The sequence below is a fragment of the Chionomys nivalis genome, chromosome 14, assembly GCF_950005125.1.
Source record: "Chionomys nivalis chromosome 14, mChiNiv1.1, whole genome shotgun sequence".
NCBI classification, from domain to species: domain Eukaryota; kingdom Metazoa; phylum Chordata; class Mammalia; order Rodentia; family Cricetidae; genus Chionomys; species Chionomys nivalis.
Genome location: NC_080099.1, coordinates 31,545,536 through 31,681,093, shown reverse-complemented (window position 1 = coordinate 31,681,093; position 135,558 = coordinate 31,545,536). Strand labels below are relative to the sequence as shown.

The 135,558-nt window shown below is 40.5% G+C and overlaps 3 protein-coding genes and 1 pseudogene across 4 annotated transcripts; 3 read left to right on the top strand and 1 right to left on the bottom strand.

The window, feature by feature from the left end:
- Positions 1–13,873: 13,873 nt before the first annotated feature.
- Lox (lysyl oxidase) lies at positions 13,874–28,280 on the bottom strand. 2 transcript variants are annotated; one of them, XM_057789207.1, is made up of 7 exons: positions 27,264–28,279; positions 26,830–26,938; positions 25,483–25,620; positions 23,739–23,895; positions 20,183–20,278; positions 19,557–19,672; positions 13,874–17,157 (listed from the first exon to the last, which is right to left on the bottom strand). In XM_057789207.1, the coding sequence occupies exons 1-7, from the start codon at positions 27,874–27,876 to the stop codon at positions 17,151–17,153; spliced, it is 1,236 nt and encodes a 411-aa protein (XP_057645190.1). In that variant the 5' UTR covers positions 27,877–28,279; the 3' UTR covers positions 13,874–17,150. The 2 variants fall into 2 exon arrangements, with proteins under 2 accessions (XP_057645190.1, XP_057645191.1); XM_057789208.1 differs by lacking the exon at positions 13,874–17,157 and having other exon boundaries at positions 19,553–19,672; positions 27,264–28,280.
- On the top strand, positions 27,875–32,562 carry LOC130887008 (40S ribosomal protein S3a-like; annotated as a pseudogene).
- A 52,452-nt stretch (positions 32,563–85,014) lies between these two features.
- Znf474 (zinc finger protein 474) lies at positions 85,015–111,154 on the top strand. The gene is made up of 2 exons (XM_057789123.1): positions 85,015–85,121; positions 109,965–111,154. The coding sequence occupies exon 2, from the start codon at positions 110,174–110,176 to the stop codon at positions 111,113–111,115; it is 942 nt and encodes a 313-aa protein (XP_057645106.1). The 5' UTR covers positions 85,015–85,121; positions 109,965–110,173; the 3' UTR covers positions 111,116–111,154.
- Positions 111,155–130,420: 19,266 nt separating this feature from the next.
- On the top strand, positions 130,421–133,952 carry Znf475 (zinc finger protein 475). The gene is made up of 2 exons (XM_057788233.1): positions 130,421–130,595; positions 133,794–133,952. Exons 1-2 carry the CDS (start codon positions 130,421–130,423, stop codon positions 133,943–133,945), a joined length of 327 nt encoding a protein of 108 aa, XP_057644216.1. The 3' UTR covers positions 133,946–133,952.
- Positions 133,953–135,558: the final 1,606 nt, after the last annotated feature.

Sequence of the window (135,558 nt, the reverse complement as noted above, 5' to 3'; positions counted from 1 at the left end):
GAGCACTCAGCAGAATAACAAAAAGAAGAGAAGAAGGTAGCATGGTGACTGACCCATATTCAGAAACCATTTGTAGTTTGCTATCGACAAGATGAAAGATGTCAGGGTGACCATTTGTTCGTGTTTCTGTAAGCTGTGTGGCTTTAGTTATTTATTTCATGTTCTTAATCCTGTCTGTTGTTAGTCAGTCCATAGGAGTTTCTATGATGGAAGAATTAACCTTTTGCTTGCCATGAATCAGTATTAATTCTCCTGGTTTGTTTGGGTTTGTTTTTTTTTTAAAAAAAATGATTTTGTTATGTTATAAATGAATTAATTTTTTAGCTTTGAACTGGTTGTTGTTGATGTTCATAAAAGCTATGAATTTCTGAGATGGATAGTTTTCTCACCCACCTTACACAACACTCAGATTTTATTACTCAGCTATTACTGTTATTTTTTAAAATTAAGAATTATGTCATCTAAAATATTAATGATCTTACAAGATTCTTTCTACTGTTAAAATTTCTTTCCATTGCCTGATCCAAGTTTTGTTAAATATATAATTATAAATATATAAATTTTGTAGAAAGTCGGGCAGTGGTGGCACATGCCTTTAATCCCAGCACTCGGGAGGCAAAGACAGGCAGATCTCTGAGTTCGAGACCAGCCTGGGCTACAAGAGCTAGTTCCAGGACAGGCTCCAAAGCTACAGAGAAACCCTGTCTCACAAAATAAAACAAAACAAAAGATTTTGTAGAAAGATGAAAGAAATATCTAATTTTCTTTACATTTAGACCACTTTTTATATTTTTCTCTATTATGTTTAGACTTTTATATAAAATCAATTTTTTTCTTAAGATATAACCACTTCATCAATTGTGTGTATTTTATTTACTTATCTAAATGTAAGCAATGAAAATTTTAAGTTATCTATGCAATTTTTAACTTATTTGTTTTCAAACACAATTTTTTATACTGGTTGGCTCTAAATTTTTTTTTCATAGAATATATTTTCATCATAATCTTTTCCCTTTCTCAACTCCCTGGGGCCCTCTCCCATCTTCCTACCTACTCAACTGCATGTTCTTTCTCTCGCTCAAAAAAAAAAAAATCAAAATAAACCAACAGATAAGCAACAAAACAAAACAAAAAAAAAACCACCCAAATAAAATAAAAGACACACAAAATACACAGAGTTCACTTTACAGAGGCCTACTACTCTTAGGCCTGAGGACAGCTCTGAAGTGCCGTTGATATACTCAGTGACAGTCCATTGGAGAAAACTGATTTCCCTTTCCCAGCAAATATGAATTTCAGATAGTTTCTTGGCTAGGGGCGGAACTTCATGTGCACCTCCCCTTCTCAGTGCTGGGATTCCGTCTGGCTTGAGCCTGCGTAGGTTTTGCGCCTGTTGTCAGCAATCTCAGTGTATTCATATGTGCATTGCAGTGTTGTGTCTGGAAGATGCTGTTTCCTTGAAGTCATCCATCATCTCTGGCTCTTAACATTTCTCAGCCTTCTCTTCTGAGTAGAAGAGATTTGAAAGGAGGGATATGATGAAAACATCCAACTTAGGGCTAAGTGACCCAAGGTCTCTTGCTCTTTGGACATTTTTCAGTAATGAATCATTGGACATTTTTCATTTACTGTAAGAAACAACTACTTCTCAGGTGAGGGCTTAGCGACGCTCTGACCTATGGGTACAGCAGTGTGTCATTAGGAACCATTTTCTTGCTGTGTCCCTTTAGCAAACTATTAATAATCTCTTTTCCTCCATGCCAATGGCCCATCTTGTCTCAAGGTCTTGGCCACTTTAGCAGTGTACTCAAACATTGTTTTTCATATTTATTCTTTACATTTTTCCTAGATTAATTATTCATTAGTTTTCTTAAGTGAGATACTACTTCTTGTCGTTGTAGACCCTTTAGCCCCTGGGAAGTTGTGGTTCATGGTGATTTCTAAGCTAGTGGTCCTTTCACTTCATGCCCTTTTTATAATTACTTTTTAAATGTCTTTATATCTTCCCTTGCCTCTACATCAGAATTGCTTTAGGAAATCAGTCTTTAAGTTTTAAAATATGTTTTGTCTTAAAATCCAAATTCAACTGAATAACTCTACATGCCAACCAATCAATGCATTTGCCTCAGGAATCTTTCACCACATTTTCTTCCACGTGCATGTGTTCATATTTATAAACTTTAGTTGCAAATTAGGCTTCAGCATCATTGGTTTATGACTTTAAGCAGTGACAAACTGTTAGTGTTGAATCCTTTCATTTTGATCTCTTAGAGAATCGCCTCTATTTTAGTGCTGCTTGCCACAATACTCTTATCCATCACTAGGAAAATGCCTTTTTTTTCTGATTTCCTGTTGTTCCATAGAGAAATATTGGACCAACCACTTTGTCTTTCTTTCTGTTAGGAGCTTTTGCATCTGTAACTGATTCTTTCATAATATTAAGTAATTTTGCCACTTAACTGTAGTGTGGAGCTGCAGGCTGTGTTCCTGCTGCCCCAGCTCCTGGTCGCCTAGCTAGCTTATGCCCCAAAATAACAACACACAAACTGTATTCATATAAACACTGCTTGGCCCATTAGCTCTAGCCCTTACTGCCAAATTCTCATATCCCGATCAACCCATCTCTAATAATCTGTGTCGCACCAGTCTTACCAGGAAAGATTCAGCATGTCTGACCTGGTGGCTTGCTTCATTGCGTCTGTCTGCGAGAGGGGAGCATGGCCTCTGCTCCAGAGAGCAGAGCTGTCGAGTCTGAGCTCACTTCCTCTTCCTCCCAGCATTCTGTTCTGTTTACTCCACCCACCTATGTTTTAACCTATGAGGGCCAAGCAGTTTCTTTATTTTTAACCAATGACCTTCCTCCATCACTTAACTTATAATTGTGATTTTTACATACACTAATAATACTCATTTGCTTTAGAAGAAAGATCATCAGACTTTCAGTGAGAGATGAGATGAGACTGTAAACATTCTGTCCATTTCAAGACAGAGGCCTCTGTGGCAGCTCCTCGTTACTGCATCTCAGCGCCAATGTGGCTGGAGACAGAATGCAGAGGTGTCAGTGTGCTGAGTTCCCTGGACAGCAGCAGGGGAGGGCCTGGTTTTTTTTCTTTAACTCATGTTTATCAAGGTTTTCCCATTGCTTCCTTAATGCCTTTGCTAATAATGATGAAATTAATATAGTTTTTCTTCCTCTTCAATTCCTTTTCTCCATGACCAATGTCAATTGGCACTATTCTCCTTTTTGTCTTGATATTATCAATCCAAGTATCAGTACGTTGGTGTCTTAGTTAAGGTTACTATTGCTATGACGAAACACTATTACTTAAAGCAAGCTGGGGGAAGGGTTCATATATACCTGAGCTAGCCATTGTTACCATTTTTGCTTTACTTTAGCATTCAGAAAGTTCAAGCCAATGCTGTTAGAGATAGAAGAAATATGGTAGTTATAGAAAGCTAAACAGAAGGAAATAAAATTAATATAAAATCTACCACATTCCCTTCTTACTGGTTGTGGGATTTGCACTGGTTTTGTTCCACTTTAGTTAAGGTTTTGATTTATGTCCTTGTCGTCATAGAAGCTGGCCTTGTTCCTTTAACCCACCTCAGCCTGTTGACTGACAGGCTCCCCACAGATGAAGGATGGGAGAACCTTCAGCTGCTTCTAATCTCTCTCTTTCCTCCCTCTCTCCCTCCCTTCCTCTTCCTACCTACCTCTTTCTCTTGTTTTTTCTTCTTTCTCTCTCCTCATGTTCTTCATTGTTTCTCTCTTGCCTTCCTCCAAGTACTAATTCTATTTGTCCTTTTGAAGGTAATAAGGGAAAAAGAAAAAGCCTTAAGTATGATTGCAAGAACTTGTGTGGCCACATATGAATAAGGACTTGTTTTCTGATCTTTTATTCAGCATTTTTTAATTTACTTTGATTTTGAATAGATTTATGTGTACTATATGTCACATGTATTATATGTACTATATGACTATACGACACGTGTGGGTGCCTATGGAGTCATAAGAGAGATCACAACTTCTTGAACTGAAGTCACTGGCAGTTGTGAGTCACCTGATAAGGGTGCTGGGAGTAGAACTCTGTGGAAGAGCAGGCACACCCTGAGCCATCTCTCCAGCCTCTGAATCTGAATTCTTAAAAAAATACCATTTGAGGGTAGAAAAATGATGAGTTAAGTATAAGCAATAGAGAAAAATGATATAAAACAGCCAGAAAGCAAAACAACTACTAAAACCTGGCCATGATACCACTGCAAACAGAGTACTGGCTATTCTTGAGAAACTTGTTTGTCTGATCTTTAAACATTGTTAACCTCTGCTAAGCTCGGTGGGTTCCCCAGGGCTGGAGACCAAAATGAGCTCCAGTCTTTGTGAATGTGCTTTGTTTTTGTTTTTGTTTTGGTGTTTTATGTCTTATTGGTCTTCTTGTTTTGTAGTTTTTCTGCTTTGATTCTCCAATTTGTCTTTTGTTTGTGAGATATTGTTGTTGTTTTATTATTGTTTTTCCAGTTTTTTTTTTTAAGAGAGAGATCATAAAGTTAGATAAGGGGGATCTGGGAGGAGCTGAGAGGTTAGAGTAGGGTCAAAATATAGTGCTGAAAATATTTAGTAAAATAAATATTTTAAATTCTATGTGGGGATGTATTTATATATTTCCCAAAGGAAATTTATTTTTAAAACTAAATAGATAAGGTATTAGGCAAGAAACCTGCTGTAAGTTTAAGAAAAGTCATGTAATGGAGTTGTGTATAAAAGAAACAAGCAGAGAGAGAGGGAGAGCGGCGGGGAGCTCCTCTAAGAGGCAGGTGTTTACTCCCGAGGAGGTAGCAGGTCCAAGGGAAGTAGTCACCTGTGTGCTTTGGCTGATGGAGCTCATGAGTAAAAGCCTGTGAAGTGGGCCCGTGTAACTAGAAGAAAGACCTTGGATGGTATTCAAGGTGCCTGAAAATTAGTTCACAAGAAACAGAACCAAATTTAAAAGACTTGAGGAAGAGGAAAGAATGTAAGAGCCATCTTGCCAAGTGTCCTTAGCCTGTCTTTCCAGTAACCAACCTTTCCTAAGATGTTCTAGGTCAAATTTTTCCCATGATATTTCAAATCAGCAGATCATTTGTGGAAGGTTAAAATTATACTTGACTATCATGGGGGAAAAATACACACTCACACAGGACAAAAACGGCTCCAAAAACAATGTTTTTGCTTTTCTTAGGAAGGAACACAGCACCTTGAAGGTCTTTCATGAGCTTCCAAAATGCTCTCAAGTTACTAAAAGGAAGAAATAGTTTATCATCAGGTTTACATTTTAAATTTATTTAATTTAATAAATTACACCAATCAAAGAATAATTCCATTCACATTAGAAGAACAAAGATGCTGCTATGAAACACTTTTAGCACTTTAAAACAACACTAATTATGACAATGAATATAACAGTGGTCATTAATAACTAACAAAATGAGTAGGTGAAAATCTGATGTGGAATTTTATAATGGAAGTATCAGACATACTTCAGTGTGCCCACTAGTCCTAACCCCAGATACACCGGGCATCTGTGCATGGTACAGTTCTGAAGAGAAGGGTGTCCCTCACCAGGACCTCCTGCTCTTAGTTTAAACTCTTCATCTGGTGAAGCCTCTAGGTATGCTATTTATAGCAACTATAAAGAATGAAAGGCTGAGTTCAAGAGCACCACAAGTTGTGATTAGCAAAATACATGGCAGAGAATTCTTTTCTTAGAGAATTCTATAGGACAAAATTATCCATTTCCCCCAGGTACCATCAGCATGAAAATAATAAATAGAAAATCTACATAAAACATGTAATAAACAATTTTGATGTATGGACATTGTTTAATTCTGATTCAAGCAAAATGACTTTATGTGTTAAAGTAATAGTTTTAAAAGATAATAGAAGGAAGTATATATATATATATATACTATCAAATACCTAGTGTATATATATATATATATATAGTACTATTTGATAGTATTAGGTAAGTGTTAATTAAGTAAAAAGAAAGTGATAGTATTAAGTGGGTTTTTGTTTTATTTTGTTTTTTCGAGATAGGGTTTCTCTGTACAACAGTCCTGGTTGTTCTAGAATGCACTATGTAGACTAGGCTGGCCTCTAACTCAAGGTATTAATTTTTTTTAGGTGCGATGATAATGTGATGTTTTTAAAGCCTCCTAACCATGAAAAACTATGCACTGAAGAATTTGATAAAATCGTGCAGTATCCTATATTTATTTTAAAGTAATAGATTGAGCAAGAGAAATAAGGAATCTTAGGAACTTTGTGACTGCCCCAATCACTGCTAATGGTGACTCCGGTGCTAATGGAGACTTACCACATTGTTCCTTCTAGTTTCTTTTACGTTTGAAATACTCAGAAAGTGGTGCGAGCTATTGCTGGGGTCAACCTAGAATATGGAAGAACGCTTTAAAGAGGAAAACACAACTTTTATTTTTCCAATATGTCAGAGTAAAGCATTACTGAACGTTTATTGCATTATAGTGGAGTCTCATTCAATGAATCCAGCATTCTCAAGGTATGAACCTTTAGGGTTTGGCTCTCTTGAAATCATCAAGGCTCGTTTTCTAAGTAGATCAGATTTAAAGTCGAATCTATAGAGGAAGCCCCATCATTTGTGTTATAGTAACAATAGAAAGTAACACTTATTTACACAACTCTAATGGTTAAATTTCTCTGACAACACTTCATATGTATATTTGCTTTCAAATTTGATTATTATATGCACTCCTCAAGTGCAGAAGACACATAGGTTCTTGTGCTCACAGATTGGCACTAGGGGAACCAGGAATGTTAAGCACACAGGACTGTATCTTCAGAGGGAGAGATGTACACCCTGTTTTCCACCCAGAAGCCTGGGAAGGGATGTGGCTAATAGCCTGGTGACCTTTGCACTATGCGTGCAGCTCTCCCAGATCCTTATCTTGAACTTGTTTGTCTCAGTCGATCTATAGCGTCATCCTCCCCCAGAGCCTTATCATGAGCTCGGTTATCTTGAGCCTGTTTGCAGAGTTAATTTAGAGAGCCTATCCTTATGGAAGATGTCAACTGTACTTATGAGTTTTGATGTGCACAAGGATTGAGCTAATTATCACCAGAAAGATTTTTTTCTAAAATTTTCTGTGTTTAAATATGTCTAAAATAAACAACCTGATATCAGACTCTTAGAGTTTGAACCAGCACTGGCTGCTGAATTGTGCTGAACAGAATTGCATTCATTCTCTCGCTGGCTTTGGTGGTCACAAGCCATATCACTCTTGTCTCCACCTCCCTAGTGCTGGGATTAAAGGCATGTAATCCTAAATGCTGGGATCACCTTTGGATGAGCTCTGTTTCTCTTTTAGACCAGATCAAATTCATGTAGCGTAGGGTGGCCTTGAATGAACAAAGATCCTTCTGCCTCTGTCTCTTGAGTTCTGAGATTAAAGGGATGTGCTACCACTGCCCAGCCTCTGTGACTAGCTCTGTGCTCTGATCCTCAAGCAAGTTTTATTTGTTATATCAGAAACAAAATATCAACACAATCCCAAAGCACAATCCCAAATTCGGTGACAAGATCATGAGGCTCTTCAGCAGAACGGCTACCCTAGTGCAGCAAGAGTTACCTGATGACCATAGCCATCTAAAGTGATTTCAGTAGAGCAAAGGTGAAAGTATTGATTTTGAGTGAAGATCCAGAATATTCTCATGGGACAAATCTAAGCCTTGGATATTTTTTAAAAGTGAATTCAAATGACAGGAGTGCTTGAGGTTAAAGAACTCCCACTGGACAGTTGCTGCCAGAACATTGAGAAAGAAGGTCCCACGGGATTTCCTGGAGCTGTGTTGTGCAACTCCGTATGAGGAGAGAGAAAAGGAGAATTTGTACTTTTTCCATGCCTCCCTTAGAAGTATTCCTCTGAGAAAATCATGAGGGTGTTGGAGGGGATAAGGGCATGTGGGTCTAGCTACTGGTAAGCCTTCTCAAAATACAAAAGAGTAACAGTAACTCCCTGTGGATCAAAAGGCATCTCTGGCTAGCTTGGGCCCTTGATACACCTTAGCTTGTTTGTGTTCCTTTGGACAGCAAACTGCCTAAACTGGCTAAGAAGTCACACTGTATGTACCATGCATTTTATCCTTATGGCCTCCATCCCCCCACCACCACCAAACTGTGGACTGTAAAGCATACTTAATGCAGATACTACTAATGCTCTTAGACTCAGTTTCAGAAGCACTCAGGGCGCATGGGCAAACCTTGTGTACTGCTTGCCTCACCTCAAAATCAGCCATGAGTAAGCTTCCCTGCACCTAGAATTAAAAGAGGTGGTAAGCAATGGGGTGGAGGGTCCGGCAGATAGAGCTGATTGCCTGCTTCTCTCAAGCTTACTGTTACCCTGTAGTTTCATCAAAACTTTGCCATCTTTCTTTGGTTGTATCCAAGTATACTTTTCCTTCCTTATGGTGCAATTGAGTTACAGCCCCTCCACAGGATCTAGGACTAGGTTGAGCCCATTGTAATTAGTAGCAGTAAGGCATAAATGAAAAACATCCCTTCAGAGAAACCATGGGAAAGAGGTGATAGCGAGGGTCAGTGGGGACAGTGAACTATCAGAAGCACAAAAAAGCATAAAAGAATCTCATCCTCCTCTGTCTTCTTTCTTTTCTCTTTAGATTGATCCTCATTTTTGGTGCTCTAGTGTGAGTGGTTGCCTGAGAAGGAACTGAGATCTTCTCGAATGTGTGAGGTGGACTTCCGTTCCGAGATGCTCTAGTAAGCTTCAGGGAATCATGAAGGATGAGATGGGAATATCCCACTATTTAGACCTGCCAGCAAGAGAACTTAGGAGAGAAGAGGAAAAGAAGGTGGATGGAAGATACAGTATACAGATCAGAGAACATGAGTTTTCTCTTAACAAAGTCCCATCTAATTGAGCAGCTTAGAGGACATTTGGAGGTGGGTTCTAAACTGTGAGTTGTATTGATCTTTTCACTAAACGTGGTTTGCTGTCATCCAAGAATCTTCTTATTTACCCCCTTATTTACTTCCCAACTTTCTCTTACAGTCATGTGAGATGCAGTTTTGGGGGAAATCATCACTCTGCTACTGCAACCCACCTCCTTTGCTTTGGTGGTTACAAAAGCTCAATTACTTAACTCCATACAGGCCAGTCACAGAATCAAAAAACATTGTGTCAGCAGTTTCCACGAAACAGACCAAATCTACTAACTGCCTTCCCTGGACTTCTTGAGTTGAAGCCACAAATGATTGGATTTTCTTTCTGGCTCACAAGCTGGGTGGTGAAGACCAAGTCCTTCAGGCACCAAAATTATGTGGCTCTATTTTTTTAATTGTTATATATATATATATATATATATATATATATATATATATATATGTTTATATATATACACAAATGCAATGTGTTTAGTCCATTTAGTGTTACTTGTATGAAAATGATTTTATGGTTGACTAATTGGTATTGGATAACCAATCAGGGAATTTCACTCCGACTATTTCTCCCATTCTCAGCATTCATTGGTTGCAGATAGTTCTTTGACTAGGATCAGAACCCCATGAGATTTCTCCCCTTTCCATGGTAGCATGTCTAATGTTGTTATATTTGTCCAGACCATGTGCAAGCAGCCATATTGTTGAAGTATCATGAATGAAGCTTCCAGCAAGGGCTGGATACCACACGATTACTTATTCTCTCCATCTTGATTGGTTGTAGTTTTCTATAATGGTCTCCTGTTGTAAAGAAAAATTTCTTTGATAAAAGATGAAAACTACCCTCATCTCTGAGTATGCTTAGTAACGTGACAGTTGTAGATTCTCTTCTACGACCCATGACCTCACTTGTCTTGCATAGTTGGCTGTTTCTAGTACCAGGCATGAAATGCCTCCTATTGAGTGAGCCTCAATTCCAATTGGATTGCTGTTGGGTACCACCAAGGTATGAGTGCCACTCTTGTACCTTTAGGGATATCTTGCCATGCTAGTCATTGTGGTTCATGGGCTCAGAGTTGGGTAGAACTTGTTTGCTTCTCTCCATGGGAAGCTTTCATAACACCTTCCAGTATTAAAATAAGTGTTCCTTGAACATAGACACTGCAACTAACTCTGTTTTCAAGCAATGAAGGAGCAAATAGCATACAGTGTGAGTGTGCTGGAAAAAAATTCATGATTCGTGTCTTAGTGAGGAAGAAGCAGGAATGCATGACATTTCACTCTGCTACTTAGAATGGTGTATAATTTAAAACATGAACTGTTTATCTATGGAATTTCCCACTTAATATTTTTGGACCATGAATGACCACAAGTAACTAAAGCCACAGAAAGTAAAGTTGTGGATATAATACACACCCTTCCTTCCCAGTTATTCACTCAAACCTTCCTTTTCCCTACCTCCTGTAATGATTACAAATGTTTAGTTGAAGTTCACTTAAAATTGCACAATTGGGCACAGTGTAAAATATTGAATGTACAAAATGAAAGGACCGTGAAGAAAATGATTGGTTCCCTATGTATGCTATACACAGCTAAGATTTGAAGAGGAAAAAATTAATAAGGGGTATCAAAGTAGTCAAATCATCTGATAAATAGGTATAGTTCATGTTTCTTAAGAAGAAAGCAAGCTTTGTAGTCCTTCCCATTCAAGGGGCCCTACTTTATCTATACAATTTAAAGATACAAAACAAATTGCAAATTGATAAGCTTCAGAAACCAATACCCACAGCTCAGATGCTGACACCACCATACATTTGTTTTGAAAAGATTTTCTATGTGCGATTACAATTATTTAACACGAATACTTCCCACCATCTTCTAAACAAAAACAGCCTGGTGGGGTAAGTGCTACAAAATACAAAACATAAAAAAAATCAAATCTGAGAAACGATGGAAGGAATGAGATGGTGGTGTCTTTACTGCAGAGCTTTGCAGAATTTCCCATACAGAAATACATTCTAAAACCTCCACTGGAGAGATAACATTTGCCAGACTTGGTTTGTTAAGAAATTCTTTTTCGTTTGGTATCTTGTGAAACTGGAATTTCCTTACTTACATGTTCTACATTCCCCCACTCAACCAAATTCAGATGGAAAATATTTGGAAAATAAATGAGTCTGTACTGAATCTGGACGACTTGGTTTTCTTGTCATGATTCCCTAACTAGTGCATGGTAGCTGCTATTGACACAGCATCCACACTGTATTATGTGCTAGGGGGCATGCCTGAGCAGAGATGTGCTTTGTTACAGACCACTACAATAGAACATCCCACAATAAAGTGAGTCACGTCTCTTGGCTTCCCCGTGCATGTTATATAAACCGTAGTCTATGAAATATGCATTATATCTAAAGTACACATAACATATTTTATTGCAAAAAATTTGCAAAAAATTCTAACAATTATTTTAACCATTAGTGGGTTGGAAATATTTGTCTTAGTGGGAGGTCCTTACTGATAGTTGCTAACTGATCATGGTGGAGATTGTTGAAGATGAAACTGATTGTAGAAATGTCTTCAAATAAGACAACAGTGACATTTTCCATATTGCTTGACTCATGTTCATGAGCGATTTCTCTGTAACAGGCAATGCTGGTTCATAGCATCTCACCCGCTCTGGGACCATTCACGAAACTGGAATTATATATAGCTCTTGCACTTTATCAACTGAGTTTATTCTTTGTGACCATTTCAACCATGTTCACAGCATTTTCACTAGCAGTAAATATTACCCCCAAGAGTAAGCCTACCATCCTCGATCATCCATCCTCCCCATCTGTTAATGCCCCATAATAAAATTGCGGCAATGCAGTCACATCTACAGGCTCCTCTTCTAATTCTGCTTCTCACTATTTCTACATCTGCAATTGTCCTTTCACTGAAGCCTGGAGCTTCTGGGAATCATCTGTGAAGAGTGCAATAAACTCCTTCCACAATCCTGCTGAGGTTATTTTGACCTCCCGTATCCTTGTATCCTTAAATTGGGGTTACTTTGACATCCTCATCACAAACACCCTTACTGACATTCAGGATACGATAGTGAATTTCTCCAGAAGATTTTTGTTTGTACAGGGCCATCTCATGACTCCATGTTTATCGCAGCGACAGCTTTAGAAATGTTGCTGAAACAATGAGACTTAAAAGTTAAAATTCCTCCTTGATCCATGAACTGCAGAACAGGTAATGTGCTCACAAGCACGGAACACACTCAGTATATCTTAGTGTGTATTATCATCACAGCTCTTGAGGGACCAGGAGTGTTGCCAGTGAAGAGTAACATTTTGTGTGATTGTTTTTTTTATTTCTCAGGAATAGCTCTACGGGGTGTTTACAGTATTAAGGAAGTCATATTTTAAACAGATGTAAGTTATCTAGATTCTGTTGGTCCATAGGGCTCTAGGATTTTCAGAATGGTAAATGAACACAGATAAATGTTTTAATCTTAAATCAGCAGCTACATTACCCCTATAACATAAGTATTATCTGTTATGAAGTTTCTAAGCCAAGCATTTAGTTTCTTCCATCTCTGCCTCTTCAAGTTCTTGATGGCATCTTTCTGTATTTTATTTTTGTCTGTATGGAAAATCTGTTGCTACTGTAGCCACTTAGATGAGTTAGCGTGTGTGGTCTACTCAAGCTACTGCAGCTTACGCAGGATTACCTTCACTTGGATTTGTTCTTAGTGATATAGAGAGATTGTCTACTCTTAAGCCTCATAAGCCAACCTCTTAGAAGTTACAAACTTTCCTTCTGTGGCTTCCTTAGTTCTCTGAGAGTTGGACTTGGCCTAAAGGTCCCCCTCTGCAAACTAGCTTTTATGGAACCAGAAGACACCATGCAAGCTTCCAAGGGAGGTAGGTCCTGCCCAGCTATGATTACTATAAACCTCAGCAATCCGAAAAGCACAAAACCCTATCATGCAACAGTGCCATGCATATCTTGGCAGTAACCACCAGCTCCCTAACTGAACTTAAGTTCACTCAACAAGAAAGAAACCATCCCTGATATTGGATTCAGCTAACTACCTAGGGTTAATAAAGTCATGGATGTTGGAGAACTACAATTCTTATTTTACCAAATCGTCACAATTCTTAGCTTCATTCTGAATATTTATCCCTTTATCCACAACTATGTGTAGGTCTTACCCCTCATCAAAGAAACTTCTCTTTACATTAGATGCAGACCATTACAAAAAAGTAAAAATAAAAAACACAACACCAAAATGCAGAGAACAAGAGATCCTGTGGTGTTCATTTGCAATTGATAAAACCACAACACAGCCTCTGCAGCTAAGTCTCAGGGATCATCGTGGAAGAGGGGATGGTAAGACTCTAAGAACCAGAGAAACAGGGAGTTTTCTGTAAGACTGTATTTCCTAGAAATTTCAGAGATGCTACACCCATGAAGTTTCATCACCATGGCTACCTAAACAAGACCAGAACAACGATGACACCAATGGACATGCTAGCATAGAAAGAGGGAAGCTTGCAGGGTCCAAATTCTAGAGAAAGAACTATGCACAGCTGGGGAAATGATCTTCCACTGGGAAAAGCCCCAACTCATTATCTATATCAGGTGGTCAGCTCTGTGATTATATACTTAGAGCTAACATTATATGGAGTGAGAGGATTGTATTTATGTATTTAGGAATCTGCATGCACGTGTGTGTGTATGTATGCATGTATGTATGTATGTATGTATGTATGTATGTGTGTAACACTAAAAATAATTAAAGAAAAAGAGGCCATGGATTTGAGAGGGGGCAGGTAAGGGATTGGAGGGTGAAAAGGGAAAGGAGAAATGATGAGATGATATTTTAGTTTCAAACATAGCAAAGGCACTTAAACAAACACATCAACCATATACATGGCTTTAATGTTTTAACCAAAAATTAAATTCAGATATTTATTTGTAGGTAACAGCAAATGACCACTTTAGACAATTGCAATCATTTCTCAAAGCGTTTTTATGTAATCATGCAGTTACAGCACATAATAAAAAGGGTGTGAGAATGCAGTATAAAGTTTGTATCTAGACATTTAAAATAAAAGCTCCTCAGACAAATTACAAATGTTTTTACAAACAAAAGTTCCAGGAAAGAAAATGGGAGAAATTAAAACTTCATTATCGACATTCTAATATCAAATGACATGTGACCTACTGTGCAGCAAGCAGTTATATATTAAATGTCCGTATCCCATGATCTAAGACTAAATGCATCTTACATTCAAGTTAAAATACTTCAGCACCATTTCAGCTTTTCAAAATGGCCTACACCTTTGGAAATCTGAGAATGAAATATAAATGGTTGATTTTTAAAATTGTGTATGTAAATTCAAATACGAAGCATGCATAAAAGGGGTCATTTTATTACTTAATGTACAATGAGTAAAATGATTTCTAAAATATTTCCAGACTAAGAATTTAGTATTTTCATACAATCTGGTGAAGATTAATGATCAGAAGTGGAAAACTTTTAGTGAACCACATATGCTCTAAATTCTGAAGATAAAGAAGATTATCTGGAACTAGGCAACATATGCCATGGTCCACTGGGGATGGGATCTGTGATCTCAATATCATGATATTACTTAAATGGCAAAGAGTTGACTTAACTATACTGTTTTTTATTTTTTATTAATGTAAAAACACGTTTCTTTTCAGTCCTTGGTGTTCCTTCTGTCATTCTCATCTCTTATCTTTGTAAATTTAGGTTTAGTAGACTAGCTTGTAGTTTTTATCATTATTCTTAACAAACTAATTATCAATGAACTTGGTGGTCATTTAGAGAACAGACACCCAAGGGTTAAATATATGAAGGGTTGTGTTGGTACTTACAAATCATTCTGATGCATTTTAAAATTAAGGAAAGGACAAAAATGTGTAGGAATAAACAGCTTCGTAATTGAAAATCAACCAAAAAGCCCAAATTACATTTAAAAGGCAGACATTTCATGGGTTTGAACATATTTTAATTACTAGAAATACATACATGTATACAATTAATAATTTTTAACTTACGTTTTGAAAAATAAAGTATGGCCATGACAAATAGCAGTGTTTAAATTTTAAATTCTATAGACATATTTTTAACAGTTAAAAATGAAATAAGTTGAGCCTAATTTTCATACTTAGTAAGGTTAGGGACAGTCTTTGTTTTCCAATGTCTATTAAGTAAGTGCTTGGCTTATCCTGTCCCTCCCCTGACGATGACTAAGAGATAAAGGTCTCGTTGAACTTATTGTCCTAAATATCTAAAAGTCATATTATTAGCCTACTTTCTTATAGGGTTAAGAACCTTGGTGAGACGAGATCTTAAATCTCTGCATGCCAGTCTGGTTCAGTATTGATACTGACAGTAGTTTTTGTTTTGTTTTTAAAAGCACGCATATTAAAATATCTCTATCAGAATGGTTATAATTTGAAAGGATCATTCTACAGTATTCAAACTGAAAGGCAATCTAAGGCAAAGAGGTACATCAAAGAAGCAATCCCATTGATCAGATACCAGCTCAATCCAAGTTCTGTCTTTATATACTATGGGTAAGTGTGTACTCAGGCTGATAAGAATCATGTGTACTGCGTTATCTGCTCTTGGCACCTGCCCCTCTCTGGCCCCTCTCACCTGCTCCTGCAGCGGTGAGTACAGTATGGTGATTAGTAATGGTTACCCTTACAACTCTATGGCATATAAGACAGGATTCCAGCTCACTGAGAAAGGTCTGCCTGACATATTCTGGCATAGGAGCTACCTTACTTGAGATTTTAATGCTGGTTAATGAAGGAAAACTTCAGCTTAAGCACCAGGAACTTAAAAGTCTAACTTGATTTTCTTCTGCACCTTCTGAATGAAAGAGTTTCCAAATTCAACTGCTGCACGGTTTCACAGTTTGAAGTAAGGTCATAGCGGTCTCATGGTGACGCACAGTCCTTGTTTCGCAGAGAGTACCTGCTTCTTTCTTTCTGCCAGCCTCTCAAGTATGCAATGCTATGTGCTTCGCTAATTCGGAGTGTCTTTTGTAAATACACAGAAACATGTATGGCCAATTCCTAAAATAGCTAGGATGATGGTCCTGTGTTTCACACACTAGGTCATCTATTAGAAATGATTTCATTTTTTAGCATTCCCCTTAATAACAACATTTTAGAAGAATACTAGAGTTTAAAAAACACCCAAAAAAGGTTTTCCAGTATATTTTTTACAGTATTTTAAAGGTGGTTGTGGTGTTAGAGACTCACTGTGTAATCTCTATGTCAGCAGTGACTTAATTTTGCCAACAGTTAAATATACTGCAGGGTATATCAGCTCTATATTGATCATACGTCATTGAAATGATTTCCCTATGTTGCTAATCCCCACAATGATCATGTGAAGATTGCCACATTAGACATTTCTGCCCACAGGAAGATTAAGTGTAGATGGGAATATCAGCAAATACCAGCCAGGAATTTGGAATTATCTACTTCATTCCAAAACAGAAGTTGACTCAAGTCAGAGTAAAATTAAGCACTTAACAGAAGGGAAATTATCTAGGAATTTGAAAATGTAAACATAATTTTATATAGGGATGTTACTATCTGAATACACATATATTGCCATCTCCCTGCTATAGAGTAATTTCTCATGACAACCATTATGTATTTGACCTTTCTTCAGCACCAAATGTATCCATTCCTGCTTACACAGTAGGAATATCATCTTTAAATCAATCTATATTGAGTCAATATAACCCCATCATTTTTGCTTCACTGGTTCCTGCACTTTAGAAAATAATCACTTCAAATTATGGCTCATTTATTAAAATGCCATTTTCCCTTTTGCACTATAATTTCAAAAGAAGATACGAAATCTAGGGTTCTTTGAAAGAGCCACATAGGCACCTAAAAAAATTGAAACACAGTTAATTCACAAAGGACATGAATAAGTATTTAAAATTCCCCAAATAATGCTGATTTGAACGTTCAAGATCCAGTTACGCTAGTTGTTGTGAGAGAGTCCAAACAAAACTTCCTTTGTTGTTTGCCCTTTAAAATATGTAAGTCCTTCCTACTAAAGCTAACCTATGTTTTTCATATTTCCAAACACCAGGCACTGCTTTATCCAATGGGAGTTGGGCTTGGTTTCTAATACCTGTATTAAGAGAGCACACGAAACAAGTTATTAGCAGGATAACATCATTAATGAGCATAACACATACGATTTTAGTAGGCCTTTTCAAAACTTGATTAGCAATTTTCCTCCGCCTCGGCAATAATCATCTTGCAAAATTATGTTTGGAACATGATTTAACAGTGATTGGAGGAAAGGAATATGTAATCTGTCAATAGTATGGAGTAAATGTCTGATGTCCACAGTCTGGATGTTTCAAAGGCAAAACAAACAGCAAAATTGAAAGAAGGAAAAGTCAAGTGGCAGTCGTGGAGCTGGCACCAAAGCAGGTGAGCTCATTTCAGGGAGCAAGAGTGACACATGAGCCAGGAGGCATAGTCATGGCTTCTGCACCATCTTGCATTTTTTCTTCTCTGCCTGCTTCTGGGTGCAGAACAGTGCATTAATGGGTAGAGAGGGGAACAAAACCATGAACCAGGTATTGTCATGTTGAAATGCTGATCACTGGTCCTCATAAAAGGAAAAACACACTTGCATTCAAATCATAAGCAGTTGCTTTCTAAACCACAATTTTTGTGAGGAGAAAGCCCAGGCACGTAGCATGGCTGAAGTAAAAAGGGCCCAAGTCATGTAGGAAGACTGAGGGAAAGGGGCTACATGAAGGGAACATACCAGATTATTGGGTGGATTTTACATCCCACCAGAATGGTGTCAAATGTCTGACTGGCATGAGAAGCAACCAGTGAGAGTTAGGGAAGGACAGCAATAATGACAGCATGATAATAATGAGACACTTCACCATCACACTGCCCACATGGCTTCATATGCATTTTACTCCCTGCTTCAAAAATGTCAGTTTTCATGGCCTTCAGAAAGAAGCTCAAAATTCCTAGCTCGTTCTTCACTTGTCCTTTTGAACAGATCACAGTTGACAACCCCAACCGGAAGGTCTCTTTGCAAATATTGCCTGCAATCACTTCCATGAGGAAGTTGTCTGTGACTCTGATGCCTCCAGACATGCCCTTCCTCAGCTTTGCTTTGGTAGTTTTGAGTCCTCAAGGCCAAATTCAAATGTTGTTCCAAAGTCAATTCTATATTTCTGGCGAGACGAAGTAATTCATGAATGAAGGGTTGAGTGGGACACTGTAGGCACCAGTGGCTATATAGTGTGAACAATCAACTAGGCCCTGGCCATTTGGGGTAAGGAAGGATACAACATTAAAGAAATTTGTGTGGACTACTCAGAAATTGCTATAGTAAGTCTACACGGTAACCATTGTATCTTAATATTGCTCCAAATACCAGGTTGGAATTTTAAATACACAGTACACAGTAAGAGTAAGTAAGCAAATGGAGAATGAGTTATTATGAAGTATAAAACTTAAATGAATCAACTACATATTAATTTTTATGATAAATTATTTTAGATTATGGAGCCTTCATTGATGCTGAGAAAAAGTCTATGCTTGGTGGACCAATGACCCAGGTAAGCTTTCTGTGCTGTGGACATATTCAGAAGAGTATAATTTTCCAGTATTATCTCTTTACTGTCATGAGCCTCATTTACTTCTAATAATATAATGCTTACAAAGTACAGAGTGACTCTGTTCCTTTATGTAAGTAAGAAAAGGGTCCTGAGTGAGGTAACATGGTGCCTTTAGGCTACCAGTATCTCTGCAATATCAGTGTAAAGATGATGTGTGTTCATTTACTCCCATAGTCTTCTCACTGTTTGGAAGGCACAACTAGCATAACATGAAGCAAGCAAAGCTTTAAAGGAGTCAGGCAAAACAGGTAGCAACCAGGCAAACTTACTCTACATTCTTCTTCACTAAAGAACTTCTGCTTAATATTTATGGGCTGAGATTCCTTCTAAGATTCTGAAACTGTTTTCGGGACTAAGGGATTTATGGAGGGAACATACACACACACACACACACACACTCTCACACACACACACCCCACACACACATTTTGCAACCAGTACGTGAAAGTGTACCTTGGGAAATGCTTTGAATTTCTTTGCATCCCCATCAGGGAGCATAGAGGAAAGAGGAAAGCCCATAGGTGTGGCTCCTACAAGCTCACTCACACTGTTTAATGAGCAATTTGTTGGACTGGACCATAACAGAACTTGGCAGATACATACTGCATCTTTCCACGTGAACACTGTTTAAGTTATAGTTTGAGTAAAACATCACTGCATCCTCTTTCTCTAGTATTGTCAAAAGTAATAACATGTTTCCAACAATTAATTATTGCTTTGCTTTACTTACAAGGAAGCTATAGTAGTAGAAGCAAACACCGATGCTGTATAAATCCAGGTGACAAAACTTGTAAGCCTTTCCCAGTCCTTTGAATAATATAAAGTACAAAGCTCCTTATAAAAGAAATTACCTAGCTTGCCAAATAATACTCACGGTGAAATTGTGCAGCCTGAGGCATAGGCATGGTGTCCTGTGTAGCGAATGTCACAGCGTACAACATTGTTACTGTAGTCTGATTCAGGCACCAGATAGCTGGGGTTTACACTGACCTGCACAACAAAAAGAATTGTGAGCTGGGTGGCGATGGTGGCACATACCTTTAATTCCAGCACTCAGGAGGCAGAGGTAGGTGGATCTCAGTGAGTTCGAGGTCAGCCTGGTCTACAGAGAAAGTTCCAGGACAGCAAGGACTGTTACACAGAGAAACCCTGTCTCAAACAAACAAACAAAAAATACCACGATGAAAGACTTCTTATTCACTGTATACTGTTATTACCTCCTACTTCTAGAGATGCCAAAGTGAAATTGCTAACAAGGGACTCAGTTAAATCAAGGAAGAAAAGTAGTTTAAGTAAAGCATATAAATACTGTATACATTACAAAGGAAGTTGTGTAAATTTCTCTGAGCTCTTTTTAAAAACATCATACCCTGGGTTCCTTAAAAATTGTTTTGAAGGGTGTTTGATTACTTTCAAGACCACGATTATTTAATATTTGAAACCAGAAAAAGGGAATGTATTGAATTGTCAAGGTAAATTACATGTGTTCAAAGCCCCTACCTTTAGAATATAGTTTCCAGGTTGTACGTCTGTGATATCAATCCACTGGCAGTCTATGTCTGCTGCATAGGTATCATAACATCCTGGACTCAATCCCTGAAATTAACAAAATTGGAAAAATTATATTATAGTGTATGGCTAGACCAAGCTAAAACAAACAAGATATGATTGGTAAATTAGAATAATTTGACATAAAAATCATACTCCTGTATCATCTCCATTGAGAACCACATATTAGCCAGTCTTATAATATCTGAGGCTTTATAGGGACTGCAGTAGGAAGTAGTGAGCTTTACTTCACAAGTCACCAGTGGAAAATAGTCTTATGCAATAAAATAGGCCTCCACCACAGTTCAAGTTATCACACCAGGAATAAAGGTCTCATAGTAACTTAGTTCCAATATTCTATCAGGGAACATCCCTGCAATGACCTTTGTGTGTTCCATTTGTCTATGGACTTCTGTCATGTTTAATCTTACTGTTAGTATTCATCCATTTCTGCTTATCTTATAATCATATTACAGAAACACCTCAAGGGGAGAGTCTAGTTGTATCCTTGAGTAACTAACATTTATAATTATTTTGTGCCAGAACTGTTTTAAACATATTACATGAAGCCAGTTCTCACAACTGCATGAGACAGGTGTATTACTACCTCCATTTTATTTTATTGATAAGGAAACTGAGGCACACTAAGGTCAAATAGCTTATTCCGGGGCAAACAGCTAGGGATTGACTGAGTTGGTGTCAAGATTATGGGGCTGGCGGGATGGCTCAGTAGTTAAGAGCACTGACTGCTCTTCCAGAGGACCAGGGTTCAATTCCCAGCACCCATATGGCAGCTCGCAGCTGTCTGTAACTCCAGTTCTAGAGAATCTGACATCATTATACCAATGTACATGAAATAAGGTTAAATAAAGTTTTATATATATATATATAACAGGGTCTAGGGTATCTTTTCTCAGTTACTACATTCCCACTATCAAATAATCAGTGAAATCTTTGTTGATTCAGAAGTATGGATATATTCCCAAACTGGTCAATACTGCACTAGTTGGCATGCTAAAACATTCATACCAACAAGACATCTGTTGTCTCATAAGGCTACCAGGAGAAAAACCCAAGAGCATATGGTCCTTGCTCTCGTGAAGCTGAAGAAATTTCTCCTATTGGGGGAGACAGTTATCTTCTTACTTTCCTATTTCCTCATGAGAACTTTTAACTTTAAGATTGTCAGTATTTTCATTCTGATAATCTAAAGTTGATTTAAAAACTGTATGTTACCGTCACTTGAGCTCAGCAGTGTCATTTAAAATCATCTCTCAAGTTTGCTTTGGTGCTTAAGGTCATTTTGGTCAACAAAAATAACAAAAGCCTCTCAATGTGCTTTAGGGATGTGGGCTTAGTAAGCAATTTTGCTAACGGTAGTGTAGGACAGCATAGACAGGCCAATTCGAGATTGCTGGAGCCACAGGAGTGAGAGCAATCATTGCCTGGGTTCCCACCTTGATCCGTTCTCATTTTATGTATAGGATAGGAACTTTTGGTTCCACAACACCCTTCTCTGATTCTGGCACCTTACACACTAAGTGACTATGAACTGCTGCCACTATCATTACTACTATTCCACACGTGACTATCTAAATTAAGCACTGGATTAGATGCCCATCAAAGGCAGGTATAAGTAATAAGTAATGCTCCATTTCCAAGTGAATATAAGTGTTTCAAAAATGCTGAAGTTATCGCTGTTGGCATACACCTATAATTCCCATTTTTCAGAATGCTGAGGCAGGGGAACACTTTAAGTCCATGAATTTGACACTGGTCTCGGTCACACAATCTTAAAGCACCACGCGTGTGTGTAAGCATAAATTGCTGACGGTGTTACTCTGATTCACTAACTCGCAGAATTTAATTGAAGTTCTGTGAACTTAATTGAACTTGCAAATAAATGCCTGAAGTTACCCCGGCCATTGAGCAAGTATACATTTCAGTATTCAAAGTCAAATATAAAACTAAATTGAAAGTATAACTTCATTCTAGACTATCTAAATTCATTATCTGGTTCCAGCAAAACATAACTGTTTGCTAGTTTTGGTCAATGAGTATGATGTGTCTATTTTTAATTGTGCATGCATTTAGTATGTACATTTATAATTTTAGAACATGTGGTTTTTATATATAACATAGAGGCATAAGTTAGACCTAGTTATATACATAAACATTTAGTGAACATGAAACTAGTATAACAAAACTAAGAAAAGACAATATTAGGGATCTTTGTGAATGTTGTATTGTTTTTTCTTTAAATGAATTCTGTTCAAGAGACTATTGAGGAAAAAACTGAATACATCACTTACAATGCAAAACCTGCTAAAAAAATTGTTAAGACTTGTATAGAGAAGGATGCACATAAAAAGAGTGAGATTATGCCAGAGAATGGGGGAGCTTATGGTACTGAAATATGTACATCCCCCCCCCCCCCGAGTGTTCCATCTTAGGATACGATGACTGACGTGTTATTTTCTGAATAGGGAAAATAGGTCCCCCAGATCCTCTGCTGGTGATCACAGAATAAGAAGGCAATCTCTGGACGGGTACATGCTTAATATATGGGTGGCTTTCATCTTTCACATAAAGCATATGTCTTGCCCCTCCCAACCTATGTTAAATATAACTGCTTCCCTTTCTAACCACTTTGATGAGCTAAGCTCGAAGGAAAGAAGTATGGTCCACACATGTAGGTCAGTAAAAAGCTTCCGGCCACAACCTTGGAATCTGCTCCCCAAGATGACGACTGCTCATGTCTTTGTGCCCTGAGTAATGTACATTCAGGAGTTACTTGCCAAGAGCTGGGCTGGAGTAAAATTATAATGTCCTTTTACAAATTAGGGTTTTGGATGGAAGTACTGACATAGTTTTTAACCGACACACATTTTCCAATCTCAAGCATACAATAGTGCTTAGCCCAGCACTATTAAAAACAAATTCATCCAGAGGACATCTGACATTAATTACACTGGAGGTTTAAATATACATGTGTGGAGAAAGAAATGTGTCTTTCTGTTCTCATTTGCATTATTGAAAGTGATGCTGTTTCAAGTATTTTTAAGAAACTGACTTCGACTTTTTGTTCTAACTTTAGGCACTATTCCCTGTTAAGCCTGAAGGTGGAAAACAGAATGGTTTTGCAGGTGAGAGAACAGTTGTACATTGCCGACAGTTATTTATAGCCAATTACAGAATGCAGAATGAAGGCAGATATTTTAAGTCGTTCATATGTATTCAGAAAGTAAACTACTTTCCATTGTGTAGCAAGGATCCACATTGACCTTCTGTGATCACCAGCAGGGGCTGCATGCACAGCTGGAACCACTTTAAAAGCAATTTGCACCACCCAGTCCTTTGGCTTTTCCCAATTGCTTTCCACGTTGATAAGATAACCTCAAAATGAAACAAAGGCTTGAAAAAAGAAGGGGGGGGGGGAATAGCCGAAGACATTGTCTTTGTCATCTCTGGATATCTGTGGGTTCCTGATGTCTGAGCACCAGCCTACCTGTGTGTGTGCAGTGCACGCAAAGCGCCTATGGTACCCGTAGTCACAGGATGTATCCTCGAGACAGAAGCTTGCTTTGTGGCCTTCAGCCACTCTTCTCTGTGTGTTGGCATCAAGCAGGTCGTAGTGGCTGAATTCATCCATGCTGTGGTAATGTCTAATGTCCCACACAACGATAAAACAACAGTCAGCGACACGTAGAGAAAATAATGAGGACAGTGAATGACCTCCTTGTCTCATAGATTTGATGGTGTTATGCTCACAAATTCAAACAGGGCAAGTTTATCATCTTGTTTTTAATTTCTTAAAGGTTTATTTATTTTGCATGTGTGAATGTTTTGCTTATAAGTTATATGTGCACCATGCATATGCCTACTGCCCGAGGTCAGAAGCGGGCACTGAATACTTTGGAAATGGAGATGAGATGTGGGTAGTTATGAACCACCATGTGGGTACTGGGAATCGAACCTGAGTCCTCTGCAAGAGCAGCAAGTGCTCTTAACACTAAGTCATCTTTCCAGTCCAAACCTCCCTCCCTCTTTCTAGATGGGATTTCACAGTGTAGCTATGGCTGTCCTGGAACTTTGTAGAACATGTCGGCTTGAATTCAGAGATCTACCTGCCTCTGCCTCCTAAGTGCTTGGAGTAACGGCATGTGCCACCGTGCCTAGCTACTAAGTTCATCTTCTTGAAGGGATATTCATCATAGATGCCTTTGTTTTTCCAAGAAGGACATAAATGAATCAAAATTGCAGGCTTTTAACTTTTCTTGGTAAGGACAGAGTATCTTTTTTGTTATACAGGGCTTTATCTTTGAACTTTAAATAGAGACAATTGAATATTTGTTCTTGTGACCTGTGGAGTCTCAGGTGTATGTCCCCAGGTGTCACTTCTGATGGTGGTGATATGATGGTTTTAAACAAGAGCTTTACTCAAGGGAACTTGCTAGGACCATCTAAAAACTAGAGTTCCAAAGTTTTAAAGTCTTTTCGGAAGTGCAAGGGGGAAACAATAGCATGTTTTTCTACTACTATTATTTAAATAGTAAAAACTTTCATTTCAAAATATAATTTAAATAGTCTTTCTATTTCAGTATGCAAATTATGCAGCTTAAGTCTGCTTTCCTCTTATTCATTTTAAGTAGAAGGCTTCTGAGCTCTTCCTCATCTCACATGGGAGAGGAGCAGCAATGAGAAAGAGTTTGGATTTCTGTGAGAAGGAGACCACACACCAGGATTTCCTGGCACTGACTAGTTGGCACATTACCTCAGCAAATGATGGCATAACCATGTGTAATTTAAAAATTAAAACCTTTAAATTTATAAAGAGTAGGGAAACCCATCTGGGGCTGATATGGGCCTTTCCAAAGATGGAAGTGGATCATTCCTGAAGTCTGCCCCATGTGTGCTCCATTGAGAATGGACTCTGAACCCTTAAAGCTAACCAACTGCACACGGTCTTGTCTATAGCAGACACTTGTACAGAGTAGTCAGTTCTACCGTTAGCCGTTATGGTGTCCTTTCAACAGTTTTAACGAACCTGACTCAAGTTTTCAATTCAAAAGATAATGAGATTTAGTGGTGAAGGGCCTATCTTTAAGGTTTAACATCATTCAATGAATCAAACTGTATAGTAAAAGTTTTAAGTATAAACAATAGCAAATCTCTAGCTTTAGGTAAGACATGAATAGCTATCTGAAAGCTGTAAAAGGGCCCCAGAAGTATTGAGAGGCCCACCCACTTACTGGTGACAGCTGTGCCACTCCCAGGAATATCGAGGGCGGCTTGGTAAGAAGTCAGATGTCCCTTGGTTTTTCACTCTTTGGGGAAATCGTAGCAGTACCCTGTGATCATAATCTCTGACATCCGCCCTATATGCTGAACTGTGATTTTAGAGAAGAAATATTAGAGCCAGTGAATACCTATGAAAAACAAAACTAGAAAGAAGAGCTCACTGTTACGAGGTAGTGTCATCTCCCCTTCCCCAACTAGCCTCTCAGGGCAGCTCCCGTCCAGTCCTGGAAGAATAAAAACATATCTGGTGGATGAGTAAATGAAGGACGATAGGAAAAACCTACAGAGCTCGAAAAATGATGGACTAGAGACTCTGCTTCTAAAAACTATGAAATAGCTATAGTAATGATCACGTGCCTAAAAAGATCCAAGATATCTATTCATAAGTTGGTAGTTCTAAGAGATAAAGTGGGGAAACACTCTAAAATAAGACAGCTAGCTTGAGATAGACAGCTTTATACTTCACTATCATCAAACAGGGGGCTGTTCTCTACTATCTTCCAGAGTTCAAAGGTGTGGTTCATGAAAGTCTCAGGAGTGAAATTCAGCTGGAAGTTTTTCCCTTATCCCTACGATTATAAAAAAGTCAACGAGGAAAAAAGGTTCATATAAGCACTTCTGGGACGCTACTACGTTTTTGTAGGTCTGGGTCAGTCACAAAAACATTAGTGACCCATTTTACTAAAGGTACCACCAGAACTAAGCAAGCATCTTCTGCTCCCTCTGCTGGCTGCCAGCAGCAAAATCGGATAATTCTAAGTCTAGAATAGCTATTTTATTTTGGGACAGATGGGAAAACAAAACTCTTGCTCACAGTCTTATACCAAAACAACCCTGTTAATCACCGCCTGAAAGAAATGTGGAATGCGGTCTTTACCAATGGGGGGCGCCACCGTGGCAAACACAGCCCTAGACCATTAGGGAATCATAACAAGAGATTGCTTTCTAGCCCCCCTTCCCCATGTTGTTGATCGCTGAGTCCTGTATTGTAGAAAGCTGTTGGAAGTAATTTGCCCCAATGCCTAATAGGAATCTTGGTAAAGAACCTTAGACCCAGTCTCCAGAGTAAGCCCCCCCCCCCCCCACACACACACACACCACACACACCCGATTTGCGCCTCTCAATGAGGCGGTACCCGTAAGAACATTCCAAATTAACTCTCTCTCCAAGTCAGTCTGCCCAGGAGGTCACGTCCCACTTCCCAGTCCGTGTCCCACTTCCCAGCCCTTGTCTACACTGAACAGCAGCCTGGTGATCCCAGGATCAAAATGGGGAGCCTGGCTGTGGAAATCCATACCTGGCCAGGCAGTTTTCTTCAGCAGCGCATCTCAGGTTGTACATAGACATCTTCTGGACATATGTGGATGCCTGGATGTAGTAGGGGTCCGGCACCAGGTCCGGCAGACCTAAAAATAAGACAAGCAGATGACCTCTGACTCCAGGTCCCCTCTTTGTCACCCTTTGCCCACCAAGTCCACCGGGTGGGGCTGAGTGTGTGGAAGAACAGGGAGCGCCAAGGCTAAGAAGGAAAGGGAAGAGGAAGCTGCTGGAGCCAGGAACGCGGTTTCCATCAGATTCCAGAGCTGGTGGGTTAGGCAAGGGGGAAGTGGGGAGGGGGGGGGGTCTAGTCTACAGGGACCAGAGCCCGCCATGGTCAGACCGCCACGTCTAGACAGCACCAACTTGCGGCCAAGGTGCCCAGGTGTCTTTGGTTCACCTGGGGGTGCTTACCGTACTGGAAGTAACCAGTGCCATATCCGGGTCGGTACCTGCTCCCAGGCCGGGGCCTCTCATATGTGTCATAGTAATTATAATAGGGATTGTCGTCGGAGTACTTGTAGGGATTGTAGGGGTCGTCGCCCACCATGCGGTCTACGTGGCTGGGAGGTCTCAGGTTACTGAGCTGCGGGGTCTGTGGCGACTCAGTCCGGTTCCCTGTGCGCCGTGAGGCTCCATCGCGAGCCCCCGACGGCGAGAAGCCAGCTTGGAACCAGTGGCGGGCGGCGGGCCGGGGACGGCTGGCGGCGACCCCAGATGGGCTTGGTGTCCGCGCGCGAGCAGAGGCCGTGCGGTTGTCACGCAGCAATAGAATAGGCGTGCGTGGCTGCGGGGCGCCATTGCCGTCGGGTCCCGGTGCAGTGACACTGGGGTCGCGGCGACGCTGCGGTTGATACTGCGCCCCCAAGCTCAGCAGACTGAACACCTGCCCGTTGTTCTCCCATTGGATTGTCTGGCGCCAGGCGCCCGGGGCCTCGGGTGGTTCGCGCGGGGCCTGCGGAGCGCAACGTAGAAGGGGACAGAGCTGCAGCGGCCCCAGCAGAAGCACGGTCCAGGCGAAACGCATGGCTCTCCCGGCTAGTCCCTTCTCGGGGAGGACGTGGCTGGGAGAGAATGCAGACGGGGCTCAGATCCCGCGAAGGAACGAGACCTCTTCGGGCCGGGAGGAAGGAGAGGCGCGGGGATGGGTCTCAGTGAGTCGTGCCAAGGGCGGACGGCAGACCCTGCCCCCAGCCCAGGCGGCCGTCGGACGTGGCACCGTCTCTCTCTCTCTCTCTCTCTCCCCTTTCCCAGTCCTGGAAGGCGACCGGGAGCGGCGCACGATTGTCCCGGAGAGCGCACAGTGTCTGGAGTAAAAGAAGGGGGAGAGATTTTAAACTTTCTGACAAGTTTGCAGTTACACAAGCCGTTCTGGCCCCGCTGCCCCTCCGCTATTTGTTCACGTAATGCGATTGGAAACGTGCGAGGCGGACAGCTCCTCCACTCTGCCCCTCCTCCCCTTCCCGCCCCACTCCCCTCCTCCCCAGACACGTTGCACAGGGAGAGTTAAGGGGAAAGAACAAAACGGAACACACATTTTGAGACACACTCGGCTTAATCTGGGCCGAACATGCAGGAATTTCAAAAGACTCAGACAGGCGAAGGCAGCCAGGCCATGGGCCCAAGCCAAAATATGCATGAAGAAAAATGCTATTAGGTCACCAGCCCAGGAGAGGCGGGAAGTCAAGAGGTGGGGAGAGCATTGGGGCCAAAGTGTGCATGTTGGGAAGGGGGAGGTTGTGACTAACGTTTATCCATAAAGAAGTTAAACCAGACGAATTTCCCAATGCACACTCACCCCTCTTTTATGGGAAGCGCCCTCCTCAGCAAATAAACCCCAGGATATCAAATTTTGTTTTTCTGGCTGTAGGTAATATGAGAAATGGGTTACAAATCTGTTTCCTACAGTGAGTATTTTAATAACCAAAGTGAAAATTTACAGCAAACAAAGTTTGCTACATTGAAGCAGTGAATAAATCTCTCTCTCTCTCTCTCTCTCTCTCTCTCTCCCTCCCTCCCTCCCTCCCTCCCTCCCTCCCTCCCTCCCTCTCTCTCTCTCTCTCTCTCTCTCTCTCTCTCTCTCTCTCTCTCTCTCTTGCTCTCTCCAGATAGCCAAACCAATTATCACTTTAAATGACAATGAAGATCTTTCATGCCTACTGTGTACTGGAGAGTGCTCAAAGACATCTTCAAGTAGACAGATTTGATTTGACTTCTTGCTCTCTCTCTTCTGTGTCTAATATGGAGGTTTGATGTCACACTTTAAACTCAAATTACCAATATTAAATGTTGAAATTCAATAAAGTGTCCAGCAGCAGCTTTTGATTTCTTTTGTGCTCTAAACAGAGGTGTTACAAGAGCAACAGCCTTGGAGTTCAGAGTTCAGTACAAAGAAGGCAGTAGGTGTGGCCAGGAGAAGGAGTGGGAGGACAGTCTGCAACTGGGGAGAGATGCCTAATAGACCAGCTATTCACATCCCACTCAGGGTCCGGGAAGCTCTGGACCCAATTCAAAGGAAAATTGCTACTCAGTGGCCCTGTTTAAACTGCTAGGCAAAACCAGAGTTTAGCACCCATTTTATTGGTCCCATCCTTGAGCTATTGTCTAGACACACTTCACTCTCACCTCTTAGTCTCTGGCTTTCCATAACTGATCACCCCACGAGGCGGTTGGTGGCTATCTGCTAGTTTGTCTGCTTCACAGCCATTTCCCCTTTCTTACTGTTCTTTGGGAAACTCTGCAGGAACCTCTGACCCCACCTCCCCTGCCCCAGTCACCCTGTTTCTCCACCCCTGTAGTGAGGTTGGACTGAGAAGGCATTCACGAGACTTCATCACTTCAAGAAGTGGTCATGAGATCTGAGTTTGTCTTAATGAAGCTGCCTTCCTAGAATCTGAATGTCAAGTTGGTCACATGGCCAAAAATATTCCTCCTCCCACTGCTAGAAAAAGTGACAACTTCTGGCTCTCCAACGTTCCCTTCAGATTTTCTCGTGTGTTCTATTGTGGATTAACATAGTCGGCTTCTGTCATCTGCCACTGGAGCATCCTGACTGACAGGGGAGGTGGGGCTGCTTCTCTCAGCTAGTTAAATCACAGGACAGAGAGTCCAAGGTAATGCGTCTGGCTTTTTGAGTCAAGTTAGATGGAGCCCATACATGAGCACATACCTTTCTTGGTCACCAAGGGATATGACACATAATTTTGTCCACACGTGGTAAATATATTGCATTATGATGAAGATAAACTTTAGGAACAAAAATACTCCAGCCAGTCAGCCTCGAATTCTTCTCTGAACAGAACCATCTCTAAGATAGCGCTAGTTGTCATTTTTCTGGCTGGCTGAAAGATTTAATAACTACTTGATTTCTCTAGACCTGGTAAGGGAGATAGAGTTAAGAAAGAAAGAAAGAAAGAAAGAAAGAAAGAAAGAAAGAAAGAAAGAAAGAGGCATCTGTAATTTGGATGGACAGATGAAATTATAAGGAGAAGTGGAAGAGACTGACTATAATTATCTTTCATCTGAAAAAGTCTCTACATCTGCCGATGAACAGTTCATTTCCAGAAGAAAGCCTGGGGACGGTTATTACTTGACCACAGGTTTCTGAGGGAAGACCTTTGCTGTGGAGGTCAAGTTGGATCACAAGAACAAAGCAGCTCCTATTGGGAGGGTAGAAAGTATGTCCTGGGTCTCTGCTAACTTGTCTTTGTTTCCAGTTCTGGTATTTTGGGAGGGAGGAAGTAGCAAAAGGGAAAGGAGGAGAAGGGAGGAGAAGAAAATGCTTCTCTGTATATGTGTTTTAATTTTTTTTTCTGGTTCTTAGTTCTTTGTCAGATTGAACAAGCCAAATCCTCTTAAAAGTATTTTTCCAAGTTTCAAAATCTCTGATTTTCTTGAATATCCATTTATTCTATTTTCAATTCATTCACTGCATTATGAATGAATTATGACCATTAATTACATTAGTTACATTATGGCCATTAATATTGCAAAAATAATTCCTCAAGTGACTTTAAAATATTGGGTACTTTTATGTATACATAGGATAGAGATGATTTTCATTTTTTAAGTCTTTTCCATTAGCGAAACTCTATTGCACATTTATTTTACAGATTCTCATAAACACATTTGTGCTTTGCAGAGTAGTGTAATATATAGATGATTTGTACACAGGATCACTAAACATTTACAGTGAACGAGGCTCATCGTTTTCTCCCAGTTTGCTTCAAAAAATTTACAACCATTTCGCGAAAACAGAAACAACTGCTCAGAACAGTCACAATGTGCCTTGTTAATTTTCATTACTAAACACACACATTTGATCATATACGCACAACTTCAGGGGTCGGGGGATATGCCAATGGGTTCATTGGCACAGACTCTAAATGCCATAAAAGAAAAAGAAAAGCTAATTTTCTCCCTCTTTCATTTCCTCCAATCTCTCTTGCTTTAGACTTGGCTCTCTGGGAGAAAAAGATAACATGTGGCCAGCACATTGAGGACAATGGAAAGTATTTGCCACCCGGGAGTGATACCGTGCACCCGTGCATGCGCTCCTTTCTTAGAGGCAAAATGACTGTTTTCAAAATTAGACAAACCAGTTTCTTTACACTCAATGCTTAAGTTAATAAAAAAGTAATACTAGCAGCAATTATTATGATAATCGTAACTAGCTGTGTCAAGATGCCCCAGCTCCTTAACTTTGGTAAGATGCACAGCTGATCCCAATTTGAAGCCAGTTTTTTTTTGTTGTTGTTGTTATTGTTTTTATGTTTGTGGACAGATCTATGGCTTGTATCAAAAAAGGGGAAATCATCCCTTCCACCCCCATCTTTTTATTTTTTAAAGCAAGGTTCCATTTCTCCCAAGGAATAAAAGTCCCTCCCCACTCACATAAGCCCTCATACAAGCTGCATCTACTTCCTTCCCTTTGGCTCTCTGAGCAGCACTGTGGAAGTAATCAGCAAAAACAAGTCCCTGACTAAAGGAGTCAAGAAAGAAGCCAAGAAGAAGGTGGTTGATCCATTTTCTAAGAAAGATGTATGATGCGAAAGCTCTGTCTATTCTCGATTTTAAGAAACATTGAAAAACACTCATCACATGGATTCAAGGAACCAAAATTGAATCGGATGACCTCAGGGGTTATGTGTTCGAAGAGAGTTTTGCTGACGTACAGAATGACAGAGCTGCGTTTAGAAAATTCAAGCTAATTACTGAGGACGGTCAGGGCAAAAACAGAAGAAAACAAAGAACAAAAAAACAAAACAAAACAAAAAAACATCTGATTAACTTCCATGGCATGGATCTTACCCAGGACAAAATGTGTTCCATGGTCAAAAAGTGGCAGACCAGACCATGATTGAAGATTATGTTGCTGTCAAGACAACTGATGGCTCTTTGCTGCTTCTGTCCTGTGTTAGTTTCTCTAAAAACACAACAACCGGATAGGTCCTGTGTACAGCACCAGCAGATCCTCCAGATCTGTAAAACGATGAAAATCATGACCTGAGAAGGCCAGACAATTGTGTTGGAGGAAGTGGTTAATATAGTGATTGCAGACAACATTGGGAAAAACGTAGCTAAGACCTGCAAGCCCAGTTATCCTCTTCACAATGTTTCCCTTAGAAAAATTAAAATGCAGAAAAACCCAAGTTTGAATTGTGAAAACTCATGGAGCTCTGCTGATGACGTGTCAGGGGCTAAAGTTGAATGAACTGATGGATATGAACCAAGAAACTGTTTTAAATTCCAAACTTCCAAGAGTGACAAATAAAAAGTCCTGTTTGCGAAAAAGAAAGAACGAGAAATTAAAACACCAAGTCTCCAGAACTTGCTAGATAAGTTTATATTCACAGGATATGGAATTATTCAGAAAGTTAAAAATATAAAGTGGGACCTTTGAATTATCAGAACCAGAACAATAACTCTGTAACCAGAGAACCAGTGTGTGATCACTGACTCTTTGGTTTGGGGCTGGAAAGATGGCTTGGAGCTTTAGTGTGCTTCCTACTCTGCTAGAGAACCCAGACTGGTTTTTCTGCACCAATCAGGCTGCTCGTAACCGCCTGTAGCTCTGACTCCAGGGAGTCTGACTCTCTCATTGGGCCTCTGTGGACAACTGCACACATTCACACACAACCCCCCCACACACACACACAATGAAAATGGAAAAGTATGTGACACAGAAAGCACATGTGAATCTTGTTCTTCAGTAAAGGTCGCGGCTTGTGTCGAGTTTGCTGACACCCTGTAGTTTTAACACAGCAAAGGAAATCACCCAAAAGAAGTGGAAAATCAAAGTGCAAAACCACATTGAAGAAAAGAAGCAATTATGACATCTTACATAAGAGGGATGAACTGAGTGTGTAGTGAAGTTATTGATTATCAGAAAAGATCATTGAAAAAGTGGCTCAGTGAGATACAGATTCCCAACTTTTTCTAGCTGGAGCAGAAGGAGACCAGCGAGTGGACTTGAAAGCTAACGATAACTTTACAGGCCTTCTCTCCAGCCTTGCTTTCTGCCACATGCCACTTCCAGGTACTCACCCAAATATAAAACGTAGACAGTTGGTACACATTTGTCTGTGTGTTAAGACCAAACTAAAAAAAGAAAATAAGTAAACAAACTGTCTAGAAATAGCCCAGAAATAATGAATTTTAAATATATCTGGCTTGGTTACCTAGCCCCTTTGGCCACCTAAGGAAGGGAAAAGTAGAATTTAAGTGTGGGGAATAGAAAAGTATTTTATTCTGCTGTCTTTAACGGATCTCCCTACGTGAGTACATAGAGAATGTTAGTCTAGCAACACAGAAAAATGGGAAGAGAGGATCTCAGAGGATAATAGACCTTTGAAACCAATGAATCAGTCAAAGTAATTTGTTTATATTGACCACAAAAACAAAGTGTCAGCCAGTTGGCAAAATCATTCATAAGTGGAGTCCAAGTAATTTGATTGGGCTGGTCGGCAGTCCAGTGACAAAAAGCGCAATTGTAGGTGCTATGGGGGGTTGTCAGGGTTATTTCTATTAGTGATAGGAAAGGGTGTGTGGTGTGGTCCAAATCCTGGCTTTCTCGCCTCTCAACTCTCCCTACAGTCCTCCACACCCACTGCCCATCACCCTAAAAGTTTTATTTATTTATTCATTCTCACTCTATCCAGTCATGGTCTTCTGCTATGCAAGAAGGGACATTGTGAAGACATTGATGTTTATTCCAGGCACCTCTATCATCTGTGATTTCCCCAACAGGCATATCTCTGCTTTAAATTTATCTGTTGTGCACAGCTCCCCTTGGAAGCCCAAGAGGAGCATGCGATAACAAATCGTTCACACTGCAATGGGTAATACATGGAACTTGTCCTATGCAATGATGCTCTAAGAACATTTGAAAGTGATCTGTGTGTTTGGGGTGGAGACAGAGTGGAAAGAAGATATGGTGTGGCTGTGGAAGAGAAAACCTGCTTCCTAGTTGTGCTTGAGAGAAGCCATAATATCTTCTTAGTTTCAGGTTGAACTCAGAATCGTGCATATTCCGAGCCAAACAGTCAGTCCATGAAGATCTTTCAAAGAAGGGCAATTAACACTGTAACTATTGTTGTAAGTAAGCATTGGTTTCTGTGGCCTCTGCCTAGTTTTTCTTCTACATTCCAGTTGTTTTCATGAATTGTGGTTACCTCTTCTAGAAGGTCCAGGGAAAACAAGAATCAAAACAAAGTTGTAGATCTCAGTCACTATTCTAGGCCAGTTATGGGAATAAGACATATCATTTAAACTTCATTTTCAATGATTTATGTGTATTTTGGAGTTAATTAAATCACATAGTGGCATATTAGAAGATACTGAATACATTCGTTATAAATTAATATGGAATGAAATTTTAATCTGTACAGACTCAAAATGGTTTGTGTCTAAGAACTCTCTGATGCCTATTGTCTTAGTCAGGGTTTCTGTTGCTGTGAAGAGACACCGTGACCATGGCAACTCCTATGAAAGGAAAACATTTAATTAAGGGGACTTGCTTACAGTTCAGAGGTTCAGTCCATTATCATATGGCAGAAAGCAAGGCAGCATGAAGGCAGACATGGTGCTGGAAGTTAGAGCCTTATATCTTGACTCATAGGCAACAGGAAGTACTCTGGGCACTGGGCAATAACTTGAACATATATGAGAACTCAAAGCCCACCTCCACAGTGATACACTTCCTCCAACAAGACCACACCTATTTAAGCAAGGCCATTCCTCCCAATAGTCCATTCCCTGTGGGGGTCATTTTCTTTCAAACCATCAGACCTATACAATTGAGCTGTGGTCTTTTAGTAGAAGAAGAAAACAATTATAAAACAAGCAATAATAAGAGAAGTTAGCAACTTAATTTTCTACATATGCGACTGTACTTCTGTGCTTTCATTAATAATAATAATTTCTAGTTCTTGCCATTTATTACAGTAATGGCACCGTGCAATGTGCTTTAAATTCATCGCCTCATTTTATTCTCATAGCAATCTTGTGACAATGGTTATTTATAATTTTTGTCTTATGAATAAAAAGAACCCCAAGCTTTAGTAAGATTAAGCAACATGCTTACCAAATATTGGCACCACTAACTTTTGAATCCACATCTGTGTAGAAAGAAGGGAAACAATTGCTTCTTTCATCTTATTTTTTTTTTGTTTAATTGTTGGAAGAAATAAGCTAAATGATTCACTAAAGACTACGTGGCAGTGAGATTGTGGCCTGGCCAGTTAAATTACAAGGCTGGCAATGACTTAACACCCTCATGCCTATGGCTTTGGGAATCAGCCTGATAAGCAAATTGGTTGAAAAGTGACTAAGAGAAGAAATAACAAGGGTGAAGGAGACAGGCAGTCCCTGCATGTGTAACAGCGAGTCCTTCAACAAATTACTTAATTATTCTTAGTCTTAAATTTCTCCACAAAAAAATAAGGATAATAAAACCAATCTTGAAGGGCTGTTGCTAGCACGAAATGTTCGTAAGTGAACGACAGAGAATCTAGCTCCAATTAGGCGCCAAGTAGAGGGTAATTGGCATTACTGCTTGGTATTTGAATGGTAGAATTTAAATGGAGACAAAGATTCTTTGTACACAAACAATCATGATGAAAGACGTTTTTCTATAAACATGGAGAGAGAAGCAATTATTTGTTTTATCCAAATATTTTTATCCTTATTTTGTTTTTATTGACAATTTTATATGTGTATATTTTGATTTTTGGTAATTTTCAATCTTTCTCAATACCCTCATTTAGTCCTCCTCTTTCTCCCGCTGAAGCCCTTCTTTTTCCCAACAGGCTCAATGTTCCTCCTACTTGGCGTGTGTGTATCTGTGTTTTCATGAGTATGTGTCCCGCTGAGTTTAATTATGGTTGCTTCTATGAGCATGAGTGGGATTATCTCCTAGAACATGGGCAAGTTATCATTGGCAACACCACTAAAGAAAAGAACACCCCCTCCCCTAGGACCAATTATCTGACCATGGTCCCTCAGTAAGGAGACCTTGTGAGTCCCTTCCTCATGGGTGATTAAAGAGTAACAGGCCCAATCGTTTGTAGTTCATGACAGCTGCAGTGGGTTCTGGAATGTAATGGTCATGTTGTGTCCAGAAGACATGGCTTCACAGCCCTTTTCCCCAGTCTCTGGTTCATACATCTTTCTGCTTCCTTGTCTGTCTGTGCCTTCTCTAAGACCTAGGGGATAAATAGATGTCCATAGGGATAAGTACACCTATGCTGCTTTTTCTCATCACTTTGACCAGTTGTATCTCTTGGCAAAAAGAAGCCCTTCTGAAGGCGGTTGAAGGCAGTCTGTTTTGCTACCTGGAAAGAAAATTAAGATATAAAGAAATGTTAATTATTAGTTAACATTATACTAATCTGTACTTCACATAAAATAACATGCACAATCTTCAAGTATATGACTTGGTGAATTTTAGCAATATGTATGTCAATATATCCAGTGCTGCCATCAAGACATTGAATATTCCCATAAACCTCCCCCGCTGAACTCACTCCAGTCCAACCTACTAAACCACAGCTCTGATATTTTTTTTTCAACCAGTATTAGTTTTATCTACTCTGTATGTTTTCCTAAGTGGAAATTACACAAAGATCCCTTTTGTGTCAGCTGCTCTTTTGCTCAGGAGGATGTCTGTAAGTGTCATTCATACTGTTGTTTCATCCGCAGCTCATCTGTTTTCTTCACAGCAGTTCATGCGGCAAATGTGTCATCATTTCAGTCTTTTTATACTGGGCTTATGGATGCTGCTGCTGTGGTGATTCACCTACAAATTACTCTGTGCATGGACATGCACATCTTTTTGGGTGAACATTAAGAAATAGAATTTCTGCATCCTTAGAGCATTTACATATTGAACTTCGTGAGGACGTGTCAAATGTTTTAAGTACTCCTTTATTCTTCATTGATGCCAAGAGTTCAGTGGCAGTCCTTGTACTTCCTCGGTATCATTTCCACATTGTTGCTTTTATTTTGTGAGTGTGTATGTGTGGGCACATGTATGTTATGCTGTATATGCGGAGGTCAGAAGACAACTGACCTCCAGGGGTTGGTTTTCTCTGACCTTGTGGGTTCATCAGGCAAGTGCTTTTACTCACTGAGGCCTTTTTCTAGCCTCTCTTATTATCATTTAATCTGAATTTCCTTAATCATTTTGAGTATTTTCGATGTGCTGCTTTACATATGCTACATGTTTGTGATTTATCTATAAAAATTTCCTTTATGTAAATTATAGCATGTGGATTTTCTTGGATTTTGGAAAGACTCTTAAAATGGGTTCTGGCTACAGGGCTCGTGAGACATATATTGTGAGTACTAATTGTGTATGTGAGATTAACCATTTCCTTTTTTAGATGACATCTTTGAAAAATAGATGCCTATAATTTTGATAAAGCTCAGTTGTTGATTTTATTTTCTTTTGTGACTAGTGTTTGCTGGAGGAAGCTGCTTCTTGGTTCCTGGCTGCTCGGACCTGAAATAAACACACAGAAACTGTATTATTCAAATCACTGCTTGGCCCATTAGTTCTAGCTTCTTATTGGCTAACTCTTATATCTTAACTTAACCCATCTCTATTAATCTGTGTATTGCCACATGGCTGTGGCTTACTTGATAAAGTTCCGGCCATCTGTCTCCGGCAGGGCTATATGGCTTCTCTCTGACTCAGGCTTCTTCCTCCCAGCATTCAGTTTAGTTTTCCTCACCTACCTCTATTCCCTGTACAGACCCAAGACAGTTTCTTTATTAACCAATGGTATTCACATGACCAAATCAACTTGAGGAGAAAGGAGTTCATTTGCTTTACATATTTCAATTATAGTCCATCATTGAGAGTAGCAAATATAGGAACTCAAAGCAGGAACCTAGAGGCCGAAACTGAAGCAGGCCATGGAAGAATGCATTTACTGACTTTCTCTCCATGACTCCCTCTCCTTCTCAGAGGTGGCACTGCTCACAGTAGCCTGACGCTCTCACATCAATCACTACTTAAGAAAATACCCACAAAGTAGCCTACAGGTCAGTCAGATAGAGGCATTTTTTTCATTTGAGATTCTCTCTTCCCAGATAACTCTACCTTGCACCATGTTGATACAAAACTAAGCATTATAATTGGCCTTTTGTCAATTTGACACACGAATATTTTACTATATTAAAACCATGACCTTCCTTTTCTGTTTGTTCCCAAGATTTCTTGTTAATATCATAACATGAAGTACAGTGTAACTTTAAATGTCACAATACTTTTAAAAATTCAAACACTTTTAAAGTTAAGTCTCTTCAAAGTATCCAATATTTCATTTTAAGTCCAATGTCTTTTAACTGTAGGGTCTTGTAAAAACTGAAATACTTTCTTACTCCAACAAACGACGTAGTCTCATTCACAATCAGATGAAAGCAAAACAAAACTCTAACCGTGTAAATAACTCAGTATTCAATATCTTGGACTTACACATGATCTTCTGGCTTTCAAAGAACTTAAGCAGTAGAGTTTCTCTGGCTCTGCCATCAGCAGCACATACAGCTTGCCTTAGAGGCTCAGCCAGCTCTATTCTGTACCCACTCTGTCCTTGATGAGTGTGTCATGGCCCCAGTGTCTCCAGTATGCTGGGATCTCCACTGCAGGTAAGGCTGTTCCTTTGCCAGTAGCTCTCCTGGCTTCTCTTTATAGAATCTGCCTGTTACATGGTGAAAAACTCCAGCTTCTTCTTTCTGATCCCTTAAATCCTGAGTCTTCACTGCAATGGATGCTGCATCTTCACCAGTGATCTAAATTGGCCTCACAGTGCTAAGCTTCAGCTGTTCTCCATGACCCCTTCAATTCTGCAGTTTCTAGCCTGGGCTACATGGTGAGACTAATCCAGCTATGGAGTAAAAATCTGTCTTTCTCTGTTTAGAGATGTCTTAGGGGTACTCTATTGCTCTTGGTGTAAAATCCACACATTATTCTGACGGATTCTATTCTTACCTACATCGTCAGGCTCACTCACTGTCGCTCTCATCTTCCCATTTGCAATCATGTATTCAAAGTCTTATCTTTCCCACGCAAGTGTGATCTCTATGAGAATTAACACTTTATCAATAATATACTCATCCAGCAATTTATTTCCATCTGTGAGAACTATGGCTGCCTTTGCATGTAGTCTGTGCACCAAGTATAATATCTGTTCTTTATACATGTTTATAATGAGTAATCATAAAGCATTTGTTCTGGCCCAGCATAGTTTTAATGAGCACGTATTACGTCCTCAGCATTAGTGTGCCAAATGAAAAGTCCCTTCAGCGGTCTCAGCATGGAAACAGAAGGATTAATCACGTTGGAGTAAATACACATTATTTAACCACAATGGCAGAGTGAGTGCCTACTTCAGAGAGATCTGGAGCAACTTGAACATGAATCTCATTAAAATGACAAGGTCTTGGCAGAGGTAAGTGGGCAATCTCGTCCAACGTTTGGCCACAATGATCTGGCTTTTGTTGTGCCCTGACATTTACTTACATATACCACAATCTATATGTTTCTTAATTTGAAAGAAGGCAAATGCAACTTATTATAGAAAGGTTTTTTATGGTAAATAGATCAAGAGCTATGCCACTTCAATTTTATTTGTGAATTAAACAACCCTTTAACAAAGTAGGGGTTTTTTTTTAATATTTATAGGACCCTAGTTATTGCATGGACTGTACTAGAATATTGTTTGGGGATACGAGCATTGACTGTATGGTGAACTGAAAGGAGATAACTGGTGATGAATTAACACTAAAATATAAGGCCTCCAAACAGAAGGAATTCGTGAGCACTGAGAAATGGCTCTTAAAAGTTCTGGGGTCCATTCTGCAAAGTAGCAGAGCCATGTTAAGAACAACACCAGCTGTAGTCTACATGATGACATTTTCATTTGTAAAACGCTAAGTGCTCATTTATTGTTTTTTGAAGCAAACCACAGAGGAAGTCCGAAAGTTACTGCTTTAGACTTTGTTAACTTTGACAATTGTTTCCTCGATTGAATAAGGATTTTTCCAATGTGTGCTCATTAAAGCATTCCAAAGAAAAAGTTAAAGAAACTCCAATCACTAGCTGTAGAAACAACAACAAAAAAAAACAACCCCAGAAAGTCAATTACTGAAACTGGAAAGATGGCTCTGCCCTTGCAGAAGACCTGGGTCAATTCCCAGTGCCCATATAGTGGCTCTCAACCATCCAAACTCTAGTCCTAAGGGATCTAACACCCTCTTCTGACTTCTGCCAGTCCCTGGCATGCATATGGTGCACAAACATACATGCAGGTGAAACATTCATACACACAAAATAAATCTAAAACAACTTTTAAAAAGTGAATTCATGTGTTTTTATTATTATCCTATATCATGATCAAAGAAGTAAATAAGTGAAAAAGATATTGCCACAATTTACTCATTACTTGATTAGTAGTGGATATTATCAAAGTTGACACTACCAAGTTGATGATTACAAGAAATAAATAATATATCCTGGAGATACTAAGGGATTATCAAATAAAATACTACTTTAAGGGGCTGGAGACATCACTTAGCAGCTAAGAATATTAGCTGCTCATCCAGAAGACCCAGGTTAAGTTCCCAGCGCCTACATGGTAGCTAAGAACCGTCTGTAATGCCAGTTCTGCCTGAACTGGCGCCCTCTTTGGGCATCTACAGGTAGTACATGCACATGGTACACAGGCATAAATGCAGGCAAACATGGATACACATAAAATAGAAATAATAAACCTCTAAAAATACTGTTGATAAGCATGTATATATTACACTGTCATCTTTCATTAAAAAAATAAGTTTCTCCATGTGATACTTTAGCATAGTTTCTGAGAAGCTAGGCCATCCCACTTTAAGAAAATGGAAGTTTCTTCTAAACAAAGTTTATTTCATATTAACTGGAGGCTGATAACAAAGATCAGTCCTAGCCATGGTTTGTTTTTGAAGAATAATTATGTGCTAAGTATGTGCTCTCTGTTTTTGACATTACTCCTGCAGAGTACATCATTTCTGTTAATAAATTATCTCTGATATGAGTTCATTGAGTTGTCTCATCTGAGCCTGAAAGTTATAATTGGGTTCCCTGCCAGGGACTGCTTTTTTAAAATTTGGGAGTCAAAAGCATAATAATGTCTAGAACTAAATAGCCCGTACCTTCAAGATTATTACTATAATAGTTTTCAAGGGGAAAATGACCCAACACAAAAGGCAATACTTTGAGGAGACAATTCTCAAAGCCAATGAAGTATTATAGAAATACACTAAGGCAGTACATCAATTTTGAGAACAGAGTTTCTTTCATGAAGGCCTTGATTTACACAGTATGGTGTGAGGTTCTTCCTGTCAAAGAACTCTAAAGAAATTACTGTTGATGCTGAATGATGGGCTTGATTTTTAACCCATTCACCAGGTTTCTATTTCTTTGAATTTTTCCATCATAACTTAGAGTGTAGCTCCCGGGAGAAAGGACAGTGTGCTGTGTGTTCCTGCAAGGCAGTATTTTGTTTCCATTGAAAAGTAAATGCCTTCGGAACATAGCTCTTACTGAGAGACTTGGAATCGAACCAGCTTTGGATATTTTTCTGGTTCAGGCTCCTTGCCACTGGGAGATCAATCTGTGGTAGGTGCCTCATGAGGAAGGAGCCCAAGAAATGCTGTTCTGGGAGTGGTTAGTCAATGACTTGCAGACAGAAAAATGTTCTCTGTAGGTCTAGTGGAACGAAAGACACGAAACACTTTCCTTTCCATGGTTGCTGTTCCTTGGTCCGTCAGAGTGAGTACGTGGCTGGACGTGGGCTCCCTGGGTTTCATCTGTCTAGTTTCTCACAGTGAGTAGGTGAAGCCCTGCTAAAGGATTTCCACAGAAAACCACCCAGATGAGTCATCCTCCAGGGGGCAACAGAGTGTGACTCAGGCTCAGAATCCTGGGAGTCAGGCAGGGATTGACCCTAAAGAATTCTGGTCCAGTTGAAGAGCAGAAGGAGGGAGAAGATGAGCAAGGAAGTCAGGACCCCGAGGGGTGCGTCCACCCACGGAGACGGTGGGACTGATCTAATGGGAGCTCACCAAGGCCAGCTGGACTGGGACTGAACGAGCATGTGATCAAACCAGACTCTCTGAATGTGGTTGACAATGGGGACTGACTGAGAAGTCAATGATAATGGCTCTGGGATTTGATTCTACTGCATGCACTGGCTTTTTGGGAGCCTAGTCTGTTTGGATGCTCACCTTCCTAGACCTGGATGGAGTGGGGAGGGGCTTGGACTTTCCACAGGGAAGGGTACCCAGCCCTCTCTTAAAACTGGAGGGGGAGGGAGGCGTGAGTGAGTGGGGGACTGGGAGGGATATGGGAGGAGGTGGAAATTTTGAATGGTATTGTTTATAAAGCAAAAAAAAAAATAATAAAAAGAATTCTGCAAGTCTGAAACCCAAGAAAACAGTAGGCAAGCTTCCACTGTAGTCGTGTCCTTAAGAATATTTAGTGTTCTGTAGTAAATGAGGCTTAAATGGACAAAAAGACCAGTAGCTGCTCTTCAGGGGCAGTTGAATGGACTCCAAGCCTCAGATCTGCATAGGCCTTGAGGAGTAAGTGTGAGGCAAAGCCGATTGAAGCCCTTCAGAGTCGAATTTTCTTCTCCCTTTCCTGGAGCTTATGTTGAGCCCTATTCTGTATTGAACTCCACTATCATCTTTTAGTGTTCCACCTCCTCATTTGCCATACCTGGCATGGGTAGATACATTTTGAGAGCTGCAACCAAGTTTCTCAAACTTTAGTGCTTTGAATTATATCATACTTCCTGGACTGTGTTGCTATAGAAAGGTTGTCTAGTGGTCACTCCCTCCCCCATGTAATAGAGAGAGTTCTGCAAATTTTCTCTGCCTCCTTGCTATGGAAATAAGGATCCTGGATGAGTGAGATTAGAATTCTCATGCTGGGGTCTTACCTTCCTGATTTCCTAGGAGAAAATGAGACAGATATAGGCACAGTGTACTTTCCAGGTAGCTGCTGAGAAACTTGCCTGACATGGATGGAGGAGGAGGAGAAGTAAGGGGAGGAGGAGGGAGAGGAAGAGTGGTGAGTGAGCCTGTAGGTTGCACAAAGACATACAGCATATTCCTAGGAAAAAATGTAAAAAAATCTAGGGGAACAAAGGGTAACAGAAAGAGTAGTATTAATTTTCCAAACGGCCACAATCTTTTTTTTTTTTTTTTTTAACCTCTGTTTCCTTCCAAGAAAAAGAGTTCTTTCTGGTTGTATTTTCCAGATAGACTTTGAAAGATGGGATAATATTTCTGTAAAAATCAAAGCAGAGGATGAGAATAAACTTGAAAAGCACTGCATGCAAAAAGGAAAGTCATAGCCGGGCAGTGGTGGCGCACGCCTTTAATCTCAGCACTCAGGAGGCAGAGGCAGGCGGATATCTGTGAGTTTGAGGCCAGCCTGGTCTACAAGAGCTAGTTCCAGGACAGGAACCAAAAGCTACAGAGAAACCCTGTCTCGAAAAAAACCAAAAAAAAAAAAAAAACAAACAACAACAACAAAAAAAAGGAAAGCCACAGTGGCTGGGAAGGGGTTCTTTTTAAAAGTGTGACAAGTGTGACCCCGGTGACCTGTAATTACCGGCTTCCGGGAACCAAAAAACGTGGGTAATGGGAACTGAGCTTGGGTCTTTTACAAGAGTGCTATGCGCTCCACCAGGATAGCCCACAAAGGGTGGGTTTCAGCTAGAAGACAGGTCTAGACACAAGAGGAAGAGGCATGAAGAAATTGTGGAAGGATCACTTGAAAGGACTGTGTTAGCTATTATAAAGAGATGAAGAATAAGAAAAGTATGCAAAAAAAATACTAAGTCCTGTGGCTTGTATTCAAGGTACACTATGTGTCTTCTGGCATTTTCCACTATCAGGAGACCTGTCAAGGCTCCAAATGGTTTCACTATTTGAGAATAGTTCACATGGGGACAGCCACCCACTCACATTTAAATTATAGTTCTATAGTGCCTTGACCTGTAGTGTTATCACTCGCCTTACTTACTTATTTTAGCTCTCTCTTCACTTTATATTTAATAATATGCTGTCCCAGGGAGCAATAAACATAAAAAGTGTATTAGAAATGTATTTTTCAGTCAACAATGAAAAGAACCCTAGGCTTTAACTTAGTATGAACAGTGTTTTTTTTTTTGTTTTTTTTTTTTTTTTTTTTTTTTTTTTGCCAAGAACGGCAATTGTTACTTGTGGAATTTCCTTAGAATGGCCAAGGATTTGACTCAATAGCTATAGTTCTGGAATGAATATCTGGGTGGAGACACCAGTCTGTTGGAAAACTGGTGATAGTTCAGCTCCATATACTGCAAGAGATTTATTGATAGATCCACTTGGCAGATCCAAAACACACAGGGTGTGTTTGGTTTAAATTGAACGCTGAATTCCCTTCACATTTGATGCTTGTACTCTTTTTCTTGTAACTATTTTTCTTCAGCTTCATTTTTCCTGTTTTAATCTTAGTGACAACACTTAATTATGATCTGAGTTATGTGCCAGGATCACACTCAGAGCATGCTAAGGAGTGTGAAAGGGAGTGAGTTACCTAGAGACACACTTCTCCTGAAAACAACCACAAAGCTCTGAGGAACAGGGTTAAGTTTAGAGACTGGAGGGTCACAGGACCAGAGTTCAACTGAGCAACATGGACAGGCACAGTTCTGAGCCCACAGTCCCAAGTTGTGGGCTTCAAAACTCCTCTTTCATGAAATTTGAGTTGCAACTGACTTTCCTCTCTGTGTTTTCTAAGACATCACTGTACTTCGACATGTAGAATACAGATATAAACCAATCAGTTATGGGGGTGTTCTAAGTGCAAGAGTTAATTTTAGGTATATTATTATTATTATTTGTGTGTGAGTGTGTCTAGGTGTGCGTGTCTGTGTCTCTATGTATATGTTTGTGTAGGTGTGTGCCATGTGTGTGCAGGTTCTGTAAAAGGCCAGAGGGGGCTGGGAACCCCTTGTAGCTGCAGTCACAGATGTTTGTGAGTGAACATGTGAAGGAAGGTGTTAGAAACCAAACCCATTAGTTCCTGCAGCTCTGTGAAGTAGTAGGCACTCTTGATCACTAGACCATTTTTCTAAACCTGAATAAGTAAATTAAACAATTGTTTTTGAATGATTTGTTTTATCTCTAAAGTGCTAGTGTGCACATGCCCAATTGCAAAGAGGAGAAATTATTAAGAAGAATAATTGCAAATGGAGGTTTCTCTCTTCTGTGCCATCCTGCAGCTGCTTTTAAATAATCACTCAGAAGCTTATATTAATTACGAACTGTTTGGCCTATAGTTCAGGTTTACTGCTAACTAACTCTTACATTTAAACTATTTCATTTCTATTAATCTATGTATTGTCACATGGCTTTTACTGGTCTGCTGACATCTTGTTTCTTAGGCTGCTGGCTTGCATCTCTGTCGACTTTGCCCTTCTTTCCCTTTGTTTTGAGTTTGGCTTTCCTGCCTAGCTATATTCTGCCTTGCTATTGGTCAAAGCAGCTTTTATTAACACTCAATGAGAGCAACATATACTCACAACATAGAGAAGGGTTATTCCTCAGCGAAGAAATTTTAACTAAACTTTTATATTGTACATTCACTAGATTCTAAGTCCAACCACCAAAGATTTAGTTTCTCCTCTCCTGTTAATTACAATCCATTGGATACTTGTGTTTTCTTTTCCAACCAAAAACATCAGCAAAAGTAGTTTAAAACTATGCCTTTCCTCATCTAAATATTGATCAGCTGTCACAGGAGACTGTAAATATCTGATCCAATATCTGTAGTGATGTTGACCCATTTGTAAATAGGTCACAGATGTCTAGAATCTCATTCCTCTATTTTCCTCTTGCACATATTAAGGCACTTTAGTATTTTTTATTTTGGAGAATCATTGTATCAAACCAGAATGCTTTCAACTAATACAAATTAAAAATATTTACGCGAACAAATCAAAATTTAAAACATTAGTCAAACAGATATTTGTTACATCTATATCACTTAAAATCAGGCCCAAATTTTGTAAACAGACAGTTTCCAAAAACCACATTTAGTACAAGTCCAAGTATAAGTGAGATCATTTGCTTCAAGCTTGTTTGAATTTTGTCTTGAAACCTTAGGGCAGATGTGGCACCCATGTGGACATTCCTGAAGCACAGGCAAGCAGGGAATGCTACAATCTAGTCCTCTTGGGCTTGTCTAACACTAACATATCACTGTAATTATATCAAGTACACACAATTCGCAAATGAAGTAAGACAGAGGCTGCCCGCCAGTTTCTGCTGACTTTATTGCTACGCTGGGGGAGCTGGGGTTTCCAATGTAGGAGTGGTCTTAGGAGATATTTGGTAGTGTGGTGCATCTAAAGACGGACTCTGGCGCTCAAGGATGCATCTGCAATGACTTGGGCTACAGTTAAACACATAGAGCAAGGTCAACCATCCTAAAGACAGCTTTCAGATTCCACACTTGCCTAACTGTGGTTAAAATAGCAACTTCCACTGTGGGCCAACATTATAGAATCCCTCTATAATTATTCTGGTGTATAAGCTAGACGCTAGGCCTGCATGTCTTTTAGTGTCTCTTGTAAAGATCTTATTCTTTGATTTAAATCATTTTTTTTTGCCTAAAATGCTTTATTTTCTGCTATCTGTAACTGAATTCAGATGGACAGCAAAGTTTTGAGAGAAGTTGAAGATCTACTTCCCACTAAACAATGGGGTAACAGTAATCTTTGCCAGCTGGTGCTGAAACATTTCAACCATTACTAGCATTTACCTGGAATGGGATGTCCATGAAAGTACAGATGGGGTGAAGAGTGTCATGTCATAGTTTGAGGACACGGTGAGCCCATTTAACAAAAATGCAGCCTGATCATCTGACTTTCTGAGTCACAGAGTAGGTAGGTCGTCGGCAGATGCAGCCTTTCCCATGTGATGAGAGACACCTTTTAACTGGAGATCTTTGCTGATCTCGTGCTGATTTCCCTCTGTCTTATCCTGCACAGCGCTCTTCCAAACTCGTAAGCAAAATCTCTTCCCAGATTCCAGAGCATCACAATTCCAGAGCCACAGATGGAAAGAGGATGGAAAAAAACACTGGTTGGTTTTCCTAAAAGTAGTAAAGAAGTACACTGTAATGTAAAAAAAAATTCCTGTGAGAATCTGTAGGTTATCACATGCCTCCTTATGCGGAAGCATCTTATTCCTAGAAGAATGGTATGGTTGTGTGTGTGTGTGTGCCCCCACTTATTTCAGTAGTACTGGAATTTAGACCCAGCCCCCCCCCCCATATCAGCTAGACAAGTGCTCTAGCACTGAGCCACATCACAGCCCACTGAGATTTGAAGACGGCCTTTATGATATTAGTACAAATCAACTCTCGGTATGTGTTTGTTGCTTTTCTATTGCACCGATAAAACACATGACCAAAACCAACTTATAGACTAAGGAGTTTATTTTGGCTTATGTTTCCATGGAGATGAGTCCATTATGGCAAGAAACCATAGCAGCAATCAGCAGGAAGCTGAGAGCGGGAAGTGACCGAAGCAGGAAGCTGAGAGATCACATCCTTACCTGTAAGCTTGAAGCAGAGAGAGCAAACTGGAAGTTGTGTGAGGTTCTAAGGGAGTTCTCAACCTGTGGGTCATGACCCCTTTGGGGGTCAAATGACCCTTTCACAGGGGTCACCGGAGACCATGGGAAACACAGATATTTACATTATAATTCATAACAGTAGGACAATTACAGCTATAAAATAGCAATGAAAATAATTTTGTGGTTGGAGGTCACCTCAACAAGAGGAATTGTATTAAAAAGTTGCAGCATTAGGAAGGTTGAGAATCACTGTTTTAAACTCTCAAAGCCTGACTCCAGTAATGTACTTTCTCCAGCAAGGCCGCACTCCCTAAACCTCCCTAAATAACACCACAAGCTGGGGACCAACTTTCCTTCAAACCACCACTGTGTGAGTTGATACCTCAATAAAAAATGAAACCTTGTCTTAACCAGAGAACAACATACACATGGTCTGGGTAGGGGGTGTAGAGTTGGACTCAGTATTGTCACGATGTCAAAGAAAGTCATGTAAAAGTCTTGTTTTCCATGCCACGAGGACATAGGACGCAAAACTGAGTGTGCCAGATGATGGTTTCATGTTGAATGGCCATTGTGGCTCAAGAATTGCGGAAAATGGTAGTTTCCCCCAAATCTCTGACTATGATTGCCAAAAGAAGGAACACTGAGTAAAAAAAAATGTAAATGCCATATCATATAGGAAACCATCTTCTAAATGAGTGATTCTCAACCTTTCTAATGCTTCAACTCTGTAATATAATTCCTCGGGTTGTGATGAACCCCAAACAAAAATTGATCTTCATTGCTACTTCAAGACTGTAATTTTGCCACTGTTATGAATTGTAATGTAAACATCAGATAAGTAGGATATCTGATGTGTGATCCTTGCAAAAGGGTCATTTGACCCCCCAAAGGCATTGCAACCCACAGGTCGAGAACCTTCGCTCTAAAGCATCCTAACCATCATCACGTGTGTGAAGACTCACCATCAACTCTTACCATTATTTAAGATTTAACTGACAGCAAAGGCCTTCTTTTCAGGTTATTATCCTGTCTCAGTTAGGGTTTCCATTGCTGTGAGAAAACACCAAGACCAAAAGCAGCTCATTGAGGAAAGGGCTTACTTCATCTTACAACTTTCAGGTCTCTCTCCATCGCTGAGAGAAGTTAGGACAGGAACCCGATGAAGAGGCTTAGTGGTAGGAACGGAAGCAATAGCCACTAGGAACACTGCTCACTGGCTTATCCCCCATGGCTTGCTCAGCCTGCTTTCTTACACAACCCAGGACCACCCACCCAGGGGTGTACCACCCACAATGTCTTGCATCTCAATCTTTACTCAGGAAAATGCCCCACAGGTTTGCCCACTGTCCAATCTGGTGGAGACATTGTCTCAACAGATTCTTTCTTTTCAAACAACTCTAGCTTGTGTCAAGGTGGCAAAAAACAGCTAAGCAACCAACCAATCAACAAATAAATAAATGAAAAAAAAAAAACCTAACCAGTACACACCTTCATTACAAAGATGGAGGGTGAATTAATCACAGATCAGGACTGTGGAATGGCAACATTTATTCATAAAAACCTACATTACGCAGATATCATAAAATTGAAAGGTACAATAAAGGGATATATAGTAAAAAGTTTTCCTTCTCCACTGCTCATCAGACTCAGATACTAGGGAACCCTAGGAAGTGCTTACCAATATTTTATGTATCATTCTATATGTACACATACAAAGCAACATAAGAGTATGTAATTATCCTAAAAATATATTTAGGAATTAGTGCTTTAATGTCTTTTTTTCCTATTACTAATCTACAACCCATCTACTATATCCTGATAATCATTAAATGTTAGTGAAGATGGAGCAGGTTTGCTGTGTTTGCTGACCCCTACAGTATTCTTTAGCTATGTTAAGTTCCATCTGTATAACAAGCCTTACTCGAATAGACCGACGTTCTTTCCAGTGTTTTGTAGGCAACGCCTCAGTGGGTATCCTTATTGCTATAGCTTTGGCCTCATGCTCACACATGCAAGATAAATTCCTAGAAGTAGCATTTTAGTAAAAAGATAAATGCATTTTAAACTTGCAAGCTACTTTCAAACTGCCTTCCAAAAGGATAGTTTTGCCTTCTATCTACAACTGCTCCTGCTTTATGAATCTTCCTTGTTCCAGGATGTCCCTAGGTATTTTGATCCCTATCAAGCTGATAAAGCATTGTTTATTGTGGGCATCTTTTTGTGGATGGAAGGAGTCTGTTTTTCCATTCCTATATGTTCATATCCTCTGTCTCCTGAACTATCGAATCCTTTCAATTTGATTTAAGGGAGTAAGGGTGTTGTAGGGTGAACTGGGCTTTTCAGATTTTTATTTGTTTATAGTACTTTTGTTCTGAACAGAAATTAAATTTCGTTTATCTGTTTTTTAGTGAGTAACCCTATCTTTAAAACAGTCTTTTACTTTGCTTACAGGTTTTAGAAAGCCATTGCTATTTTGAAAGTGGAAAAAGTCTTCCGTAATTTCTTTTTAGTATGTTTATGGTTTTCTTCCTGCACCAAAAATCTTCCATTCTTTTTAATATGAAGAGAAATTTAGATTTTTGCCCCGTCCTATTACAAAACTCCTTTAATGACTGTATTTTCTTGTTACCTTTTTGATGCTGTGATAAAATCCCATGAACAAAAGTGACTCTACAGGAGGAGAGATTTATTTTGACTTAAGGTTCTAAAGAAGTAGAGTCCACCAGGGTGGAAAAAGTCAACTAAGCCAGGACAATGGTTAAGCAACTGACGGTGGCAGGGCAGGACACTGATCACGTTTTTATCCACATGCAGGAAAGAGAGAGAAAGGAAAGGGGGAGAGAATGAGAGGGGGGAGGAGGGAAGAAGAGAGGGAGAGAGAAAGAGAATTGAGGACCTCAAAACCTGTCCCTGGTGCCGTACTTCCTCCAGCAAGGCTTCACCTCCTTAACAATGCTAACAGCTAGGGACCAAGCCCTCAAGTACAGGAACCTCAGCAGGCCATTGCTCATTTAAAGCACCACTCTGCAGGATGTGGTCTTCTGGAGATTCTGTCTGCCATATATCCCTTGGGACTCAGTAACTCATCAGGACCATTCCAACTGTTTCTTCCCAGCAAGGTCTGTTTCTTTTCTCATTATAGCTCATAAATAAAGGACAGTGGTGTGTGCACAGCGTGCAGACACAGATAAGCCACCAACAGACGGTTTCCCCAAGTCTTGTGTCATTCAGCTGGTGGAGAGCAGGGCTATTCATGTGTGTAAGCTGCTGATTCTCTTCAGTGTGTGGAACAGAACAAGGTCTGTTATTAAGGGAATAAGGTCTGCTGTCCTGCCTTATCTTTCAGATCTACAATAGCAGTTGCTAGACTACGTCACCCAAGGAGCCATGTGGAAGTGGTGGGATCTTAGCAAGGAGCGGTGGAAGGCATGGATCACACAAATGCCACCCTCAGGAATAAATTAGTTCTGTATTGTGAAAGGAAGTGATCAAAAGAAAAGTGACACCACATGGAAGATGGCTTATATCCCCAGAAACCTTTAAAACAACAACAACATCCAAAACAACAGCAACAATGAAAACAGCAGCCATGTGCAGTGAGCTCATAATCACAGGGTCTTGTAGGCAAATATGGTGGATTCCCCAAAATGACAATCACTGGGAAGCCTGGCCTACTTGGGAACTTCAGATTAGAAGAGATTCTGTCTCAGAAATCAGGGTAGAGAGCATCTGAAGAATGACCTTTGAGGTTTACCCCAATTTACAAGCTCAGATACACATGTGTTCAGACACACACACACACACACCCAAATACAAAGATAGTCAAATACTATCAAGTCAATAAAAACAGGCTATTTTATGAAAGTATTTTCTACATGTTTTGAACAACCTGAATGAGTAGGTTTGTCTGAATTTATCAACTCTTTAACATTCCCTTCTGAGGGTTAAAATCTTAGCAGTTTTCATGTGATGACTTCGGTTAAAATGGATGATGCTAGCATTTATGTTCAGGTGAAGGCAGGTATAGCCATGCATAGGTGATCACTGGGAAGAACAAACGTGAACATCTTAAAAGTTAAAAAAGGACATAATAGGAAGTGGTTCAGCCAAAATCTCAGCACCATGTTCAGCACTGCCCATGTAATATTTCACGGAATAACGCAAGTTATGTTATGTAAATAAGACAGCTGGCCTTAGAGAGGTGAAGTGATTGGCAATCACATAGTCAGACTGGGACAATTCTACCAAACAGAGCAAAAGAATGTTTGAAGGCACAGGACCTGGGAATCAGCATACTTGGGAAAAAAGTAAGGTAATAAGACAGGGGACACTGCTCCTCACGTGACCTGAGCTGTATCTTCCTAGGATACATTTCTCCATAGTCAGCTCCCTTGATGCCACTTCTGCGTTGGGTATGATAGAACAAGATGAAGTAGTTTTTTCTGAAGGCACAGGGGGTGGCCACGTCAGAGCAAGCGGAAAGGCTGATGAAAGGGAATTCAAGACCTCACCATCCCCACCAGCTGGGCCATTTTGGACCAGGTCCTGGCAAGCAGATCAGGGCCAACAAGGAGATGAGGAGGCACCCAGAGGATGCATCTGCCTGGCACACCCATGCACTGACCACGCAGCTGCCCTTGTCGAGACAGAAGACTCTAGAGTAGGCTGGGACAGTCTGCTACAAACTGGAGAGAAGGAAGGATCCAGGGGGACTGGTCTGAGCTGGTGTGGAGCCCCAGAACCCCGTCTTGTATGTGTTCATTTTCTAGGTGTTTTCTCCAAAGTTATTCTGGTCTTGAAGCTTGCCAGACCTGGCTTAGGTAGCCAGGGAACACATGGAGAAAACCTCGTCTGTGCTTGTGCCACTCTCGGTCCTCAGGAAACTGGCAAATGTTCAAAAAGAATTGTATGCGGTTCTGAGATTTTGGATACCTAATCTTTTAAAAATAAACTCTCAAGTGTTTTGTGTAACCTCGAATTTAGGGTTTAGGAATATGGGTGGGGTGAAATCTGACTGTAGAACATAGATTTTTTTTTAAAGAAATACACTTTAACTTTCTGTAATGTACATTTTGTAGAGATACATGTATGTTATTGTTTTAGGAACCTGATTATTTGATCAAGTATTATTGCTGGCAGTGAGATTTTCACTTAAAAACAAAATACATAAATAAGGAAAGAAGTCCTAATATTTTATCAATAAAAGGTCTTAAAAACATTTGCTAGAGTGTATATTCTGCCTAGTAAACAAAGCTTGCCATTTATAGTTATGAATTCTTAGTTTTACATCCTTCTTAGGAGTACTAAAAGCTTACTTTTCTTTTAGTATCTTTTTGTTCCAAACTGAAAAAGAGAGAACAGGAAAGTAGTTGTGTTGGCTAATTAGCATAGTTAGCCCCTGTGTTTTCACATTGGTAAAGTAATTTATACAGTTAAAGTAATGGTGGACACAGCATGGGCTTAGGGCCAGTCATGGCCAGTGAGAATTCTGCCTTTGTCACATATCGCTGTGTACTTGTGAGTAGTTTCTTTGACTTCTCTGAGCCCTCACCAGTCTTTTCTCCTGTAGGATGGTGACAATTAAACCCATCCTGGCAGGTATTGACGGGAACAATGGCATTAAACCGTTACTTAATAGCGGTGTTGGTTATTATTACATGGAATGTAAATTGTCAGCCCAGAGCAAAATATGCCCTGGACTGAAGCTGGCTAGAGCCACTGTGATACAAACAAGACCACAATCTACCCAGATTGTAGGGATTTCTCCCTCTTTAGTGGGACAGAATGACAGAAGTCTGGAGCTGATTCTGCAGGGTAAAGCTGATGCTGCAGGAGTGGAGCAAGGACCCCGGAGGAGAAAGGCTTTGGTGTCCTCTAGACGGTGCCTCTGTCCATCTCTGCCACCGTTTTATTATTTCTAGAACGCTGGGGGTGGGGAGCCGCTTTGGGCTGAAATGAAAGACGCGATGCTTTTGTTTTGGAACATCATTTATCAATATGTTTTTTTCGATGTCTATAAACAATATTTAAAAGTGAAACAAAATCGAGTGGTGAAAGCTCGGTGTATATTTTCCCCTTGGAAGATGCTCGGAAAAGATGATTCCGTCAGACTGCTCGGAAAAGATGATTTTCTGCTCTGGTCAAAGTGGCCTACTTTCTTTTTGTGTTGAAGAGCTTTGAAATGAGAAGTTATTTGTATTTCCCCAGGGAGTGTCCACTTTAGGAAGAAAGAAAATTATATGCCTGAAGAACAGAGTTGGCCAGTTTATTGTTTATGTCTACCCTGGACTAGCAAGGAAATACATAGGATTTGAGTCTACTATTTGAGTCTATATTTTCTGGAAAATATAACATATAACATCTCATTTCATTTTATAATGGCATAATATTAGTCTCCTTACTTAGTGGTCCTTCCTGGTGGCTTCTCTGATCATGGGATCACAGATTAAACTGAACCAGACCTGAAGAGAAATGGAATAAACAAAAGCAATTAAGAATTTTCACTTTAAAAAGTAAAAACGTTTCCATTATTTGAGTACATTCTGACCCCTCTAATGTGTTGATTTTGACAAAGTTTATAAAATCAATTTCTTTTGCCATTATTTCTTCTGAGAAGTGAACATCGAAAGCAGCTGGAACATCAGGGGATTCTCATCATGTGTAACGTGTAATGAAGTTACTCTTAGACCAAAAAGAGTTTCACAAAACGCACAGAAAATAAATTAATTAGTAAAGTAGCAAGTACGCGAGGAGTCTTGGAAGCTGGTGTTGGGGAGAACCTGGTTCACTTGTGCTAGGCGCCCTCTTCTGGTCATTGTGAGCAATGTTTATTAGTTTACCCCGTCTTACCATGAAGCACACGTGCAATAGCGCATGTAGTCTGAGCTGAGCTTCACTTTCTAAAAATAGAGGATATTTAATTTGTTGGCATTGGACTCACTCACCCGCCTCAGTCCAGCACGTTTGTTCAGCAAGCTGTGCCTGGCTAGCCCTACGTGGCAGGGCTGGCCTTTGGTGAACTGGAGAATTTCCTTACCCATCTTTTGGGCTTTACTTTCAGCCCAGGCGATCATATGGTGTGATTATTCGACAGAAAGTGTCAGATTTGTGGGATAGAAAGATCACCTCCAACATAAACAGGCCCAGAACAGAACATCTCCCCAACTTCACCTTCATGAGAGTCTGCTGCATGCACCCCAGCGTACTCATGCCCAGGGAAGAGGGCGTCCACGGAGACTGAGTGTCCCACGTGAAACGTCCCTGAAGCTACGGGCTTACTCACTTACGTTTTGGGAATCAGGAAGAAGGCAATAGAACTTGGAGCCAGCAGCCTACCCCTGAGAAGCTATGATCGTAATAGGGGTTCTCAGGAAAGCCAGCTTTGAAAGGACAAAATGATTTTAGCGTATAAAGCTATAGACTCAGAGTGGGCGTGGCTATGTCTTCTAGTTCAGTCCTAGTAGAGGATATGCATGAACTGTCAAATTGTTCTGAGAGCTACAGCAGGTATATTCTACACAACCAACCACCAAACAAACAAACAAACAAGCAAACAGCCATCGCCACCACCAGGCTTGCTGACTGTTATAAATTTGTTGCTTCATTCGGTATTCTACAGCTACGAGACAAATCTTCATGTCAAACCCACCAACATATGTTGAGTCATAACACTGAGACCGAATGTGTAACGGTGCAGGTCCATGGACTGCTTCCTGTGCCACAGGCAAAAACGTCCTGTGTCTATGTCATTGGAGTCCCTGTCTTTGGTCAATGGAACAGTACTGGACTGGCTTGCATGTTTTTACATAGCACACAAACGAAACCTCAGCCTGACAATAGCTTCCCAGGAGGCTAGAATTTTCCCTGCCTTCTCTAAGGATCTATTTACCGTCTTTGTGTGTGAGATTCTACACCAGCTTCAGCAGCTGATTAATGTCCTATTTGCTGCTGATAATAGGCTGTCTGTAGACATCAGAACACTTAACATGCTCAGAATACGTAAACACGCAAGGCAATATGCTGTGGGACTTGATGCCTAGCCATTGCCCTCACGAAGATGAAGGGCGTGAATTCATTCAACACAGACAGCCCTAGACCACACTATGGTTTCAATACTAAGAGTTAACATTATTGTTATTTTTAAAAGTGAATCAACAGAAATTGTGTTCACTCTGTGATGGTGAGTGCAACATTGTTTGTCAAGTCCTCATGAAGAGGGTAACTATGGGTACGTAACGAGGGATGGCTACAGCGGTAAGAAAAGAGATATTATTATTTTAAGATTGGTTTTAATTTCATTAGGTGCCTACTGTCCTGGTAATTTTTGTTCTCTCTCAAAAGTTGAGTGAAAAAATTAAGTACCCATTTGGAATCCATATCAATGAATTTAGAAGGTGTTGATAATTTCACTAGATCCAGGCAAGTGACAGACACTAAGGCATTTCAACTGTAGAATATTCCCACCATATGGCAAAATAGAATCCAAGAAAAGTAGCATGGAGAACAATAATTATTTGTATTTGTTGAGATTATAACATCATTGCAGTATTTCCCATTTCCCTTTCTACCCTCCAAACCTTCTTATATACTTCTTTGCACTCTTCCAAGTACATGATCTCTGTTTTCATTAATTGTTGCTATGACTTGTGTGTGTGTGTATGTGTGTGTGTCCTCTCCTGTGTGTGTGCATATGTGGAGGTCAGAGGAGGATGTTAGGTATTTTGTTCAATATGCTTCACCTTATTCCCTTGCCACAGGATCTCTTACTGAATGTGTAGGTAGTCGGACAGTCAGTAAGCCACAGGCTTCTTCCTGGCTTGTGCTTCCTCCCATACTACGGGGAGTGCAGACGTCCAGCCAAGCCTGGGCTTTTATTTATTTACTGGGGATTAGAATTCAGACCCGCATGTATGCACAGAAAGCATTCTTACCCACTGAACCACTCCCACTGCCCCTTCATCCCTCTCTTTTCTGAAGAGAGAAAAGGAGGAAACAGGACAACCATGAGGTAACAATTGAAACACCAAGAATCCCATTAGCTGTATTCAACTTGGTGAAATCCAACCCACTATTGCTTCGAGCTCGGTTCTTCCTATTGACTTTATTTACCTGCCCATTGGTGAGCCCTTTTGTGAACCAATGTGTAACAACAAAATAAAACAACCTGTTATAACCCAATGGGTTACAACAACCCATAGAAAGGTGCGCCTAAATAAAACGAGTACTGACAATTTGGGGGAAAAAATGAGGAAAGTGGGATCTACCCAATACTCGGGTAGCTGGTAGGTTCCAAAGGAAACAATACTCATATAAGCCCTCTTGTCTAAGACTGAGAAGGCAGAAGAATAGGGTCCTTGGCTCTCACCACTTGCTCATCCTCACCCCCTCCATCTCTCTCACCTTTGTCCTCTTTTCTCTATTGTACTACAGACATGAAGAAACAACCCCACAGACAGGCTTCCCTCATATAATAGAGCAGCCTTTCATTTGTGTCCTTACTACAAATGTGTTGACAGAACACTGGCAGGCCAGAACGCCTGTAAATGCAGAAACCCACAGGAGGACGAGGGACTGCCATGGGAATAGTGCCCGACATTAACAATTATGGCACTCAAAAATAATTGCCTCTTTCTGCTTTCTTGTTAATTGCCTCCTGGTTTGACTCCCCCCTGGACCCTATGGCCACTGATACCCTATCTTCACTGTTAACTAAGCAACTTGAGGGCCTGCAAGATGCCTGAAGGCATGAAGGTCTTACCATCAAACTGGGTGACCTGAGTTCAATTCCTGTGGTGGAAAGAGGGAACCAGACTTGGTAAGTCGGCGTCTGGACTTCATACATGTGCTATGGCTTGTGTGTACACACAAGCAGAAAAATAAAGCAAAGAAAATGTTGCTATTTGAAGGAAGATATGAATGTTTTTTCCAACTTTGTATTTGGGTATGTGACTCAAACATGAATGAGAATGAGTATTTGTGTGTGTGTGTGTGTGTATGTGTGTGTGCGTGTGTGTGTATGTGAAGGAAACAGGGTAAGAAGTAAATAAAACTTACAGGGAAACATGAATATATAGAATTTTCTCAAAGGTTTCTTCTTACCTGGTACCTGCTAGGTGTTTTTTTTTTTTCAGTGTCTTTTTATTAAGTTAGCAAATTCAACCATGAAAACTTTAGTTTATCTGATATAGAATGGATACATACACACACATATGTATGTATACACACACACACATATTTGACTTGGTAACAGAAAGGCATCCGATTATCTTACAAAGCAATTCTAAGATTTATGCCCTTCCAACAGTGTATGTCACTTCTAGTTTCAAGCATACTTACTGATACTTGTTTCTCTAGCTTGCTGAATTAGTCATTCAGGTTAGTATTGAATATCACCTAATGCAATTTCAAGATTAGCTCTTTGCTTGATTTAGAAGAATAGAATTTTGAAATTTCCACAAAAAAGCTCATGACATCTAGAACATTTTCCCTTGATAATTAGAATTTAAAAATAAGACAGTTAATATTAAGAAAACCAAATATATTGTCTGTCACCATTAGTTGTAGACTTGTTTTGCACGATCCTAGAGTATGTAATAAAAACACATTTTATTGTACAGATGGGCTCTCTGAGGACCGAAAGACACTAAATGCTCTCTCTTGAGAGAGTTCCTCCAGGGAGGAAACAGGAATGTATATTGTATATTAGAAACACAGAAGAATCAAGTCAGGTATAGTGGAACACCTTTAATCCCAGCACTCAGGAGGCAGAGGTAGGCAAAATCCAAGTTTGAGGCCATCTTGGTCTTCAGAGTGGGTTCCAGGACAGCCTATACACAGAAATTCTGTCTCAAGTCCACAAGAGAAGAAAAATTTAAATATATAAGGTGAGAATGAAGGAGCTATGGGAAAATGTCAAGTGACTTCACATACATAAGTGTAGCCTTTCACAGAAAAAAGAAATTGAAAAAGTGGTTCACACTCTCCAAACTTGTTGAGAGTTAAAAATTTATAGACTCAATAAGTATAATCCTAGCTACAAGAAACACCACATGCAGATTAATCACAACCAAATTTGCAAAACCTATAATAGGAATGAAAGTTTCCAAAGGAGGTAGAAAGGAACACAGTATCAATAAAATGAGTTCTAATTATATTCTGCTATACTCATAGAACAGTGCCTTATTCACTCATCAGAGATACTTCCTCCTGCAGCAGACAGGAACAGATGCAGTGACCTACAGCTAAACATCATGGAGAGAGAGAGAGAGAGAGAGAGAGAGAGAGAGAGAGAGAGAGAGAGAGAGAGAGAGAGAGAGAGAGAGAGAGAGAGAGTTTGGAACATACAGTTCTAATTCGCTCCCCTCAGAGCTCAGAAAACCCCTGCAGAAAAGGAGGTAGGAAGAGTCTAAGAGCCAGGAGGGATGGAGGACAATGGGGGAACAAGGCTCTGAATCAGCAGAGTGAAGCAAACCCAGGGCGGACACAGGTCTGCACCAGGTCCTCTCCATACATTTTATAGCTCTCAGCTTGGTATTTTTATGGGACTCCTGAGTGTGTGTGCGATCAGTCTCTGATTCTCGTAACATCCTCTCCCTTTTGGGTTGCCTGGTCCAATCTTTTTATGTTTTTTGTTTTATCTTACTATGTTTTATTTTGGCATGCTTGCTTGTTATCTCTTAGAATCCTGTTCTTTTCTCTAATAAGAGACAGACAGCAGGGGAGTGAATCTGGAGGGGAGGTGGGGAAGAGCAGAAAGGGGTAACAGGAGGGAAACTGTGAACAGAATATATTGTACAAGCAAAGAATCTATTAAAAAAAAAAAGAAATGATCTAACATCACTGTTCCATAAACCTTCCCCAAACCTCTAAAGCAGCTAAAATAAACAAGTGGAAACTTTAAATAGAATCATAAGAATATTCAATTCGTTAAGAGGGAAATGACTATTTAAGTATCAGCTGGCATATGTCAACTCAATAGTGTCGGGAAAGAAACTCACAAAACCCAAAATCCATTCATATTAAAAACCTACAACAGGCATGTAGCTCATGGTCAAATACTGACTGTTTCCCTGAAGATAAGAGTAAGAGGCAAATGTCTGCTTTACTCACATTTATTTGGTGCTAGACTTGAGAGTCTGATCATTTAATAAGATAAAAATAATAAGACATTTAGAAGCGGGAATAAGTCATCTTTATCATAGATGAAATAGCCATCTTTGTAAGACATACGGTGGAATCTACAAAAAAGTAGAACTACAACTACTAGGTGTGTTTAGTTATATTGCTGGATATGGAGCTTTTATAAGAATCCAACTATGTTCCTATACACGTACAATGACCAGTCAGTCATTGCAAGTAAAGCCAATGCAACTTGCAAGATATCTGATAAGTAAGAAATATTTAGGGACAGATTTGACAGCAGCTACAAAGATCTATACGATGAAAGCCACAAAAAACTAGTAAAGGAAAGTAAAGAGGGAAAAATCAAGAGGGGAGGAAGCGTCTGCTCAGAATCAGAAGACATTAATGTATTAGCAAACAGACAACTCTCACTTTTAACCCTAGCACTTGCAAGGCTGAGGCAGAATGACCTTGAATTGGAGGTCAGCCTCAGCTACATAACAAAATATAGCCCAGCCTGGGCTACATAATGAGTCAATCTCTGTCTCCCTCTTTCTCTGTATCTCCTTTCTCTTCACTCCTAACAAAAGCCATCAGTCTGTTTTATCTATAGACTCCGCACCTTCTAATCTAAAGTGCCAAATGGCTCTTTTTGTAAACATGGATAAGCTAATTCTATAACAAAAGTAAGAAGTTAAAGACAACACAGCTACAATTTTGAGAAAGAGAAACAATATTGATTTAAAGATAGACACATTAAATAGAGACTAGAAATAGATCCACATCTATATATCTAGTTGATTTTCCACAAGATTCATGGCAATTCACTGGAGAAAGGATAGTTTATTCAACCAATGGTGTTAGAACAAATAGATATCCAAAGACAAACAAGTAAATTTTGATCCTGTCTTAGAATACCATATACAAAATTTAATTCAAATTTAAAACCTAGACAATGCCCAGGAAAAACAGGATACAATCTATTTGATTTTAGGGAAAGACTGCAGAAAACAAAACCAGCAAAACTCACATAAACATTGATACAATGTACTCCATCAAAATTGAAAATGTCCAGGTGTTTTGTTTTGTTTTGTTTTAGTTGTTTTTTCTTGTTTTTTCAAGACAGGGTTTCTTTGTGTAGCACCGGCTATCCTAGAACTAGCTCTGTAGACCAGGCAGGCCTTGAACTCACAGAGATCCCCCTGCCTCTCCTTCCTGGGTGCTGAGATGAAGGTATGCACCATCACTGCCTAACTAAAATGTCCAGTTTTAAAGAACCTTTTAGAGAGAATGAAGACAAACCAAAAATGGCTTTTAAAAGCCCTCGCATGTTATATACACCACAGTGGCTTTACTGAAACTTTAAAAAGACACTCGGAATTCAACAGCATGCAATCCACTAAAGTGGAAGAAAGATGTCCGCCATCTGCTCACAGAGGATCTATTAAGAATAAAAGACGTGCAGCTGAGCTGACATTTAAAATTAGTCATCATTAGTCAAATCACAGTGAAAAACCGCAACGCATCTACTAGACTAACCGGAGTTCCAGACTCGCTTCTATCAGCCTCTGACAAAGGCAGAGAGGATTCCTAACTCCCGTGGACTGCTGTCGACAATATAAAATAATACGACTGCTTTGAGAAGCACTTTGGTGATTTCTAACAAAGATAAGCAGGCACCTGCCAGATGGTCCAACCATCCTTCCTAGACAGTCACAGATGACAGCTACATCCCCTTGAAGACCAAGATGCAAATACCCAGATCAGCTTTATGAGTAACAACCAGAAGCTGTAAACAACCCAAGTACCCATCAATATGGGAGCATAGTAACCACCATAGCAACGCACCACTCGGCAGGAAAGTGGCCATCTGGAAACACAACAATGTGAATGAAGCAGAACTATTTTTCCAAATGAAAAAAAAAAAGCCACAAAAAGAATAAATGCTGTGTGACTCTAATTGTGCAAAATTCTAGCAAAATAAACTAGAGTGTGAGGGGTTATCAAGGTTGGCCCAGGTTGATGGGTTCAGATTGAAGGGGAAGAACAGCAAAGCCTAAGGAAGCCCATGGAGATGATGGGCATGTTTACAGTCTTCATTGCGGTGGTGGTTCCATGCACACACAAACAAGTTACTTTCTAAGATACCCACCCACACTTCCTGTCTCCAAAGATGGAAGGAAAGAAAAATCCCTCTTGCTGCATAGATACTGAAGACATCTTAATTGCCTTTTAGTAATATTGAGAACAGTTAATTACTATTATTTACTTGTTTTTGAGGCAGCCTCACACTATAGACCAGGATGACTTGCACTAGTGTAGACCAGGCTGGCCTCAAACTTGTAGTAGCTCTCCTGACTCTGCCTCCCAAGTGCTGGGTTTGCCGGCATGTATTCTCTACACTGGGCTGGTTTGCAGGGAGAGGAGGTAGTGTTTTGGAGAAACCGCCTCACTTAGTTTGCCTTTAAATTCACTTTGAGGTCAAAGATGACCTTGACCTCCTACTCGTTCAGCTGTCCCTCCCAAGCGCTGAGATTATAGGCTTGAGAAGTCACTATTTCCAGCTGAGAGCAATTAATTTTTACGACTTTCTACCCACTGGACAGGCAAAATAATTCCAAAGTTCCAGACTTAGCTTTTAGGTATTTATGTACCGGTTATGTTCACCTCTCCCAGGCTTCCTGGTCATCTCTGCAGGGTGTTATTTGAAAAAGAGTTTGCTTGCAAACACAGAATTCAACAGTCACTGATTTATGAAATAGTGAACACATTTTAGCTGATGTATCTAATATAGAAAAATATAAAATACAATTTATTTGGGAAGCCCAGATACAGTGTCTAATTACCAGAATGTCATCACCATCATAAAATACCAGCCTCCAAACAGTGATGGGGAGAGGATTTTAGCGGGATGACACAGAAGGTGGCTAGTATAGTGAAGAACTTCATTGGTTCTTAACTAGTAAGACTTCCTTCTGATGGCGTGTCATTTCCCCAGAATTTCTAATGCCTGGATAAGTTCTGCCTGCTCATCTCACACATCAACTAATCCCTCAAATTAAAAAAAAAACAAAAACAAAAGTCTTACTTATTCTCTTCTCCTTCATACTACTAGAATTATACTCAAGTGGTACTTAACTACCAAATGCATCTTCTAAGAGGCTAGAAATTATGTTTATTTTTATTGAACGTGTACCCTTTGGTAATTTCTCATACACGTTGTGTGTGTGTATGTGTGTGTGTGTGTCTGTACATGTGTAATACATTTAGACTTCTCTCATCCCCCACCCTCTCTTATTTCTCTTGAATTCATGCTATAGCTCTCTTCCCTACAAGTTTCTTTCCCATGTTGATGTCTTGTTTTGTTTTGTAACTGAGTTTAATCAGGGTTCTCTGAGTATCGTGGTTATGGGTTTTCTAGGGGAGCCTAGTGGTTTGGTCAGTGGGTACCTAATTCAAGATAATGACTCCTCCTTCCCCCTTATTCAAAATTCTTTGGTAGATAATAGTTCAGCATGTAAAGTTCAGATCCCAATCTATGATTGGCTGTTTTAATGTTCAGTCTCATGCAGCCCCAGAACACGCAGTCAGAGCTGCTGTGAATTCATGATTACAAGGTTTGCAGTGAGCAGAAAAGATAACATTGTACAGCCCTTATCCCCTCCCCTATCATCTTAAAATCCTTCTCACTACTGCAATACTCGCTGAGCCTTCAAGGAAGTAGTGTAACTGTGTTCTTTAAAACTGAGCACTCAAATGACCCCTTTTCTCAACACCTTCAACAGCCAACAGCCTCTGCATTCACCTCCCCCCAAACTCATAGGAAAAAAAACACTTTCTCATTAAGGCCAAGAGAATAGCATTTGTCTGTAGACGTAAATGTAGGTGTTTAGAAGGCAATTTTATGCAACGTCAATTTAACTAAACAACAGTGGTAAGTTCCCCCTAAGGCCTATGGCCTCCCTAACTGTGAATTTTTAAGCATGTTCATAGTACCAGGCTGGAAATACCTCCCTCGGAGCGCACCTCCAATCCCATTAGAAGCAGTTGGAGACCCCATAACAGTTGCAACGGTCGGCACATCTTGTCTGGTGGGTTGTTGTTGTATTTCACAGAGTTCACAGCTGGGTAACACTATTGATGTCTTCTCTTCCTCAGCAGTCTTCACAGTACTTTATACACGGTTTTTAAAAGCTTAACAATAATAAAGAGTATAATAAAGCCTGCTTCATACAAACTATTCTTAAGAAAGCAAGATATAAATTGGTCCTCCAGTCAGTGTATAAGATTGGATGGATCACGACTGACGTTTGACAACATCACAAGGAGGAAACTGAGTCAGCACTAAAATTAAATGCAGAGTAATGCACTTGAGGATTTGGGCAATGTCTCGTTAGCTGTCTAAGATCTGCATATCCAAATTAGGTCAATGTCATATTCTTCCTTAAGTTTTAATGATTTGCTAGCCAACCAGGTACCTCATGTTTAACGAACTGGCATACTGTTCTAAGGTTCTTATCTTAGGACTATATATCACACTACACGGTATGCTTTTTATTTTAATGATGTCATGCATGGAGTAGGGCTGTCTATTAAACAGTGATTCTTCCATCTCCAAGCCCAGACTTTCTCCTCTGTCCCTGAGATGAAGCAAGTTGTGACTTACATCCCTGGAGAGGCAAAATGTAAGCCCCCTTTTCAGTCTGGTTTTCAGAAAAGGAAACTTCAGTCATCATCAGCCCTTAAGGGATTGAAGTCTCAGAGACACAAAATGAGTACCCCCACAAAAAAAAAACTAACAAAACAACAACAACAAAGAAATCATGAAAACTTAAGGAGACAGGGAAAGAAAAGACCTTTCACCCCACATGTCACCCTGCCTCCCTGCCTGCCTGAGTCTGGCTGGCTGAGACTAAAATTCTTGCAAAGGGCTGTAGTTGTTTTTCTGGGAGAACCTCACAGTCCGATGAAGAAAGAGATGGTCAAAATCGATGCCTTGACTTTGCAATGACCTTTTTATGACCTATGATTTTGCGGTATCAGTCTGCAAAACTATACAATGTACTTCATAAAACCGTCCTGTAGTCTTGCTTTCTAAAGAAATTTCCTTAGGTAAGATAATTCCACACAGGCATTTTTTAAACTTAATCTTTTAAATCCTTTGAATAATGGGACTTGAAGCCACCTAAATCATGTGCATACAGTTATTGTTAAAACACTTAAAAGGCACTTTCTTGTGAAACCTAACACGCCCTTCTTAAGTAGGTACAGCTGTGCTGTTCCTACCCTTCCCCCATGCCCCTGCTTAAAATGATAAACCTTTCAGTAAGCTCCAAATCTGCTTTGAAAATTAATTATTTAGTAAATCGCAGCTCTTTCCCTCAAAAAGTAGAAAGAAGTTATAGGTCAATGATAGAAGATGCTTAAATAAGTTCTCATTGCGAATGGCAAGCGTACTTTTCACAAGGTGGTGCATAATTAAGTGTTCAATGAACATTCCAGAAAAGGATCACTGTGGGCTATCAGGGGTCTGTTATGAACTGGGCTAGTAGGGAACAGCTTTAAAAGGAGCAGGCCTGAAGCTTGGTCCTGGAGGGTTGTGTAACAGACCAAATGTTTGGCTAGACAGAAGAGACACACAATTGCTTTTAATAAACTGTGGGCCAACGTTCTGTGTTTAGAGAGTCAATATGTTCAGGGAATGCATTCTGCCAGTAAAGTCAATCCCCGTGGATGCTGCTGCTGCCTCCTCCACCAATGAATCTCTTCTCCCAGGCCAAATACAGTGTGACTGGAAGTCTCAAGGGGTCAGTTAGAAATGCCCCACTTGTTGGAAGCAGGACGTGTTTGTGGAGTTGGTGAAGCACCTGTGCCTACCCATGCCTGGCCGTTGTAATAGGCTCCTCATTTTTCCAAGTGGCAAACTTGTTCCCAGATGTTACTGCAGGGGAAGGAAGTGCTCAGCTTTCACGGCGAATCTGTTCTGAAGAAATCATTACGCTCCCCTGAGGAAATGCCATCTTTATTTTGGTATTCCATTAATGTCGGAAATTTTTATTATTTGCGAGGTTGACCAAAGCCGTTTTTTTTTTTTTTTTTTTAAAATCCACAAATAAACATCACATTCCTGTTTAATATAGCAAATGTTATTGGTCTTTAAAAAAAATAAAGAACAGGCAGGTCATTCCTGTCCCCACCCAGCAGCTTAGGGACCTTTCCGGTATCAACAAGTTTGACTCGTACGCCTTTATCCTGTCCTCAGTGGAATGTCTAAATCAAAATATTGAGACGTTCTGACGGTCCCTTTCCGTCCTTACATGACTGAAGTGGTAGCAAAGAATTGGCAGTGACCAAATGTTACTGAGGGACATTTCATAATCTATCTCTCTGTGGCAATCAAGAAAGTCCCACCTAATAAAAGCTATCACTTGGTCTCTTAAATTGCAGCCTTTTCTGAGATGGATGAATGCAGGAGAGTTTAGCTGCGTCCTCTCTTCATTCTTCTTGACTGAGAACATATTTGCCTCTTAGGTAATTAGAATAATGCAATACAGCTTGGTTGGCTTTTGGTTGGTTTTGCTTTTTTATATATATATGAAATCCGTGTCACTTAGAAGACTGAAAGAATGTTAGGATTAATTGAAGGCCCCTTTGATTGCTTTATATAAATTGCCTCAAACTCGTCGATGGTATTTGTCTTTGTGGATACGGTGGGTTGATGGGGCTGGCGGAATGGCACTCAGATTCTGTTCCAGCTACCTTCTCTTGGAATTCCAGTCTCCACTCTCCCTTCTGCCGACTGAGTGTGACGCTGACTTATGCCACCCTAGATGTCTGAGACCAAGGCTGTGTGTGGTGGACACGGTCGCAGACAGCTTGCGTAGAGTAAAACAGTTCCCTTGCGTATGAGATGTGTGTGTTTGAAAACATCCTCAACATTCTCGTACCAAACCACCCCCACTCCAGCTTCTCTTCATGTTGTAGCTCTTTGCTCTTGAAAGTCTTGCTGCTCCTGACAAAATACGCATTGTGTTTTTATCTCCCAAATTTTTCCCATGGCCATTCTGTTCAATAGAGTTTGCACGAAAATGGATATGACCTATAAAGCACTGAACAATACCAGAGCCAATAATCATGTGTGAGTATTATGCATTTGAAATGAAGCACCATATTTGATTTTAATTATTTTACATTTATATTGCAATAACTTATTATACTGGATAGCATAGCTTTCCAGATATGGTATTGACTGGAAGGTAACACATTCTCAATTAAACAGACCTATTAATATGTGCTTATCAAAGATATGGATTTCTTTCTGTGACATGTAAAAGAATTCCTACTTGTTTATGTCTAATACAATGTGTGTTCACATGCACGAGTCTTGCCACATAAACTAAGCCTGCCAGTCCTGTATTTCTCAACCATATTTCTTTAAACATATGCTTATACATTCATTAAATGCCAGTATTAACTATAAATTAGCAAATCTCAGCTCTATCTGACAAATTTGTAAAGTAATCAAATAATTTAGTTTATCTAAATCATGCTTTTAAATTAGCTTCAATGACTAATGTCAAGGTTCTCCACTGCAGGTATTCAGCAGAAGTTGGCACTTTATCTGTGGAATGGTAGGCTTTTCTCTCAAGCAGAATGTGCCTATGTTATTAGGGTCTCATGCTTCTCACTGTCCCCTAGGGTACAGAGAACAAATTCCCCCATGCTTCCATTCTTTCAGAAGAAGTGTTCTTATCCTAAGAGCATGGGCTTTGTTTCACAATGTATATTTACCTTCTGGATTCCTTCCTTTCTAACGTTTATTACAAACGTTAATCTTCAACAGCTGGGCTTTATTTTTTCGTGGTGAATGCATTTAATAGATGCTATGAACACTTCCCTTGACCAAAAGACTGTTTTCTTTGAGCCAAGGCCTGACACAGTATTTCCTCTCTCAAACACTCCTCTGTATAACTGTTTGCTTGTTTTCCATTTACATTTCTTCTGTGTTTGGCTCCAGTCCTTCCAGGATTGTACGTGAAAATGGATCTCTTGTATTCACATGTTGATATGCACATGCATGCCTTGCTGGGCTCAGCTCTTCAGCTTGCATATGTGTCTTCCTGTTGTCTGAATTCTATTGGGCAAAAAGAGGTCTGCAAAAGAAACCTTCCTCATTGGACTGGCCGTTCCCTTCATTTTAGTCCTTCATACTAAGTGAAGTCTCAGTCTATACTGGATTTTGTCTGCAACAGCTCTATCTTGCTAAATCTATTGTGCAACATTTGGCAAGCTTTGATTTGGTCATCCTTAATGCTTAGCAGTGAGCTCATGAAGTCACAGTTACCTTTATTATATTTCTAGATTTTGAAAGTAACACAACCATATGAATAAAAATACAAAGAAAATTAACCATCTGTGACTTTAATGAAACTGTACTTTCTTTTCATGGGTAAATTTTTATATTGTTATAGTAATGATATCTACACATTTTAGGGTCTTTCTTTAGAACTGTTTTTTTTTTGTTAGATTTTTCACACATTGTAACATAGTTTACACAACTTTCCTTTCTTATAGCTACCATTTTCCCCAGCTAGAGAAAAAAATCTGAAATAGGAGAGAACAGATATGGTGGTTTGAATGAGAATGTCCCTCATAGGCTCACATATTTGAACACTTGGTTCCCAGCTGGTGATGCTGTTTGGAGTGGTCTGAGGGGTGTGGCCTTATTGTAGGAAATTCTTCACTAGGGAAAGGCCTTGAGGTTTCTAAGTGTTTTGCCACTTCCATTGCTTTCTCTGCTTTGGGCTTATGGCAAAGGACATGGGCTCTGTCTGGGTATCCTGCTCCAGCTGCCATGCCAGCTGCTTGTTGCCCATGCCTCCCTGCCATGACAGACTCTTATCTTCTGGAAAACACAAGCCCATTCTCATCTCCTGGAACCACAGCCCAGGGAAACTTTCTCCTCTAAACTGCCTTGATCATGTCGTTTTATCATAGCAAGAGGAAAGTAACTGCTACTTGGAGCAAGATAGGGGCTGCATCATCTCAGGTGGACTTCATTACGGAGTTAGGCTCCGGAATCTCACTTACACCAATCTGCCAATGAGTCGGTGACTCCAGGCTCTCATTTCATGAATTTGAGGAAGCATTTTCCTGGACTATGAGGGAAAGTGAGGCTTAGAAAGGAGTTTATAGGTCTTTTAGATGAGAGTTTAAGACAATTTGAACAAGTGGAACACTGGTATGCCTGAAACTGTTCCATCCTTGTAGATAAAGCAAGTGGTCCCACATACGGATCCCCATCTGAGACATTTATGGGCTGAGATACAGGCTCGTCCTGCCATGGGCTGTGTGGACAACCTACCCATGAGGTGTCCAGGAGTCTCTCATTTTGGTTGCATTTTCCCATATAACTTTGCAGGCATCTGTGACCAGCCAAGTGGTATAAAAAGGGAAGAAAGATATGAAGCCAAAGCAGGAGCCAGAACCCACTTCTGGCATTCTTGCCTCTGTCCAGTACAGAGTTCAGGATATTTCTGGCCTCTAGCTAAGGACAAAATTCAAGGTCCCTGTTTCTAAACTGCCTGAGTAGTTTCTATCTCCCATTCTCAGCATTCATGATTTGGTTCTGGTAAGATCCTTCTAAAGTGCTGTCTTTCTGCATCATCACATGGTGGAAAGCAGAAATTAACTTAGAGAAGCTTATTTGTTTTTTAAAAAAATGTATGTTTATGTAGGCATGTGTGGTAGGTGCTTTTGTGTTCAGCTGCCCACAGAGGCGGGAAAAGGATGTCACATCCCCTGGAGCTGGAGTTACAAGCAGTTCTGAGTTCCTAGACATGGTTATTAGGACCCAAACTCACGTGCTTGAGAAGACAGGAAGTGCTCTCAATTGCTGGATTGTCTCTCCAGCCCTAGGCCTATTCATAATGGCACTGGCTACATTGTGTAAGTAATAGTCCCAAAGGGCCCCCACTCCTGAATTGGGTGAGGATATAGACATTCAGACTACAGCACCAAAAGAGACACTGTCTCTGTCTTGATAACCACGTCTTGCAGAACAGCCAATATTTGGGGGAAATTAAAGAACACAAAGGAATGCAACCTCCTACTCTTGACATCTGATTAATGCCCAACAAAGGAAGAATTAGAAAAACCATAGGGCATGGCAGAGAAAGGTGGTTCTGGAAAAAAAAATAACACATGTCCCGGAAGCATATCCATGTACAAGGAGTTAAAGGAAGACTGTGCTGGAAAGGAGATCGTGTAAATTAATATTCGTAAGTAACCATAATTATTAGTAGTCTTTGGTTGGCTGATGGATAAATGAGTTATTATATTAAGCTTCCTTCCAACAAAAGTCAGTTCACTTCAATACACAGCAATACATTAGTGACTGGTTCAACTACTTATTTCCAATATTAGATGATACAATTTAGGCTATTTTAATAGTCAAGGATTTGAAAAGAGGATATTTATATTTTAATTATTTTTTACATCATATGCAATTATTTTAGGAAAACACTCAAGAGATCTGGGCAAAGAGATTTCCCAGAATTCTTTTAAGAACTCTAAAATTCTGATGGTTGCTCTTTGGCTTAGGCTATAGAAAGCCTTTGGCAGTCTGTGAATTCACCAGAGAGAAGGATAATAGACAAAATGCCTCATTTATAATCATTATACATATTATTTTTTACAGTCATTCATTAGCTGTGTCTCTAAAGAATGGACTTCATTGGAGTTGCTTGGATGACAAAGTCTGCAATGGAAATGGTTTTTACTAAGTTATATATATGGAAAACAAAGACTTAAGGCATGGCTGCCAGGAGTATAAAGAGCTGGGAAGCAGAAGTATGAGGCAGAAAGGTGTATTGCTTACAAAATTTGGAGAAAGTTCATTTGTGGTATTTTTGTCTTATTTGCTTGTTTTGATTTTTATTTTCATTTTTTGAGAAACAGAGGAAAAGAATATGCTTAAAAATATTATCTGAAAATTTCTTACCATAAAAAGCATATAAGAAAGAACAAAAAAGAAAGCAGAACAGATACAAATTAAATATATATTCTTATAGAATTTATAGTCATAAAAAAGCTGGTAAGTAGCTTAAAATATTATGGTCAAGTGATTTTCTGACGATAAGTAGTCATTTTAGAGGAAAATGGAAAATACCTTTGAAAAAATATTTTTGCAGAATATTGAATGTTTTGCCTTTCTGTTGTGTAAGCCAACATGGTTGTGATTTTCCCTATGCTCTTGGCTATCAGCCATGTGTTAAAAGGCCCATTCAATACCTGAGGAGGCCATGAAGAACTGTCCTAGATAGAAAAGGCAGCAATCAATGTAGTTGCCAGCACTAAATGAGGTGGAAAATTTAATTTCTTTTTGATTCTAGAAATCATGTTAACCAGTGTTTGCAGGCTGATCATATGACATTTAAAGCTGGCTAATGAATTTTTGTAGTCGCTGCGGTCTCTCAAGAAATAATCTGCTTCTCCTTCCACTGAGAAGTCATACTTACCCTCGCTCTACACCTTCCTTAACTTGCGGCTTGTTTTGAACAAGAGAAGGGAGTATGAAGCACAAGGGAGGCGTCAGAGGATGCAATGACAGGGACTCACTTTGACCCATACCCATTCAGCAACCACGGGGAAATGCAGGGCCATCTGGACTACTGACTCAATAAAAGTAAAATCTTCTGGTAATCACAGCCAAAGGAAAATGGACGATAGCACATAAGCATTCATCTGGATGCACTCCTTCTGCTTTGTAGTCAAGCCAGAAACTTTCAACTTCTGCCAAAGTAGTCCTGAGAGTTCCCAGGAAACTCTCACTGTCTTTTGAAGACAAATCTATTTTTTTTCCCTACAAGTCACTACGGCCATGATAATAAACAAAGCAGATGCTCTTTCAGTAAGATAGCCCAGAGATGTCCACTCCATCATACTTGTTATTCCTGAGGCAAAGTAGCAATCTCACACACCAAGGACCAAAAGTTATACTGTCACCTTTAGTAAAAATATCTGTTTATATCACCATGGAAGAATTTAGCACAAGTATAGCGGTGCTGTGTGATTTCACAGACCCCTTTGTTTGGTTTTAATTCATTTTACATTTATTCTACTCCCGCTCTCCACTGAGTTCAAATATGAGATCATGGTGTCTAGATCAGAGTGACTGACAGAAATGGGCCTATGATCAATAATCTGTACTTTGTCTTGATCCTCAGAGTGCACAATAAACCCACATGTCCAGAAGGCTCCTTCTTCCCATCAGATCATTTTCCTACAAAATATCTCTTCGAGCTTCTTGCACACAGAAAACGAATGGTCTCAGAATAACATTTTGCTAGGTGCATCTCTCAGAATGATCATTGGTCAGGCACTTGCTGGGTACTTCTCTACAAAATAATAAAAAAAGTTCTTGAGGATTTATTATTATTACTAGGTTTATTATTAGTAACATTTGACCAATTGGAATCCTGTGGACCAGAATGTGAAAAGATACTGAACTAAATAAATCAGAGCAAGAACGAGTTAAAATAAGGGGAAAGAATTATAATGTGGTATAGAATTTCTTTATAAAGGTACATTTTATTGGGGAATTACCATCAACAGAAAGAGGAAAAATTATATCCTGGGGTAACTACACACCTGTGGTTGTTGATAAAAAATAATTATTTTATTTAAAATCCTGATTGTGTAACCTCCTAGAGGCAGCCTGACTAGTGAATTTGATGGACTCGTGCGTCCTCAATATATTCTTCATTTTATATCATCATTTTTTTATTTTTCTCTATGGATGCTCATAACAGAATAGTGGGAACTTGAGTATCTCTAACCATGAGGAGGAAACCACATGATTGTGGAGCAATAAGGTGCAAGATATAAAACTCAGGTATCTAGTACTATACAACTACATCTCGCTCCTGAACCGTGTACCCTCAGACTACTAACTGAGTTTAGTTATATTTCTAACTGAAGCTACTGTTACTTGATTTTTCAGAAAATGAAGCCGTGATCTAATTCATGAAGCTGAGAAAATTGAGATGGTGAACTAAAACTACCAACAATTTAGACAGAAGTATATATTCATTCCTTGTGAGTAAAATGCATTCAGGATAATGTAAAAAAGATTTTAAATGTATTGTTGATGAAGTTGTATTCCCTAGTATTTGTTTGGGATTAGAATAAACAAGTGTTATACTTAAAATGCATATTAGCTTACTTGTGTCACAGAATTTGTAGTTCTGTAACCCATGTCTTCAATAGAAAATATCAAAAGACACCTTTGGGTGTCAATAAATTTCACTGACTAATTTTATACATTCCTCCATGGAAAATCACTTGTTCTTTCATATCTCAGAATAGCTTAATGAGAATAAGAAAATAGAAAAAACTCTACAAAATCATTCTTCTTTTCTGCTTTTTTGTGCTAATATTAAATAACAAATAGTTATGCACTTAAGACATCTTTTTAGAAGCATAACTGAATGTTTTCAGATCCTGTGAAGTCCACAGACACAGACTTGCCATTCCTCCAGCCCTTTGGGAGAGGTCCATAACATTTGCTATCTGGTCGACCATTTATAAGCTTAGTTTTGATTGGCTCTGCTTAGTTCTTGGAATAGAACAGAATTGTTGGTAATGTGACAATTGACCATTAAACAATAATAATATTAAATATTTTATTTATGGAAATTTTTAATAATAATAATTAAAAAATATTTTATTCAAACAAGAATTAGAATAAAGTGATTCTATTAAAAACAAAAGAAGTCTGGAAAGCAGCGGTCCAAGGATTTTGACTTCAATGACGTGATGGCATCATCAAAGACCTAGATACCTTCTGTTCTCTGATGTTTTCAATGCTCCTGCTTCCACCATGCCTAACATGCTGACACAGTCCCGTGCTCACATCCTTCTTCGATCTTATTGCAAAGCAAGAAGCTGGAGGGAAGGATGAGAAGCAGTTTTATTCTCCATGCTTCCATACAACTTGAGAAGGAAGATGCTTGCCGGAAACCCTAATACTTTATTAATCAAGCTTTGATCTCCCAGATCTCCAAATCCACTACCACCTGTAACTTTACCAAAATGCAATGTTCCAGGGCTGACCCCAATTGACTATTCCTATTTTGCATCTTAATAAAATTCCCAGGTGGTCCCTTGACCCAGTAAAATTTGAATGTTCCACAATATTTATGTTTTCCTGTGGACTTTAGTTAAATACCGGACACAGGCCTATCCTAGGGTGAAAGAGAAGATGACAAAGTAATCTTTCTTGGCCTCTTCAGTGGAAACAGAAAAGAGTACACAAGATGGAGAGGCTGTTGGGCAAGTTGTTTCCAAAGTCTGATGTGGTATTTTTCCATGGACAGAGTGGTATCACACGTCAGGCTCCCTGCACTTGACTCTTGCCTGCTGTGACTCTGTGGCTTTCTTGGTGCCCAGGGAATGAAATCTGGCTTCAGAAGCAATATTTTCAAGAGAAGGTTGAGACTTTACCCTTGTGGTTTTGGGAAGGATCCTCGTTTTTATAATTTTGAGGTTTAAGAGCACCGTCTGACCTGGGGGAATTCAAAGCACAAACGTTGATACTGGCAGAATTCAACAGAAGGTGAAGATTGCAAAATAACAGGTTTCTTTGTAGTTTTAGTTGGTATGAGATTTTTTTTTTCCTCTACCGGAATGGCTAATAAAATTTATTCTCATGTACATTTTTTTTCCTTTTGTCATGCATTAGTTCTAAGGATTTATGGCAAATGTTTACTAAGAAGCTTGCTTTAAAATATGAAAAACTGCCCCAGGGGAGCTTAGACTAACTTTTTAAATGAGAATTGCAGTGTTTCACAGTTCAGCCATTAATAAACCATGTCTTAAGGGTTTCATAAAGTAAAATTGTGACAAGTTTTCCAATCATATAAAGTAATAAAACATAATGGCAAATGGGGTGAAAATAATAAAGCAAGGGGAAAATGCATAACTTAATCTTTGGCCAATGCGCTTCTAAATCCCACCTTAAGTCCATTTAGATGACCTGATGACCTTCAATCATATCTACAGGTTTACTTAGAGCACACCTAGTAATCAGTCCTACAGGCTACTCAAGGGCATTTTGAAAATCATTCTTGGGTTCCATTTTGTTTTGTCTCTGGAAAATATGTGTTGTCAATAAACCTACCTCTTTGTAGCCTTACCAATGTGGCATGACACCAACTGTTGCCTTCCTGACTAGATGGGAGACCCAGAGACACTGTCATATTTACAGAGAAAAAAAAATCATAAGACCCTTCAATATTGAAACACGTTTGACCTCAGAAATGCTGCTTGCATACACAACGTGTGCTCCTAAGCTGAACATGTGATAGAGTGGCGGGTGGCAGGAGAACCCAACACCAGGGGACTGGATGCTCTTTACCCCGCTAGTCATGTTTTGGGTGCACATAGCTCTCAGGGAGTTGGCTGGGAGGCCCCTGCTGAGATCCTTTGGCAAACTCTGGTGCCCATAAAACAACTGTGACTTTCAATAAAAGTGCATGCCATGGGTGCCAAGGCAAACTTGCGAAAATTGCCCACTTACAGGCAACCCAGACAAAACCTTAGGAGGGCTAGAGTCACTATTTAAAGGCCTCTCTGAAAGCCAAGAGAAATGTATCCCTGATTTGTTTGAATACCTGTCCTTGGAAATGGCGAAGCCACAATGAGCCAATTTGCGTTTCATACCTACAACTCGGATTGGGCTCAGCCTAATGTAAAGAGCAGAAACAATGAGAGTCTTTGGCCACCCTTTCCTCTTAGGCACTACCTGGAGAGTTCGTAGAAAAGCAGGCAGCATGTTTGATTAAGAAACTATAAACACTAATTCAATATGGTTTCTTTTTTTCTCGGTGTTTGAATTTAAGATTCTCATTATATTTACTTATTCCAGTGCTAAATCAGAATTGTCACCACTGCATGCTGGCACAGGTACCTGGTAATGAGGATGAAAGGTCCATGGAACAATTTGTGTCTCTCTGAGTCACCAAATATTCCTTCCGCAGTACAAGTGTGTCATGGGTTTGTCATGTCTGGTCTTGGGCAATAGAAGCTGGGGTGGCCACAGGGGGGATTAAGCGGGCTACTGGTCTGCAGGATATGGGGCAATTATTATACATGAATATTTGCCCATAATTTCATGGTTTTTTTTGAGAATGCTATATAGGAACTTGTAATAGAAGTTGCTACTGGAATTGAGTGCTTATAGTTTTTATTTTAAAATTTGTAAATGGTGGCTGAGTATACAGATATAGATAGATAATCCATTCCAGAAAATAAATAATATCAAAAAAAGGACAAAAAGCACATTTTGTGGGTTCTGCTTTCGACAGGGAGGAAGATTTTCTTTCTCTAGATTGTAGTTGTCTTTTCTCTAAAATAAGGTGGAGAAAATGCAAAACGGCTAATATTTCTTAAAATCGTAACTCTGTAATTATAAAAAATACATCTTCTTAGTGAAATCTAGTGTTAGAGACAATGCATCATAGATAACAACAGAAAACATCAGTTACACCTCTCTAGTCAAAAAAATAAAAATCCCCCATTTTTTGATGGGAGGACGTTAGGAAAAGGAGCACTGGGGGAAGAGAGTCTGGTAGGTTAGAGGCTGTAGAAGACAGGGGCAGTGGGTTACTAAAGGTCTGGAGGAAATAATAAAAAGAGCACATGCTAGGACAGAATCTGATGAAGACTCAACTCACCTGGCTAACATCGTCACCATGGAGGGTCCTTGCTATGCTTTGCTTCAAGGAGATGCTGGCCCACTTGGGTGTGGTTGTTCTTAAAGGATCCAGCTGATCTTATCATCCCTCTGTTCTGGCTTTCATCTCACTTCTCAAAGTCTAAGTTACTTACACATCAGACAACCCCTTCCTTCACTGATGTCCACTCTAGCAATCCCATTACTGTTGCCATGGGAACAACTGGCTTCTATTTCTTGCCCTTGATTTTCTCTAACTGACCTGTGTGTGACAAAGTGATTTTACTCTCAGTCACACCTTCTCTCAGCTCAGATGAATGTCTGTAGCTCATATGCTCAAGGCAAATGATGTTATAAAGAATATGGGCCAGGAAATGGGCCTGACTGGACCAGCAGTCATATGTCAAAGGGATCCTCATGATGAGATAGAAATAAGAGTGAGCTGTGCAAACTTTCTGTGCCTGCTGCTTCATATGTAATGGAAGTCCTTAGGAACATGCTCTGTGCTGGGAAAGAATCTATTGGCTCACTGTGTTTTAGAAACAAACCATTCTTGCTTAAACCCCACTTCACAGTCAGTACAGAGCACACAGCTCAACATTGGCACTGTGGCCGTTTTAGACCAGCTAAATCAAAATTTTGTTCATTTTTAAGTGCATTTGTAAAGATGTTTGCCAGCATCTCTGCTTTCTAGCCATAAGCAACACCCCCTGTGTGATATGTAACAATACAAGATATCTCTAGGTCTCAACGTTGCCACCCCCAGAGGTAGAGGAATCACCACCGCTTGAACATAACTGATTGAAGATGATTTTCCTATCAAACTTTATTTTGGCTCATATCGAGCTAGGGTGGGTGTTGGAAAAGCATTGGCTTTATCTGCCATCTTCATCCCATTAAGCCTCATGCTGCCCTATCTGGCTGCATTAGACAGTTGGCTAGAGTCAGGGGGACACAGTACAGGCCCATCCTGTACTTGAGATGTGAGTGTCCAGCGTGGTACCTATATAGCAGACATTCCTACCCTTGACATTCCTTTTGTAAAACTTTCCTCTGTGGTTACCAAAACCTTTTTGGCATCTTATCACAGATATTTAGGAAACCAGGAAGTGGAGAGAGACAGAAAACCACAGACCATGGGAGATCCTAGTCACATACTGCTTGGTGCAGGACCTACGAACATTTGACACTTTCTCCTCGCAGCCCTTAAATGATGACACCAGGAAACACGATTGCCAGCTGGGTTTAGATTCCTTACTTCTCAGTCTTGAGTTGAACCTGAGGAATTTTGACTCATCGCAGCCCCATACACTGGAGTGGAAAGAACATTTTTTTTTTAATGGATAAAGGGGTGGTGATACTATGAAGAGTCTTAAACTTGCTGTGGGGCAGGGTAGGAAAAACTCACAAGTGTAGTGACTGGAGATCACTGGTGAGGTATTCATTACAGAGGCTTTGTTTAATAATAAAAAGTTTAATAAGTAAAACAGCACAGCAAATATCTCTGAAATTCAAAATAAAGTATTATGTTGTGTGAGCATTAAAAAGCCATAATCCCAGAAACAGACGAAAACCTTTAATATATTAAATGATTGACAATGAATGCACAAAAGCACTTAAAAATCAGTGCTTAAAAACACTAGCAATGTCACTGAAGGGAGAGATCCTGCTCCGGTGAAGATTTCTTCTCAAGAGAAGACACCTGAATCTGGTAAAGAGGAGGCAGCTGCAGAGTAAGAGAAACTGAAAGTGCTACAGAGAAGGGGATCAATGTCGAAAATAAAATGCCAGAGAGATGAAACATTCTTCTCGGAGGACGAAGGGAAAATGAAGACAAGATAGAATGTTTTAATAGCTAACCCACTGCCTTTAATGAAGACACGGAAATGTCTCGCTGGCCTGCAGGGAGTGAGCTCTCGCAATCGATGGTCAGTCGGTTACAGATAGCATCAAAATATGTCTAAATGTTTGTGACTATACCCATAGACTATTGCTGTCCTCAACACAGCCTGAGAATTTTGTGCCTGCAGTGTCTCGCAATTTGTTCCGTAGCCCGCTTTGCACCCTTAGGCGTTGTGAAAGCTAGGCAGAAGGAAGGATGCTTACAACTCAGGGTCAGCTTGAATTTTTTACATCTTACAGTGAATAACTGGTCAAAATGCTGAGACTAAGTGACTGTTGAGTGCTCAGCCCTAAACAGAACAACTATATCACCCTTTCCAACAATCAGGGAATGCCACAAATAAGGGGGCAGACAAAGCATAAGAGCTGGGGGATGGGTGGAGTGCCATGAAATGCTTTCTTGTAGATATGACATGACTGTCACACCCGAGAACCCACAGCAATTACCTGCCCAAGACTGAGCCTATCAACATTCAGTCACAGATGGGAGGGACTCATGAGACTGCATCCTTCCTTGGGGAAGTATAGGCACTTAACAGTTGCTGGGAAAGGAGAAATCATTCCTGAGGGGTGTAGCCAGGGGTTAGTGGTCAATTTCCCTTGCTTAATTGAATAACCCACCATGTTCATGTGAGCAAGTATGACTAAATGCAGTTGGTCACACACTCAGAAACAGACACACAGAAGTGATGAGTTCAGTGATGGGTAGGGGCTAAAAGAAGGTAATGGAGTAATATAAGCAAAGTTATATGTGTATATATGATAAATAAAATATATATGAGAAAGTGTGAAATAAATAAATAAATAAAAAGCAAAATTTTTCAACATAATATTTTTATTCACATTTGCTTCTCAGTCCTTCTTTGAACACCCCCATGACCTCCCTTGCAACAACAATAAGGAAAAAATTCAGTTTGTGATATCTTTTTTTTTTTTTTTTTTTTTTTCGAGACAGGGTTTCTCCGTAGCACTTGGTTCCTGTACTGGAATTAGCTCTTGTAGACCAGGCTGGCCTCGAACTCACAGAGATCCGCCTGCCTCTGCCTACCGAATGCTGTCTATATACTCATTGCATCACGGCTGATCTCCCAGTAGTCTGCCTCCCCCGCTCCCAAAATCTAAGTCCTTCTCCCTCCTACACTCTTGCTGGAAGTCATCTATTGTGGCGAGCCACATTTTGGCACCACATCACAGTTTTTAAGAGTTCTCTTCTATGGCTTTCTGTTTAGGCTATTATTCTGGGGGAGGGCTGGGTGGAGGTAGGGGTTGTCACAGAAATATTCCATGTCCCCCTTTCTTAACTGTGTATCTGCAATCATCAATAACACTGCCAAAGTTGCTTATTTGTTCTTTAGGGTCCGAGGGGCATCCACGTGGTTTCTAGCCACACTACAGACTTCAGAATAGAGCTCCTGGTTGAAGGTGGACCTCTGGCAGCACACACTCTAAAAAACAACAACAAAAACAGAAAAAAACAAAAAAAAGACTCTTAAACAATAATCAAATACTCTTATTAAAGTGATGAATCTTTAAAAAGAAAGGGAAAACAAACCAATCTTTCTGTCTGTCTTAGCAAAGTTTTTATTATATCAAACATAAAGCAAGATAGTTCAATATTCAATATTCTCCAATAGTTTTAGTTGTTGTTCAGACTTGACTTGGGTACCTGTTTATATGTCTCATTGATTTTTAAAAAAAACAAACCAATAATTTCTTTTAACCAAAGACAGCAGAATTCACAGACTAGGTATTATTCAGATGTCTTTTTTGACTTGAGTTCATCTCTGTAGGATTCTGCACAAAGGTATAGAAAACACAGTACATTTACTCCTTTTCAAATAAGTCTACTTTTCTCTTGAACACAGTTAAAGGAAAATGTGCTGTATCACTCCTGGAATTGTGAAAGGGCTAGCAGAGTTTCTGTGATCTCTTGATCACTTTTCTGTACGTCACCTTAAACACAAGGTCATCACCATCTGGTCTTTGCCCGTGTGTCAACTGGCATGCATTCCCCGCAGGAGCAGCAAAAACTGTCTCTGCGGGAGGCAATGCTATTTCATCAGCTTGTGGTCCATGAAAGGGTCACAGGACATAAGTGGGAAAGAGGTAAATCTGTAACACTAAAATAAAATTAGGAGGATTCTCGACAAACGTGGGACTGATAGCAAAAGTGCAGTGCAAAGCTCTGCTCTAAAGCAAGGACTCGCAGGCTGCGGTATAAGACCAGGGGCGGTGGTGGCACACGCCTTTAATCCCAGCACTCGGGAGGTAGAGGCAGGTGAATCTCTGTGAGTTTGAGAACAGCCTGGTCTATAAGAGCTAGTTCCAGGACAGGCTCCAAAACCACAGAGAAACCCTGTCTCGAAAAACCAAAAAAAAAAAAAAAAAACCAAATCCAGATAAATGCATTTTTTTTCTGCTAGAAGTTTATATTTAAAGTGGATCTTTTCCCTTTTTTTAACCTATCATAGGACGTTTATTTACAATGCTTTAAGTTTAGATATTTCAAATTTAGTGTAGTTTGTCAAATTCTATGCAAAGGCTATTTTGTGACAAAAGATGTGTGTGTGTGTGTGTTGGTTCTTTTAAAAACATTTTTTCTTTATAACTCAGACTTGCAGTCTGACAGCAGGCCTTCTAAAAGGCAGAGTGGACGATAAATCATTTGGTGGGAGAAAAGCATGTCACCAGAGATTCCCTTTGAATTAACCTTGCAGTCAGTGACAAGTTCCTCAAAGCCCCTGGAGCTCCAGTGTCTTTATCTATCAACAAAGTATACTGCCGCCAGACCTTGTGAGTTGTTATAGAATTTTTGAGATAATGGGTGTGGGGTGCCTGGCACTCACTGTTTATGACTTGGAGGCCAGCCTAGGCTACAAACTGAATTCAAGGCCATTCTGGGCTGCATAGCAAGACTATATCTCAGAAGAGGAGCAAGAGGGAGGAGAAGGAAGAGGAGGGAAAGGGTGAGGGAGGAGGAGGGGGAGAGAGAGAGGAAGAAAGAGGAAGGAGTGAGGGAGATGGGGGATAGGAAGAACATAACTTCTTGGCCTAGAAGAAAACACCAGGCAGATCTATTTCGCCAGACCTCAGAAACATTCTCTTTACATCTTATTACAACCCCGGAGGGGAGACGGAGCAGGGTGAATCCTTACAGGCAGAATATAGCCCCTGCCAATTTTAAAAAACACGTAAGAGAATTATCAATAGCTTTTGGGGGTAAAATCCAAGCTTTCATCATTAAGGATACATGACGATTGTCAAAAATACCAATGAGGAGAAGGAAGCATTTCTCCCGCACTATAAAAATCATCTTGATTTATTCTTTTAATGAAAAAGGTTTGGGAAGGCACACCAGCTGTGGTTTATGAGAGGGAAATGAGCCAGAATTTCTTGCAGCAGGGTATTTGCCACGGGTCAGATCTGGGGTATGTGTGGACACAGCATCACCCCCACATTGCCTTAGGCATGCTCAGGCATCGCAGTCTGTGGTGACTAGCTGGGCATTTGTGTGAGGCTGCGTGGAGCAACAGCAAGGCAGGCCAGCTTTCTCCACTGGTGCTGAACAGACCTTGGGTGGAATGTTTGGGGCTGGGACAGAAGCAGCAGGTCTATGTTGAAGCAGTCGCTCTCTGGTTTTCCACTCAACACGTGTGAGCAGTTTAGCCATCACTGTAAATCACAGGCTTTCCCCCCAGTGATATAAATAGGGACGCGTAAATATTTCAGGTTCATCAGCCTCCAAGTATTCTTCAGATGTCTCGGGTTCACCCAAACAGAACACATCCTGCGAGCACATTCTCCCTTGCTTTTTTTTTCCCTTAAGAACTGTCTCTGAGTTATGTGAAATGGAATCCATATGTTTCTGCCTTGCTTACACTTAAATAATCAAAAAGTTGTGTATTTTAAGAGCTGCTTGCTGTCCGAGCTGTCTCTAAGCTCACTACCCCTCCCCTCCTCCCAGACACACAGGCAGCTCGGCCCCTTTTAAAAAAAAGTCCAAGCGAAAGAAAGAGAGGAGCAGGGAGGGGAATAACCTAGAAAGGCTTGCTTTGCCAAGATGAAATAATCTTAAGTACCACGAAGTTCAATTTGGGCAGAAATGGCAAGCCCAAGAATTTCAAATGAGTCCAGAATGCTGGTGAAAACAAAGACGCCTCTAGCCATGTTCAAAAACAGCTTCAAGAACACACACATACACACACACACACACACACACACGCGCGCGCGCGCGCGCACACACATACATGCACAGCTGGCAACTTGGTAACCACACCCTGAAGAAAGAGAGAGAAAGGGTGGACCCTCAGCACCCAGCTAACAGCTAGCTACTCCAGCCTGTCATTCCCAGTTCTCTGGGAGTAGCCTGTCCAGTCCAGATGCAGAATTGGAGCTATTTTAGCTTGGAAATGCAAGCTCTTGTGGTGTGTCCTGGTGCCCTAACCTCATATTTCCTGCCATTCTGACATCTGGGCCAAACAGGCGACAGTCATGGAACTTAGTATTTGTAAAGACACCGAGAGACAGCATCTAGCTCCCAACAGGGCCAACATAGGCACATCGTGTAATGTGAGAAGCGTAACTAGAGACCTGTGAACTAATTAAAAGGCAAATGTAAGGCTATGTCTCCTCGTCTCCACCGTGAGTCACCGACATCTTAGCTGCTCTTACGTCACATTAGGCCTGAGCATCTAGGTGACTTCAAGAAATGTATCCAAATTAGAAACACTCCGCTGCTGATAACATCCTTAAATGTCTGTGGAGGATGTCGCTATTCATTTTTCACAGCATTATCACAAATTATTATGAAGGACTTCATGGCCCAACGGGATCTTTATGTGTGGAGTTAGCAGTGACCCCCAGAGAATGAACAGTCCCACAGAATACTAACTCCTCTGGCTAGTCCTGTCAGTCTGACACACCCGGGAAGAGGGAACCTCAACGGAAGCATTGCCTCCACCAGACTGACCTGAGCCCATGCCTGTGAGGCTTTTCCTAATTGATGACTGAAGTAGAGGGCCCAGCCCACTGTGGGCAATGCCATCTTTGGGCTGGTGGGCTTGGGCTACATGAGACTATTCCAGATGGCAAGCAGCTTTCCTCCACTGTCTCTATTTCAGTTCCCACTGCCAGGTTCCTTCCTTGAACTTATGCCCCAGTTTCCCTTGATAATGGGCTGTAGCCTCTTCCCCCGCCCCCCAAAGTAGCATGGGTCAGAATTTTATCCTAGTAACTAAAAGCAAAATAAGAAATACACATACTCCAGTTATCTTCAAGGCAAAATAACAGTATGTTTATTTCCTCATCCCTAGCCCTAGGAAACATTAATAATATATCCCTTTATCTTACCAAAATGGGTAATAAGGATAAACACCTGCTTGCACACACACACACAGTATGAATGTGCAGAGTGTATTGAGTTTCTACTCTGATGTTAGCAGATTGTCCCCCTAGGAATAGAGGTGTACCTTCCCATAATTATAAGCTCTTTCGACTCTCAAGTTTTATGCATGAAGAACATTCCAGTATAGAATGGTACTGCAGTTACCTTAATATCTCTAAGTTCTTTTATAGATGAAAACACATTTTAAATCATTACTTCATATATATTTTTAAATGTTGAAACTGAGCTGTGGTGGCACATGCCTTGATCCCAGCACTCAGGAGGCAGAGGCAGGCCAATCTCTGAGTTTGAGGCCAGCCTGGTCCTCAGAACCAGTTTCAGGACAGCCAGGGCTACACAGAGAAACCTTGCCTCAGAAAAAAGTTAAACTTAGTCTTTAATGTGATTTAGAATATACTTTAGGACATATTAGAAAAATAAATTAGACATAACTTCTACGACATCAAGACAGAGAACTCCTTTCGAAAAACAGACAGAATATTGTGTTTGGTGAATGGAGCTATTTTATATAAAAACCCTTTCTAATGTCTAGATAAAAGGATCAGTGGTATAACAAGCAAATGCTGGGGACCTTTACTTTGACAAAGAATAAGTTGTACTTCCGCATGAGAACCTGTGGCTACCTCATCGCCCTCGGCTTCCTGGTGCTCAGTACCCAGTCTACTCCTGCTTCCTTCACCCCTTGTTTTGGAGTCTACTGAGCAGTTGCTAGAGGGCCTGTCCCGTCCCTTCTGTTGACAGGTTGCCAGGATATATCCAGGCAACCGAAGTCGGGTGCCTTTTATGCAGCAACCGTGCCTTCTAACTCTCAGTCCCACAAGGGAAATGTGAGTCTTGGCGTTCCCAGCTCTAACACCATCCTCCCTGGATCCTCAGAGGCAGTTGGAATGCCACAGTAAGGGCCAGACATTGAAAGGGGGACAGGTGCTACAAGGTAAGCCTGTTAGAACACAGCTCTCTTGTCTCAGAGCACCTCAGTCTGAAGTCTTACTTTTACCTTGATTTCCTCCACAGCATCTTTTCCAGTGTACAGTAAATATTTCTTTGTGAGAGAAGAGAAATTAAAATAGAAATTAGTTTTTATAAGAATGATCTTTCTCAAAATAATATTTTACTTATTTTTGACTTATCGTTATTAAATGCTGAAATGAATAAAAGATAACCAAATTTCATTTAAAAACACAGTCTAATAATTTTATTCAAAGTAAAGTATGCTTGTAGCACTAATGCAGTATTAAATTTATTGACCATCTTATCCACAATAAAAAAAAACAGTGATAAAGGGTTCAGTTACTCAGATGAATTAGATTTTTTTAAAAAATCAACTGAGTAAACTATAATCAAACTGCGATCTAAATTTTAAATTCCTAAAATCAACTAATTTAATAGAATACAGTCACACAAAAATCCTTTCAACCAAGGCAGGGGCATTTTCATCGTGACAGAAACTGTCCTTATGTCTTTCCAGCCTGCCTTCCCTCTATGGTGCTGGCTTCTGTCACCAGAGAGTGATAAACCTCCATGAACTCTGAATGTCTGTAGTCATCTGTAGTCATGCAATGCGTGCTTCAGCTTTTGCCTCCTCTGAAGGTGGGGGATGTTTCTGGGATGTTCTGTGCTGCTCTGTAGGCTGCTGGTCAGTTCTTTGATGGGTGAGCAGAACGCTATGCTTGTTGCACGTTTGTTTAGCTAATCTACCAGCTGGTGTTTGGTTTCTCTCCAGTTTGGACCTGCTGTAACCAAGCAGCTGTAAACATTCCTGTACAAGTCTCCTCTTTGCTTCAATTTCACTCTTTAAGTCTTCCGGCGTCACTGAGATTCATCTGACAAAATATCCATGCATTTTAGGGACTATCATCAGGTGTTTTTATGAAGTATGCAGCGGGAAGTGATTGCCAGATGAGACAGAATTAAAGTGTCCATCACCAGTGTTCATCACTTCTGACTGGTCTGGTTTGCATTGTCTCTTTTTGGTAGAAGGAATGCTTGTGCATTTCGGAGAGAGACCGAAGCATCATCTTCCATCAGTATGGTTTAGATTAGGTCTCCAATAATTAAACTCAGCAATCTGGATCCTTTAACTGTTATCTTTCCTTTACTCCCAGGCTCCAGCTGCTGGTAACTACCACTCTACTCAAATGACTGATGGGTTTAAGGGAAAAAAAATGCTAAACATCCCTAATCATCAAGGAAATATAAGTCAAAGTCACCTGCCATGTATTAGAATGTCAAATCAGAATGATTTTTAAAAAAGAAGTACTGGCGAAGATGTGGTGGAAAGGGAACGCTTAGGGACACACTGTTTGTGAGAATGTAAACCACTGTTGCGGGAAAGGGTACGGATATGCCCATGAAAATAAAAATAAAACTTCCCTATGATCCGGCAATCTCATTTCTGGTATATGGCCGCAGGAAATGAAATCAGTGTGCTGTACCTTATGTGTACTGCAGCATCATTCTGGAGCCAAGATAGGACACCTAAAAGTCTATCAGTGATGAACGGACAAAGAAACCACAGATGTACGTGGAGTGTTGTATATGGTCTCTATAGAACATTGTGCAGTTTTAAAATGAAAGAAATTCCTGCTTGCGGTAGTAGGGAGAACATGGAGGACACTAGGCTAAGTGAAAGAACCCAGGCACAGAAAGACAAATGCTGCCTGATCCCCCTCCCACGTGGACTCTAAACATGTGCACAAGCTTTCTGGCGGTTATGTTTTAATTTTATATATCTTTGGCTTAGATCTAGGAATGAAATTAGTAGGTTCAAGGTGAATGTTCTAATCGAGTATGAAATGGTATCTTTGCATAGAAATAATTTGAATTTGCCATTGGCCAATCAAGTGGAGCACTTCTTTGTCGGTTTCTTTTTAATTGCCTGTTCACACCTTTGCCTGTTTATCTTTAATGATCCACAAACCACACACTAGATACACACTTCTTGGGTAGCCTTACTGATAAGTTGGACAGATGTCACCAAAGAAATTGACATGAGAAATTGACCTTTTAGGTCCCTTCTACATGTACTCACCTTCACACCAAGCTCTGTCACTACAGATATCAGCACTGCCTACCCTAGCGTGTCACATGTATGGAATAATTTAGCACACACTCTTTTGTATCTGACATTTTCAGCATCATGCGTTTTGAGAGAACTCACGTGTCTTGGGAGTGTGTCTGTATTGAGTCAACCCTCTATGTAAGAATACACTGTAACTTTTCATATTTGTGCCTGCTGGTATGTAATTATGTTTCCAATTTTCATTATTATGAGTAAAAAGCTACCACAGATATCTATCTGCATGTAGCTTTCCGTGGCTAGGGAATTTCATTTTTATACCATATGTAACCTGTGCATATTGCTAAGTGACAATAAGTCTTCGGAGTGACTGTAACATTTCATGTTCCCACCATGAAGATTCCCCACATTCTTATTAACACTCGGATTGACATCATTTTAGCTTTAGGCATTACGGGGTGTATGTTTAGTAACTCTGTGGTTTCTGTTTGCATTATTCTTTTATAAAAATTACTGGGCAGTGGTGGCGCACGCCTTTAATCTCAGCCCTTGGGAGTGACAAGGAAGCCAGGGATTTGTAGAGAAACTCTATGGAGCACTCCTTTAATCCCAGCATTCAGGGCTCAGAAGCAGTGGGATTTATGTGAGTTCAAGGCAAACCTGGTCTACAAAGTGAGTTCCACAGCAAACAGAGCTGTATATTTTTATGTGTAAAGGTGTTTTTCCTGTGTGTATGCCTGTATACTATGTGTCCAAAGAAGTCAAAAGAGGATGTTGGATCATGAGACTGGAATTACATATAGTTGTAAGCCATTGAACACAGCTTTGAACATGGATCCTCTGCAAGAATAGTCATTTCTCGAACCCCATCTCTTGGCAGCTTGCCAAGGCCAAACAATCAGGAACATTCCGTAGTGTTTCCTGTGTTCTGCTGACTAGATCCTTTTTGTTGTCGGCAATCTACTCAAAGATTTGTTCTCTTTAAAACTTAGATTGTAGTGTGTTCACATACAGATATACACAACAGATTCTTCCTAGATATAAATCTCAAATATACTTCTTTCCACTCTGCCGCCTGTCTTTCCGTTATCTTAATTTAGACGAGCAATAGTTTCTAATGTTGAAGTATCATTTATTATACTGTCCATCCTTTCAGTTCTGTTTTTTTTTTTTTTTTTTTTTTTTCCCACGTGGGTAAACTTTAATGGGGGAGGGTAACATACAAGGAACGGGAGTGAAGAGACGAAAGGGAAAGAGGAGGGGAGAGCGAGAGAGAAGAGAGAGGAGAGGGGAGAGAGGGGCGGGCGGGTTGGAACGCCCATTTTTAAAGGGCTCTGGGCATTTTGGGGTTTGTAGTCCACTTGGAGACTGTATTTTTTGTGTATGAAATTTTTGCAAATATCAACAACACAAAAATATTTCCCTGTGTTTCCTTCCAGGAACTTTCTAGTTTTGGCTCTTGGGAGTAGCTCTGTGAGCTATTTTTGAGTGGTAAAATTAGAGAGCTAGTATCTGTTTTTATCCGTGAGCACACCCTATCTTCCACTGCCGTGTGTTAGAAAGGGCTCCTTTCCTCCACTGAGTCATCCTGGCAGCTTTGACAACAAATGAACAAACCATAGTTGATTATATATTTCTGGACTCTATCACATGCCTATCCTCATTTGAACCGCTAATTTCAATAAAACAACTTGTATTGGCTTATAGGGCTGGAAGCAAGGATTTGAAGCCAGGGCTTGACCTTTGGTGATCGCTTGCCAATGGTCTTACATACAACCTGAATGAGATTGGGCCATCTTCCTTGAGTGTCACATACATATCTTTCTAGGCAGTAACCTAATACTAAATGACTGCCCATTAAGCAAAAGCCAAAATATGTAATAAATTTATTCCCAAAACTTAATAACAAAAATTAATTAATTAAAAATTATTTAATTTTATTAATTTTCACTAACTTATTGTCTATTGGTATCACATGACATATTTGAGACAGGGAAAAGAGGGGAGAGTATTTCTTGGCTCATAACTTAAACACAGACATTATTTATACCAGGACCATCTTGCCTATTTAACAATGTATTTTTCACAATATAACAATGTATTTTTCACAATGAAAGAGAAAATTTAAACCTACTAAAGTAGCATCAGATTGAAAGTTTTAACATCCTCCTGTGAACAAGAGAAAATTATCAATACACAAACGTTTGCAAAGCAAAAATATTATTTATTCATTTCCAACTTTGAAGTGTCTGTCATAAATATCCACTTTGAGCCTGAAAATGGAAACTATACTTTGTGTTCTCTTTCAAACTTAGATTGTTTTAAATTAGTTGTGCTTCCCTGTTGATTTCAGAGCTTGAGTCCCATATAATTGTCTCTAATAGAAATTTGAAAACAATAAAGAATATATACAATTCCAGAACACCTCTCCTGAAGGAGTGGTGATGATTCCTTCGAGGTATTAAAGACATGGGGAGGTGTTCTCCAAATGGCAATAACAATGTGCCATTGTACAGTAACGCAGGCAGAGTGTAAAGAGGTAATTTGCTAACGGATTAAATATGGTGACAAACTAAATTTTCTGTGCAGGGTTCAAGCATTTATTTGAGAAAAGGCCAAGAGGATCCTGGAGAGAGCTGTGCACAAGCAAAACTTGATAGCGATCTGGTGTATTTTGAGTATTATTTTAAAATTCACACTTATTAATGACTGCATGCTTCACTTAATTTTTTTTTTCCCCAAGCATGTGCCTGCATGAACATTCATCCACTATGTGCATGCAATGCAGAGGCCAGAAGAGGGCGTCAGGTCCTTTGGAACTAGAATTACAGATGGGTGTAGGCACCATGTAGGTGAGGACTGGGAACTGAATCTAGATCCTCCGTAAGAGCAACAAGTGTTCCTAACCACTGAGCAATCTCCTCACCCCAGACACTTCATTTTTAAATAAAATCCCATGTGTATGTTCCCACACAGGGAGCACACATATTTCCCAATTATGTAAGAGTTGTAAACAATTTAGCTTTATAGGCCATAGAGTCTGCCATCATAAGGCGAAAACCATCAAAGACAGATATGTAAAAGAATAAACATGACTATTCTGCAATAAATATTTATCAAACGAGGCCAGGTTAGGCAGCTGGCCAACTCTGGCTTATGGTCTATAGTTTGTGCACCCATGACCTAATGTCTGAGTGACTCTGGTGAATTATCTTCCTCAAATCATACATTAAGTGTGTCCTTGCTCTGGGGATCAAGTACTCTGAGCTCTCTTCAGAAGAGAAATGACTTTCAAAGAGAATTAACATTGAAATTCCTAGGTACCCATATGCTCAGGTATAAAAGGGACTAGGGATAAAGAGTTTCCAGGCAGGAAAGAGAACATTTCTTTTGAGATTCTGCTTGAGTATGCAGTGCCCCGGCACACTGACTAGCTGGCACAGGGCCACTCTTGGTGTCTCTCACGGCTATCCTTTAATCTACTCTGGTCAGTCATTAATTTCTGAACAACTCTACCCTGAGGTATAGTTCTTGGTCTGGTACATAGCCTCTGGCTGGGGTCTTATTTGCCTTGAACTAATTATAGATAGATGTCTCAGACTAAATAGAATAGTAATCCCTTTATGAGGAGGAATTAACATGATTTAAATGCTCAAGTATCCCCAAGATTTAAAAAAAATGGCACAAAAATCTTCATTTCTATTTTCTATTTAAAGAAATGCCTTGAGTTCTGTTGAAAACGTAACGTAAAAGAAAGCTAATCTCATTCCACATAGGGTGTGTTTTGTCAGGCCTGGCAGTAGGCCACGGGCTGTCAGTCTGACTGTAGAGAGCAAATAAGTCCCCAGTGCCTTGGAATTCATGTCCAAGTGAAGGAAATGGATACCACACGTGCAAACCCCAAACCCAAACAAAACCACATGTTGTACATGCAGTTCAGAAAACAAGCTGTGATTATCACTGAACAGAACTGGGGGTGGCAGCTGCAGAATCTGTACGTGTGTGCGTGTGACTGGCGTGCTGGTATGCGTACACGTGGTTGTAAGTCTGAAAGAAAGTGACAGCAGAGCACAGAGGAAAAGCAGTCGGGAAAGGCCTCGCTGGCTTATAAGATTTGTAGAGAGAAGTGAAGAGAGAAATCAGAAAGCCAGGCAAGGAACTAGAGGAAGGCTTTAGGCAGGGGAATGGTCACACGCAAAACTATGCTCCAGCCACAACCGGAGTCTGTCTAGGGTGAGAAAGATGTTGACTTGTTTGAGGAACTGGAAGTGAAGCAAGTAGAGAGGAAGGGAACAGGGAACGAAGGTAGAGATCTGGGAGGGGAGGTTACAGGGGTCTCCATGGTCTAGAGTCTGAGTTCTATTTTGAGAAAGGTGAGTAATTGTAAGCATCTAATCTGGGTTGGGACACTAGGTTCTGGCTGTCATTTGCAGAGGTAAATGTAGTTGCTAGGAAAATAAATGGATTAGAGAAGTCAAGGAAAATGCGGTCCTTCAACACCGTGGCTGACATGGGGTATGAACGGTTGGAAAACTTTCCTGGCCATGGACTTCTGAGCATAGGCAAACATTCAAATAAATATCTGGACATGTGTTAGACGTAGAAGTGTTTCCTGTGAGTTAATGCAGTATCGTATTTTCTACATCAGGTGGGTAGAACAGACACAGAAGTGATGTCTTCTGAGAAACGGGACACACCCAAATTCATAAGCAGAAAAAAAAATGGACCACATAAAAAATTACTCTCTTTCCTCTGAATTTAGTAGAGAATCCCATAGGGGAGAAAAGCTGTGTTTTTGTTGTGTTTTGTTTTGGTTTTGGGTTTGTGTGTGTGTGTTGTTGCCTTTTGTCTTTCTTCCTGTGCTCTTCTCATTGGCCCGATGTCTCACACGCAAACTATGGTCAGACTGAGACTGGAGAGTTAGGGCAAGGGAGAGCATCTTATCCAAAGTTAAAAGGCATGTCAAAAGATCGCTTCACTTACTGTGATATGAACAAGAAAGAAATGAGAGACAGAGATCTAGAGATAGGAAAAATAAACAACTGGGGAAAACCTCAGATTTCATGTTTCAGCCAACAGCTGTCTTTGTTAGTACCGCGTGACACGGTTACAACCCAGAATACCATCTGTTAGCTATGAAAGCATCCTGGATTAAATAATTGCTAAACAAAGGTCATAATTATTATGACTACATTGCTTCACCTAGAAGGCATATGGAGAGGGAGGTATACATGTGTGTATACAGTATGTGCTAGCAGCTTAGGAATTCTCTATTCAGAGAGGGGCAATTAACAGCAGAACACTCAATGAAGTGAAAATAGATATAAACAATAAGCCTTTAGCTCATTGGTAGTCATATATATTCATTAAGGTATATAATAAATACACATATAGTCAGAGTACACATAAATATGTAATAAAAAGTTAATATACTATTTAACTCAGTTCATGGCATTTTCCCCTCAAAAATACTAGGTGATTGTGTAATGTTACAATCAGATAAATCTTGGATTGCTTTATCTGTTTATTTCCAAGTTAGCCATCTTATATATGAAACACATGACATTCGACAAACCACAATTAAAACCACATTTTCCTCATCAGTCAGCCATTCCTATGTAAAACACATATCAAATGGAATTTAATTATCCTGACTATTGGGGCATGAATGGATGATAAGACATTCCCAAATAAAGTCTTCTGCAGAGATTTCTGGGAGAAACTTAGGGCAAAGAGCAAGTGCTGTTTCAAATTACAGTCACTTGAACGGACATTATCCGTTTCTTACCTAAACAAAATAGGTGGTGTCGTGGTACACTCCCAATTTGATTACCTCTAACATGCCCAGATTAATTGTATTATTAATTTTGTGGCTGAAACTTCACAGTTAGCTAAACTAATTGGGATTCGAAGCCTGAAACTGTACCATCCTTCACACGTTGTTTACAGGAGAGGCTTCCACTTGTACCGCCTTGAACACTGACTCAGGAAGGTCTTGAGATGTTTCCCGACACTCTATGCACTCTTCCCACATAATGTGGAGCTTAAAGTTGCTGGAGCTTGGGGCTGAATGATGGCTCTGAAAGCACGTGCCATGCTGGCATGAGGACTTGAGTTCAGATCCCCCAGAAACCCCATGCAAACAAAAACACCACAAGGGTGCTGTAACCCACCTACAATCCCAACTCTCAGAAGCCAGTGTGATTCCTGGATTTACCCCTGAGAGCTATGTAGCCACATACCGTCGAACTGAATTCAGATAAAGAGCTAGGTTAGACGTAAGACTGAAGGTACTAGGATCAGCACATCTTCTGTGCATGAAGAGAGCAGAGAAAATCACCAAATCAGCATAGCACGAACAGACTCTGCAACCCTGAGAAAAAGACTGTGGCCTTGGTATTGTTTAGCTTTTGATTCCCTCCAGACTTTCTGCTTTGATGAAAAAGATACACTTCTATTTCCCTAAGTGACTGATGCAGATTTTTTTCTTTTTACTTATGGTTACAAACAATCCTCACAGATACAAAATCAAAGTAACCATATTGTAACAATTAGCTTGTGAACTCATGAGTGGAAGGGTGTGTTATTATGAAATAACTTGCAGTAACAGAGACAAGAACACAAAAGTTATGCCACAAATGCCTGCTCAGGACTCCACTACCTGAGGAAGGATGTTGGATGAAATGAATTCATCCCTAAATCCAGTTCCAGGCCCTTCTCACCTGCCACAAGTGTCCTCAGATGATGGGACACATATCATCAGGGAACAAGCACAGGAGGAAGTCACTGGGGACTCTACTGCCAGGCTCAGTTCAAAAGCACACAGAATACCTGTGTCAGGGGAATTCTTAGCCTGAGTTTAAGAAGACTTGGTTCTCAGGTCTAAAATCCAAAATAATTCTTCAACGTTGGTCATCACTTTCAGAAGGCTAAGAAGCAAGCATCGCTGTTGCTGGTTAGACTGTCAATCATACATTGTCCACACCGGTTTTCAAGTCTATATTTGTTAAAGTCTCTTGATTGAACCATTTAAAAATTCTGAGCAGAACTGGAGATCATCCTGAACCCCATTGTAAGAAGGGTTGAGAAAGGCCAGTTCACAGCCAGGGGCTGCAAGTTAGCCTGTGTCCAGTGCACAGCGCTGTGCCAGTCAGCTGCAATACGGAGGAACATGGCCACGTAGAGCCAGCTAACAGGGAGATGGAACAGTATCCTTAGCGAAGGGATGGCAAGCAGGATTACAATGTACCATACGGCTTGGATGAGGTTAGAAAACATGCTCATGTTTCTACAGAATTCTCAGTATTTCCAGGACTGTGGCTGAGATGTGTTTTTATTGAATCTAAATAAAATGTGGTTTGAGTTAGCTAGAGAATGAAAACTTGGGAACTTCTTGGAGTACTTTAATAAAAAAGGAGAATAATTTCAGAAATGTTGCTAATTATATTTTCCAGTCTGCTGAATTATGTATAAAGATGTGATCAAATATGAAGATGGCATTTGAAAAAGTTGTAATAATAATTGTGATATATGTGTGTGTACATATATATATATATATATATATGGCATCTGACAGCATTTTATCTTTCATTTAATCTTAATAATAACCCTTCCAGGTGACTTTTGCATCCACAAAACAGGAAGAAACAAGTCTAGCGATGATAAGAACTTCACTTAAAATTCCACAACCAAAAGGAATTTTGGATCCATGAACAAACTTAGCTTAGTCCAAGTTTATGTAAGGGTACTAAAACAAAACAAATAAAAAGACAATAACAATAAAAACTATGCACACTAGAAAAAGAAGTACTGATTCTAGTAAACCTCTTTTTCTGCTTTTACTTAGAAAATCAGACAGAGAGAGAGAGAGAGAAGCAAACTTTGGACACTAGAGAAGTTTGGATGGTTTGGCAAACCACTTGCCCTGCTTTTACTTAGAAAAATTAGACCTTACCAATATATTTAAACAATTTGCTTGGCTCTGTCCTTCCTCCCTACAAATGGTGACAATTCAATTACAATTAAGAACCGAGAGCCTGCAGAGATGACTCAGTGCGCAGAGTGTTTGCTGTGCAAGCATAGGACCTGGGTTGAAAAGCTCCAGGATCTATCTTCAAATATGAGGGCTTTTGCTTATAACCCCAGCATTTGGGGTAAGCAGAGAGACAGACAGATCCCAGAGCTTGCTGGCAGGTTAGTCTACCAGGTTCAAGGAAGCTCTCTGCCTCATACATTAAGGCGGAAAATGGCAGAGGAACATAACCAGCAGAGAAGTAAATGGTGAGCTATCTTGACTCCCTGTTTTAGTTAGGGTTTTTATTGCTGTGAAGAGACACCACCACCACAGAAACTCTTATAAGGAAAACATTTAATGGAGAAAGCTCACTTACAGTTTCAGAGGTTCAGTCCATTCTCATCATGATGGGGAGCATGGCAGCGTTCAGGCATATGTGGTGCTGGAGCACAGAATGCTACATCTTGCAGGCAACAGGAAGTTGACTATCACACTGAGGGAAACTTGAGCAAAAGAGACCTGAAAGTCCACCTCCACAATGATACACTTCCTCCAACAAAGCCACATATCCTAAAAGTGTTACTCCCTTTTGGGGTCATTTTCTTTCAAACCACCACACTTCCTAACAATATATTGTTGATAATGAATTTTCCTATTATTTAAGTTCTGTGCAAATAAAATCAAAGCAATAGAGGAGAAGAGTTCAGAGGTGTTTGCCAAGATTTCAGCAAAAGTAGGCATATGTCTGCTATGAGTGACACAGGATGGGACATGAATTGAAAGATTTAAATGTATATCACATATAGTCTCAGTATCAGGAAGAGCCACCCACTGGAACTTATCTACACACATCCATCTACGTACTCAACATTCATTCATGCGTGCAGACATGTTTCCACTCACAGCCATGCACATATCCTGTCAAGTAATTCACAGCACCTAAATACTCACATTTATCTACACCTCTACACCACTGGTAGCTCCCTTGTTCATGCCTACCTACACACACAACCATCTACATGCTTAGACTCATCTATGCACATACATGCTCACTCCCCTAACTCCATGTACTCATTCCCACTAACTTGTATCCACCTACACACTCACCCACTCACATTTAATTCCATACTCACATTCATCCACTCGTGTTCCCATCTTCTCATGTGCATACACACACACTTAAACTTCACCCTGACAAAACCTCATACATAGCATGCAGAAACTTGCCTCTGCCTATAAGTCAAGCCCTGCCATTTTGCAAGTATGACATGTTTTAGGTACTGGTATCTTTGCACACTCAGCTGCTCCAATGACTAAAATTATTGTTGTAATAAGAGCGGCTGCAGGGCTGCGTCCCGCCACCCGGCTAGCTTTACCCGAAATAATTACATGGAAACTATATTCTTTTGAACACTGCCTAGCCCATTAGTTTTAACCTCTTATTGGCTAGCTCTTACATATTGATCTAACCCATTTCTAATATTCTGTGTAGCACCATGAGCTGGCTTACCAGGAAAGATCTTAACCTGCATCTGTCTGGAGTGGGAGAATCATGGCGACTCCTGACTCGGCTTCTTTCTCCCAGCATTCTCTTCTGTTTACTCCACCCACCTAAGGGTTGGCCTATCAAATGGGCCTAGGCAGTTTCTTTATTAATTAACCAATGAAAGCAACAGATTAATACAAGACCCACCTCCATCAAATTATCTTTCCTTTCTCTCTTGCTATCTGATTTCTATTCATCCTTCAAAAATAACTTCACTACTTTTTGTCATAAGAATGAGCATAATTGCAAAACTGAAATCATCCAAATTGCACTTCCAACAGTGAAGCAAAAATGTTATATAAGTAAAATCCTACATTATGCAACAATTAAAAGCAGCAGATTATTGAAACATACAACATGATCGAATCTTCAGGAAATCATGCTAAATGAAAAAAGTCTATATACTGTCTAAGTTTATTTAATTGTGGGCCCATATTTCGGTTTGGCACAGTAGCCATTAGCCTGATCTGAGCTAGGCACATAGCTCTGCAGACAAGCTGTCGCCTCCTTAACAAAAGTCAGGATGTGCTGCTCCTAGTTCCTTTTGTTAGAATGTGGATTACCTGAGGAGAGACGTTGGCTAAAGCTGATGACTCAAGAGTTTCAGAGGTTCGGTGCTTCCTTCCTTTTGTAATTAAGAGGATGTCTTATAGAGATGCTAATTCATGGCCTACCTGACTGCTAGATGCAGACGTGACCTAAGCCCAGGCACCTGGTTGCCTTGGAGACAGCCTAATGTGTTTTCCCCCACTGAATGTAGATATAAGATGTTCCGAGAATAAAGAGTCATTCTGGCCTTTTCCAAGATGACCTTGTAAGCTGTGTCGGTTTTATTCCTCACGACTCCGTTTCAGCCGGGTTAGGGAATCTATGTTGGACCCACATGGGCTCCGACATTTATGCAATGTTTTTATGTAGAAAATTTTAAGAATGAAAGATAGATTACTAAGAATAAGCTTACTGAAGTAAGTGGTTACTTGGAGATGGAAATTTGAGAGAGATAAATAAAAGAAGGTAACTAAGAATAAAAATAGAGATCTTTATAGTATTGGAGTCATTTGGTACCTTGTCTGTGGTAGTAGTGGATGCTTACATATGCAGTAAAATTACATAAAGCTTTACTCATACACACAAACAAATTAAATGGTATTCTGGATTTTATTTATCTAGTTCCTGGGTAAGACACTATGCTGTAGTTTTGCAAATTGGAGGAAAGGGAACAAACAAGCAAGGGGTCTTCATATTATTTCTTTTAGATATATTGAATCTACAATTATCTCAATAAAAATTACGATTAAAATATAATTATAATGTTATCATCACACCTACAAATTTAATGCAGTTTTTAATATTCAGGCAGCAAGATACATTTTAAAGGGCTATGGTATGAAAAAGGATAACATTTACCCTTGCCAGTGGAAATTCCCTAACTATATGAGAACAGTTAATTCTGTCCCTCACAGCAGGGAAACTTGGCACACAGCAAGCCATATGGCCGAAACTGGGATCTACAGGCATGATGAGAAGCAGAGATCAACCGCTCACCCAGACCTGAAGCACCGAGCTCTGAGTGGAGTAACTGTCCACTTGCTTTTTCACAAGGGGGTGCACAGCAGGAAAACAAGGGACTCCCACTTTTGGGATGGCTCCATCATATTAACACCAAGCATTTTTCTTCGTATAATCCTTGTTTATCTTTGGAGAGGTTTCAAATATGATCCACTTAAAAAATAATCTCTCAAGTATTAAAATGAAAAGCATTTTTTTCTGAGTATCACACACAATACTCTCCAGTGTTCTTATTGTATAGCATACTATAGCTTTCCTCCGTGGTTTGCCCATGTTTATGCAACTCCCTCATTATGAGCTGGGTGACAGTGATGCCCACAAACACCTGATGTCAGGGATTACAGAAAGGCTACATAGGGGACCGCGAATTAGAGGGTCTACATTATTCCAGAACTCCAAACAGAGAGAGAACGAATGACTCTACAAACCAGAGATGCATTTTCAGGTCAGAATCAAAACAGAAAGTGACTTTTCCGATGCCACAAGGCCCAAGCACCTACGTCCAGTTGCTAGAAAAGGCTGCTTGGAGTGTCGCCAACACTGTTGCAAGAAGAAAGGAACTCTGCTATGCGTGGAACACCATCATTAATAAGAAATGCCAGGAACTGGCCAAAGGCAGTGTTCATTTAAGTCAAGTTTCTGCAGAGTATATGATACAGTAATTTTGTTTATGCTGTGGTCTGTTTCCAACTGAAGGCTGCATAGCCCTTTTTGGAGATGGAAGAGGAAGGGTGGTGGGTTTGTCATGTCCATGGTTGACTATCTCGAGTTCTTATATTTGTCCCCGAGTTTTATACTATAATAAACAGTAAAAAAAAATCCCTTCAAGTAGACTTAATGATGATTCTCTCTGATAAACATAAGCAATGCAAAGCAAATAAAGTATTCAAAGAAGACAGAGAATAATGAGTGGGAACCAGAAAGACATACTGACCTCAGTTGGGGAAAACAGAATCAAAGTCGGCAGGCTCTATGAGTAGAGATTCTCACCACCCTAGAGAGCGACACTACTCTCATATTTCGCGTATTTGTTCATCTGTTATTATGGAGTGATTTTATTATAGCTCATTCCAGACAACCAGCTGGGGCATCTCACCAAGGCCCCACCCGTGTGATGGAGTTCTCTACTGACCTGTTACCTATGGATATGGCTTGCTTGCTGTGCCATGACTTAAAATTCTAGGGTAAAGTATGGACAAGAGTAGTGCAATGATCTATTTGCAGAAGGCTGTGGCATTCACAAAACTGAGTTCGGTTTTTTGAGATGGTTTTATTTCTCGTTATGTTGCAAGTTATCATAAAATCAATGGCTTAAAAAGCACTAATTCAGTATGTGACAGTTCTGTGACAGTCAGAGGTCTGGCAGGGACTTTACTGGGCACAAGCTGAGATGATAATAGGGCACTTGCTTTTTCAAAACCCCTTAGAGAGAATCTGTTTCCTACTCTTTCCAGATTCCAGAGGCGACCCACACGTCCTTGCTTATTTTTTTTTCTCTCTGTCTTTTAAGTCAGCAAATGTTTGTTGAGCTCTTTTCATGCTTCAAATTCTTTCTCTCTCAGCAGCTTGGGGACAGGCAAGGCTCTTCCCGTTTGTGACTAGAAAGAGCCCATCGCTCCTAATATCCAACAATCTGCTTTCTGTAAACTATAATTGAGCTAACATTTAAGTTATACATTTCCCCTGGAAGCTTATTAACATAGCTTTTATCATCTGAGCCAAATTATGGCAGCCAGAGAATCAACCACTGGCTGCCTCATTTTTTATTCATTTCCTAATTCTGTCCTTATTGCACTGGGCTGTTCTAGATGAAAGGACTAAGATAGTGCTGAGAATGATAAAGGATGATACAGAATGTGAAATGTAGGAAAAGAGTCAGTTGGAAACACAAACAAAATAAGGCAAACACGTCAGCCTTTGCCATCTTCTATGTAACTGAAAATATACACGTACATCTTCCTTCTCCTTACTACAGGGGAGCAGAGCAAGACAGCAGATACTCTGGCATCCATGGTGTTTGACAGTAATTCAACACTGAGTGGCCGGAACCTTCAGTACATTGTAAGCCACAAGATATCTAAGCCATAGCTATGAGGTTTTGAATAAAGAGCTGTCACCATATTTCATGCTTTGCTGGGCTGGCAAGACACAGAGAGGAAGTAAGTTCTTCCCAGAGAGAAGGAGATGAATTCTGGTGCTCTTCACCAGCAAAAGACATCTTGTGTGCGTTTTCCCCGAGAAGAAAAGAGATGTTGTGTAGAGAATTCTGGGTCATCAGTGAGTTCTAACCATAAGGTCTGTGAAAGAGTGTCTGCACGAATTGCAGTGATATCAAACAGAACGACAACAGTCTTGGGGTGGCATATCTGCACAGCGAGATCCTAGGACCACAGCAATGAAAGCTCACGGTGAGAACCACTGTTTAACTTGTAGGCCCAGGTGAACTACCAAGTCTCCAGACTCACTCCCTGTCAGCTAACAAATCAGAAGATAGAGCCTCCCTCATTGGTGGCTTGGCACAATAGAAATTCAGGCTACCCATAGCCCCTGGTCTGCTTTTTCCTTCCTGCCCAAGGACTCTCCCCAGATACAACTCTGGGTAAAGAGAGCATTGTTAACAGTGTTGAGGCCGATAATGAATGTTCTTAATGATCAGTTTGAGAGTTAGCCAGGCTTCAGGAGACTCTGACCTCCTGGAAGTAGATAGAGCTAAGGCACAATGCTGTGTCTGTGATTAGGTCAGTGGGGGGATATGATTAGAAAGGTCACTCTGGCACGCAGTGACAGCCATCTGTCTTTTGCCAATCTACCCTAGCCAAGGACAGCCATAGGCATTGTGTTCGTCTCTACCTGCACACACTAGCGCAGTGACTACACATCAAACACTGTCGCCCTTGACTTGGCAGCCTATGCGCCAAAAGTATTTCACGAAGCGATCATGACCCAAGAGGACTACAACAGTGGAACTCTGCCAGGCATCCATGTGATGAGGCTAGGAAAGCATGCGCTGATTTGAAACTCTTTTAAAATTTGAATACTGAAACCTGAATATTCTCCCTAATTTCTTGTGATAATCAATTTAAGATCTCATTCTAGGCCGAGAAGGAATTGCAGTTCTGCTCTTCCACATTGTTAGTTTAATCTAATTTATACTCACTTCTTGGCAAAAGAGCTTGGCAGCAGAAAAAGTAGACCAAATTCTTCAGTCCACCCTAATGAGAGATTTTCAACCCAAGTCCTGAAAATTCTACAATTGCTTGTATTGTTAGTAGATTATTTGATTCTTTCATGACTAGTTCTTTAGAAAGAAGGCATCAACGTCCCACATAGGAAAAACATTGAGTGGGAAAACAAGGTCCATTGACTCAAACAGGACAGTTCAAATTGCATGCATTGATAATAAAATGTGCAAATAACTTCAAAGTGTTCAGATTATCCCATAAAACACGTTTTTTCCCCTGCTATTGTTTCCCCATTCTATTGTCCTTGTTATGGATTTTCTAAATACCAGGTCCTTTCCCCTTTCTTTTTCAAATTACATGCACCATCATTCTGACCCTTCCATAACTTATATAGATTTCTCCTAATGTCGTTGATTCTTTTCTTCTTGGAGCTTTCCCCTCATTCCCCAAACCATGCATTTCATCTTCAGCCCACTTTCGTTGGCAAGATTCCCTCCTAAATTTTTACCAATAAGTATGTTGTGACTTTGTCACATCTTTCAGAAAAGATAAGATATCTTCAACTGGATTCTAAAGTTTCTGAAGAGTTAGGATTTTCAAATCCTTGAAGTGGTTTTCAAATATCCATTTCAGAAGACTGTGGGAAAGGGTCAGTTTGAAGAGAGGTTCACAAGCAATCTTATAGACTCAAGTGGCACTAGGGTGAAGCCTGAGCTATAAATTAGCAAAGTGAACCGACTGAGAAACTTTAGAAGAGTCCACACTGGTTATCTGACCCATGGCTTTCCTTGCACTTTGGCTTATACTGGTCATGTGATAGGAATGTATCAAGTTAGGCTAGATCAAGTAAATGCGAACAAGGATTCATGTGATATCTCTAAATTTAAATGTGGTGGCAAATAATTCATTTTAACACTTTGAATGCTACAATAAAAGCATACGTGTAGTCCACATTGGTCTCTGAGCCAACCCCTGGAATAGAATCATATGAAATATGAAGAAACATGGTATGTGAATGCGCTGGTTAGTTTGTGGTTGTTGTTGTTACTGTTAGTTTGACAAAAGCTATAGTTATCCTCCATCAGATGGCCCTGAGGAACATTTCTTGACTGATGATTGATGTGGAAGGGCTCAGTTCCCTATGGGAGGTGCCACCCTGGGGCAGAAGATCCTTGGTTGTTTAAGGAAACAAGCCAAGGAACCAAAGGGGAGCAAGTCCAAAGCAGCATTTCTCTGGCGGGGGGGTCTGTTTCAGTTCCTGCCTTCAGATTCCTGTTCCCAGGCCCTTGCCTTCAGTTCCTGTCCTGACTTCCCTTGACATGGTAGACAATAACCTGTAAGCCAAGGAAACTCTTTCCCTTCTAAGTGCTTTGGTCAGTGTTTTATCCCAACAATAGAAAGCAAATTAGGACAGTGACATTCCTTGACCACTCCTTACTTACTAGCCTGAATCCTCCCTCCACCCTCTTTCTCTGTTACTTCTCTTTCCTCGTCTTCGTATTTCTATACACAGCAGGCCTCTAGTGTGGTTATATTGGTGGTTTCATAGTCGTTTCTCTACTACGCCACACATCAGTCTGACAGTTACGTGGCCGTACCTGTGTAGCATTTACAGCTTTGTACCTTGTGATTTGGGTACTCAATATAGAGTAAAAAGTATGGGTTGGATCTAATACTAGCTTCCAAGGGGTGATATTATGAGCCTTTACAACATAAAATGTCCACGCAGAAGGCTCTACTTAGAGGGATAAAATGTTCACTTCTCTCCTTTCCCTGTAGCTTGTCTAATACCACAGACTATTGTGCCTAGACCTGGCAGTTAGAGTGAATGGATATAAAAGAGCTTTGAGGTTAAATGTCTTTATAGTGAAAAAAAAACAAAAACAAAAAATGAGGAGGGGGAGTTCTTTAAAAACTAACCATTCAAATTCAAATCGGAAATACCCCATACTCTCTCAAAGCCACGTCTCTAACTACATGACTTTCTTTAAAGCATTCCTATACTTAGATCTGAAATACTGTTCTTTCAAGCTATACAGCTCTCAGGTCCCAGCTGTTCTCATGGGACCTGGTGTCAGTTCATATCAGATTTCTTGAGGACCACACATTAATCTCTCTGGTTCTTCCCAGAAGAATACAAGCCACCCAGCTCCCATCAGCCCTTCTGATAATCCTTGGTCTCTGAATGGGGTGGCTTTACCCTTATTTTTATATATAGCAGGAATGACCTCAAGACTGCATGATCAGTAGGAACAGAGAGTCATACAAAACCAAAGGAACTCTCGCTATGCCTAAAATGACAGGTTTTCCCTTACGATGTAGTTCAATTAGTGACAAGAAGAGAAGTGACATTTTCTAGCTCATAACATCATCTAGTTAAGTTACAAAACTGCATTTTCAGGGTTCTGGGTGAGTTTTGCGGTTGAGGTAAGCACCCTAATTTCTAACAAGTTATGAAAGAATTCCTTTACATTTCTACTTACTGCAATACTAAAATAATGAGTAACCCGAACAGCATAATTTTTTATTACTTATTCTAAATCTGTTTGTAAGTATCAGTAAACAAAAATCATATAAGTTATTTGAGCAGAGGGAATTTGTTCAAAGTGCTATTGATAAGCAGTGAAGCCGTTTCCTAAGTAACCAAGAGTAAAAGCGAACAACAGAAGGAAGTGACAGCTCCATTCCCAAGACTGGAAGACGATAGGGAAGATGCCTCAATTATAAACACTTGGACACCCGGAGGAGGCACCTAAAGAGCCAGGAACCAGAGCTTTTAAGTGTCAACTGGTAACTGGCTGTAGATAATGTCCAGAGGAGGATCGTAGGTCTTTCCAAGGGTTATAAGACAAAATGGGATTCCTCTGCAGCTACAGGTCAGAAGTGAGATGCAGCATAAAGAGGAGATGCTGGAGAGATGCTCACAGCCTTCACAAGCAGACCAGAAGCCATCAATAAAGAGCGTATGGGCTCTTCCTGCTTCCTGGAATTCTGCCATTGCCACCACTGCAGAACACAGCATGGAGCCCCTGAGGGCAGTGCAGGCTTGGGGAGAGAGTTTCAGGAAACACAGTAGGGAAGGAGGTTGGGAGGATTTATATTAATTCAACAATGGGCTCAATAACCGTTCCCTAGTCAGGCAGTGGTGGCGCATGCTTTTAATCTTAACACTTGGGAGGCAGAGGCAGGTGGATCTCTGTGAGCAGGCCAGCCCAGTCTACAAGAGCTAGTTCTAGGATAGGCTCCAAAGCTACAGAGAAACCCTGTCTCAAAAAACCAAAATACACAAATAAACAAGCAATAAATAAATAAAAATAAAATAACCATTCCTCTACTCTTTTAAGAAATCCATGGGAAAAGTAGCTTATGTTTTCTTGAAGAAATAGGTCACTAATTTTTTTTCTAAAAATATCTCTAAGGAATGAAGTTGCATGAATAACTTTTTAGAAAAAAAACATTGGTTTGATATTTATAGTTTTGAGTATTTCACATCTGATTTTCAGGGGAAAAGTTACATATTTTAGCAAGTCAGCTTTGCTCTGAACATATACCCCTGAAATATCTATTAAAATAAGAGTTTGATTTGAAATATTGTGACTAGAGTTTACTTTAAATAGTATTTTTTATTATTTGAAAATTTTATACATGTATACTGGTATTTTGATAATACCCACCTGAAATCTACCTCTCCAGTTCCCCATGGACTCTCAAACACGTCTCCCTTCCAACTTCATGTCCTCCTCCTCATTATCATCATCATAATTATTGTTATTTTTAGCCCTCTGAGTCCAGTTAGTACTGCCCATCTGTGCCTAGATGTGAGGCCGTCCACTAGGAGCTTGGGCAACCTACCAGGAGTCATACTTCTGCAGAAAAGTGACCCTCCCTCCCTCAACTGCCAATAGCTTCACAGCTAGGGCGGGACCTCGGTAGTGTCTCCCTCCTCCATCTGGAATTTGTGTCTGGCTTGATCTCATATAGGAAACCACAGCCGCTGTGAGTTACACATTGAGCAGTCATGGTCATGTCCAGAGGACAGCATCTCACAGCACTCCCTCCCCCCAATCTCCAGTTCTTACATTCTTTCTGCCCCCATCTTCCATAGTGCTTTGTGAGCTTTGACTGGGAAGGGGTCAGGTTGATATAAATCTAACAGCTATGGTTAAGCACTTCCAGTCCTTTATACAATGAGCATTCATTTTGTGCTGTAGCAAAGACCATTGTTAATAAAATATCTCAGTTACTGTTAGGTTTTCATGAGCAAGTGACCTCTAAAATACATAAACAGACATTTGACTCATGGGAGTAAATTCTAAGAAAGTTACCTCTTGCTCATGCAGTGTGTTTTACACTTAACAGAGACCCAAGTTCATTCCAGTCTGTGCCTGTCATGTCAAGTGTTACACGGATGTAAACTCTTCCAAGACGGCTCAAGGGTTCCAGATATTATGTGCATGTTCTAAACATCAGTGCCTATCATCCTAGCACTTGGCAGGTGGAGGCAGGAGATCATGAGTGCATAGCCAGTCTGCAATTAGTGCTAAGGGCCTGCCTCAAAAGAAAAGGGAAATCTTTCTCGAATCCCACCAGTATGTCCACTATCTCTAAAAAGCACTCATAGACTTTCAGCTGAAAACATGCCCAGCTAAAAATTAGGACTGCCTTAGCCAGGGGAGTTGGGCAGCATGACTTTTGGTAAGCAACGAACTACCTCTGCCAAACTCTAGGAGGGATATTACCTCATTCGCCACAAGCCTCGGTGTAAGTGGGGATATTTGTGCCTTTTGAAAAGCAAGCCTTCACAGGTAAGAAAGTAAGAGATTGTATTAGGAGACCGTACTCACATGAGAAGCTAGGGAAAATAGACGTTACTGAAATGAGATAAAAGAAAAATACAAAAGACAAACCTTCTTTGCCTTTGAACTGTGCTCATTCAGAATGAGCTTTCCCTTTTTTCTTCTAGTTTTGTCCATTTGAAGAATTTGGGCTCCAAACTTAGAGAAAAGGGGCTGCCTTGTGTGCTAACTGTATTTATTTTAAAGGACTAAAGCAGTTTTGAAGGACTTGGCTACACTTTTGGTTGCATTCAATGTTTATTATTTTAAAGAAACGCTGTTGAAAAGCAAAATGGGCTCTGGATTCCCACAAGAGTTACATTCAAACCTGTGCTTGTTTCTCTCTTCCCATGAAGAGAAGGGCATAATCCCGATTAAATGTGAGCCCTCCCAGGTACCCCTTAAAGTTTCAATTTGCAAATATGGCTAAAATGCCTAATTCAAGCCTATCTCCACAGATGCTTGGGTAAAGCGGGCTGACTTTACAAAGTGCTTCTCTTTGTGTCCTAGCAACACTGTTTCATGATGATTCTGAGTGACAGGCCAGTTTCTTCATGTGAATTAAGGATATGCAGCGAGGGTTTTTTTTTTTTAGCACTTTTGCTTTTATAACCAACTTCTGGGGTAAAATAACCAGCCATCCTTGCCCCGGCACACTGCCTTGGCAGAGCCTGCTGCAGGGATATTAGATGCTACTCCCCAGGGCCCCCAAAGTCTACTCACTTCTAGGCACCTCATCCGTTTTACTTTCATGCCCTCACTTGTGCTGAGAAATATTTGTAAGAGAGGGGCGCAGCAGAAGACGAAACCCGGAATCTTAGGACACTTCCACCTCCTGCAGGGACTGTTCACAGCCTACTCAGGTGCTCCTGCTGTAAAGGCAGTGGCGAAGCAGGTGCAGACCGAACGCCATTTGGCCTTATTGGTCTTCACAATGACCCCGTGTCTATCGTAAAGATACACTAAACACTTCTTACACACTTCTACCCCACACCCAGCCCCTCCCCTGCCCAGTTACTTGAATGAGCCTGAGGAAGCTGGTAAGTTCAGAGACAGGATGTGTTGCACCTCAACCAGAAGAAACTTGTAGCAAACCATATTTATGAGAAAATAAAATGACCCCTTCCCAAAAGGAACATCCTTGTCTTCGGAAGCGCTGTCTCCTTATTCTGTTTTTCTCATCTCGGCTCTCTCCTCCCACTTCTCTTTGCCTCTCAGAAAGGGAACACAGAGGCTGGAGAGAGCTTCGTCGCCTGCCCAGGAGGCATATGAATAGTGCATTAAAACAGAGTGGAAACTAATGGGAAGCCACTCCGAGGAATTCAGGCTGAGGGAATAATGGAAAGAGCTGCACACTGGAGCCAGCTAGAACTGGAATTGAACCCCAGTTCTGTCTTGGGCAACTTATTTCTCTTCTCTGACTTGCAGTCTATATGATTGAATAATGATATCTGCCTCGCCATCATAGCAGAATTAATTGAATTATGTACTTAGGAACATGAAAACAAGCGCAATGTTTGGCCCCACAGTTGACATTCCCTAAATCCTAGTCCCTTCCCTCATGAGAAGTGGGGTAGAGGAGTTGTTGGGGTAGGTAATAGAGTTTTTCCTTATTCTACTGAGAATTGTCTGTCTGTCTGTCTGTCTGTCTGTCTCTCTCTCTCTCTCTCTCTCTCTCTCTAGACAGAGCACCCTGATGGATAAGGAAGGTGGGGTCTTTGGAGCTGTGGAAAGTTCGTTGCGATTGGCTGGGAATTCTTTCCTTTTCTCTTTCCATGAACACTGGAGGCTTTCTCTAGCGTTTGCTGGAATTTCAGGCCACGCTATGCTGCAGGGATATTAGATGCTACTATATGTCGTATGTTTGTGTGTGTACATGTGTATAGGGAGGAAGGGGTCAGAGACCAACACAGACAGACGGAGAAGCAGTTTGAGAGAAGAGAGCCTATTTTATTGCCTTGAGTTTCCTAAAATCTTTCACTGCTTTCACTGTCTGTAACTTCCTGGTATCAGGGAAAATGGATAACTAGGTCAGAGTAATCAGTAGATCTGGGGATTTTACCCACATGCTGATAAAGGGTACTAAAATCTCTTCACCATGCTCCCCGTGTTCCCCCAGCCCACTTTCCCCATCCTCTCCCTGTCCCCTAGCCCACTGTCTTTTCTAAGGGTACTGAGCAAGTGGTCCATTTTTCTGAGTTTCATTTTCTGTGCTGATCACTCTGTTTGGGGCCAGCACATTCTTTCATTGCCACGTGTTAGCATCGCTGTCTCAGGAGCTGTCAGAATGAAGAATCGTCTCCTTCTGCATGCCAGACCTGAGTTGATCCTCTAAACTACAAAGATTCAGGCCTTTCTTGGCACCCAAACCCAGGACCTCGGCTCAGCTCTCACAGCCCTTTTTTTCCCTTACGACGCTTATAATTGGGATTTTCATGTTCCGAGCCTAAAGTCGTATATTTGTTGACGATGCCGAGCCTCTGATCAGGTGCCTCCCTGGGACCGAAAAAGATGCTCTTAGGCTCCAACCCTGACACAGTGATCCGGGAAGAGAACCAGGCCTGAGATTTCTGAAAACAACCTTCCTCAGAATTAGGTTGTTAACCCACAGTGAAATTTATTCATGATTTTCTTCAAGATAAAAACTCCTTGTGCTTCTACCCATAGCAAGATCTCGTTATGTTATCAGTCTTTCCTTTTGGTTTATTCTTTTATATTAGAGAAAACCAGAGATCATGTGTTTTTTTCTTTACAAAAATATGTAAAATGTTTATTTATAAAAATAAATATGTAATAAAAGAACATCAATGCCCAAACATCTTAGTCCCAAGGAAGGTATGCAAGTATCAAATGCTGGTTCCACGAATATTCAAGAAGCCAATGCATAGTGTCACCAACAATACTTGACACATTTAAATGAAATTTGTTTCACTTGTTAAATAGTAAAACGAAAAATAAAACATTTTTTGCTTTGTAGAACAGTCTGAGTGTTACCTAAAATATTTGACACATTCCAACAAAATTTGTTTGACTTTTAAATAGGCTTAAACACAAGTTTTTTTTATTATTATTTTTAAGAAACATTCTGAGAAGCCTGATGTTTTCACAATTATCAAGGGGGTCTTAGGGCACCAAAGGGTTAACACTCTGAAGGAGGAGATCTGTGGGGTCAGGAAGGTTTTGTACAGACTCTGTTGATTCTTTTAATGTTTGCAGTTTACCGTTTTCTCTTTTGTGGCTATGCCATCCTGTACTCCGCCTGTTGGTACCTGTCATCCAAGTCTATGGGAGGTCATTTTCAACCTTCTTTGTGTATAATTTTGCTCTCCTAATTTCAGTATCCTGCCTGCAGTTTGTAAATGAATTATTCACATTTGTGTCAGTGTTTCTTGAATATTTATAATGTGCTGGTTACTGAGCTAGCCAAAGAAACTACATGGCCAGTTTAAAAATACCGCATCCTGTCGTTTATCAGTTTATGATCTAAGGTGTGTGTGTGTGTGTGTGTGTGTGTGTGTGTGTGAGAGAGAGAGAGAGAGAGAGAGAGAGAGAGAGAGAGAGAGAGAGAGCCCGTATAGTAACTTCTTGATTTATGTTCTTTACTTCTAACAGATCCTGGAGACATCTGAGGCTTGATGGGGACTTTCCAACATTCCAGACTGCTGTCCTACAATGAAGCTCTGAGTCACTGACCCAAGTACTGGCAACAACGTGGAAACCCAGGACAGTCAGCGTCATGCACGGTCGGTCAGTCTGAGCAACAGCCTAGAGCTAGCGTGGCCTGAAATTCCAGCAAACGCTAGAGAAAGCCTCCAGTGTTCATGGAAAGAGAAAAGGAAAGAATTCCCAGCCAATCGCAACGAACTTTCCACAGCTCCAAAGACCCCACCTTCCTTATCCATCAGGGTGCTCTGTCTAGTGACTCTCACTTGACCCTTCCACCAGAAACACAGTGTAGAGATCTCACCGAAAACATAAAGACCAACGCGCAGCAAAGGAGACCCGGAACAGTGATACTATCAAAACACCCAAATAGAATTATGTCAGGGAACCAGCCTAGCCCTCCGGTGATCCCATCCCGCAGGCCGGGATTCCGGATATGCTACATCTGTGGCCGAGAATTTGGTTCCCAGTCGATTGCCATTCATGAGCCCCAGTGCTTGGAGAAGTGGCGCATTGAGAACAGCAAACTGCCCAAGCACCTGAGGAGGCCAGAACCCTTCAAACCACAGCCCATCGGTGGCAGTGGCTCCTATAGCCTTCAGGTAGCCAACGAGGAGGCATTTCGGAGTGCGCAGGCTCAACTGCTCTCCTGTGACTGCTGTGGCCGCACATTCTTGCCAGATCGTCTCCTGGTTCACCAGAGAAGCTGCAAGCCAAAGGCTGAGAATTCCAGAAGGCTGGGCACGGATGGTCCCGATGCTCCTACTGGTCTCAAGAAAGCCTCCAGTGGCATTCCAGCCCGACCAAGGACGCTCATCTGTTACATTTGTGGTAGGGAATTTGGCACACTGTCCCTTCCTATCCATGAGCCCAAATGCTTAGAAAAATGGAAAATTGAGAATGACCGGCTCCCTAGAGAGCTGCGTCGGCCACTGCCCGAGAAGCCCCAACCTCTTCCAACTGGACAGCCCAGCCAAGAAGGGGCAAAAATTCCTGATTCGAACTTAGAAAGGAAAGGCGGCCCAAATGTACCCACCAATTCCAAGCAACAAAGGAACATGGCGGCCTCGAGTGAGGACAAGGTAACCGGCGTCATATAAGATGAAGTAGCTGAACCGGGGACATATTGCATCTTCAAAAGGGATGAGAGCCTGCCACCTCAGCCCCAAGGATAGTTTCTCTCAAAGTCTTTCTTACTTGTGTTTTAAGGTGGTCTATCCAAGTGGATCTCCTTTTGGACTCCAGGGGCTATGTCTCTTTTGGCAAAGTAGACCTAACAACAACACACTTGCCTGATTGGTTCATAATCCTTTTCAGTCCTACGCCCTTAAAGAGATGGACCTTTTCTCCCCCTCTGATCCCACACCCCAATAATCCCTGGAAGAGACTGTTACTTAAAATGAGTCATTAATGCTGTGTCTACATTACAGAGATATAATTCCCATTCCAACAGCCAATGTTTATTGCTGGTTTATTTTAGTCGTCTACCTTAGGAATTCAGTTCTGGCAATGCTGGGTTATGCTGTTTGAGTTTATCTTACTAAAATAGAATCTGTGTCAAAAACCCCAAATGACTTTAGCAATAATTAAACACTGGACCGCTTGCTAAGTCTATGCGCTCTGCAGATGCAGTATGGTTTTGTTTAAGGCATACATGTTATAAGCGGTGGTGGGGGTGGGAGGGTGTTAGCCCCAGGATGGATTCTCAAACAACTTGCTATGCTTGCCTGGTTCTGGGAAGTGCTCAGTTCTGTGCTGTTCAGTACCCTTTGTGGAAACTCTTCATAGGGTTGGGTCCCCCAACTTCAGTCATTCTAAACAAGCATGAACTCAGGTATCAGCCGATACAGTGAAAGTCCTTGGCATTTTACTTGGGGTCTCACCACCAGCGGGATTGCGTGGGGTTCCTTACGGAGGTGATTAATTGAACAATAGAACATGGTGCTCTCTGTCCTACCATTAAACCATGACAGTAGCTTGTCAAATCTGTAAGAGAAGGGGGGAGTCTTTTCTCATGGCGATTTGAATTCCAAGAATGCTCCAACCCCCTAATCACAGCCTCTTGACAGCAGCCTTTGGCTGGATAATGTTTTTAAATTAACTAGTTTAAAGGGAACAAACGTTATTCATACTGAAATTAAACTGGAGTCATAGGGGCACATCTTTTATTGTGATCTAGTTTCTCTTGCCTTTGCTTTTTATTACCTTCATTACTTTGAGGACTGTCTAGTCTTGCTCCTAGTTCCCATGACTAAAACTCACGAACTTACTGGTTTTTGAAGAATCCATGGCACTGATCCTAAAGCAGAGAAGTCCGGTTAACAGACTAGGCAGCTTTTCCAGTGAACATTGAAGAGAAAAAAATCATAACGGCTAGATTCTTTGCTTGATGAAAACCCAAATGCTTAAGTGTGGCATGAGCTCCAAGTGGGTTTCATAAACCCAATCTGCTTTTTCCATTTCCTGCCTGCTGCTTTTCTTCCAATATGTGTGGGGTCTGGAGTCAGAGAGTAAAAGAGACTGTGCCACCAATCAACACAACCCTTCCAGCATTCGAACGTAGAGCCTGCTGCCTGATTGCAGGCATTTACCCCAAGAATTTCCATTACAGGTCTAGAGCTAGTGAGGCCTATAGGCAGGAATCGTGTGTGTATGGTCATAACACACACATTGTGCTCCAAGACTGGCGTCAACAGGCTGAGCACAGCATGCTTCCCCAGTCACCGCTGCTGAAAGAGACTGACGGGGCCCCGTGGTGTCACAAAAAGACATCTTCCTTACCCACCCAGTTCTCTGGAGGAGTAAATGTCAGCAGAAGTTAGTGGTGGTTTCTCCATGATACCTGCATGTGTTTGAGAGTCCAGGGAAGCCCCTGGAGGACCAGATGTTGTCAGTGTACACCCAAACCCTCAAAGGTCTGGCCTTGCCACATGTCAGTAAAAAAGTAGCACCTGTCACTATTGTTGAGGACCAGCCTGGACTGGATTCACACGCTCCAGGGTGGGAGAGTGAGGATTAGAATTATTAAGCAGGGGCTGGAGAGATGGCTCAGAGGTTAAGAGCATTGCCTGCTCTTCCAAAGGTCCTGAGTTCAATTCCCAGCAACCACATGATGGCTCACAACCATTTGTAATGGGGTCTGGTGCTGTCTTCTGGCCTGAAGGCATACACACAGATAGAATATTGTATACATAATAAATAAATATTTTTTTAAAAAAGAATTATTAAGCAAAAAGGAATGGAGATAAGAGAGAAATGAGAGAAGAACCACAGAACACCATGGAGATGCACATTCAGTGATTACTGAACCTGCCTCGTTTATTTTCCACTTGCTTATATACATCATTCCAAAAGGGGAGAGGGATGCAACTGACTTCATTAACATGATAAAATGGATAAACAGAGCATCTCTGACCTTTGGCCAAGATGGAGCTGATACACCTCTATAGTCAAAATACCAATTAACCACTCTAAGTCAAGACGTCTTGTTTTGTAGCCACTTGTTGTCAGTAACTTTGAAAGAGCAAAACAAGCCCGGACTCTCTGACCTCTAGTCAAGGTGGAACTGACACACGTCTGTGGGCCCGGACACTCTGTTACCCATTAGCTGGCATATTTGGGGCCTAAGTGAAGACACTGAAAGGTCATCTAACCAAAGGTTCATTTTCCGACTTAAATCAAGCTTGGGCTCATTAAAATGAAGCACAGTTTAGACTTCACTAAAGCACAAGATCTTTTGGGATTGATGGGTGTTATCTGAACCCTCAGGCACTGCTTTCAAAGCGCACTCAGAAGAAAGCCTTTCTGCCTAGTGAACCTTGCTTTCTCGGTCCCGTCTCTTGAAAGTTTAGCTTCTTTCCACCACTTAGAATTTCATACAATGAGTCTCTAATTTTCATAGAGCGCTAACCTCTGCACCCTTAGATTCTGAAGTGATATCCACCCATGATGGCTGACTGAAGCGTAGGTGCTTTTCCTTGTGCAGCTTGGATGCCTGCTTCCTCTTTTTCTCTTGTCAATTGGAGCAGTTTTCCTTTGGAATTCTTGATCTGACTTTGGAGTAGCATCAGTCATTTGGCCTGATAGTCTCAAGAGGCTCAACTTGAATTCCAGAGAGGAAAAATAAGTTCACAGCAACAGTCATGGTACTGGGAACAAAATTTGCTCCAACTGGGTGGCAGTGACTTTTGCTGGCCAAGTGTAGTGTTGCTCAGAACATTCCTCTGCTGTAGACTGGTCCTGCCTTCCCTTCGGATGCGGCTGCTGTTGTCCGCCTTCTATCAAAGAGAACCAAAATAAATGCCAGCAAGAGAGAGAGATCTAAGGTCTCCTGGGAGATCTAAGTGGGCATCTTGCTTTGTCCTCATATGAACTCAGATTCCCTTGCTATGTATGATCTGGAATACAGAGCCAAATCTATGTTCTTTGTGATCTCTCAGAAAAAAATGTGAAGTGCTCTAGCAACATTTAAGAGGAATAAAACCCTAGTGTGGAATGATGGGAAAGTGCGATTGTCCTGCTGCTGCTGCTGCTGTCTGCCTCTAGAGTAACAAGCACCACTGTGGTTGTCCGGGGTCCGTTAACTGACTCTGTGTTGTAACGACCACCATCGTGGCATTTCCTTCCTCCAAAAGAAGAAAAGCGTGGATGAGCTACACCTAGTTTAAAATTGTTATTAACTTCATTTGAAGTTTTGATGCACAGTGTGGAAAAATACAGATTATTGTTTTGATTTTACTACTGTGCTTGCTTAATCGAGTATTCTGATACTCATTTTGTAAGTGATTTTCTAGATAGCTGCTGAAGAGTATGATAGAGGCTATGATTATTCCTTATGTTAAAATGGAAGGAATAAATGTTAACAGTTGGGACCCTTTCAGAAGCTGATTGTTACAGCCTCTCAGTTAATTGGAACACAGAATGATAGTTAAACACATAATTTTAAACCCAAACACAGTCTTTGCCCAATGCTAGGTAAGGCTGGCGGGGGGAGGTTTATTGTTTTAGGACTTGGCTGATAATACACGAACAGTTCCTAAAAACCCTGCCTTATGTTGCAAAGCAGATGCGATTTTTATTAAGGGACGTTATTATTACTTACTGTCTTTTCTGCAGAAGACTGTCTCTCTGAATGTGGCTCTGGGTACTTTTGGCATCCCCAGGGCTCAGGTTTCAACTGGAAGCTTCTCAGGAGTGCCACTAGCATCTGGTGCTGCCATCTGCTGTTTTCTTTTAATGTTGTCTGCACTATCAAATATGTGACTGCCTTTCTCCTTTTAAAAAAATACTTATTTTTATTATTTTTAACTACGTGGATGTGAATGAGTATGTGTCTGTGTGTACATATGTGTATCTGAGTGAAGGTCCCCAATGAAGTCAAAAGGGTTCAATCCTTCCTGCAGCTGAAGTAACAGGTGGTTGTAAGCTACCTCCTGCAGGTGCAGGGAACTGAATTTGGGCCCTCTGTGAGAGCAGTAAGTCCTATTAACTGCTGAGCCATTTTGCCAGCTCCTACTCCTCTTTTTTTAATTTTTGTGAGTGTGTGACATTTTTCTTTCACGCATGTTTACCTGGTTTGCTCAGAGGTCAAAAGAGAGTAGCAAAACCCCAGGAGCTGAAGCTACAGACGGCCATGAGCCATCACGCACACGCTGGGAATCGAACCTCATTTCGAACAGCACGCAAGAACAACAAATGACCTTAACCACAGATTCATCTCACCAGCTCCTCCAGCCCCCCCCCACCCCTTTTAACTTCCAAAATTTTGAGAAGGTACCATTGTAATACAACCAAAAACTTCAGTTATTTGGTCCTATGGTTATATTAGATGTGAAGTTAGAGGTGCCATTTTCTGGGAGAAGTATCTCATTCCTCGAAGCAAAATATCTGATGGGACCATCACAACAAGGAAGGCAGAGCAGAATTCTCATCTCTGTGAATGTGCATCTGTTAAACAGAAAGAATATGGAAGCTTAGGGACAGGAATGAAAAAAATGAACCAATTTTATTCAGTATTTTATGTATACATCCATGTTACTATGACAACTGCCTGAGACAGAGTCATTTATGAAGTATATTCATTCTCACATTCTGCAGACAAGACAGCCCAAGATCAAGGCACCAGCAGCACCACTATCTTAAAGGAATATGTTCTCTGTGTCCAAGATGGCGCAATATGCCGCTCCTCTGGAGGGAGCAATGCTTGTCTTCATAACAGGAAAACAATGGAAGAGCGAGGAAATGTTTGCTGAAACTTCAAACCCTTTTGTAAAGGTATCAATCTTATTCTCAAAGATGGAGTCCGCATGGCCCAATCTCCTACCACAGACTGAGTCTCAGTATGTGTTCCACTGAGGATGATGGGTCCGTCAATCTGACGTTTTAGAAGGGACACAATCACTCAAACTGTGGCATTTTGTGATTAGCACTTTGTTTCTTTGTATGTATAATCTGCTTTACACTTTCTCACATTTTCTGATGGGAAGTGTGAGGTTAAGCCATTGCCCAGAGTTAGGTAGCAGGTTCAAAAGTGGGTGCTAGAGCCAGGTCTAAATCTGAAGGAGCACATCTTTTCCTGTCTCTGTGAAGAGCAGAGGAGTCATATAAGGAAGGGTCCAGAGGCATGGTGGAACTCAGTGGTAGGGGACCTGGGGTTTCAATACCAAGTATGGAAAGGAGGGAAGAGAACACGTTTGCCCTGCAAAGTCTGAGCAGTAGATGAGACAAAGAGGAAGGAAGTCTGCTCACCTACCACCATCCATCATTAGACATTGACCAAGCACTAAATACAAACTCATCCAAAAGACAATAAACCCAGCTCTTGGTCCTAGGAGGAAATGATAGGAAAATTTGAAATATGATCATATGGTATCATATTTTGATAACACAGTGTGTTGTGGTAGGAGACCACACGTAGGGCCTTGGCTAGAGAAAACCTCTAGGGAGGTACTTCAGCTGATACCAGCATTAGCCAAGCAGGTGTGGAATGAGGCTGCAAAGGGAGACTACACTCTGACCTAACCATGGAACTAAAGAGCCCCCATGTGGCTGGCATCTAAGGGGGTGGGTGATGATGGAACACAAGAGGAAGCTGTAGGGGTGGTATCAGGGCCTTGGTGATCCCTCAAACTGCCCTCCACAGGGCAGGACAAATGTTTAGCTATATCAGGAACCCTGTGATTGGTTGCAGACTTGGAGGTGATGTCTAATGTGCAGAGCTTGGTGACAGTTGAAATGTGGAAGGCTGAGGATGCAGGCTGAGGAGGATACCCAGCTCTTTAGCGGGAGCACCGACGTTAGTTGCACTATGTTCTAGGGAGGAAAGGAAGCTATGGGGAGCCAGGATCAGTAGTTTCATTCTGGAAATGCCAAGTCAAAATGCTACTGAGATATTTAAATAACTTGACCTGGGCTATATGCAGGACTGAGAAGAGAGGACAAGGCTGGGGTGTCCATTTGTTGTTTATTAGCATATATAGAAATCTGAGTGAGTATAGGATTAAAAAAAAAAAGCAGCCTGAGGGCCTGGAGGGATGGCTCTGCAGTGTGGAGCATTTGTTGCTCCTGCACAAACGGAACAGAGTTTGTAAGATCCACATAGTTGCTCACAACCATTCATAGCTACAGTTCCAGGAGATCTGATGTCCTCTTTTGACCTCTGACACCCAAGTACACACAGACATATATACAGGCAAAACACCCATACACATCAAATAAAAATAAATAAATCTAAAAAAAAAAAAAGAAAGATAGAAAACCAGACTGAAGCTGGCCCCTGAAAGATAAGGAATATGCAAAGATATGACCAACTGGAAAGCCTGGAGAGTGTGCTCGCTCCTGAAGGTGATAACCGAGAAACTGTCAACAGAGTAGGGACAGTGGACGGCATGAGGAGAGAGCAAGCAGAAGCAGGACTGAAAAATAACTTAATTTGGGCATATAAATTTAGCTAGGAGCCTTGGATTGAATATCCATTTGCTTGGAGTTGTAGAGTTATAGGGATGTTTGAAGAAATTTAGCTCTCCAGCCTAAGAAAGAAACAGTGGATTGGATAGAAGTTGAGGTTTCTTTAAACAGTAGGAGCTTTGAGATTAAATTTGAATGACCAAAATAATAATTCAGTGGAGAGAAGGAGTGGACTGAGGTAACAGGAGAAGGTAAAGATGCTGTGGAGGAAACAGGCTTCAGGACCTAGGATCACCAGTGTGTAGAAAGAGGTCTTTCTAAGAGGGGGTGCTTCCTCATTCCAGAAGAATGTTGGATGCAAAACAGACAAGCAAACAAACAAAAAAAAACCAAAAAACAAAAATCTCGCAAACTTAACCACCGACAGTAGGAAGGTGGAGGGGGCTGCAGTCTGCTTGTATGTTTCCTCAATTAAATTCCGGGCAGGCTTAGCTTGCTACTCAGTTCATAAGAAAGAAAGAAAAGGCTAGCTCTGACAGTCTTCTTAGTGCTTGACTCCTTGTGCCTTCTGTTAAACTGAGCTCCTGAAGTCAAGACCAAGGTTCATAGAACCGTTCACCTCTGTCCTCCCTAAATCCAAGAGTGACATGGGAAGGTTTGGAAATGGTAGAGGCCTATGGTTCTCACACTTAATCATCTTCGGTGGCTCTAGCTCACCTGCTCAGCAGGGCTGATGTCATGAAAGCCAGCCCGACCTCATAAAGTGCCCTTTGATGATGCTGCCAGCTGGGCTACTTAATGGCAACTCCACGTGACATTCGATCATCTTTCCTTGGGGCCAACCATGCCCGAATACCAGGGCAGCATCCTAGGATCCCGTGGCTCTCAGGTGTACAATGAACAACAATAAGGTAACAGCCCTAGCTCTTTCCTGCACTCTTGACTCTGAAAGCTAACCCAGGTGGACCTGTGGATGGGTATGGAGTGAGTGAAATCCTGGGGTACTGGGAAGAGTTACATGCTTTTAACACCAAACTTACTATATAAACGTTTCATATAAAATGCTAAGGATAACACCTACCTACCCAAATGGTAACAACATGTAACTTAAAAAAATAAGAAGTCTGCCTCATATCATACCAGAAGTTAGTAATACTGATAGAAATTAATAACCCTTCCAGGATTTCACAGGGGGCCACCTGTATTTTTGTTTGCTGCTTCTTTAGAAGGACAAATGGCAATTATTTGTCTCTTCTGTAGATAGGATCACATATTCACAAGGCAAAGGCTATTTAAAATAAGTCATAAAAATCAGTAAAACTATAAAATGGCTATATTTCTTAAAAGTGTGTCTGTTTGGGGCTGTTGGGAAGACTCAGGGTAAAGATGCTTGCTGCCAAGCCTGGAGTTGTGTCTCTAAGACCCACCTGGTTAAAAGAGAATCAGCTTCTACAAGTTGACTTCTGGCATGGATATACATGCATGGATATATATGATAAATCAATAAAACCCAATAATAAATATAATAAAAGTGTTAGCCAATCTTATGTCTTCATGAGCCTGCTTCTTCCCATTACCCTATTCTCTTACCTCCAACCCCCAATGCACACATCTGTATTTCCTAGAAATATACACTAAAGACTTTATGATTTGGAACATGATTCCTACAAATCCAAATCCCAGCATCAGCTCTAACTCCTTCCCTGCATTTTTTTTTAAAAGAACCACATCAAATGTAGTTCACCATATCTTGGCATGAGTCCTTCATGAACAGGTGTATCAATTTTCTATATGAGGCACAAATCCTGCTTTATGATTGTTCAGGGAGCATCCAGAGAAATTTACTTGAGCCTTCATTGTTTGTTTACCATTTGTGATGTATAAGCAGCACTTCTCCTTCTCTCTTCCTATATCTTTTTATAGCCTTTACCAGTATATATTCTCCATCATATGATGTACAAGTTGTCAAAGGCTCAATACAGGAATTCAATACATTTCTAATAGTCGTGTCCAGTTACCTGCCTCCGGTGCAATGATCCAGTTTTTACAGTCTCCAAGAGACATACACATCTTAATCAGAGAGTACAAAACCAGAAATGTGTTGCTTCCGACTTCAGGACTGAGGAAAATAGAGGCACCAGGGGGGAACAAGGATGAGTCACCCTCATGATTGGAAAATTTTAAAGCAGCTTGCCTCTTAAAAATTGGAATTGTTTCTGGCCTATCTGACATGATAGCCCTTTAAACATGAAAATCCACTTCCGACCACACTCCTGAGCTGGGAACTTTTGCATTAACACATAGTAAATTCATTTTGGGAAACAATTTCCTGCCCTAAGCTCAGGGGGCACCATCTACACTTTTCATTGCACCCACAGTGGTCCCTTAATGAGCTGATTGACTGTCTTGCCTGTGGGTTTTCCTCAATGTTTCTTTCTTGCTTGATTTAACTCTGTGATCTAGAAGTCAGCTGACCATGAGAGTGAGACTGTTGTCAAACTGATGAGCGTAGAAACCGAACATCCGAACATCCTCTACCAATTTTATTCCAAGAAAGTTCTTGTTTTGGCAAGGATATGTTCAGAAAATTAATATCCTCTAAGGCATCAATGGCAGTGGCAGGGTCTTTTTTTTTTAATCTCAAATAAGAAAAGAATAAATGAAATAGGAAAAAGATGTTTAACCAATAAACTATTCCTTGGCTGGGGAGATGGCCCAGGTAGCAAAGTGCTTGACTTGCCAGCATGAGGACCTAATTTGATATCCCAAACACCACACTTTAAAAAAAAAAAAGCTACATGTGGTGATGTAGATTTATAATCCCATCATGGGGGAGACACAAACAGATGAATCCCTGGAATTCATTGTGGTCAGCCAACCTACAATGATCAGGTTGAGAAATTCTCTGCACTGCAATGAGAAAAGCAAGAAAGTCTCTTAAGGATGGAATCCCATGCCTCAGAGAAGTCTGCATTTTGCAAAGAAACCAATTCATTTAAATGAAAAGACAAAGATCAAGGCGATCTCTACTCCTCAGAAAGAAACTGTTTGAGGAAGTGCTCCCCGGGGCCAGCACACTGAGGCTGATGTATCTACAGTCCCAGAGGGAGCAGGCTACATCTTGAGCAGTGTTGTACACATGCTGAGATTTCAAGGTTGCTGTGAAAGCAGAACAGGAGCAGAAATGGGGGATTTGCTGGTTCCTCTTGAAGCCAAAGACCGACTTAGTGGCCAAGCAGGCTGTTCATTGACTACAGATGGTTGAATCAGATAGAGTTGAATTAGGATCCAGGGATGCACAACCAAGTCATGGTTTTCAAGTTTGCTACTGAATTTACTCCTTATGTAGCAGTTTCTTGTGCCCAAGGATGGCTTCAAACCTTCCATTACATTCCGCTGCAATTGAGATCTTGTTTCAGGTTACATTCAGTGTAGGCAACCCAGTGATTAAGACTGGAAGCTGTACTAATTTATGGATATTGCGATATGTATTTAGGGTGCAGTTTGATACTAAGTCTACTTCACAAAATAATAGTGGGTCCACCCTTAGGACCTATGAGCACTCGCAACCAGGCCAGCTGTGGATTATTGGCCAGATTTATACTACCAGACACAAGTTTCCTCCTGAGCAGACATTAAGTTCAATAACAAAGTGTTTGGCCACCCCCATAACATTCATGCCATTATTGCACCCATAGATAATTTTAAGGGGCTCATTGTTGCTTTAGCTTTTATTGATTTCACCACCAGAGATTCCGTGTTTTGAATTGGTGACCTTTAGGAGACTCTAGGTAAAAACCAAAGTCATTGGACAAGTAGCAAAGTTTTCTTGGCCACTGACATGTTAGAGCTCATGTCTTAGAAATTAAACATCAAAGGAATTACTCTTCCCAGAGGGATCAAGGAAGGAGAAAACAGGCTGCTTAGAGTCACACTTCAAATGCTTCCAGGGACATAAAAAGTCTAGCAGTCTAAAAAGCTTCCTGGCCTGGAACCCAGTTCCCAAAATAATCAGTCTGAGCTCACATATATCAGCGGGCAGAGAAAACATTGCCCTCACTCAGCAGAAGCCCCTCGTTGCCTGCCTTCTCCTGTCTCTTGAATAGTTTCATCTGTCTTTAGCGAGGTACAGGAGAATTGGGTTTCCACGCGCCTGATTCTTGCTCATGGGTAGAGCTAAAGAATATTTCCCAAGAAAAGTGGGTTGAGTGTGATTATTCCCACTGCTTAGGGCCAGTTCTTGATGCTGTGCCCTGTCCTGGGTCTGAGACACCAACAGCAACTTCCAGAGCAACAGCGTTTACACTGCCACTGAGTCACTGGGAGATGCCCAGGCTTTTCCTCCTTATATGTCCCTCGGTGCAGGTCTCATCTGAATCAGTCACAGCTGTGCCTCGGGCAGATGACTCTGCTTTGTTTCTGCTCAAAATACATTGGCACCGTCAATATTTAGAATACCATTGTCTTACTGGCTTTTGTGAAATTGAGAAATAGTTGATTAAACCCAGATAGTCATAGACGAGCTGGGCCTGTTACTAGCTGGGCTCCATCTGAGAGACAAAATACACACAGATAGAGGGGGACACACTCTCAATCCAGTTTTGAGACATGTCATGTCTATCTCTTTCATGGCCACCACTGTTTGGAATTTAAATGTTTATACTTGTATCATTGAAGATCAATGATTACAACCATATGCTTGGCTAACACCTGAAAGTAGGTGTGTCTTTTGCTAATTTGCTGGGAGTTGTGACTTAGGCCAATGTTCTACTTCCCTTTTAGGATGCTTTTTCATTTCTAGTTCCCTTGGTTCTCCCTGACTTTTAGATTAATGATCTTAAGTGAACACATAGAATGGGGCTATTTTGATCCAGGGATGTTATGATACACAGGGATGGAAAAGCTCTCTCTCTTTAGGAATATTTCCAAATAACGTAAATCATGTTGGGGGGGAAATCAGATATTTAATCTGAATACAGATTTAGTAATAAGAATATAATTTACACCATGATGTGGTTTCTTAGGCACAAGTTTCACCAAAATGATCTCCTTATAAAGAACAGACAAAATGCGTCAGTGACGAGAAGTAAATCTAGGCCTGGTGACAGAGCTTGGCAGGCAAAAGGTGCTGACCACCAGGCCTGACCACCTGAGTTCCGTCCCTGGGACCCGCACGGTGGAAGAAGAAAATCAACTCCCATAAGCTTTCATTTGACCTCCACGTGCCGTGGCGTGGCATATGCACACAGTGTGGACTCACAGTTCACAGGAGGCTCTCCCTCCCTCTCCCCTTTCTCTCTCTCTCTCTCTCTCTCTCTCTCTCTCTCTCTCTCTCTCTCTCTCTCTCACACACACACACACACACACACACACACACGAGTAGAGTTCTCTTGCAATACCCTGTAATACTGCCCCCTGCCTTTTCACACTGTAAATGTTCACTTGCGGTCACTGTGAAGCTGATATAAGAATTTAACAGGTCGAATGATTTTGCTCTTTATTAAAACCACGACTACGGACTTCCATTTCAATTTTTCAGTGCTTCTTCATCGAGATTCACGTAACGTTGCTCTTATTTTTTCCCCCTTGGAACAATGTCTTCATCTTGTAGATGCTCTTGGAAACACACATTTCACTATGGTTTCCTTCGCACTGAGACCATTAAGAGATGCTAAGCCCCCTCTCCGGGCTCTCTGAAATGACTATTTATCCTTCCTTCTAGCAATGATTCTCTTAATCTTTTCCACCAAACCATTTTTCTTATCTTTTTTCTCTTATCTTCATGGTGTTGTCAGAACTGTTAAGTTTCATTGTAAAAATGAACCAATGGGGGCAAGTTATGTCTACACTGAGAAAAAAATTTCTAAATGTTTACTTGCTTTCTGTGTTCACCAGATTTGCCCTAACCTATCCAATACCAGGTGCTCTAAGTGAAGAAAAACAGAAAACACATGAACAAAAAGAAAGGAGGCTGCATGGAAAATAATATTAGAATTCCACCAGTGGCCAGTAAAGTGATTGAAAACATATGAAGGACTAGTGGATTCACGTGAGAAACACACCTAAGAGCTTTCCCTAAAGCATCTCTGTCTATAGTCAGCCTAAATTGTCTGTCTATATTCCCCCTGAAAGAACCAGAGGAGAGCCATAATGAGCCAATAGACATACCTATGTAGCAAATCTTTCTTATTCTTGTGAAGCGCTTCACTCTGGATAGCACTCATGCAGAACCAGAGATTTGCTTTTTAAAAGGCAGCTCTACAAAAGCTATCTGGGATGTTGACGGGAAAACTAGATCTAATCCTTTGCTCTCTACAGAGTTCAGACTTGCGGGTGGTTCTTTGCCGTTTTTTGATTTCACTCGCAGCAGCTGGTTGGCCCTGGCAGGCTTCATGTGGATAGGGTTGCTGCCCTCCTATAACCTCTAGGGCGGCCTCCTACTGTTCCTGTCCGCTCTGCTGTGCCACTGTCTGTCACGCATTCAGCAAGGAGGGCATGCTGCTGACTCTGTCACGGTAGAGTCGTCCCTTTCTGGCCATGCTCTTCAGCTCCCCACCAAGCCATTTCTGCCTGCAAACACCGAAGAAAGAATTCAGCTAGTAAATCCTTGCTAATCAGGGTAATGATGTTGACCACGAGTCACAGATTGCTCAATGAAATTTCCGACTAACATTCATGAAGTTAATGAAAAATAAAGTTATCTTATATCATCGTTCAGACCCACCCGGGAGCATTTTCTCCTCAGCCATAGTTGGCTTGTCTATACCTCCCGATAGTATGGCTTAGCAGGAAGGTGCTTAAACCTAAGAGTATGGAATACGTTTCAGGTCAGTTGAAGTTCAACCCTGAATACAAAGCATAGGTGAAGGTCTCAAAAGAGTAATATCCCCTTTTATGGTGGTAATTTTCTCCCATGTTTTTTGCAGTTGTCTGCATGGTGTTTTGGGGACTCTGGGTCAGCCTGTTTGCTCATGACTTTCCCTTACAGAGGAAGCTTTATGACAATTCGATGTGAATCTCTTCACTTAGGAACTATGCCACTTAGCTTGCCTATTAGATGTGGTTAAATGCTGGATTTCCGTAAGGTTCCATACGGAATCTTAATAAATGTATCCTCCTCGAAGTAAAATGAATAACTTCTTATTTTTCAGCTGAAAAACCCACCTTTAATGAACCTTGCAAATGAATTAACATGGAAAGGAAGCATAGGGAACTTCAAGGTGTCTCGAAAAGTATGGCTTCTGCTTTATACTTTCTTGTATGTCTTGAATTCCCTGCCTTCCCAAGTTACTTCGCATGGGCTGTATGATTCTGCACGGCATGAAATGATGACAAACATGCACCGGTTATTTCGATAAGTACAGCCTGTTGGTATTGTTTACAAGTGAATAAAAATATTATGCCTCAAATAAAATCCACATTTCGGGAAGGCACTCTGATTTCACTTTTAATTGGCCTCTTAATTTGCTGTTTAGTCTTCTAGGATCTATTTTGCTTCTGGTATTCAGAAATCATAATGGAAGATATTCTTTTGTGATCTTGTTTTGTGTTTTTCCCATTTTAGTAGACTGACCAATAGCTGTAGCTAAAGGCAGGTTGATTCTAAAACATATATATATATATATATATATATATATATATATATATATATATTACCATGTTTTATTTCCTCAGAGGATAAAATACCACCCACTTAATTTGTTTCTATCTTCATTCCTCCTAGTCCTACTAGAGAACATATGGGAAGGGGGCCTTCAATGCTACTGGAATCTCTTGCAACTCTAATTATTAGGTCATTTTTGCTTTAATTGATATTTTTCCTTATTGAATCACTATCACACTCCCACAGTACCCAGTTTTATCATTTTAATACTTGATTACCCAGTATCTGAATCTTTTCATCCCCTAATCATGTTACCTAGGAGACAAAGCTCATCTCTGTGGGTTCTATAAACTCTGACATTACGACCACTTTTATGTAAGTTGGTCTATTTTTTTTCTTCCCTTTCCTCTGAGCTCAACGTCTTCAATCCATGCATGATCACATTTCTCTGCCTGTGAAGGAAGACCCTGTTTTGTAATCCTGTCATACAAACGAGCCGTTCTTGACTCTACTCACGCTCTTTTCTCTCTTCAAGCTTTTTGAAAGCATTCCCTTCCCGTAGCTTTAATTCTGAATGTCTAACAGTTGAGGTGTATGTGATTACCTGGTAGAGGAATCATAACAGTTCTGTCTTTCCACCCTTCCTGCTCCATCAGGGCTGACTGTGCACCAATCACTGACATATACCTAGTAATGAAGATGGCATCTTTTGCTCACCCTCCAATTCTTTTTGTTATATTTTACAGAGTGGTGACTCCACCTTGCTGGAAGCCAGGAAGGAGGATTTTCAAAATTCTGGACAGGTCTTTTCTCTCTGCCTTATTTCCTAAACTGAAAATTTGAACCTTTCTCTTTCTTCTTACCTAGAGTTTTATATCTTCAATATTCTTATTATGAACATTCTACTTGTATTTTTTCTCCATACTCTAATCCTTTTATCTGAAATTTTCCTATTCAGAATATCCTTTTCTCTGTGAATAGTTCCCAAATCTATTTACATTGAATTGCAGGCCTACAATTCCTGTTTTGGCTGGGATCACTGAAGTGAAATTCTATGGCTAGGTCAGTCTCCTCAGGTCCAGAACACAGTGTTTTCTTCTATCTTCAGTTTGCTATTGCTCATTTCTCCCTTTCTGCCCCTGGCTGTCATTTTGCAGAATAAAATATTGCCATTTCTGGTCCCATTATTTTCTTAGCTGCAGAACAGTCATTTATTGACTCTCAGTCATATTGGTTTGGTAGCCACAAACCACCAGGCTAATATGCCTGATGCACAATTACAGCTTGGTCAATGCTGAATGACCTGGATCACAGTAAAATCCAGATCTCAGCATGACTTTTTTCCTGGCTCTCCATGGCCCTGCAGCTTTTGCCTATCTGACTCAAGCTTCCTACACTGAACATAAGACATATCAGCTTTCTTTCTCTCAGTGGTTACACAGAACATTTTCACCCATTCTTGCATGTTTGTGTTCATAGAAATGTGTTTCTCATAATACAAACTCAAAGTTGGATGTTGTCTTTTTATCCAGCCTGGAAAATGTATCTCTTTTACTTTTATTCTAATTTTTATTTTTCTGGCTTTTGAGACAGAGTCTAGTTCTTTATCCTAGGCTGGACTCAACCGCATTATATAGCCTGGACTGACCTTGAACTCACGGCAACCTTCCTATTTCAGCCCCACAGTTTCTAAGATTGGGTGTGAGCCACCTTGCCCAGAAATGTGTCTTTTAATTGTGTTGTTTAGTCTATTTATATTTACTGCAATTGTTGATTTCTTTTTCGGGGGAAAAAAACTTATTTAGATATACTGCAAGAGGCAGCAGCGTAAGCAGTAATAAGAGTACTGCCCTAGCCAGTCATCGTATTTGACCTTATTTCTACATGTCTTCCTGTCTTAATGCTATTAATCAACACATTTTGGTGGGCTGGTGTTTTTGTTTCTCTTTTATTACTCTTCCTTCTTTGGAGATGGCTTAATTTATCACATCTTGGGTTGGTTGGCCATTTACCTATTGATTTTAGTTTCTCCCCATGTATACCTGTGTATAGAAATAGTGGCTACTATATACATTGAAATAAATGCATTTGATTCATAACATAAATATTCAAAAACTATTTCAAGAAAAATATAATCAAATTAATAACAATTTTGATTTCTTTCTACAATGTTTTCTTCCTTCCTATCTTCTTTCCTTCCTTCCTTCCTTCCTTCCTTCCTTCCTTCCTTCCTTCCTTTCTTTCTTTTTTTTTTCAAGACAGGGTTTCTCTATAGCTTTGGAGCCTATCCTGGATCTCACTTTAAAAACCAGGCTGGCCTTGAACTCACAGAGATCTTCCTGCTTCTGCCTCCCAAGTGCTGGGATTGAAGGATCTGGCTCACACTGTGCTCTTGGTGACTATAATTTATTTTGTACATATTTACTATAATTCTGCTTTGGATTTTTTGCCTCAAGCAGCCCCTTATCTGAGAGGCTTAATATTCTATACAACAAAGCTATGAATATTCCAAAACTTATTTTATTGACTGACCTATTTGTGCTTTATAGTATCCTCATTGTTCCTTATAGAACTATACTATTTTCTGTTATTTCCTTTTGTCATTTAAAACTCTTTGTAGATGGAAACTGTGCTTTGTTTCCCTGCTGCTCAGACCCAAATAATCTCACAGAAACTATATTAATTACAGCACTGTTTGCCAATAACTTAGAAATATTCCTAGCTAGCTCTTACATCTGAAATTAACCCATTCCTATTAATCTATGTATTACCATGGGGCTGTGATCTACAGGTAAGGTTCTGGTGTCTGACTCCTTTAGCAGCTACATGGTGTCTCCTTGACTCTACCTACTCTATCTCTCTTGTCTCTGTTTGGATTTCCTGCCTAGTTTTACTCTGCTAAGCCATTGGCAGAAACAGTTGTATTCATTATCCAATAAAAGCAACACATATGCATACAGAAGAACATCCCATATCAACTTCTCTCAAAAATTTTGACTCAATAAGTCTATAACTAATAAATTCTTAACCTTTCCTCTGGTCAAAGACACCTTTATTTCAAGTTTTGAAGACTATTTTTACTGGAGTGAAATTTTGAACTGACATTCTCTTATAGTAGGATAATTTGTCTTGTTTTGTTTTCTCTTACTTAAAAAAATGTTGGTCATTATTTTGTGACCTCTGGGATTTTTGTTTGTTTGTTTTTGTTTTTGTTATTTTTCCTCCTGCAGAGAATCCTTGGAAGGAAATAAATGAAAAAGAAGGAACCTTATATAGAATGCAATAGATATGGCACAATTTTACTAAGGACATCTGGAAAACGATATGAAATTAACCTCAGTGAATTATTTATTCACCCACTCTCATCTGTATTAGCTAATCCTGTTGTGATCAAATATCTGACAAGAAGCAATTTAATGGAGGGTTGATTTTGGCTAAGATTTGCAAGTACCTTCTTCAATGACACACCCAGGGGTGTGTCTCCTAGGTGATTCTAAATCCAGTGAAGTTGACAATGAAGATTTGTCAACCTAATACTGAACGTGTCGTCACTTTCAAGCTGTGCCAGCCCACCCCTGGCACACCCACTCCTACTTTTCCTATGACGAAGAGTCACAGCAGCTTCAACACTGTTCGAAAGCCAAGTCCACCAGAGACTCGATAATCTCTTAACTGTGAGTCCTTGGAAAATTAAAAAGCCACAAATTTCTAATATACAATGACAGACTATGTAGTCCTACTTTAAAAGAGAGAAACTGGAATAACAAGTGAAGACTGAGCCAAAGAAACACTAAAATAAGCAGGGCAAACCCCAATCACTACAGCTCTATGTCCCATCATCTAGAGATTATTTACTCTTACTTACCTAGCTTTTATTTATTTATTTATTTATTTATTTATTTGTGTGTGTGTGTGTACCACAATGTGTATATGAGGGTCAGAGGTCAACCTGTAGGAGTTGCTCCTCTTCTTCTAATGTGTGGGTTCCAGGGATCTAACTCAGGTTCATCAGGTTTGGTGGAGAACCCTTGTATTCATTGCATCCTCTTGTCTCTCACTCTGAGACTCCTTATGTTTGTCATATGAGATGCCAGACACAATCCAGATTTAGAGTGTCTTCCCTCCTACAAAACCATTCTCAGAGGTGTGTCTCCTGGGAGATTCCAAATCCAGTCAAGCTGTCAATAAAGATCATAGTAAAGAGGTTGGGTATGTATCTGCCAACTTGATCAGTAGTCTTGCCTGTAGGCACTCTTACTCCAGACTCAGAGGTGAAGGCACTTACAGTAGATAGAAGCTGATGTGAGAGAACGTGCTTAGGCCTAAGTTACCTGTCCTCCGATGGCTCTTTCATCTTCAGTTGTGCTGGCACATTAGATCCTGATGTCACTGAGAGGAGCATTCTAGGCTCACTTCCTTTTGCATCTCCCAGCGTTATAATTCAGATGTAAGGGTTAGAAAATCAATTAATCTTATAAACCACAATGAAAATAAAATTTCAGGCAATACAATATGAAGACTTCTGGTTGGCCCTTTTTTATTCCCTTCCAAGCTCATATCCACTCATGAAACAATACAGTTTGATGTCTTTACTGTCAAAGATGTCAAATTCACTAGAGTATTTAAAAGTGAGTTTTATTTTTTAATTGTGTGTGTGTGTGTGTGCGCGTGCCTGTAGATGCCTGTGGAATCCAGAAGGTGTTGGATACACTGAAATTATAGGCAGTTGCGACTTGCGGGGAACTGAATTTAGTTCCTCTGTAAGAGCAACAAGTACTCTTAACCACTAAGCTACCTGATAGCAGCCCTGATAGCTGCAATTAAAAATATTAATTTTCAAGTAAAATGTCTACAACTATCCTTTATCTAATGGGTTTCATATTATTTTCAGCCAACAATGATAAGGCGTCCACCAACAGTTGTTTGTTACATATGTGGTCGTGAATATGGGACCAAATCTATTAGCATCCATGAGCCACAGTGTCTGAAAAAATGGCATAATGAGAACAATTTGTTGTCTAAAGAACTAAGGAGACAAGAACCGAAAAAACCAGAAGTTAGAGCCATTACTGGTAAGTTCTTACATATTTTCTTACTAGTTCTGTCATCTGAAATCAGCAGCACTTACTGTCCTAAATGAAGTGGATTGGGTTTTTAACAGACATTCTGGAATATCTTTCCAGTCTTGTTTTCAGAGGCTGAGACATAAAGACAGTATGTCCTGACAATACCTTGGGAGAGAGACCCATGGAAATTTACCATGTTTTCCTAGAGTTATTTTTACATATTATTACACATAATATTTTTAAAATCACGACGCTTAAAGACGCTTGGGACTCTTCACAGCCTTGTTTTCATTTATGAATGTGTCTTGATTTCCTCATGGCGCAGGAGTCCCCAACTCAACTACTCACAGGGTCTACTAGTCAGGTTACAATGCTGCAGAAAGTGCCCTCATCTAGCTGCTGCTGTCATTAAGAAATTCAGCCAAAGATATTTGTGTTTTCCAATACATGCAAATGAAACTAGAAATCTAGACATCTGGATGGAATATCCAGATTTTTTTTTCAATCAATAATTTATAAATTTATAAAGTGCTGTGTAACCCAAGTGAACATGGAGCTGTTCTGTCTCATATGAAGGTCACAGAGTGCTGTGTTCCCAAAGTATGAACAAAGTATGAACAAAGTAAGAAAGAAAAAAATTTATATTATATAAATTATATATTATTACATATAATAATATATACTATATACTATTTTACTATTTTATACTACATATAAAATACAAGGCAAGTATAATGTATAATAGTTATATCACACTTATATATATTATAATATATATTAAATATTATATATGTATGTACATATGTATGCATATGATAGCTATAGTTATATATAATTACATATTTACATATTATATATTTCAATAAGTTTAATATATAATAATTATACCATAGTACATACATATAATGATCTATTATGGTAATATGTATAATTATATGTATATTTATGTTGTATAATAGACATTGTATGTTATATAGTATATCATATATTAAATGTGATGTTTTATGTTGTATGTGTAAATATATTTACACACTTGCCATGCAAGCTGTCTCAATTATTATATTTCTATCATTGTTTTTCTCATTTGATTTTCTCATTACTTAACAGTTATCTTTTATTTTAAGAGAAACATTGTTCAAGTATTTTCCCTATGTAGCCAAAGCTACTGCTCAGGCTGCTTGGCATTGGCTAGTTTACGGCACTCCTTAATTTGTGATCCAAAAAGAGTATGACCTTCATAGAGTGAAATCTAGATGGTTATACTAAGTTCTCGATGCTATTGAAACCCAGTTATTCACAACCCTTAGCAAAAAGGGACTTTGTATAGAGGTTGAAAAAGAATTCAAAATGAGCATCTTGGGGCTCAGGAGATGGCTCAGAGGTAAGGAACACGGCTGCTCTTGACAGAAGACCCGAGCTCTCTTCCCTTCACCCACATGGCGGCTCACAACCACCCATAATTCCAGTTCTATGCGATCTGACACCCTCTTCTGACTTCCTGAGGCATCACGAACATGTGTGGTACATAGATGTACACGGAGGCAAAACACCATACACCTAAAATAAAATTTTTTAAAAAGGAAAAAGAAAGTTCCCTCCCACTGAAATAATAGTAGTTGTCTCTAGAGAGACTATGTAATTCACTGTTTTCCTAGAACTTCTCATACGGTATCCAAAGTAACTGTTCCCAACTGTATCATTTTCTTCTACTGATCTCTTTATCACATAGCTAGAAGTGAGAATAGCTTGAAATTCCCTGGAAGGGGCTGTCTCACTGCTTGCCACTGTTGACAGAGAGAAAGGGTAGATCCTTTCATTTCACTTCCCTACAGTTTTCCTCTTGGCTTCATTTTATCTCTGAAGGTGCCCCTCTCCTCTAGGTAATAGAATTGACTTCCTCTCTCACACATTTAGTGCAGTACTGGATCCGCAGTCAAAACCTTATGCAGAAGCATTGCAATGAGTCAGCTCTATCCTTTACAGGGTTTGCAAAGCACTCACAACACACATTGATGTGCTGGAGAGATGACTCAGCCAGTAAGCCCACATGCTGCTCTTGCAGGGGCCCTGAGTTCACTTCCCTGCACCCAAGTCTAGCAGCTCGCAGCTGCCTGTAACTCCAGCTGTGGGGCATCCGGTGTCTCTAACCCCCGAAGGAAGCTGTATTCATGTGTACATACCCACACACAGATACATACACACACAATAATTAAGAGTAGAAGCAAATCTTTAAATATACATCCATAATCTGTATAATAGCGAGACTTGTTTTATCTAAAGGTAAAATGCACAGGGGTTGAAATCTCCATGGAAAGGAGGCACGCTAAGGATCTAAAGGTTTGTTATGGCTGTGTGAGCCATTAAGATAGAAATCAAATGAACATAGCCTAGTGTTTTAATGAAGTAGTACATTTTGAGTGCCCGGCCACATTCGCGGGGCCTATTTTGGGAGATTCTAGGACATAGTCAATTTAATGTACTAAAGTCATTCTATTTAAATAAGGCTTATTAAAGTTAAAGCCCACATTGTTCCTCTAAAGCAAGGCCATATGCTTTTTCTCTTCCATACCCCGCCAAAAATGATTACACATTTCTCAGCTCATTTTGTTTCCTTAAGGACACTTCTTCCCCTCAACTTGTTTGCATTCTTCATTTTAATTAGTCAAAAAGAACATCTGAGTTTATGACCACGAAGAAATGATGTTTTTTAGGGTATAATTCATTTTAAATTCACTTTCAGTTTGTCAGTTCGGGCTCTGCAAACCTTCCAGCAAAGATTGCATAAGATGAAAAACGCAAACATGCATTCTTTTCCCGCTGTAAGCTTCTATTTAGAACCAACAGAAAGAAAGCCAAACGTTGTATTTGCAAGATAACAGCGGATAAGCAAAGATGTTAATGATCAGTGAAGAGTGCATATCATAACGAGAAACTATGCCTCTCCATTTTCATATCCAGAGCGTAAAAAGCCTCCAGTTCATAGCTAACTCCTTTCAACCCCTGCAAGAATGCTCAAACTTTATTTACTGTTATTAATTTCTGCCAGAGTCACATGATTTGCTTGCAAATGCCACTCCAGAGGTATTTCCTGCGACTGGTTTCCATAAATAGTAGAACATGGTTCCCTAGAAAGGAAACTAACACATTGTACCTTTCCATTGTACTTTTTAAAAGATATTTCCCTTCTTCCCTTCCTTTTTGCAGCCAAAGGGTTCTATGATCTTGACACCTTAAACGAAGCTGCTTGGACAAGTGCCCAGAGCCAATTGGTTCCCTGCAACGTTTGTGGGCGGACCTTCCTGCCAGACAGACTGATTGTTCACCAGCGATCTTGTAAACCTAAAGCCGCCAAGTAAAGCCCTCTCCTCAGCACGGAGTTTACAGGAGTGAACGCCTTCAGAGGGGAGGAAGGTTTCCTAGGGAGGAGAGGGAGATGGGGAGAGGCTGCACGGAGAACTAGAGTTGACTGAGTGCTGGCCCAGCCCTGAAGGCCTGGCTCTGGGAAGAGGCAGCCAGGTTCAGTCCCGCCTTTAGGGGATCACGTCACACTTTTGTCAGGCGGAATTACTAACAACTGGCTTATCATCAAAATTGTTGCCAGTTTTCTCTCATTCTAGTTTCCTCAACAAGGGTGTTGTTCCTCAGAGTGAGGCCTGTGCCCTGCAAATGGAGGCTGAAAACGGCAATTCGAGGCGACTCTGGATTGTAGGCAAAATGCGTTCCCTTCCCCATTCCTTGCTTTCTGATCCAGGGATCCTTTTACACTGAGTTACTGATTGAGAAGTTTCTTTCCCCTCTAGAGTCATTTGACAGGATACATAAGCTTAAAGGGGCCGAGGCTATAAAACGAACCATATTTAACTCTTTCACTGTTTCTAACAGCAAGAACAGCTGCTGAGGTACTGCCTAGCCAATAGCGCCAGCATCATGTGTCAGGAGATGTTGGCTACATAATTCGTCAAAAAGGGTGGAGGCTAGCTCCTTCCTCCTGCGGAGGTCCGGCAAGGGTTCTTTATGCCTTCTTTGGGTTTTATAGGTTCTTCATTGTTGATTCTAAAAGTCTGCCAGGAAGTTCTCTGCCTCCCCACCCAGGCCCAAGCACCATTAAGTGGATTGTGAAAGAACTTTGTATTTTAGAGTCCTTGAATGTGTTTTAATCCAGGCGGGGCTCTCCCAGAAGGAGGCCTGTGGCCAGAGAGGTGCTCTGCCCAAGAAACTCTGCTCTCCCAAGCAGTGTGGCTTTGCCTAGACTCCCAGCATTCTACTTGGGATCTTTGTTCATGATTGGGCTGAATTCCAAGACCAGGAGGACCCACGGGCTTCCTGCAACTCCTGCCTTCATGAATTTAAAAGTATGGCCAGTTAAAAATTCATGGGCAAATTCATTCAACCTAATATTTTGTTCCCACATCTACTTATTATCTGGGGTTGGGTAGGGTAATTGTGCTAATCGTTCTGTTTTCTTTTCTGTCTGCCAAAGGAAGCAGATGAACTTTTTGAAAGGTCCAGAGATCTCTGAAAGAAGAATCTTGTGGAAGAATTGGCATTCAGTGATTCATAGATGACGGCTCCTTTATTTCAGCTTGTTGACCTAACTGAGGGAATGTGACATAGTTGAGCATACCGTGGGGCCAGGAACTGTGTTAAGGGCTTTGTATACTGTGGCCTATGTACATCTTAGATCAGCTCCCACAAGTAGATGGGAGTTGTGTTTATTTTACAAATCGGAGAACTAATACTTAGACTAAACAGCTAATTTGGGAGTGCACTAAGATTGAGTTAAGCAACCGAATAAAGAGACAAACTTGGTATTTGTTGAGCTTTCAAACCTATTGCTGTTTATGGCAAACATCATCACCGTAAGATGATGATTATCCATGCAAATATAAATGAACCGACAGAGGAGACATTTCTCTCACAGTGTCAAGGAACTAAAGCAAACAAGAATCTTGGTGCACTTGGCATTCTC

Coding starts and splice junctions, on each gene's coding strand:
- Znf475 (XM_057788233.1), top strand. CDS start 130,421: ATGATAAGGCGTCCACCAACAGTTGTTTGTTACATATGTGGTCGTGAA. Junction 130,596..133,793: donor AGAAGTTAGAGCCATTACTG/GTAAGTTCTTAC, acceptor TCCTTTTTGCAG/CCAAAGGGTTCTATGATCTT.
- Znf474 (XM_057789123.1), top strand. CDS start 110,174: ATGGAAAGAGAAAAGGAAAGAATTCCCAGCCAATCGCAACGAACTTTC.
- Lox (XM_057789207.1), bottom strand. CDS start 27,876: ATGCGTTTCGCCTGGACCGTGCTTCTGCTGGGGCCGCTGCAGCTCTGT. Junction 25,621..26,829: donor GAAGAAAACTGCCTGGCCAG/GTATGGATTTCC, acceptor CTAAAATCACAG/TTCAGCATATAGGGCGGATG. Junction 23,896..25,482: donor GAGTGGCACAGCTGTCACCA/GTAAGTGGGTGG, acceptor GTGGGACATTAG/ACATTACCACAGCATGGATG.